Source organism: Microplitis mediator, chromosome 1, assembly GCF_029852145.1.
Source record: "Microplitis mediator isolate UGA2020A chromosome 1, iyMicMedi2.1, whole genome shotgun sequence".
Classification (NCBI taxonomy): Eukaryota; Metazoa; Arthropoda; class Insecta; order Hymenoptera; family Braconidae; genus Microplitis; species Microplitis mediator.
The window spans coordinates 12491135-12635313 of NC_079969.1; the positions used below are offsets into that span (position 1 = coordinate 12491135).

At 32.4% G+C, this 144179-nt stretch overlaps 7 protein-coding genes across 12 annotated transcripts; 6 read left to right on the forward strand and 1 right to left on the reverse strand.

Moving 5' to 3' along the window:
• The first annotated feature begins 2492 nt into the window (after positions 1-2492).
• Positions 2493-12698, forward strand: LOC130668882 (E3 SUMO-protein ligase PIAS4). Its single transcript, XM_057471391.1, has 8 exons — positions 2493-2797; positions 3196-3362; positions 3445-3543; positions 6348-6531; positions 9927-10319; positions 10403-10643; positions 11780-12190; positions 12280-12698. Exons 1-8 carry the CDS (start codon positions 2774-2776, stop codon positions 12489-12491), a joined length of 1731 nt encoding a protein of 576 aa, XP_057327374.1. The 5' UTR covers positions 2493-2773; the 3' UTR covers positions 12492-12698.
• A 6202-nt stretch (positions 12699-18900) lies between these two features.
• LOC130669174 (suppressor APC domain-containing protein 2) lies at positions 18901-30508 on the reverse strand. Its single transcript, XM_057471940.1, has 6 exons — positions 30171-30508; positions 24961-25864; positions 21785-21931; positions 21034-21243; positions 20827-20969; positions 18901-19146 (listed from the first exon to the last, which is right to left on the reverse strand). Exons 2-6 carry the CDS (start codon positions 25807-25809, stop codon positions 19140-19142), a joined length of 1356 nt encoding a protein of 451 aa, XP_057327923.1. The 5' UTR covers positions 25810-25864; positions 30171-30508; the 3' UTR covers positions 18901-19139.
• A 3571-nt stretch (positions 30509-34079) lies between these two features.
• On the forward strand, positions 34080-68387 carry LOC130668464 (probable ATP-dependent RNA helicase DDX20). 6 transcript variants are annotated; one of them, XM_057470781.1, is made up of 7 exons: positions 34080-34448; positions 34516-34689; positions 57210-57411; positions 60347-60542; positions 64897-64982; positions 65664-67740; positions 67823-68387. In XM_057470781.1, exons 1-6 carry the CDS (start codon positions 34262-34264, stop codon positions 67711-67713), a joined length of 2895 nt encoding a protein of 964 aa, XP_057326764.1. In that variant the 5' UTR covers positions 34080-34261; the 3' UTR covers positions 67714-67740; positions 67823-68387. The 6 variants fall into 6 exon arrangements, with proteins under 6 accessions (XP_057326764.1, XP_057326781.1, XP_057326755.1 ...); XM_057470798.1 differs by having other exon boundaries at positions 65664-67144; XM_057470805.1 differs by having other exon boundaries at positions 34081-34448; positions 65664-66295; positions 67823-68386.
• LOC130668495 (uncharacterized) lies at positions 45661-48487 on the forward strand. The gene is made up of 2 exons (XM_057470826.1): positions 45661-48279; positions 48358-48487. The coding sequence occupies exon 1, from the start codon at positions 47345-47347 to the stop codon at positions 48137-48139; it is 795 nt and encodes a 264-aa protein (XP_057326809.1). The 5' UTR covers positions 45661-47344; the 3' UTR covers positions 48140-48279; positions 48358-48487.
• Positions 68388-77517: 9130 nt separating the features above from the next.
• Positions 77518-78291, forward strand: LOC130664587 (uncharacterized). Its single transcript, XM_057464571.1, has one exon. It carries the CDS (start codon positions 77518-77520, stop codon positions 78289-78291), a length of 774 nt encoding a protein of 257 aa, XP_057320554.1.
• A 51010-nt stretch (positions 78292-129301) lies between these two features.
• LOC130664664 (KRAB-A domain-containing protein 2-like) lies at positions 129302-130088 on the forward strand. Its single transcript, XM_057464688.1, has 2 exons — positions 129302-129456; positions 129512-130088. The coding sequence occupies exons 1-2, from the start codon at positions 129302-129304 to the stop codon at positions 130086-130088; spliced, it is 732 nt and encodes a 243-aa protein (XP_057320671.1).
• An 84-nt stretch (positions 130089-130172) lies between these two features.
• Positions 130173-131287, forward strand: LOC130664671 (uncharacterized). Its single transcript, XM_057464703.1, has 2 exons — positions 130173-130778; positions 131267-131287. The coding sequence occupies exons 1-2, from the start codon at positions 130173-130175 to the stop codon at positions 131285-131287; spliced, it is 627 nt and encodes a 208-aa protein (XP_057320686.1).
• The last annotated feature ends 12892 nt before the right edge of the window (positions 131288-144179 follow it).

Sequence of the window (144179 nt, forward strand, 5' to 3'; positions counted from 1 at the left end):
GTTAAATACAGTCAGGCCTGATCATACGTGCCCATGCCTGGTCATGTCTGTTCATGTCTGAAGCGTTAAATACAGTCAGGTCTGATCATGCCTGTTCATGTCTGTTCATGGCTGTTCATGGTTGTTCATGTCTGAAGCGTTAACTACGCTCAGGACTGATCATACCTGCCCACACCTGGTCATGTCTGTTCATGTCTGAAGCGTTGAATAAGCTCAGGCCTGATCAGGCCTGTTCATGCCTGGTTATGTCTGTTCATGTCTGTTCATAGATATAAAATTTTTTTGACCAAGAATCTATTACGTATAACCCGGGAAAAAAGGATCAGACCTGATCAGACATGAACAGGCATGAGTCTTAAGACTTTCAGTACTTAAAGTTCGTACGAGACCTAATTTTCAACTCAATTTCTTAGGTCAACAGGTAACGAGGCGAACTTTCAAGCGCAGGGTCCACGGTTCGAATCCTAGACACTCCCATATTTTTTATTTTTTTTCATTTTTATAGAAATAATTATATATAATTGTATATAGTTATGCATAATTATATATAATTATATAGGACCATTTTTATATATAATTGTTTTACCAAAATGGGCATGAACAGGCATGAACAGACCTGAACATGCCTGATCAGGCCTGGTCATTTTTCATGTCTGATAGGGCCTGAAGACTCATGCCAGCTCATGTCTGATCAGGCCTGAACATTTTTTCCCGGGCGATTTACGACTTTAATATGACGTCACAGTTTAATAGGGATAGGACATAATATTTACGTAATATTTAAGTCACCATTATGATATCATATAAAAGTCAAATTTTAGGTCAGTTCTATGTCATAATTATGTCACACTATATGACATCATCTCAAAGTCATTAATAAAGTCATTTTTATGTCATATCTATGTAAAAATTTTATGATCTCTATATGACCTGTCTATGACGTCATATGAAGGTTATCTGTTCACTGGGTGTACAAAACCAAATTCATCATTAGGTGCATTATTTACGTAGAATGTATCAATTTGATTATTTGAGTTAAGTAATGCCATGAATTTCTCTTATTTATAACTGTATAAGAGACTAGAGGTTCAGACTACAATGTCTACAATCCAGCGATCACCAATGTTAAGCAGCATCGACGTGGGACATTAATTGGACGGGTGACCTCGTAGTAAAACAGTAGTCAACGGATTATAAAGTGGTCCCAGTAAGAGAATGCACTTCGGAAATTGCCCCCACTACCGAACATTTATGAACTGCGCATGCGCACAGTAAAGTGGGAGAACATTTAGCACATAAAACATCTAGAGTGGGAGTAAAAACCGACGACACCCGAGGTACATTCTCTTGATGGGATGACAATAGATATTTTTTTTTATTTAGATTTAACCGACATTTATATTGATGAAAACAAGAAATCCTAATTAAATTACTTAATTAATTATTTACAGATATTCTAAATGAGATTCTAAAAATGACTATATTCGTTCACGCATGATTATATATAATCAGATCTGGCTAATTTTTGGATCTGATCATATATAAGTGATTATATATAAATAGGCAAAATCATTTTTTCCCGTGCTTATTAAAAGAAACGATTTGCAATTATATTAAATACCCACAAGAAGGGTGATTCAAAAGTATTCAAAGCATGAAAAAGTATTTAAAATTTTTTTTTTCAAATCGTTTTTTTTAATAAGCGTTTACTCTAATACTGGAAACTACAAAAAATAACTATAAAAAAAAACCGTCCATAAAGCACACCTGCGCTTTCGCGCTTGAGGTGTGCAAAAAAAATATATATGGTTTTTCATTTTATTTAATCGATCATATGGAGTGATTTAATCTTACTCCAATGAATAGAGGCTATCATCTTAATTATTTTTTTTCGGATTTCCGATTTTTAACTTTCAATCGAATTCATTCGGAACTTTCCGATGAAAAGTGATTGGAAGTAAATCGGAAATTTCCAATTACATCCGATTAAAATTTTCCAATTGGATTTAATCGAAGTTTTTAATCAGGGTTCTTTAGAATGGAAGACAATTGAGGTTAGTCAGTATAAGTTGGTATAGGTTATGAATTTGCTTCATGGACGAGCTGGTTCGACGAAAGAAAATGTGCCACGGCCGACTAGGGCAAATGTAGTTTTAAGCGTGGCCACGAGCTGGAAAAATTCAAAAAATGACTAACTTCATAGTATGCAGAGACCTCTATCATCCACACTTCATAGAGAATATTTTTGACCCATCTTTCTTACTAAACTTAGTAATATTTGGTATAGTAAAATGTACTTTTACTATACTCCTCACGAAGTTTACTGAGAACTTATCACCCAAATCCACCCAATTGACAGAAAGTTATGGGAAAGTTGGCGTCAATTAATTGAAAAACAACTTTCACATTAAACTTGACGTTAAATTCCAACCATGGCTTTTTCTGCAACTTGTAGTCAATGACTAGGGAATGGAGAATAACGGAAGTGGAATGTGTGTGAATAATAGTGTAAAGTAGTACTTTCTCCCCCTTACCAAACACATATATTTATATTTGTACGTGTATATAAATATATATTGAAAAATTTAATTTATTTAATGTGAATCATTTTTTATACTTTATCTGCAATACTTTCGGTAATTATACGAGACATCTTATAAAAGGATATGATGTAACGTAACGCTTAATTGTAAACTGAGAATAATTATTTTTAAAGTAATTATTCGATTAGGGATTTTAAAAAACGGCATCCTCAGATAAGCAACTTACGAGGATGGCCGATACTGATGAATTGGAGGCAAGTACCTACATTACACACTAACGATTTATATTTTTCTCTGTTCAATTCAATGCTGATGACTAAAATGATTTATAATTTTTATATTTCAATGTATAATTTTCTTTTCTTTTTTTTTTAACCAATTTCCGGCTACTAAAAATAAAATTAAAAACATTTATGGGATTAATGTTGTCAGTAATGAATTGATAATTTAATAACAATTGAATATAAAACACATAATTATGTTAATGTACAAATGATTGATGAAGAAATTGAATTTAAATAAATTTTTGGTTACAATTATCAAACAATAATAACAATAATTCAGTAAAATCATGATATTCGAGTCAATCCTTCGTATAATATTTAATATGAATGTATACTTACTCATTTATTAACATAATTTTATGTTGCAGAATATGGTATTAAGTTTTCGGGTCTCTGAGCTTCAGATGCTTTTAGGTTTTGCTGGTAGAAATAAGTCTGGACGTAAAAACGAGTTACAAACGCGTGCGTTAGAACTTTTAAGACTCAGATCTCATCCTGTACAACTTAAAATTCGTGAACTTTACAAAACAATACAGTAAGAATATTTTAATTTCATAAAATTAATTATATACTTTCAGTAAATAAATTTATTATTAAATTATATTACCATTTTTTAGAGCCGATCAACTAGCAGCTCATCAAATGTACGGACAATCTGGGACTGGTAATGAACCATCAATCGATCAAAATTTACATCAACGATCAGATGATTCAAGGTAAAATTTTATTTGTATTCATCTATTTAATCTTCTATATTACTAAGAGAATAAGGAAAAATTTGTTCCTGCCATATCTATATGATAGAATTAGTTAATGTTATTGAATTTGGTATCATTAGAAAGCTTTTGACTTGAATTTGTGCCTTTTCATAGTTTAAACTCATTTTAATTGCCAAGTATTAAGATAAATAGATTTATCTATATCATTCGAATTACATTTAAACTACGCGAGAAAAAAGACGATCGTATTTATTTTCTTTAAATAAACAAATTAATACTTTAATTATTCTGTTACTAAATATGACTGAATGTCACTGAATACATAGCTATATTATTTATATCGCGTTACTTATTCTAAAATGACAGATTTTTATACTCCCTTTTGGTTTTAGGAAGCTTCTCAAAGCCAAAAAAGTATGCATAGAAAAAAAAAGGATTCATTGACACAAAAAACCTTTACTCGCCTAAAGAAAATTTTTACTTACCCCAGGAAATTGTTTGCATTGTGAATTGAAAACAAAAATTTATTTAGAACTAAAAATAATTACTTAGTGCAAAGAATTATTTCTTGACAAAAAATATTTTCTCGCTCCAAGACAATTTTTGTATTTACTTCATGATGCTTAAATTTTTTAGTGCAAATTAAAACTCTTTGCGGCAAGAAATCCTTTTTTTCTGCGTATTTTATAAATTTAGTAGTGATATTTAGGCAGTCACGTAGTGACTGCAGGTTGCTCGTTATTTATTAACGCCTTTAGTAATTATACACAGTAAATATAATTGAATGTGTGATAATCAATTTAACAATTGATATAGACTTTAACTATCCCAAATAACAATCTTGTTCGAAACTTGAGCAAGCCAGGTCTCAAGTTCGATAGACGTTAGTGTCTTTTTCTACATATGTGTCTTGCTGTAGATACTTGTAACCAGATTTAAATTGCAAGCCTTTCATAAGAAATTCGTGCCAGATTATAACTTAATTCTGGAGGAAAACTATAGTTGAAAATAATTGCGCATGGCTTGCTCAAGATCTGCTGAAGGCTCTAAATTGACCTCGAGCCTTGAGTAGATCTTGAGCAAGTCATGCGTCAGTACCTGCCGTAAGTTACTGTGCAAGAAATGTGTCAGAATCTTTTCAACTGCACCGTATCTAAGATATCTGCAGTATTCTTGTGTATAATGCCGAGTAAGTCATGCACAAATCTTACGCAAAACCCATACGTTTTACAATTTTGAGCCTTAAGCAGATCTCGAGCAAGCCATGTGCAACTAGTTTCAACTATAGTCTTCCTCCGGAATTGAGTTATAATCTGGTACGAATTCCTTGTGTAAGACTTGCACTAGACTTGCTATTAAAATCTGGCCACAAGTATCTTCAGCAAGACACATAGGTAGATAAATACACTAACGTTTATTAAACTTAAGCCCAGGCTTGCTCAACCCTTGAACAAGATTGGCATATGAGTAATCGGCCAATTTGGTTCATTTTTGAACTTGATTAAGCTATCAAACCAAAAAATATGTGTGCCAAGTTTGACTTGGGTCTCTTCAAAATTGTGGGCGCTATCGTGACCACAAGGCTCATGATTTTCTTAACAAATTACGTAGTTGCTTTTTAACGTCATAATAAACAACGAATACAATTTTGAGAATCGATGAATGAAGTCACCGCAGTGAAAGTTAAGTCTTATTTAATTACCTACAACAGCCGAAATTTAATTCTATCGTAGCATTCAGAAGATATTACAAGTAAAAGCCGCAAAAAACTTTTTTTCGATATTTTTTGAAATTTTTAAGTCCATTAATCTATTTGAAAAAATTATCCAAATGGTCAGTCAAATAGAGAAGATTAAAGCTTATCGCACGAGCTCTAACATACATTTAATAGAAACGAGCTATCACTTTTGATTCACTTGGGATATTTTATCCGGGAACTACAAGTCGTGCGACCCTACTTTCAAACCCATCAACCGATTTGGATCATCTTTGAACGTAATCTAGATAATCGCTCATATAATAAGTGCGCCAAATTTCATTGAGATCCGTTAAGAACTGTGGGGGCTGTCGTTTCCACAAGGCGCGTTATGTATGCATATATAAACTTTTGAACCAATGGTATTTTTGGAACCTACTCGACTAATTATATCAGATAAGGACAAATACAGTTGTTAGATTTCTATAAAATCTACTAAAGTGAAGCAATGAAAAGCAAAGAAAAAAAACGAAAAACGTCTAATAGTTGTACTTGCTTTTATCAATCAATTTATTTTCTTTTTTTTCTTTTAAACAATTCCGTGAAGACCCCAAACACCTTGATTTAAAAGCGAGCTCATTCATCGTTTTCCGTAGGTAATATACTGAGCACCCCTCGCGTAATTTATGCTGACTTAGGGAACTTCCAGCACTCGATGGTCTCGGTATTAAAACCTCGTGCTACAAGATTTAGTCGTTTTATAGTATCCAGTGTATTTAAATGACCGTTGATTAGATTCGATCCTCAGCATAACTTCGATATTTTCTTTTATCCACAAGACGTATTAAAAACTGTAATCGAAATAATTTTTTGACTTTTAAAAATTTTTCTGTTTGATTAATTTCTTTTCTCATATTCCCCTATTTAATAGCTGTAGTACAGCGAAATAAGACACCGGTTGACATATGAGCCCTTAATTTTTTTTAATATTTCGAGGTCCTTCATCGAGATTTTTCATCTATTTCCACATATGCCCAGAAAAGTAAACAATTTGGACAGAATCGAATCGAAGCATTACAATTAAACTGAAAATAACTATTTTCAGACAAAGTCATAATCCATCATGGGCTCGAGCAATGCGAGCAAGACCAAATCAACAACAGCCATCACCAACCTCAGTTTCACAAAAAGATTTACCACCAGCACACCAAGCTTCAATGCCGCAATCACAAGTTACTAGATCTGCGGCAGCATATCAACCGACTACGTACAATAGCGTAACAGCACAGGTAATAAATTCATTCTTTATTCGCGATAAATTTTTTGCTCTTTTTCTTATAGAAATTTAACTGATATAATTCTTCTCATGTCATAGTCATATATATGATTTTATTTAAAACGCATAAGCCACTAATGAGTTAGTTAACCCTGAATCTGATTGCATAAAAAAATCTTTACAATAAAATTTTACCACTGCTTGAAAATTAATATTTAAAAATCCTAGAATAAATTTTGTAACTAAAGTAAAGGGCCCAATTTCTGACCTTTTAAGAGTAACAGTTGATGTTAAATTGAAATATTCATTAGAAAACTTAGCTTAAAAAAAAAAAAATTGATTGTTCGTGAACACAGTTTCTGACCCACTTCTGAATTGCAGTTTCTGACCCTTGAATTGAAAGCAACTTATCACTGTTGTCGTTATTGATAACAATTTATAAATAATTAAACTTTATAAATATTCAATTTTAATTTAAAAAACAAGAATTTATTAAGATATGAAAATTTTCATTGAATTTTTTTTTTATTATTGGCAATTTTTTCAATCTAATTTTTTATTGAACTATTCCCCTAGTAACACGCGTTTGAGTAAGATTCTGGAGTAAGTATCTTGAGCAAGACCCCTAGCTGCTAGTGTTTTTTTCTACATATGTGTCTTTCGCAAGATCGTGTATCAAGAAACCTATGTCACGTGCTAACAAAGTAAAACAAAAAAAAGAACATCTTTTGATTTGATTAGAAATTAATTTTAGAACTTAATTTTGCTTGAATAAATTTAGTAACGCAGACCAAGTACATTGAAATTTTGTTATTCAAATTTTTTTGAAATTTTATGAAAATGTTTTTGTAAAAAATAATTTTTGTTTACTATTAAAAGATTTTAAACGTTTACTTGGCGTTATTTTATACAGAGAATCTGTTTTTGGTAGGATTTTTTTTTTGTAATGTTATTATATTTTCCGATTTTTGGTATTATTTGACGGATAATTTATTGTTGGTCAATAATAATGTATTAATCGGAGATAACTGTACGCATTTTCGAGGCAATTACTAAATAGAAATTGATTGATCTGTATACATATAGTACTAAATTTCATGGTTTTTACTGATAGCCAGACTTTCTGGTTAGAAAGCTGGTGTCGATGAAATACGATCAAGTTGACGACAACTTGTGGACAAGTTTTTGTAACTGTTGACTCCAAGTCGTTGAGGAAAATAAAGGCAACTCTCCGTCAACTAATAAAGTGCCTACTTTTGCCAGTAACTTTCTTAGAAAGTTGACAACCGGTTGCCGTCAATTTATTTAAATTCCAATTTTTCGGTCAACTGCTGTAGTAGGTTGTCGCTAGCTTACTGTCAGCTTGACTATCAAAGTTAATACTACTAAGCGAATAAAACTATACCATAAGGACGTTAAATCATACATTTTACGTAATCGTAAACTTTTTTTTGCAACTATTTTAAAGTTTTATGATGGTTTTTAAAGTTATCTTTTTATTATTCATAAAATAATGCTTGAATAACTTGAATTTTACGATGTTTGCTTTTTCCCGCGTGACTATGAAATTAATTACAACAATTGACAATTTAATTTAAAATTTTCTAGATAATAATAAATTTTAATAACTTTAGTTATCTTCATTAATAATAATATAATTTTATGTTATACATTTATATTACATGCGAAGAACACGTCAATTAACCGCTGAAAAGTGCCTCCACAATAGCAAAAACTATCCTATTAGCAACACTTGTTCAGCGAAAGCTTACTTATTAATTTTCCGTTAAATTTAAACAATATGTTTTGAGCGAACGGAATTTTTAAACTCTGGAGCAAAGATCTGTTAAATTAAATTTGATGACATATAGCCGTCAACTTTTCGAAATCAACGATTTGTCTAACATTTAGATATAATGTACTGGATACATTTTTTAAAAGAGAACCAAAACTTCTCCTTTTGGATTATATTCATCAATTTATTGGCAAATTCAAACAATACATCTCGAGAAAAGGCAAACTGCAGTTATCAAGTTGTTTTCAACTTTCGAATTAAGTGACTATCAATGTATCTAATCAGCAGAGAATTGAAGTCAACTAGTTTTTAAGGACCCAATAAGTGAAATACAATCGTGAAATGATCGATTTCCAATTATTTTTATCAACATTTAATCAAAACTCTCAATGAAGTTAATGGAAATCTATTACCAGTTAAAGCATACTAATTAGCAAAAAAACAATTGACATCAGTTTGATTGAAATATTATAATTATATATAACAAGAAAACTTTCGATTTAATCTTCGTGCACTCTTCCACGATTGAAGCTAAAAAGGTCAAAACCGTGCCACGGTCAATAACTGGGTCCTTTACCTTAAATTGCTTGTACCGTTCGGAGTTTCCGAAAGAGCAAATTCACTCCATTCCAAAACAATTTCAAGTGATACATTAGGAAATCCAAAACGTAAAAGGGCGTATTGCTACAGATTAGTAGGGATCTATGCTAAAAGGGCGCACAAAAAATTTTTTTTTGCCATATGTTTTAAATGCAAAGATCTATAAAATACAAAATTTGGGCATCTTTAAGCTACAAGGTCGTGTCTCAAGACATGTGCCCGTTTAACTCTTAGAAAAGTAGTGCCTAAACCTAAATGGGCGCATAAAAAAAATTTAAGTCAGATGAAAAAATACAGTCTTCTAAACTTTTTTTTTTCTCAAAATTTATTAAAACTAAAATAATTAAAAAAAAAGAAAATATCAAATTTTTAAATCAATAAATCAAAATTAAATAGAAAATTTTTATGAGAATTATGAAAAATAGAAAAATCGAAATTCACTTGTTTTCTTCAATTATTGTTTTGGATTATAGATCTGCCATAAATCAGAATAATTTGAAAAAAAAACATAATCATTCTTCGATTTTTAAAAATAAAAAACATGAATGCAATCACGCGTATTTTGTGATTTTTCTAGGCATATTTTTAATTTTGATATTAAAAGAACATATTAAGTAGAATACACCCTTTTGACTACAGCATTTTTAGGCTTAGGCTAAGCGTTTTAATAAATTCTTTAGAAAAAAAATGTTTAGGCCCTTTTAGCTTTGATTCACAAAATTTTGAAATTCCTGCAGTTAAAGGGGCGCATAACATACGCTCTTTAAGCTTTGAGAAATCTATGTTTAATTTTTATGCGTAAAAAATATTTACTAGTCAATTGGCGATATAAAAGAAAACGTATGCATCCTTTTAGCCTTGCAAAGTTAAAAGGGCACATAAATTGGTTTGCACCCTTTTACCTTTTGGCACGTGATATTATATTGAAAATTTCTATAACATACTCAAAAAAATAATGATATTAAATTTTTCTTAATAATTTCTAATCATTGAAAATAATCTTTATTTTACAGCGATCTAATACGAGTGTATATCAGCCGTATCCTTATCCGTCTAAAGTACTTCCTCCTCCAATCCAAATTCAACAATCTAGCCAATATCCCATTCATCCAGATGTTAGATTGAAAAAATTGCCATTCTATGATTTATTAGGCGAGTTAGTGAAGCCTTCAAGTTTAATGCCTCAAGGCTCATTACGAATCCAAGAAGGCACATTCCTTTTTCATTTGACCCCACAGCAGGCTAGTGATATTGCCAACTCACGTGACTGTCGGGCTGGTAGTAGAATGGATTATACAGTTCAAGTACAAATGCGTTTTTGTTTACAAGAAACTTCATGTGAACAAGAAGATTACTTTCCTCCAGGCGTTGGTGTTAAAGTCAATGGGAAACTTTGTCCGTTACCGGTATTTCTAAAATTATTTTTTTTTTCATGGCATATATATATGCATGTAATTAGTTTTTATGCATTTTTTTTTAATTTATTCAGAATCCAATACCGACAAATAAATCAGGAGTTGAGCCTAAACGGCCACCACGGCCAGTTAACATAAGCCCGCTAGTGAAATTATCGCCTACTGTCGCTAATCAAATCCAAATAACATGGTCAGCTGATTATGGAAGAAGATATGCTGTAGCTGTTTACCTTGTTCGAAAACTAACCAGCTCAGAATTGTTAAATCGATTGAAGGCTAGAGGAGCTAGACATTCCGATTATACTCGGGGATTAAGTAAAATTTTTTTTATTATATAAACCCGATATTCCATACTTATATTTAGGTTTCTCATTTTAGAGGATATGACTTTATAATTTTGAAGTATAAAAAAAAAATTAATTTTTTTCTTGTTATCTAAAAAGAAAAGCCCTTCGAGCTCGAAAAAAATGAAGTTTCGTATTATCTCCGGGAATTCGAGAAATTTTAAAAACCAATAAAGATCATTTTTAAAGTTTCGCTCACGATAGAAATGATCAAGATGAAGAGTTACTTGAACTTTTAATTAGCCGGTGAGTTAATATAAGAAATGTTAGGATCTTAAAAAAAATAGTGTTCGGATCAATTTTAAGATCTTGATATTAAAATGATATTAACTAGAAAACAATGCGGAATTTCAAAAAACTTTATCAGAGATAATTTATAGGAAATGAAATTGTCTACAAAAAAGATTTCCTGACATTTCGTGACAAATCTGATAGTTTCGCTGGAAAAGTAGAAAGATCTCGAAATTTACTCAACCTTGACTTCGAGCTCCAATAACTTTTGAACAGATGGATTTATCAAAAAATCATAAGAGTCCTTTTTTGTAGAGCGTTAAATTTCCTATAAAATTATCAATTGGGTTTATTTATACACTACGTCATTACAGAAATATAAAATTCCAAACGCAAAAATTTTTTTTTCCCATGTTATTTAAATGAGAAATATAAAATCGCAATCAGGGAGTACTTAATATTGATGTTAAGGGCTCAAATTTGAACTGGCGTCTTCTTTTATCCTACTGAAACTTTTAAGTGTGCGTCTTTGATAAAAAAAAATAATCGATTTTTTTAAATGTCTAATACATACACACTTATACACTCGGAAATTTTTTTGAAAATAGTCAGGATGGCTTCCTAGGACCTTAAAACGTAGAGATATGTTGAAAAAAACGTTTTTGAAAATCGCACCGAAACCAAAAATTTCTAATTTTTTTAACGGGAAGTTAAAAATCAAACAATTCACGTAAAAGGATCTTAAAATCAAAATTAGGAGCTGGAAATTCGATAACTATTTTTTTTTTGATCGTGTACTTCAAAATTATAAGGTGGAATGAAAAAAAAAATTTTTTAAATGGCACAGCTTAGTATATAATTGCATATTTATTTCAGTTAAAGAAAAGTTGAATGAAGATGCAGACAGTGAGATAGCAACAACTTCTTTGCGTGTTTCACTTGCCTGTCCTCTTGGCAAAATGAGAATGAGTACTCCCTGTCGTTCTTCAACTTGCTCGCATTTACAATGTTTCGATGCGTCATTATTTTTACAAATGAATGAACGTAAACCAACGTGGAATTGTCCAGTTTGTGACAAACCCGCGCTTTATGATCATCTTGTTATCGATGGATACTTTCAAGAAGTTCTTTCGTCCAATAAATTATTGCCCGACGTTAACGAAATACAATTGTTGCAAGATGGATCCTGGGAAAATCTTGTTTCGAAGAAAGAACGAGATAAAGAAAAAAGTGATAAGTCTGATTCTAAGACTCGAGCAAAAATTGATGTGGATACAGTTGATTTGGGTATAGTTCATCAACTTAAAAATATAAGTTTCTTATTAAATACTTTTGTAGACATTAAGCACAATAATCGATTTTTATTTTAAATTCAGATGAATCAAATCTTGTTGTTTCGACACCAGAAAAAAAGAGCGCTCCAGTAATTGATTTGATTTCAAGTGATGAAGATGACGATGTTGAAAATGATTATAAAACTAGTAGCAAAAAAGGAGCAAGCGCTTTACCTAAAAAAAGTCAATCAAATCATGGCGCAATTAGTAGCACCAGCGAATCTCCAGAACTTATGATTATTGATTTAGAGTAGTATTGGTTTTTTTTTAAAGGTAACATTTTTATTAAACTTGATTCTATGTCTAAATGAATTGTCACCGACGATTCAATAAAATACTTTTGTGATTGTGGTTATTAAATTACCGAAGTATACAAAGAATCATTATTTTCTATTTTTCAAACTTATTTTTATTTTATTTGTATCAATAAAATGTCATTATAACTACAAATATTATTATTTTATTGTTCGTAACTCCAAAATATATACAGTCGAATTCCACTCAGTCGGATTTCATAAACTCGGAACTCCCCCTCAACCTTAATTGACCTCCACTACCGGCTATGCAGTCTCCAATCCGATGCTATACGTTCGTATGTGTCTGTATATATTTGTATACATATTATAGTGGTCCAAAAAAAAAATAGTATTTTACACTACAAGGGAAGTAAAGTAAGAAATGTCTCAGATCACATGTAATTGTTGGCCGAGGCGAAGCCGAGGTCAACAAACATGTGATCTGAGGCTTTCTTATTTACTTCCCGAGGAGTGTATACTATTTTTCTCCTCGACGGAGGCGGGAAGCGGCAACTTCGTTTTGCACAGCGGGACGAAAGTTGACGCTTTCCGCCCGGAGGTGAGAAAAAGTTTTTTTCTTTATACCTTAGTCGAAAGTACGCACTTCCCTCCCTAATTTTGAGGCCTAAAGCCTTATTTCCCTCTCCTGGCGGAGTTACACGCGACTCACTTATATCGCCGGGGGCAAAAAATTTTTTCGTGCCTACAGAAACAGCCGGTTGCTGCCATCTAGTGATCATCTACCACTTTATAAATAAAATTTTTCACGATAACGTCGTAGATCATTGCTTTATATATGCGTCAGTATTTTTGTGTCTCGTTGTATGTAATATTTTAATTAAACAGTGTAATTACAATAATAAGATGAATGAAAAAGTTTCATCGGATGAATCTATGGACGAGAATGAGGTGATAAAAGATTTTGATGCAGAGGCGAAGTTAATTATTGAAAGTTTATGTATTTATTTATATATTATTTATTAGCAGGAAAAAAATCTTGTTCATAGGCATAAATTTATTTCTTTCGAAAAAAAATAATTATTTTTTATAAGTATAATTATGTCTTTTTTTTTTTGTTTTGTTTTCAATGCCTGCCCCCACCGACCAGACGCACTCGCTTCGCTCGTGCTTTCAAATGTCGCGGGGCAGGCATCAAAAACGCAACAAAAAAAAAGAGAGATGGAAAAAAATTAAAGTTTTATGTATGTCCGAAAGAGGCGCGTCAATAGGGAGCAAATAAAAAAAAACATGGCCGACCTGTCAGCTGAAGGCAGAACGTGGTTGTATTGTTTATAGTATTCAAAAATGTAATTAATAAACGTACTTTCGACCAGGTATAAAGAAAAATCGTATACACCACAGGGGAAGATACCCGGGAAAAAATGATCAGACCTGACCATGCCTGTTCATGTATGATCAGGCCTGAAATTAGACCTGATCATGCCTGTTCATGTATGATTAGGCCTGAAATTAGACATGATCAGGCCTGATCATACCTGTCCATGCCTGTTCATGCCTGGTCATGTCTGAAGCGTTAAATACGCTCATGCCTGATCATACCTGTCCATGCCTGGTCATGTCTGTTCATGCCTGTTCATGTCTGAAGCGTTAAATACGCTCAGGCCTGATCATACCTGTCCATGCCTGGTCATGTCTGTTCATGTCCGAAGCGTTAAATACGCTCAGGCCTGATCATACAGTCAGGTCTGATCATGCCTATTCATACCTGTTCATGCCTGGTCATGTCCTTAGCGTTAAATACGCTCATGCCTGATCATACCTGTCCATGCCTGGTCATGTCTGTTCGTGCCTGGTCATGTCTGAAGCGTTAAATACGCTCAGGCCTGATCATACCTGTCCATGCCTGTTCATGCCTGGTCATATATGTTCATGTCTGTTCATGTCTGCTCATAGATCTAAAATTTTGTTGACCAAGAATCTATCACGTATAAGATTTTTATTACTTGAAGTTCATACGAAACTTACTTTTCAACTAAATCTCTTAGGTCAGTGGGTAGCGAGTTACACTTTCGAGCGCCAGGTCCACGGTTCAAATCCTGCACACGCCCGAATTTTTTATTTTTTTTATTTTTATAGCAATAATTATATACATGTATAATTGAATATAGTTATACATAATTATATATAATTATATAGGGCCATTTTTTATATATAATTTTTTTACCCGGATGGGCATGAACAGACATGAACATACCTGATCAGACCTGAGCATGCCTGGTCATTTTTCATGTCTGATCAGGCCTGAAGACTCATGTCTGTTCATGTCTGATCATTTTTTCCCGGGTAGTTGAAAGCCCTGCCCTGTGTGTCATGATGCCCTCGGCTTCGCCTCGGGCATCTTATCACACAGGGCAGGAATTTCAACTTTCTTCCCTTGTAGTGTAATATACTATTTTGGCTATCATTCCAAAAGCTTCTCTAAGGTATAAAAAAAATTCCATCCAAAGCGCAGCTTGATATCTCAATTCTTCAAGAATCTCAATACATTTATATTTTCCCATTTAAATAACAGGTAAAAAATTTTTTTTTACGTTTTCATCCGCTAAAACAACGAAAAATTTTTTTTCTGTATTTTTCATCAATCATTCTTATAGGAAATTTAATTCTCCAAAAAAAGTATTGAAATAATTTTTTCGTAATCCTAACGGTTAAAAAGTTATTGAGCTTTAAGTACTCGTTACTAAATAAATTTAAAGGAAGATAGTTTTAGAGCAACTCTTTAATGGAATTGACACCATTACTAAATAATTTATTTAATTTTTATAGATTTGAAATAATTTTCTACTTTTTGAAAACTTTTTTGGTGACTGCATATATTTATTTCGAAATTAATCAAACTCTAAACTGTTTATAATAATTAAATAATCTAATAATCGTTTATATAAATATGAATAATTTTTCTTATTGCAATTTGATATTTTTTCCTATGATCAGCAACTATTTGTAACAGATATTGTTTCTGTTCTTCATCTTTTGTCCTAAATTCATTATATTTTTCAATTAAAGCTAGTACTTGCGGTTGGATACTGAATTTAATTTTCTTCATATCTAACTAAATTTTCTTTTATTGTGATTATTTAAAGCTCAATAACTTTTTACCCGTTAAGATTACGAAAAAACTAATTCAATACTTTTTTGTAGAGAGTTAAATTTCCTACAAAAATATTTGATGGAAAATTCAGAGAAAATTTTTTCTCGTAGTTTTACTGGATGAAAACGTAAAAAAAAATTTTTACGTGTTATTTAAATGGGAAAACATAAATGTATTGAGCTTCTTGAAGAATTGAGATATCAAGCTGCGCTTTGGAGGGAATTTTTTTTCTACTTAAGAAAAGCTTTTGAGATGATAGCCCTTGAAAAAAAAAAGTTTTTTTTGGACTACTCTAATACATATATTAGGGTAGAACGAAAAAAAAATATTTTCTTTTTCTTAGCCTTAGGGTAGAACTTGTAGCTCATAAAAAAAAAAAATTTAAAAGAAAAAAAAATTTTTTTACTTAATATTTTGTGGTAGCCCACTGACTTCTAAAATAAGTAATGAATTAAAATTTTTGGTTGATGGGAAATTTTTTTTTTGACTTATAATCTTGGAAAACATCTAAGAATTAACAAATATGATCGCTTTAAACTCAACTTTCACTCCGGTACAAGTTATAAAGCATGTAATTTTTTCTACCTTTTTTTTTGAAATTACAATAATAGTCCAAAAAAATCATCGATTTTCTTAGCGGGAAGTTAAGAAATCAGTATTTTACACACCACGAAGGAAAGTAGGGTTGTTACGGGGTGGAATGCTCCCGCATTATATTTAAATTTAAATTCGACTCGCGCCAAGAGATCCGGCCTCCAACAATTATATAACTGTCAATACGGAAGATGATCTGTTGCTCAACACCGAGGTCGCTACTGTCAAAGCCCTCGGCATTTGTCATTTTAGGGGTTGGCCAATCTAAGCTGAGAGGGTACGAGGCCCAGAGATAACTAGCCATCGGTCTCTTGACTCGCAGCGACCGCCTTGGTCGGACGTATCTTCTATTTTCCACGACTATCACTCCTACTACATACTGCTGCTTCTCCTGCTGTTTCCAGATTATTCTGTACACAAATAATATCCGCAAGTGGTTCATAGTAGAAACAGTACACTCATTTAAAAGTCGTATTGTAGTATGGTGATATTATCTAGTAAAGTTATATTGTGGTAGAAATGTTATTTAAAAAGACCTTTATGTAGTAGAGATGAAACTCCGCCTACTCTTCTTTTGCTAACTTTATAGTCATATTGGGAGAATCATTTCATCTCCGTGCTAAAATTTGTAAGAATCGTACTATACTGCAACCCAAATCGTCTGGTAGGACAAGTAAACTTGTCGCACTCAAATTTACTTATCACATGCAGATTATCGTATAACCCACAAAAATGTCGCGGCAACAGTTGAATCAGCAAAAAGCTACTTAGCGAACAAAACAGCGAACACTAAAATAGTACTCATATCGCATTAATAATAAAAAGAAGTATGTTCAATTCGTGCGGTGTTGCTGATTACCCACACGAGCAAATGAGCGCACTCACTTCGTTCGTGTGCTCAACTTTGCTCTCGTGGGCAATAGACAACTTACCGCACTAGTTGTACAATATACTATTTTGAAATTGTCCCATTTAAAATCCATAAGAAAGTTAGGGTTTTTTTTTCCATTCTCTACAACTCAGCCACATTTCAAATTATCAGGTCGCCGATTACGGCATTTTGTAGGTAGTTTAATACTCTTCAAACGCCTCCGAGGTAATTTTACTCGGACTATAATTGTTTTTTCTGTATTGATTCTGAAAGTAATTTTTTTAATAATAATTTGGGTTTTTTGTAGATATTAACTAAATAACAATATTTGAAGTAAAAACGCAGATAACGATTGTTTCGGAAATTTTATTCTCTACAAAAAAAGGTTCTCTTAGTTAAGTGGCTCAAGTTATTCGTTCATGTGATATAGGGATTTTAATAATTTTGTAAATTAAATAGTTTTTAAAATATTCGACCAAATGCCATTTAATTTCAATTTTAAATTAGTAAATGATTTTCTTTTTATTAATATAATCCATTCATGAAAATCAGAAAGGTTAAAATTGATGAGCTTCGGAAAAATTTTAACAAATATTTTATTTGGATCTCATGTGGATTTTTACCTCGATTTCCCATGGGAATCTGCACCATGTCAAAATGGGAATCCAGGTACCCACAGTTTCCTACATGAATTCTTATATAAATCCATATACTCTTATATTAATTCCTATAGATTCTTACATTAAATCCATACTTTTCTACATGGTTATGTGTGCTCATGCCAAGTCATTCTCAGTCATGCAATACAATGCATGATCATTTATTTTCCGTTATACATAGTCATGCATGATTGGGTATGGATTGACATGCATCATGCATGACATTGCATGATTAGTGCAATGTCATGAATGATCATTCACAATTGAGCTTGGTAATGCATGATATTGCTTGAATTGTGCGTGACTATTCTTTCCTTGTCATGCATGCATCATGCATAGCCATGCGTGATCATGTACGATTGAGCTTGGCCATTATGCTTCATGCGTGGTGTTGCATGAATCATGCATGACTGTTCTTTCCTCGCCATTCATGATCATGCATGATTGAGCATAACTTACCACGATCATGCATGAACCATGCAAAGTTATGTCTGGATCACGCACGACCATCTCTGAATCATGCATGAATCGTGCACGATCACGCATGAATCAAGCATGATCGTGCATGACGATTTTTTCCCGGGCACTGTGCAACGTAGAGCCTACACTATCGCCACTTAGTATAGTACAGTTAACTATCCCAAGTGAATTTTTGCGGTGAACCGTGAGCGCAGTTGGTTCAAACGTCTACGTCTACTTGCCGCATCACAACGAAATAATTAAACCAGGATATTTCTTACCTTTGAGTTGAGTATTTTAAATTCTTGACTAGAATCACAGATCATCTCGATTCAAAATTGATTATACCTAACGAAAAAATATTTTACTCTTGGACAATTGATTATATTTTGGGACAAAATATTGACTTCTTTCACTTTAAGAAAATACTTCTTAATTCAAGAAACATATTATATCGGCTGAATAAAAAAATCTAATGCCAAGATGAATAACTTTAGGAAAATTTTGTTCTTGAACTAAGAAAATTTTCGTTTTCATTCAAAAATTAAAAAAAATATTCTTTCTGCAAGAAAAAATTTCTTGTGCCAGGATATCCTTTTTTCTGTGTACGCAATCGATGTCTCTAACTTTATAGTTCAATGGTACCGACAATACAGATATGGAGTAACAATAAATGTTCTTCATATTTTTTTGATTTTGATTCATTATCCTCAGAGCAACTAATACAAGTAAACTTCACAAAATATACAATGTAATAAAATCAGCAACATCAAAAATTATACAAAACTAGAATTCATTGATTCGAAACGAAATGGCTTTTGTACAAGGCATGGATTTTTTATTACCAATTAAATATAAATTTTTTACATCTTGTGGTTTTTCGTAACAAAAATTCTTGGTCCCTTTAAACATCAAATGCTAAAAATTAATATGAAAAATTAGAAATATTGTCATAATTTTTTTATTTTTATGTTCACCAAGTACACTAAGAGAAAAAAAAATTAAATTCAAGTAATTATTTTTCTTGTTTCTATAAATAATCAAAATAAGTGAAATTTTCTAAAATTAAATTGATAGTTATTATTTTGAGAAGACTTTTGCTTCACTTGAGTAATAAGTTTCTAGAAGCATCAACTACTTAAAGCAAGCAAAATATTTCTTCAATTTATTTGATACGTTCTCAAATTTATTACAATTAAAAACTTCAATAAACTAATTATTTGATTAATTAAAAAAAGGAATTGAAGGAAGACATAGTTAAGAATTAGAAAAAAATTATTGCACTAAGAAAAAAATTTTTTCTTATAACAAAATGAAATTTCTTATTGGCATTGATAAAAATATCAAATATATTAATTTTTTCAAGAGCTACTTCTATAAGCTATCAAATATTTTAGTTTTCTTATTTCGCTGTGTTAATTAATATTTAAGATGATAAACATCGACAAATAACTCAAGAGTTCATTCAAAACATGATTCCTAATTAGACACTATGACTGCGCGAACTAAAGCTTAGGCCATAAGTCTCGCGTAATCGGTCTAGTTTCGAATGTCAATTACTTATAAAAAAAAATGTTTGCTAAGGTATGAAAATAATCAGAACAACATTAGATAAAAAAAGGCATATCTAATAATATTTTTTCGACAGAATGAAATTTGTTTGTTCCCTGCTTAAAAAATCCGATAGATTCTGATAGCTGTATGTATAAGGCCCTATACTTTACTATAGCACTTCTCATAGAACTCATTCATTCTTATAAAATCTCTATGGGAATTTATGAGAATCTATAGGATTCTATGAGATTTTCTAAACAGGGTTAGTAATAAGTAGGGCTGTACATCTAAACCGGCTTAACCGGTTAAAAAAGTTAACCATGTTAATTAGCTAGCTAGCTCATAAACTTAGCTGATTAAACCAGTTAACTTGATTTGCTTGGCCAACTCCAAAATTAAATTAAATATCTCAATTTTTCGACAGCAGGAAATATTATTCCTGCTGAAAAAACTGTTTGTTGTCAGAAAATGCGAATCTGTTAAAATTTCTCTATCAAAATAGAGATATCACTAGAGGACTTAGTAAGTTACTAAGTTAAAATTATAAACAAAACTATAATTTTAATTCAATAATCTTATAAATTGTTATTATTTTATTTTAAAATTGTTTTATGTATTTATATTATAATTGCTGCTTCAGATTAAAATTTTTTTCAATTAGATTATCCCTAATTGTCTCCTAACATTGAATAGCAAATTAATAAAAAATTAAATTAATCATTTCAACCCATAGCCAATTTTAATTAACCGGTTAAACCTTTGGTTTAGCCAAGCAAATCAAGTTAACCGGTTAAATCAGCTAAGTTGATGAGCTAGCCAGCTAATTAACCTGGTTAACGTTTTTAACCGATTAAGTCGGTTTAGATGTACAGCCCTAGTATTGAGCAAGTAAATAAAATACTTGAATAAAGTAATTATTTTACTTATTGATTGAAGAAAATAATTGCTTGGCGCTATTTTAGTAACTGAAATACTTAAACTAATAATTTTTTCTTGAAAATATAAATTTTTTTCTCTCAGTGTAGATAGGTCATTATTTCTTACATGAATGTTTGATCATGTTGCTCATGAATCATCGTCGATCGCCGAGATTGAATTATACCTGTTTGTTGGTTGTATAATTCTCGCATAAGATTGTCCTTCTCTTGCTCGAGTAATGCAATTTTATAATTTTGTTTGTTTACTTCCTATTATAAAATTATATAAAAAAAAATTTTTTTAAATCGCTGAATTTAAATACTTTTTCATTACCTCAGTCAATCTGTAATTTTGATGTTTTAATTGAGTGAGAATATCCTGGTTTAGTTGTGTTGAAGATCTATTCAAAAAAGCTAAATTCATATGGAGAGGAAGACCACCTCTTTCCCAACTATTTATAAGAGCTGCTAGGTGACGATTTACTTCAAGAATGCGTGCACGTTGAAATTCTAATCGTTCTTGTTGAGATTCAGTCCATTGTTCCTATGCCAAGAAAACATTTTTTTTTTTGTTTAATTAACTCATTAATTACTAACTTCACCCTTCAGCACTCTCGTGAAACCCACCACTATCATTGCTCTCGTGATGAGAAAAATTCTCACATACTCTGCGCACACTTGCGCGTACGTGGATCCATTTTATTTTAAATATTTACACGCTGATAGAAATAAATTGAAAATTAAGAATAACAGCCGTTTGTATACACCTTGCCCATAAATGAACAGTTTACGAAAACATCCGAATCGAGCCGACCATACTCGATTCCTAACTTTATACACCTTATCTTACTATAGTGGTGAGAAAAAATCTCACAGAGCAACAATAAAAATTCTTTTAAAAAGTACTGTAACAGAATAATTAAATGATACTGTTGTAATCTAATAGAGCATTAAATTTTTGGCAGAAAAAATATCAAGCATACATTAAATTTGAAATTTTAGAAAAAATTGAGATAACATATGAGTGTGAGAAAAAAACTCATAGCGAGAGCGCTGAAGGGTTAATATATCCTCTCAATATTTACCACATAAGAAGCCATTTCACCGAGATGCTTTATTTTATCTTGAGTTGTGGAAATTTGTTTTAAGTACCAATCTCTGGCTTTCTCGATCGCCCCAAATCCTTGAAGTAAAATATCTTTTTCTTCTTCAATTTGTTTTATTCTTTTCATCTATAGTTAAAATTATCATCAATAGAAAGTGTACGGCTAAACTTACATTCAATATCGTGTATTGATTTACAAGTGAAAATATATTATATCATTAAATTATTTGATAAGACTTTTCCTCGCGGTTTTTGCAATACTGTTTAAATACCGTAAATAAAGTAAACTATAGTAGAAAGTAAGCAGGTTTACCTATTCGCGGGATTTACACTGTGATTTTGAGTTTATACGGTTTTTCTACTACGTTTATACGGTTATCCTACTAAATGTATACAGTGTTTCTAGGAATTTTATAAAATGATTGAAAAAATATTAGATTGTGAAACAAAAATAGAAAACTCCAATTATGTCCTGTATGTGATCTAATTGATTAGGAGCATCACTTGGACGAATCGATTATTGTTTTTTATTGATGAAAAAAACCTGGCGACTGCTGGACACGAACCCGGGTCCTTCCGATTCTAAGTCTCAGCTACTTTCCACTGCACTGACGCACGTACACTATCGCGTTAAAATAGATGGTATATTTATTAAGGTACCAAAGAAAAATTGAAGAAATTATAAACCCACGATATCATGATTGAATATTATAAATATTCTTGGTCAAATATATTATTTAATCTTATTCAAAAATTATATTATAGATTTCTTAAGATTTAACTAAATTATCCCCGAGCTGCTCTAAGTTTAGAATTTGGCTTGAATAATCAGAGCGCCTAAAGGCTCGGAAAGTAGAAAATTTATCAGGGAATGAACAAGCGGATAATAGCTTGTTGGGAACCCGAAAGATAACAAGTTGAGGAAGCCCTTTACATAGGGTATGGGGAGAAGTAGCGTCCCACCACTTATCCATAAGCAAACATGTTGACCAGCGCTGGGAGACTGGTACCACGGGAGGCCATTCCAAGCCCACTGCGGCTAGAGTCTCTTTATTTCCTGAAATGGTAGTAGTGTTGGCCCAAGCAAGGTAGGACTCGTGATGGCTGTAGTTAGATACCACACACAATAAGGATTTTTGAGTATACCTCCGGTTAATGTCCACCTTAGTCGTCACTCGATTAAATTTTTCGGCTAAGAGTGTCGTCTAGGTGGAAGATGGGGACGACCCCGCAGCGCGTGTATGCCCAAAAGGGCGAGGAAACGGTCTCCGGTAAAACGGAGGTGGGTTTCGGTCCCGTTACGATAATTAATTAATTTAACTAATTTATTTGTGCTGAAGTAAAATAATAGTTTACAGTTTTACAAAAGACTATAATAGTACATTGCATAGCGAGTGGGTTAGGTGAGTTTTTATACGGGAAGCACAATGTTTTTAACACGAGTTGTAGGTGCACGCGCATGAGCGCCAGCGAGTGCTTAGTGTGCACCGAAGACGAGTGCTAAGAGCATTGTGTTTGACGGATAAAGACTTAACCCACGTCCTATGCACTATACTTTATTCAATAATTGTCTGATTTTTGCGAATTATTATATCAGTAAAGTAAACCCTAAAGCAGGTGGAGTTTATATGATACTAGTTCTAGACTCCTCTCACCACTAATTTCTTATCAATTTTAATTAATAAATAATAACCAGCGTATCTATACTTACGTAGACACTAATATCAAAGTTGTTAGATTGATTGTACTACTCATTCTGAATATATCTAGTGTTGAGATTATTTGCTTTAGTGATAATAGGAGAGTTTGTTTTTGAGAACGGTCGACAATGAGTTAATGACTTTTGAGGAATGTGTTTATGGATTCAAATGCGGTTGTTTATGACCCCATAAACACACGTCGTTGAGGAACATGGGACGCCATTTGCTTTTTGATGAATTATTAACCACTGATTGGTAAACGGTCATTAAGAGTTTGCTTTGCAGATATGATAAGTAGCAGTAATCAGACATGCGTTGAATAAAATACAATAAAATTTCATAAACTTTTATAAAATTATTTTTTCACGAGATATATTAGTTCTAGGGAATCGTTACCATAACTATACTATATAAAGACGATATAAATACAATATTAAGGGTGTGTTCCACTAAGCGTTCACAACGATCACGCTCACGACCGCGGTTTTCCCCGTTTCACTTGTTTGCGAGCGTTACAATCATAAGCTCAAGTGGAACGGATTATGGAGCATTGATGTTGATGTAAATATTACAAATGGCGAGTTTGAAAAAATATAAAGCAGGAGCTTGAAAAGGTTAGGTCACGATTTGTAAGTCTTAATAATAATATTTAAGAACTATTAGTTAACTTGATGTAATTAAAAAAAATATACAATTAAAATTTTTATGTTTCATTTTAGTAGGGTATTTTTATAATTTACGTTTAAATGTAATTAAAATGTCTTTAACGGCGACAATTGAATATTTTTTGGTGCATCGCAATAATGCTTCAGAAACTACTTTATCTAGTTCAGATGAAGAGTGGAATGCAATTTTACGAAATTACGATCGTGAAAAGCGAAAACTTAGGCCACGTATGTTAATTATGAGAGTGTAATTAATAGTTATTAGCTTATAAGCTTTCACTAACGTTTCTCTTTCCGAATCGTATAAGACAATTTTTTCTGTCGCCGTGTTTAAGTTTAAAAGATTGCGCGCTAAATTTCTCAACGTCCACTTCGATCCACCTCTTAAGGTAGGTCGTTGTGAGGTTGGCGTAAGCGAAAATAATAACGTCATTAGTGACGTTTTCGTCACGACCACAACGACCGTGGTCGTCATGTGGAACGGCTGAAGGAATATTTTGAGCATTGTAAACGCTTACTGGAACGCACCCTAACACAATAGAAACACAGTATAAATTTAGTATGAATACAGTATAGACAAGATATAAATACATTACTGATATGATATAAACACAGTTTGAATTTCGTATTAACCCAGTATAAATGCGTCTAAAATAATTCACAAATATACTGTTTATAGCTCGTAGATATTCTGATGTTATACCGTAACAATACGTATACCTCCCAAATACGGTTGTGTCAAAATCGCGAGGGTTGATTATTTAATAACTCAACAGCAATAAGTTTTTTACCATATTAAAATCAATGCCATTTTGCAAAGTGTGCCGTCTAGACTCTTTTTTTCTTGAAATTATTTTCTTTTGAGAAATTCCAAGATGATTAGATTGTATATCTATCAATTTATCATCTTTTATATTTTTTTGAGACTTTAACAAACTTCGAGAGTCAACAGTATAGTTTGTATTCGATACTTGTTTTTTTTTAAGACATTTTTCTTCGTTCAACATAAGTCCGACTTGCCAATTATGTAAAGTTGTTCTTATTTCTGATTTGTCAAAATTACGGTCTGCGTTAAGTAGTCGACCGTCAGTCGCAGCACCGGTTCTTGGGGGTTTCGGTGGACCAAACATTTTTAGTGATTTTACATCAGTAATTGATTTTCCTTTAAACATATCCAACGAAATATTTCGCGAATCATTACGAGATTCGGATAATTGAGGCATACTAAATGTACGTTGTTGTAATATGGCATTATTAGGTCGTATTGTGGCTGTATTCGGAGACGTTAATAAATTTTTCATAGGACTATTTATCATCAAATTCGATGCTGAAAACGGGGTAACAAATTGATTTTGACTATTCGAAGACTCCATATCTTTTTGCTTCTGTTGTAAGCATATTTTTAAACCAGTACATAAACGTTCGAATGTTAATAATCCGTTGGATGGAGTTACTTTTTTTAAATTTTCAAGAACATTTTTTGGTAGTTCCTGCGTGCCATCGTCTTGCCATCGTTTTTCAATATCTAAATATTTTATAAATCCAGTATTTTCATGGTCCATTATTTGAAACAATACTCGCATAGCATCTACGAAGCTCCTTGGAAGTTCGTCAGCTTTCAATGATTGTACTTGTGCCATTTTTTTTTTTTTTCTAACTATTTATTTTTTTATAAAAACGTTTATTTTCAAGGCGCTGTAACAAACATAAAAATATTGCAAATGATGTAAAGATATATTTTTTGACATCAGAGAAATACATCTTATACAATATTAATAGAAGTGTAACAGTATAAAATATAATAATTTCTTAATATTTTGATAAATATTTAACACTAAATTGAATTTTTTTTAATAGTATTTTCACGTTACGCATTTTTATTTGAAGCCGTCGATTGACTTTCTGAGCAACAACAGAAAAGTAGTAATCGCAATGGCGTCTTCTCATGATTGGTATTAGTCGTCGTTATTGTAGTAAGAGAATTTAATCAAGTCAACTAAAACGCTTGATCCTTGATCTACCCTGATTAAGAAAAGCGATTTGGAATGATTAAAAAAAATTTTTTTCAATACTTTTTAATTCTTTCATAAACTTCAAACATTTCTAATTATTAAGCAATAAATCAATTCGAAAAGTTCCAAATCACTCGTTATTCAATAATATGGGGAAATTGTAAGTTATTCACTTTTCTGAATACAGCACAATAATTTTTTATCACTAAATAATAGTCGGATTTTCTAAATGTTGAAAGACTTAGGACGATTCGAAAATATAAAGTTTTTTTCAAATACTCTTAAATACTTTATAATCACTTAATAATAATTGAATTCCATTTTATACGGAGATCCAGAAGAATTGAAAAACGTTACAATTTTCAAATACTTTGAAATTTTTGTTTAATAGCTATAAATAATACTAAAATTTCGATTCATGAAGAGATTTAGAAAAATGCAAAAATACTCTATTTTTTTTAATACTTCAAAATACTTTTCAATCACTAAAAAATACCTGAACCCCATTTTTTAGGGAGATTTGGAACGGTTTGAAATTATTGAAGTTGTAAAATGCTTTCCAGCTTTTTTCAATCACTAAATAATACACAGTTGGAAATTATTTGTCAAATTTAACACAAACTGTCGGTTTCAAACGGTCTACATAAATCTTTGCGTTTATGTTCAATAATTAAACACGTAGAATCTGTTGTTTTGATATTTTTTCTATGTAAATGTACTCTCTTAAATTGAATCAGTAAAAATGTTACTGATTTTTCCAGTAGTTACAAAATTTACTGAAAGATCATTGCTCGAAAATTTGATGATTTTTGGCCTGTCAAAATTTTATTGTTGATTCGATCGAAATACTGAAGGTTCATGGCACGTAGAAACATATATAAAAGAAACTGCAACTTGAATCAAATCAATCGGACGATTTGTCTTCGAGTTATAATTGCAGCACTTTTGAAAAATGTTTTTTCGAGAACCGATAAGCGGCCGCTCTTCAGAAGGCTGTAACTCAAAAAAACTATTCGAGATATGCACTTTAAATTTTAGTATGTTATTTTTGAAGGTATAGACTGTCGAAGTATGCAAAAAAAATGGATTTTTTCAAAATTTCATACTAGAGGTCCCCCTTAATGCTCCAGCGAAAAATGACTTTTGTCTGTCGACTTTATTGATATTCCTGAGTTTAAAAACCTGAAGTATTTAAAAAATAAGTCTTTAAAACAACATATGTGTAGTATTTATTCATTAACGAAAGACATTCTTATGTATTTCAAATATTATCGTCATTGACAAGTGATATAGAATTGTCTTATGTAGTATAAGAAAAGTTATATTAAACTATAACCATTTTTACAATTTTTTTGTATCCCTGATTAAGAAAAATGATTTAAAATCATCCAAAACAATTTGAATCGATTAATATATAGGTACGCACTTAGCATGGGTTAATAGTATATTGCATACCGAGGCCAATAAAATAAGAAAAGTCTTAGATTACATGTAATTGTTGGCCGAGGCAAAGCCGGGCCTGACAAACATGTGGTCTGAGGCTTTCCTTTCTACTGGCCAAGGTGTGTATACGATTTTTCTGCTCGACGGAGCCGGAAAGATGCAACTTCGTCTTGTCCTTTTAAAAGACATCTTAAAGTTGTATCTGTGCTACTTGGGTTTCAATCACTAAAAAATGTATTAATCACTTTAAATACTTTTGTAATTGTGTTGAAAATTTCGAAAGATTAAAAAATATTCAAGTTTTTTTAAAACCTTTATTAATTACTTTTTTAATCAGGGTAATGTGGCAATATTACATACCACTGTTGTCATTAATGACCATTTTTTTGTTCTTCAAATGATGACCCTAGAACCCCTAGAATGATAGATGTTTGCATTCTAAGGTCTAGGATTATCGTTTCAAGAATAGGGCTCATGTAAATACAATTAGCCTTTTATTTCAGCCGCATTCATGACAAAATTCGCTAGGGACGTGAGGGTACGTATGGACATAATCCTGAAGTTAGCAGACACTTAAAATTTTCGGATTTTTTTTTTTTTTCAACAAATAAATTGCAAAGAAAAAAGAACTTAAAATGTACGCATGTAGAAAATTAAAAAAGCTATGAGTGCAATTTTTTAAATATTTTTTTTTTGTATATTTTCTTTTATAAAGAAAATAGATGTCGGTTAACTTCGCCTTGACAAAAAGAAACGATTCAATATGATTAGAAACGATTTAAGGTAAGGGGCCCAGTTTCTGACCTCTTTAGAGTGCCGGTTGGGGTTATACTATAGTAATTAATGCAAGATTTAATTTAATGAGAAAAAGAATAATTCTATCGACTAGTTTATGATTTGTCAAATAAAGTCATGCGCGTAAAATAATTATTTCAATTGAATTAATAATTTAAATTGACGTTTTAAAAATTGACATTCAGAGACTTAGTTTCTGACCCTCAGAATTTGTCAGGTCGCAGTTTCTGACCCTCAAATTACACAAACCATGATTAGGTTATGAAGTACTTATCAAGTTTCAATAAACTAAAACTATTATTTAGATAAATAAATTAAATGTTTATTATAACAAAAACATAATTTTTCCATATTTAAAATATAAATAATTAAAGCCACTTTAGCTAGCGTCTGTTCTCATTATTTTTCATCGTGGCTCGTCTTTTTTTTTCAAACTCTTGAATAAAAAAACAATGAAAAAATTTATTTTGTCATAATAAAAATATTATTCAACTAAAAGAGTCATAACAATTTAAATATTATCGAAATTGACATTATTTTTACAATAATTTTATCACTCCAAGAATATATACTTTCAAGATCTAATTACTTATGATCTTTTATTTTTAAAAATGAATATTAAATGTTAATTTATCACTGTGTTATGAATAATAGTAGAAAATAATTTAAAAAAATTATAAATATTGCTATTTTTACATTTTATAGACATGTAATTAAACAGATAATCTTGCTCGCAGTAAGTTATAATTTTAGGGTCAGCAACTTCACCATAGCTTTAAAATTGAGCATACTTATTGACCCTCAAATTTTAACAACAAAACTAATTTTAATGTTTTATGAATGTATTAAAATAAATTTTAATTAAATATCGATCTATCCATCTATTTTTCGTTAAATTTTTTTACCTATATGATAATTAGTGCACAAATTCAATCGCCGTACTTCTTAACGTAAACTGTTTAGACTCGACTTAAAAAATGGCTTCCTCTGCCACTTATGGCTAAAATATTTGTTTTTATTCAGTTAATATTTTCAATGTTTTTCAAATTGCCATTAATTAGTCTCAGAATAAATTACAATGAATTAAGAAAAAATTGTTTTTCTTTTTAAAATTATAGTTTTTTAAGTAAGTAAGAAAAAAGTTGAAGAGGTCAGAAACTGGGTCTTTTGTGAATCGTTTTGTTTAATCAGAGTAGTATCATGTATGGACAAATGTCAAAAAATCAAAACAACATCCATAACCTTTAACTATCATTAATATGATCCTGAAGTTAACAGACAATTATAAATTTCCGGATTTATTTTTTTTCATCAAGTCAATTACAAAAAAAAAACTAAAAATATGCACATGTAGAAAATTTAAAATACTCTAAGTGCAATTTTTCCAAATATTTTTTTTTTTTATAATTTGTTGTTTTTAAAAAAATTAATAAATTATTAGACGTCGGCTAACTTCAGTATCATTCATTAATTAAGAGCATCGATTTTGCAAAAAATAAACATTTCTATGAACAAAATTTTAATTCTTGTGAAAGGCTGAAGAATTGTTATTATGGATATGACAGATTCACGATAACGTGACAACGGTTATGTTTTCATTCCGTTTCCAAGATCGTCGACTGATATTAATAAATCTTTAAATTTGATAGTAGCCCATAGTCGCATTATTTTTAACGTAAAAAAATAACTAAATGTACACATATTTGTGGTAAATATTTAATAAAATTTAATCAATATAAGAATTAAACTACCTTTCAACCAACTCTTTTTCGTTACCAATTGTACGTGATTCCTGACAACCCAGCCATCTCATCAGCTGTATCGTGGAATTTCTGTTAATTCTTTTATGGCACAATATTGCACCCCGAACATCATTTGATAATCAGTTCATTTTATTTTTTAATTACAATATTTTTTAATGGACACCTGTCAGTTTGTTATTTCGTTTTTTTGAATTTGGTCACTTTAGGTGATAGGTGGAAGGTCGATTTACTCTAACTGTGAATTGTCATTAACTTGAAAACTCAAATTGGCGACGATCTGCGGCCAATGTATTAGACGGCAAAATGACTGCAAAAGTTAATGAGCAAGATTTGCGACTAAATGAAAAGCAAACTTTCGCTAGCGTTTGGTTATTCTATTGCCGCTTTTGGAAGATAAGTTGATGGAAAGTATTACTGGAACATTGCGAAAAAGTAACTGATGAAGTTGCTTTAAGTTTTACAAGAAGTTAGCGTCAACCCTGATAGCCACACTTTGCTCAGCAAGTTCTGCAGTGAAACATTGGGCGTGTTCGGCTGAACTACCCTAATAGCCACTTTGCATTGAAATTGACGGTAATTTAATGTTGAAATTACCTGAAATCTGCTGCCCGAATTTGCAGACAATTTCACAGCAAAAGTTGAAAATAAAAATTTGCGGTTAATTTTTCTTCAATTTTAAGGTAAACTTGTACGAAAAAAAACGGTCGGTAATGTTCATTCTTACCATTTCAAAAGGTAAGCAAATTTATACATAAAATTGTCTACAAGTTGAGCGTAAAAATATACTTAACAATTTTTCAAGTCAAATTAACGATAAATTGACATAAAATTTACCTGAAAATTAAAGACAACTTTTTTCTAGTCAACTTTTGAAGTGAATTTGCATTCTAATTCGGGCATTGAATTTACCTCAAATTCAATAGCAAGTTGCATACAACTTGTCGTAAAAAACGGAAAAATCCGAAGTTGACGGGAATTTGAAGAAAAATTCAACGAAACTTTTGTACAGTAAACTTTTGTTCAAGCAAACTGTGCTATTAGGGTAAGTCCTGAGTAAACTTCCCTACAGTTTAGTAGGGTCCCTAAGAGGGATCCGAACGATAATGTTGCCAACGCAACGAATACAAACAAATTTAAAAGCAAAATTGGTCAATAACAAAATATATACATTCAATAGCTTATATTACACTAAATGAAGTACAAATCGAAATAAAAACTTTAGATTGATATAACACTCACACTTTAATAGTAAAATGTTATATTTGAACAAAAAAACAAATAGTATGAATGACAAACTCTTTAAAAGTATCTAAATTTCATTTTGCAAAAAAGATACAACCCTGATAGCCACACTCTGAATATAATTGCCCCTAATAGCACAGTTTGCTTTAGCAAAAGTTTACTTACAAAAGTTGTCTTGAATTTTTCGTCAAATTTCCGTCAACTTCGGATTTTTCCGTTTTTTACGACAATCTGTGTGTAACTTGTTATTCAATTTGACGTAAATTCACTACCCGAGTTAGAATGCAAATTTACTGCAAAAGTTAACTAGAAAAAAGTTGTCTTTAATTTTCAGGCAAATTTTATGTCAATTTAGTGTTAATTTGACTTGAAAAATTGTATAGTATTTTTTTACCCTCAAATTGTAGACATTTTTATGCGTAAATTTGCTTACCTTCTGAAATGGTAAGAAAGGACATTACTGACTTTTTTTTCTAGTAAAAATTTACCCTGATAGCCAAGTTGTTATGTCCTCAGTCAAGGTTACTAGAATAGGTAACCTATTCTAGTAACCTTGTCCTCAGTGGCCTCAGGTGCCTCCACCTGTTAATTAATTAGTGAACTTGAGATCCATAAATAGGCGCGCATTTAAATTTCATTTGAAATTATATATTAATATCTTGCAACACTTATTGCGTCTTATCAATATTCAGTCAATAGTTTAAATAATAAATCGTCGTGGCACATACTTATTAAATTATATATTTTGATTATAAGAAACTTTAAATAAATAGATAAATAAATCTTTTTTTTGTATTCAGCGAAATATAAATACAGTTTGAGTGGTACCCGATACTTAAAACCTAAACAAAACACACGCATAAAAATCATGAATAGGCCCTTGTTCTATAGTTAACAGTAAATATGGTTATAAACAAATGCATACTCTATAAACAAATAAGAAAAAGATATATTTAATCAATAAATGTTACTTATAAATGAAAACCATATCACAAGAACTCAACTATTATTGTTAATATATATACATTAGGGTGAGCCAAAAAAACCAACCTATTGAATTTATGTCTTAAAAAGGACCTATATATCGAGAAAAAAATTCTCCCATTGGGCAAAATTTTTAGCTCAATTTTAAAAGGTGGCGGTAGCCATTTGAAATTTCCCATTTAAATAACATGCAGAAAAATTTTTTTTGATTAAAAATATTATAACTTTTAAACCATGTGAGACAAAAATTCGGCTCTAGAATATTCTTGTAGGGCATTAAATTTCTTAAAAGAAACTCCTGGGAGTTGAATTTGTAAACTTGATATTTTGTATACTAACAGGCTACCAAAGTCTAGAGTAAACAGAATCATACAAATTTAAGGCTTTATTTGGATTTTCCAAATACTTTTCTTTTGCTGTGATCGATAACAAAATATTATTTGTTACAACGTGGATATTGTTGGTGATTTCATTGCACTACATGTAGAACAAATTTTCTCGTAATATTGATATTTTTAATAATAAAGCCTTAAATTTGTATGATTCTGTTTACTCTAGACTTGGATGGCCTGTAAGTATACGAAATATCAAGTTTACAAATTCGACTCCCAGGACTTTTTTTAAAGAAATTTAATGCCTTACAAGAATATTCTAGAGCCGAATTTTTATCTCACACGGTTCAAAAGTTATAATATTTTTAATCAAAAAAAATTTTTTTGCATGTTATTTAAATGGGAAATTTCAAATGGCTACCGCCACCTTTTAAGATTGAGCTAAAAATTTTGCCCAATGGGAGAATTTTTTTCTCGATATATAGGTCCTTTTTAAGACGTAAATTCGATAGGTTGATTTTTTTGGCTCACCCTAATATACATATTAAATAAAGAGTGACTCGTATAATAAATGAATTAATAGAAATATAGAAATATAGCATTAGAATAATTATAATGGTGTTTCATGATAAATAATAATGTCAATCGTATTGAATAATTAAATATAGAATAATTGACTAAAAGATTGTATTTAAGTACAGGAAAATAGAATATAAATAATATAAGTAGTAAGTAAAATCATAGAACAGATAAATAAAGAACGTAGATGTGTAAACTCATATCTCATACGTGTATTAGTAGGAAGTATAAATGTATAAGTATATAATTAAAAAGAACGTTGATATGTATAAGTACATATATTGCATAAGTATGTGTGTGAGTATGAGAATGGTGGGAGAAGTCGAAGAGTGGAGAGTCAGAGATCTCTTTGCGGGTGATGTAACTTCACTTCTCTCCGAGAACTATTGACGAGCACAACTTTTATTACTGATCAAATCTTATCTACACTTTATAATAAAACTCAGTCTTCAGATAAAAGTTATTTTATCAATTACATCTATCCTTATCCATAATTTCATTATTTCATTAAATAATAATCATAATCATAATCATCATCATCATCATAGTCAACAATAAATTTATCACTGTTTTCAAATTCAAAATTGGTCCCGCGTGACAACGAACTGCCCACTGTCCAGGAGGTGGCGTCAGCTCCGATCCTAGTAACCTCCCAGGACATAACAAAGTTGGCGTGAAACTCTTACAGCCGCAACCAAGGTTACTAGAATTCTAGTAACCTTGGGTATCACCACATACCAAATACAGCAGTAGCTTGAAGTTAACTTACGGTAGTTGCCGTTAAGGTGGCTATCAGGATCCTTACTTTTGTCCGCGATTATACGAACGTTTTTAACGTGATTATTTCGAGGTTAACCAAAGATAAACAATTGTCTTTGTTTGTTAATTTAAATTATGTAGTGTATAAAGTTACTGAAAGTAAAAAAAAAAAGAAGTTAAAACATGATTGTCCCTCTTGCTCATCAAGTAAATGCTCAGCCTCGCACTACGGACATAATTATTGAAGAAAATGTGTCTTTTTATCAAATGGGTCTCTCACAGTGCATATTAAACGGCTTAGTAACTTGCGGTTTTGAAAAACCTTCTCCTATTCAACTGAAAGCAATACCACCGGGAAGATGTGGTTTCGGTAGTTACATTTGCCAAATAAAATTGTTTAATTTTTTATATAGTAATGGTTCTTAAAATTTTTTTAGATTTGCTTGTTCAAGCGAAATCAGGAACTGGCAAAACTGCTGTTTTTGGCATTATTGCTTTGGAAATGATTAATTACAATTATTCTTTTCATCAAGTTTTGATCTTAGTTCCTACTCGAGAAATAGCTGTCCAAATATCTCATGTTTTGACTTCCATTGGTTCTCAAATAAAAGGTAAGAAAGTTGACATCTCGTCTACACTTAGAGAAATCAAAATTAAATCCAAATAATTATTTCCCTTGTTACCCTAAGTACTCAGAATAAGTAATTTTTTTCTAAAATTAAATTTATAGTTCTTATTTTTAAGAAAACTTTTGCTTCACTTTAGTAATAAATTTCTAGAAGCATCAATTACTTGAAGCAAGCAATGATTCCTTCAATTTAGTTGATACCTTCTCAAGTTTATCACAATTGAAAGCTTCAATAAAGTGTTACATTCTGGGGTATTACCCCAGGTTGATTAAAAATATAAACCAATTTATATTATTAATTTAAATGTTCAGGTTTAACATCATTAGGGTATCTATAGACCCCAGGCGACAATTTCGAATTAAATGACATATTTTTGATGATATATTAACCAGGATATATTACATATTTTTTCGGCCATAATTTTATAAAAAAGTACTAAAATCTTGGATAAAACAGCGATTTTTCAAATTTTGAGATCTTTAATTGGATTCATCCCAAAATCTACTAGTTCTACGGTAGTGGCTTACATAACTTCTTTTGTAGGGAATCGAATTCCCTACAAGAAAAGTCCCGTACATTTTTGTGGTAAACTTAGTAGTTTGTGAGTAAAGTAAAAAAAACCATGAAACTCGAGAAAAAATTAACTTTAAAATTTTTTATCGGTGAGGCCACAAAAAATGGGCATTTTCTGGTTTTTTAGTCAACTCATCTCTACTTTGCACTTATTGATGGAAAGGTCAATGTTGCCAGGTAATTTTACAGCTTAATGTACCCCCAAAAACCCTGGAAATTTTCAAATTGATCCATTGAACCGTTTGTCCGGTCCGATTGCTCAATGTTTTGCAAAACAATTAAAGGAACAAGTTTTGTTCCTTAAATTGTGTAATCGTTATCAAAATGAAAAAATTAATTTTTTTTGGATTTTCTTTAATTTTTGCGTTAGTTATTCAGTAAATGTGAGGTAAAGAGAAAAAAAAAAAAATTTCCAAAAAAACGAAAAAAAAAACAAGAATTTTTTTACTTTTTTTTTACGTTTTACTCGGGGTTTTTTAACTTCTCGCTAAGAAATCGAACGATTTTCGAAAAATTGGGAAGTTATTGTTTTCACCCCGATTTGCGAAAATCGAAATTTCATCGGATGTCGACGTTTTGAGGTCCTAGGAAGCTATTCTGACTATTTTCAGAATGATGTCCGAGTGTCTGTATGTACGTGTGTGTGTGTGTGACCGGTCTATAACTTTTTAACTAATGAACCGATTTGGATGGTTAAGGCGGCAATCGAAAGAGCTTGTTGGCCATCAACTTTTCTGGAAATTTCAGATCATTTGATCAAGTAGACTCGAAAATATTGGCGAATTACGGAAAAAAAATTTTTTTTTTTTTTTAGTTTTTTATTGATTTCTCAGAAACGACTTGAACGATCGACTTTAAAATCTAATCAGCTCTAGAACTTAATAAAAAGCGTCGATTGCCGCCCTAGCAATCTCAATCGGATAATTCGTTCGAGAGTTATCGTGGGAGAAAGAAATGATAAAAAATTGTTTTTTGCGAATATCTTTGAAACGACTCAACCAAACAATTTTAAAATCTGATCAGCTCTAGAACTCGATAAAACACGTCGATTGCCGCCTCAACCATCGAATCGGTCAATTCGTTCGTGAGATATCATGGGAGAAAGAAATGCTAAAAAACGGTTTTTTTCGAAAACAATGGGATACAAAAGTATTTTCGAGAATTTTCGTATGCTCGAAAATGTACTCACAACAATGTTTTCGAGCTCAAAGAGCTCGGAAACAGCGGGAAGTTTTGAGGCTGGCCCGCAGGGTCAACCGATAGACAGATTTTTTTTTTTTCGTTTTTTTGGAAAATTTTTTTTTTTCTCTTTACCTCACATTTGCTGAATAACTAACGCAAAAATGAAAGAAAATAAAAAAAAATTGATTTTTTCATATTGATAACGATTACACAAATTAAGGAACAAAACTTGTTCCTTTAATTGTTTCGTAAAACTTTGAGCAATCGGACCGGACAAACGGTTCAATGGATCAATCTGAAAATTTCCAGGGTTCTTGGGGGTACATTAAGCTGGAAAATTACCTGGCAACATTGAATTTTCCATCAATAAGTGCAAAGTAGCGATGAGTTGACTAAAAAACCAGAAAATGGCCATTTTTTGTGAGTTTTTCAAATTGATGTTAAGGATAAAAATAATTCAAAAAAAAAAAAAAATCGAAAATGGAGCTTGTAGGGAATTTATTTAAGTTTCTCAAACTCTCCTTTAAATTACTGTACGAATATTAGTTGCTGAGATATCGATAATCAAAGACAAAATGATCCTTTTTCATTTGAAGGCTGATATCTCAGCAGCAAACTGTTGTACAGAGAAACAAAAAAAGCAAATTGTAGCCGATTAAATTTCCTAAACGAGCCATGAATTAGTTTTTTCGAAAAAAATTTTCCCGGCCCCGTAGACCTAAAAAACAAAACTAAAAAATTTGGATAAATTTTGTCTCGACCTTTTTCTTATGATTTCGCAAAAACCGTGGCTCAAAAAATTATTTTGCTGGAAGATCTTTAAACTAGAGATTTCAAGCTTCAATTTGCTTTTTTTATTTTTTCGATACGATCATTTTTTACGAAAACTACCGTACATGTTACGCGCGCAAGTGCGCGCGTGTCGTTTTTTATATATTTATTTTAATGTATATTTTCGTGTCGTTTGTATATATTTTTTAGTTTGCCTTCACATATATTTCATCTAAATTTTACTATAGGAATTTTGCTGTAGGATACAGCCTTCCAAAAATCACTAAAAAATTTATAAAATTTTCTTGTTCCTTAAATTTTTTGGATAGGTATATTTGCATGTAAATAGTGCACTATTCAATTTATTACGAAAAAACTATTTCAGCTATTGTTATTTAGACTTCATGTTATGAATGTTTAATGCTGCTTAATATAATTAAAAATGTAACAGTTTAATAATTAATATATTATCAGAAATCTACTTCCATTTCCCCTGATTAAAAAAATGTATTTGGCAGGATTAAAAGGGATTAAAATTTTAATACTTTCAAATCCTAATAAATACTGTAAATCCTGCATCAAAATTCACGATTAATCATATTAAATACTTTTTAATACTAAAATAATCGAAACCAGTAGAAGGATTTGAAAGGATTCAACTAGCATTTAAAATTTCTAATGCTATCGAATACTTTTTAATCCTGAAATAATGTTTCCATTTCAATATTTTTTCAGGATATAAAAGGATTCAACTAGAATTTAAAATTTTTGATGCTATCAAATACTTTTTAATCCTGAAATAATTTTTTTATTTAATTATCTTTTTAGGATATAAAAGGATTTAATCAGTATTCAAAATTTTTCTTCTGTTAAATACTTTTTGATCCTGAAGTAATATTTTTATTTCATTATCTTTTTAGGATATAAAAGGATTCAGCTAGCATTTAAAATTTTTGATGCTATCGAATACTTTTAATCATGAAATAATTTCATGATCCCCAAACTGGTTTTCACATCTTCAGCATTCATCACTGCACCTTTTGCTTTCCAATACTTGACAATACACTTGATGAATAGATTCTGGACAGCCTTCAGTCTTTCAACGTGTACCGCATAATACGGTAACTAGATCACCATGCCATATTCCAGTATAGGTCTAACTAACGTCATATACAGTTGTCGTAAGGTTTACAACTGCTTGAAATTTTTTTCCAGCCTTATTATACAACCTAATACACTTTTCGCTCTAGTTATCACATTATCCACTTGACTTATAAAGTTTAATTTATTCAACTTCGAATTTAGTTCAAGGAAAATTAGGAAAACGATTGATCCTAAAGTCCACACCTGCAACTTCCCACTAATTTCATACTGAAGCTCTCAAAATTGCAGTTATTATGTTTTTGAGCTCTTCGAGCTCAAAGGTCTGATAGAAGTTTAATAAAAGACTATTTTTTGAATATTCAAGCCGCCATAAGTTTTGAAGGAATGAGCTGATTTTCACGCGATTGGCGGGATTCGACGCAGTTTTTTAAGCCGCACAAAGAATTTTCAAATTTGAATTGATCGAGCTAGGAATTTCGGAGTAATTCCAAAAAAAACTTTTCGGCTTTCTTTCGATAACGATAACTTACAAACAAACACACACACACAGACGGACAGACAGACAGACACCATCGTGGGAATAGTCAGGGAAGCTTCCTAGGACCTCAAAACATCGAGACCTGATGAAAACTCTATTTTCCAAAAACGAAATAAAAACAATAACCTCGATTTTTAAAAATTTTTAATTTTCTCAGCCGGAAGTTAAAAAGTTTCCATCTCTAATAAGTATTTTTAATCGTGATTTTATGAAATAAAAAAGTATTTGAGCACAGGAAAAAAAATTCTATGTAATTAGATATAATTATATATAATTATATGAAACTCTATATAATTTTATATAAATTTGTATAACTATATATGATTATATCTAATTTTTAAAAAAATTTTATTTTTAATTGTATATAGAAATATATAATTATTAGGGTGGTCGTTAAAAATTAAATTTTATTCTCTGGCGCCCTATAAAAAGCTTCTTTCTAGTGAAAAAATACCTGGGGAATTTGGTTTTTTCGTTTTAAGTAAAAATAACACGTGCCTTAGGACGATCAAAGTTCATTTTTTGATACAATCACGGTTTTTTTTTAAATATCTCATGAAATATGCAGATTAGAGGAAAAAACCAGAGAAACAATTTTGTAGGAAATTAAATTTTTGACGAATAAGGTCATATTCATTTTTTTTTATAAAACGTGTATTTATGAAGATATTTAAAAACAACTTTTTTATATCTTATCAATTGGGCATTTTAAGAATAACGAATGATGATAAGAACGTTTTTTCTTATAAATATAGACAAGTTCGTAACTCGTAACATATCGATTATTTATGCTTGTTACAGTTTCTATATATTTGGAAAAATGTTATTTTCAAAATTTGTAATCCTTAAAACGCTCAATTTATAAGATCTAAAAAAGTTTTTTAAAAATATCTTCATAAATACACATTTTATTAAAGAAATGAACATGACCTTTTTTGTCAAGAATTTAATTTCCTACAAAATTGGTTCTGTGGTTTTTCCCCCTGATCTGCATATTTCATGAGATATTTAAAAAAAAACCGCGATTGTATCGAAAAATGAACTTTGATCGTCCTTCGGCACGTGTCCTTTTTATTTAAAACGAAAAAACTAAATTCCTCACGTATTTTTTCACTAAAAAAAAAGCTTTCTATGGAGTGCCAGAGAAAATTTAATTTTTAAAGACCACCCTAATAATTATAAATAAATATATATAATTATATAAATTCATATATAGTCTTAGATAACATTATATATATTTATATATAATTATATAAATCTTTCTAATTTAATAAATATAAAAATATCTATAATCATATATTTAAATATGTAATTTTATATAAATATATATAATTCTATTATTTTATATATAATAATACATACTTATACATTCTGTCTGAAATTTTTTATACAATTTTATATAATTATATAAAATTTTATATAATTGAGTTTTAAGAAATTCTATCTAATGGGAATTTTTGAGTGAATATTAAGCTGTGCGGGTGGAATCATAACATTTTTTCATATAATTTAGATATGATCGAATAATGTAAGATATTATTCGGAATAACTGATTTTACAATGATTTATAAAATTTTATAAAGTTTAAAAAATTTTTGGATTTACCGCATTCAGAAATGTTAGAAAGTATACAAACTTTTTTCAAATTTCTTAGAAATACATTAACAAGACCAAAAACAGGATGACAGAAAAAAAATTTTGAAGTTTCAACAAAGAATTAAGTTATCAAAAACTGAGACATAAAAATTAAAAAAATTTAAGTTAAGTTTATAAAAATTTCAACTTCTGATTTTTTTTAATTTACCAAAAGAAGTCATTATCGCCCTGATATTAGTGGGTATACCGCTAATGGTCTCTTGACTCTATGAACAATAATATAATTTACTACAATGCTAATAACAGAATCAATCATTTATTGATGTCTTTAATTTTCTCAAGTTCATTTGAATTCAAATTAATACAATTAACACCTCTTGTCAAGTGTGTAATACAGCACTGTGGATAACACCTCAGACTTCAGACTAGCAGGACCCGGGTTCAAGACCATGAGTCGGTGAAATTATTTTTTTTAACTTCCCGCTAAGAAAATTGTAAATTTTCAAAAATTCGGGAAGTTATTGGTTTCGGTCCGATTTACGAAAATCGAATTTCCATCAGATGTCGACGTTTCGAGGTCCTAGGAAGCTATCCTGACTAATTTCACGATGATGTCCGAGTGTATGTATGTGTGTACGTACGTACGTATGTATGTATGTAAATATTCATAACTCTTGAACGGATGAACCGATTTTGATCGTTGAGGTGTCATTCGACGCGGCTTGTTAATGTCTTGAAGCCGTAAAAATTTGAACTTAATCGGTAGGGTGCGTTCAGAGATATTTCAAAAATAAAATTTTTTCGAAAATGTTTTATTTGGATAACTTTTAATTTGCTCGATGGATTTATTCCAAAATCTAATCAGCTCTAAAATTCTATAAGCCGCGGCGAATGCCACCTTAACCATCAAAATCGGTTCATTCGTTCAAGAGAAACCGTTGACGAAAGAATTAAAAAAAAAATTTTTTTTTGGTTTTTTCGAAATTTCTCAAAAACGACTGGATAAATCGATTTCAAAATTTGATCAGCTTTAGAACTTGATAAAACACGTCGATTGCCGCCTCAACCATCAAAATCGGTTAATTCGTTCGCGAGATATCGTGTGAGAAAGAAATGCTAAAAAATGGTTTTTACAAAACAATGGCATACAAAAGTATTTGCGAGCTCGAAGAGCTCGAAAATGTATTCACAATAATGTTTTCGAGCTCAACGAGCTCGAAAACAGCGGGAAGTTTTGGGGCTGGCCCGCAGGGTCAACTGACAGACCGATTTTTTTTTTAGTCATGACAATTATTGTATATATTACTTTATAAAGTTACATATAATTATATAAAATTATATATAACTATATAAAATTAGATCAAACCAAGACTCATATCTCCTTTTATTTAAGCATTTATATAAAATTTTATATAATTATATATTAAATTTTTTTTCCCGGGTATATATACTATATAGAGTGTTTCGAATTTCCAATTATCTTAAATCTTTTTACATCTTATTTCTAGAATGAAAAATTACTGAATAGTATTCAAAATTTTGAGTCGCCTTATATTATTATGAATCATATTTTTAGGATTTAGAAGTATTTGAAAGTATTCGAAATTTTCAATCATCTTAAATCCTGTTAAATCATATTTTTAGGATTAAATAGTATTTAAAAGTATTTAACAGTTTAAATCAATTCAAATCCTGTTAAATCATGTTTTCAGGATTAAATAGTATTTAACAGAATTAAAAAATTTGAATCATGCCCTAACGGACCCAAATTACGGTAAACCCACCGTAAATTACGGTAATCCACCGTAAAGTACCGATTTACCGTAAATTACGGTGAATTTACCGTAATTAACGGTGGATTTAACGTAATTTACGGTAAATCTACTCGAATTTTACGGTATTTTACGGTAGATTTACGGTAAAAATTCCGTGAATTTACGGTAACTCAGGTCTGCTAGGGTGTTAAATCCTTCTGAATCATATTTTCAGGATTCGATAGCATTCATAAGGATATAAATTTGTTTAATCCTGTCAAATACTTTTTTTTAATCAGGGTCGGCTGCCGAATGGCCTTTTTTGTATCGAAAAAGTTAACAAAAAAATGTTACTATTTTTTTTGCGATGTAAAAAGGCAGATTTTTTTCAACATATATCACCACTAATGTGCAGCAAAAAGTCAACTTTTTTATATTTCAAAAAGATAACTTTTTGGTAACAATTTGTCAACATTTTGGTAACTTATTGATAACATTTTGTAACGTTTTGTTGACAAACAGCAATTAGTTTTTTGATACCTGAAAAATAACAAATTGTCAACTTTTTTATTTTGACACATCATATTCAGAATGCTATCTTTGTGTTAACAAAATAAATATTTTTATGTTGACTTAATGAACTCGCCTCCAGTGGTGTAGGAGAATATAATTATAAGAATTCCTGTATCCCCACTTCTGCTCAGCAATCGACCGCCGTAACTCACATTTCTCCTACTTTACACGTGTGTGTACATGATTATTTTCATGATCGCGTTGTGAGTCCGCCCGATTGATAAATCCGTACATAGTTTTATGTCTATAGTCACATAACTTAAAAATTGTGATAAATAATTCCCGTGTGTGAATTTTTAAATATTAAAAATTTATTGGTAAGTACCTCAACAATTTAAATTATTATGAATGAATGTGCGTAAACAATCTCAATTACGAAGTTTATTTTAATTTGGTTGTATTTATCAAATTTATTTAATAATATCCTGCAATTTTTATAATCATACATCTTTCACTAAATAATAGATCTTGTGATTAAGCATCAGCAAATTGTTATAATTCAAAGAAATTGTCAACGACATTAAATAAATAATATAACTTAACCTTAAATTTATGTTATTCATGAATATTATTGAATTGTTTTTTTTTGTTTCTTCAGTCATGGGTGATCCTCAAAATTTATCATTGACACGAAAAAGAAAATCATGTAAGGATTTATCGATTGACACCAAAAAATCCATGATATCTACACATGCAGCTGAAAATAAAGAGATTTCAAAGCAAGAAAACATCAACAACGCTAAAAGACATCAACCTAGCTATACATTTAAACAGAAGCTATCAATTTTAAAAAAATTAGAAACTGAGCCTCTTCATACTATTTTGAAAAAATTTAATTTAAATGACCGGACACTGAGACGGTGGAGAAAAAAACGACATGAAATTGAAGCTTTGAGCAAAAAGGAAAACATTTCTGATCATAAAAAAAATCGACCGCCTGGAAATCAAGATTTAGAGGATGCCTTATACATTTGGTTTTCACAAGCACGAACTGGGGGAGTCCCAATTTCCGGTCCAATTTTAAAAAAAAAAGCTATTGAAATTAACGAAGAGTTGGGTGGTGACAAGTCTTTCAGAGCGAGTGATGGTTGGTTAGATAACTGGAAACGTCGAAAGGATATCAGATCTTTAAGGATTACTGGGGAAAAGGGATCTACTGATTTTGATGCTGGAAATGACTATGCTAATAAACTGAAAACAATCGTAGCAAGCAAAACATTAACTAGAACTCAAGTGTTTAACTTCAGTGAAACCAGCTTGCTGTATAAAATGTTACCTTCAATGACTTTAGCTTCCAGTCATGAGAGTCAAGCTGCTGGTTTTAAAGTTGACAAAGAACGTGTTACAATTGCTGCTTGCTGCAATGCTGATGGATCGTACAAGCTGCCTTTATTAGTAGTTGGTAAGTTTGCTAAGCCCCGATACTTGAAAGATTTATCAAGTGCAAATTTACCTGTTTTATATAAGTCTCAAAAAAATGCCTTGATAGATGTCAACATTTTTACTGAATGGTTTAAAGAAATTTTTGTTCCTCGTGTACGCACCTTTTTGATCGAAAGAGGTCTTCATCCAAGAGCGATATTGATTGTTGACGATTGTAAAAATCATACCTACTTAAAAGATGGTGACATAGAAGTCACTTTTTTGTCAGCTAATGAAATGTCAATAGTTAATCCCTTAGATCAAGAAATTTTGGAATACTTGAAGAGACACTACAAGTTAAATTTAATTAATAAAATTCTTGAAGCACAAAAAAATCAAATTTCGTCGGTTCAGTTTGTGAAAAATATCAACGTCAAAGATGCAATATTTTGGATAGATGAATCGTGGCAGAAGATTACTAAAAATACAATTTACAGATATTGGAATAAAATTTGGTATGCAAAAAAAAGATGTGTAGCTGTACAGACAGATCATGATCCCGCAGCATTGACATTATTGGACTCTGTGGAGGTGTCAAATGATGAAAATTTAATAATAGGACGAATCCTTTCGGAGTTGGTAAAAGTTAATGGTTACAAAAATATTGAAAAAAGTAGAGTCTATGATTGGATTTGTGATGACAACGATCTTGGTGAAGTGTGACAGTAAAGTTAACTATATGAATATTTTAAGTTTAAATAAATGATGAAATATTCTATTGCAAATATAAGTTATTGACTATAAATTAATTGATTTAGTTTAGTAATTAAAATTTTTATTTGGTGGGACACTTTTTTATATGCATATTTAATCAGAAGTATTATGTAGAATGTACATAGTATTGTTTCAGTAAGTAAAGACTTGACGACGTTAGATATTGTTACCCAATTAAAAATACACGGGACGAAAACTCTTGTTCGCTTTGCAATCCTGATCCTACTCTTAAGCCTTTGACCTCTGATAACTTTTCATTAATTATCAGTTCATATGACTTAATTTATAATTAATTATTATAATAATTTGTATCCTATGGGTATTATAGCAATAATATTTATGAAATATGTTATTAAAATTTGTATTTTTTATTTTATTAAAAGAATAAAACGTATTATTAAAAAGAATTAACATTTAATTCGTCTCACCATTGTTTTGGTCTCATATTAAGAGAGTGAAATGAATTTATTTCGTAGAGGGGGATGTCTTCAATAAAATATAAGTCGACAGACACATACCGAGTGAACTCATAACGCGACTCGACTGTGTTATAATGCAGACAACGAATTTTATCATACTAGCATTATAATTTTCGTATATATACTATATATACTTGTTATATAAATACACTGGTCACAAAAATTAAGGGATATAAAAAAAATTCCAAATTTTTGAGTGATTTTCAACATGTTGTAACTCGGTAAAAAATGGTCGTAGAATAAGAATAAAAAAAGCAAATTGTAGCCTCAAGTTTCTAGTTTTCAGATATGGACCTTTAATTTTTGTATCATGCACGGTTCCGGAGTAATCCTAAGAAAACCAACGCAAAAAAAATTTCCAAATTTTTGCTCGTCTTTAAAAATGTCTATGGGCTTCAATAAAATTTTTTTGATTATTTGACCTTATGACTCTTTTAGAAAATTCTATGCCCTTTAATTTTCCGCCCTCTAAAAGTCTCTACGACGATTTGGCGCCGAGTTATCATTGATAAATGGAAAAAAGTCCATTTTGGCTTTGACAATCAATAACTCGGGACCTGTTAGTTGTACAGAGAATGGAAGTACACGGAGAAAAAAGTATAGTAAAAATTACAATACTATAGTAAAATTTACTAACAGATATGAAAAAATACATTCTGTATTTTAATTATTACAAAACATTTAGTAAAATTTACTAGTTGGCAATGATTACATAAGAAGATATTAAAAATTACTCTTTGCATAATGTATTTTTTGCTAACACGATTATATTTTTTGCTATCTGTATACTAAATTTTACTGTAAGTAGCCTAACGGTTTTGAATCACCCTGGAAACATCCTGGAATCACGGTGGATCCACGGTGGATTTTTTCATTTTATCACCGTGATTCTACGAATACACCGTGGAATCATGGTGGGTACACCGTGTAACCATCGTGGAAACACCGTGTAACCACCGTGGAATCAGGGTCATAAAATGGCACAAACCCACCGTGTAACCACCCTGGATCCACCGTGATTCCACCGTGTTTCCACTCCCAGGGTGTTTCTAGGCTGTATCCAGGCTGATTCAAAACCGCCAGGGAATTTATTAATAAATATAAATTTGAGAAAGTAAATTCTCTAATACAATATAAGATTTGTTACTAAACAAAGATATTAAAAATTACTATACGCAATGTATTTTTTGCTAACACGATTATATTTTTATTCAACTCATGCGCGCTATTCACGTTTTATCATGCCTAAAATGCGAACCCTAAATGTTTGTGTCGTTTATATGATAAACAACTCTGGTGTAAAGTATGAAATAAATTATTTTTAACAATATTTGTGCATTATATATATGCATATATATCGACATATATGTATATTATTTATCGTTTATAAAAAAAATCATAAACATATATTGTTTTGAAATGTCTTATTCAGATATAACTTACGTTACCCACGTGTTTTACGACCCCGAGACACAAAAAAAAATATCCGATTTTAATTACAAAGACAATCCGAAATTCTCTTTTGGCAGGTAATTCATAATTCGATAATAATTTAACTTAGTTTATTTTTATATTTAATGATTTTAGCATTAAATTTAATTGTTTTTTATTTTATTTTTTTCTTAGATAAGAGCATTTCTTTATAAATTTTTAATGTAGCTAAAAGCAGATATCTTGATGGGAGTGACGCCGTACCCATCATTACTAGTGTAAATGACTACCAGTATGAAACTACTTCTCAAGTATTTGAAGTTCAAGCAAATAGTGACTCTAATTCTTCATTAAATCTTCCTAATTCTGAAAATGATGCTAGCTCTGGTGGAATTGATATAGTAGATGACAATTTACACCAGACAGCTACATCTGAATATCAAACTGTTGACCCTACATTGAATTTTCTTCATTTTAAAAATAATACCAGTTCTAATGAAATGGGCATTATTGATAGCAATTCAAACCAGACGATAACAACAGGATATGAAACTAGTGACCCTGCATTGAATTTTACTTTTGAAAATGATACCACTTTTGATGAAATCGGTATCATTGATGAAAATTCAAACCAGACAACATCATCAGGATATGGAACTTGTAAAGACTCATTAGATGATATTTTTTCTGACGAGGTTGTACTTGAAGCTGGTGGCATCATTGATGAAAGTGACAGCAGTGACTCCGAAAAAGTTGACGAGTGGATAAATAAAATTAAGCAAAGACAAATGTCGATAAAAAAATCGTCAAAAACTATTAATCAACCATCGAATTCTACACCTGTCTCAGTAAAAAAATTCGTTTGGGGATATGATATTACAAATGCATTAGTTGAAAGCTACAGTTATCATCATGATTGGTACGGGAATCCGCTGCTACGTAAAATCTTATGGGAAAACATAACAAATGACTTAGTAAGTCAAAAGTTTGATGTAACTGCAGAAATGTGTGAATCAAAATGGAAAAGCCTTTTAGTAACGTATAAAGGATGTAAAGATGGTACTGGTCGTGGCCCTACGCGTTTCAAATTCTTTGAGGCAATCGATGAGATAGAAGGCCACAGGCCAATTAATTCAAAATCATTTACAATTAGTGCTACTAAGTTAAAAAATAAATCTGTTGAAACTAAAAATGTTATTGAGCCCTTAAAAAAAAATCAAAAAACTATAAGTGACTCTGAAAAAAATAAAAAAGAAAAAACAAAATATAAACGTAAACGATCTGCAGACAATTAAATCTCAGACGATAACTGGAAGGAAAAAAAGTTAAAATTAGAACAAGAAAAACTTGAATTTAACAAAGAAAAGTTAGTTCTCTATAAAAAGTATATTGAGTCGAAACTTAACTAATTTTTTTATCATCATTGTTTTTTCAAGTATGTATAATGCTTTTATTTATCATTACTAGTTAATGATAATTCATCGTTTTTAATAACTATTATATTTATTTACAGAGTAAAAAAAAAGTGATCTCCAGTTACCTGGTCTTATTATTTAAATCGTAAAGTAAAATTTCTACTGATAAATAAAGTCAATAGTTAATAAGTAAAAGTTTAATGTTTATAACCATTAAGAAGTTGTTAAGATGTATTCTTAATACTTATTTATTAATATAAGTCTATTTCAAAGTAGTTAATTTCAAATATTAATAGTTTGATAGAAGTCTAATTTTAAATGATTCATGAGATTTAATTAATATTCGAATTTCTTATGATATTAGTTTTTGAAAACAAGTAAATGATTATAAGTAATCTTAAATAAAAATAAACTTTATTTTAACATAAATTAATGACATTTGTTTATAATAAAGTTTATTTTCACTTAAAATAACTTATAATCATTTACTTGTTTTTGAAAACTAGTATTATAAGAAATTCGAGTGTCAATTGAATCTGATCAACAATTTAAAATTAGAAGCCTTGGAAAAGCAGACTTAATTCTTTCAAGATTTATAAAAAATGAACTTTGTTTTATTGTAAATTGATAACATTAGTTTATAATAAAGTTTATTTTTTACAAATCTTGAAAGAATTAAGTCTGTTTTTCCAAGGCTTCTCAGAAAAAAAAAATCTTTACTTTTTATAATAAATTTTTGATATTCCAATAAATATTTTTAAATTTAAGATCATAAATTATCTGTTCAAAAAATAATAGTAGAAATAAATTGTTAATTCTTTATGTTTTTCTAGATTCCAATTTATTTATTTATACATTGTCATCATTCCTAGGGAACATTCGATTGAAAATCATTTACCGCCGATCTCCAACGTTCAAATGTGCATTATTTTCATAATCACTGTCATTATCATCATCGTTATCTTTATCACTATCATAATTCTCTGATAAACAGATGTTATGGAGAATACACGAGCACATGACGCATTTAACAATAATGTCGAGCCGTAAATTTTGAAGCTTCTGCAATATTCTGAATTTACACTGAAGTGCACCAAACGTTTGCTCTACCGGTACTCGAGTTGATGCATGCCTTGCGTTGAATCTTCGCTTTTCAACAGTCAAATTATTATCATCGCGAAACGGTGGTACTAGCCAAGGTAAATTCGGATACGCAGAATCACCTTCAAGAAAATGGTTTCGGAAAAGTCCTAGATTTTCCGTGACTTTTTCGTAGATAGGTGATCTACGTAATACCCGTGCATCATGCATGGAACCTGGCTCGCCAATATAAACATCAAGGAACTTTTTTTTACTTGTTACAATTGCTTGTAAAACAATGCTGTGAAATTTCTTCCGGTTGTAATAGTCCTCTTGATGTTCACACGGTCTTCTAATTCGTATGTGGCATCCATCAATCGCCCCAATGACCCCATGAATATCACGTATTCTTGAAAACTCATTACGTATTACATTTATTTCGTTCCTTTCAGTTGGCCATCGGATAACTTCTTCTAGTAATGAGTTCAAGAAGTCAACGGTATTGATCAATACTCTATGGGCTGATCTACAGGTGACATTGAAGCGATCAGAAATCTGGCGAAATGATTCTGTATTCGCTAAATAGCGTCATCAGAAACGCTCGTTCATGCGTGATGGCATTTGGACGAGGTTCTCCATTTTTTAAATAATCACTCCGTTGAAATCGATCTAAAATAAGAAAATTTTTTATTGAAACTAACGATAAATAATATGATCTTTAGGACTTCAAAATTAAATTATAAATATTTATTACTTACCAATTAAGCCATAAGTGGTGACTCTAGTCAGTCTAAAATGACTCTTAAACTCTAAATTCGAGTAGAGCCACACCGTTTCTTCGAGATAGTTTCTGATGGAAGTTCGTCGTCGTCGAACAGGAGGTTCAGCATCGCTATCCGATGATTCTGACTCCGAGGAACTGTTCATAAGAAACCACTCCTGAAAAAAAAAATAATTTATTGGTTTTTTTTTAATTTAAAAATATATAATGAACGGAATATTAAAAGAAAAAAATATAAACAATTATATGAGAGTAAACATTTTTTGAATTTTATATAAGAAAAATTATTAATAGAAATAAATAATCAACCTCCATTTCTTGATCGATTTCATTAGCAATCATTTCTGCTTCGGAATTATTCTTTTTTAAAAATAATTATTGATTAATTCATAAATAATATGAATGCATCTACAAGTTAATTTGATTTTTTTCTTAATGAACTGTATTTTCATGAAATATGTAAAATAATTAGTAATGCCAAATGTCACGCGTCTTAATATAGATTTTTATTTATTTCAAATATTTTCCGGTAGAGGATTAATTAGGATAATATATTAATTTAATTTACTTACCGTTATATTATCAATATCACTTAACGGTGTAATTTTCAGAATTAAAAAAATTCAAATTTAAAAATTTCGCGCTAACAATAAGATGCGCAGATCTTCTGCGCATCTCCTAGTGCGCATGCGCGAAACTGTAATTTTCACCAAAGAATGCACTCATTTAGAGGGTGGAGGAAGAAACCGTGGTGGGAAAAAAATCCCAAGCTTTCGTTGAGACGACTATATCAATGCGCGCCCTCATGTAGGTGAACGATGAATTAAAAACCTAAAAAGAACGTTAATGCTGATAAAATAAATCGAATTTTTCTTTATTAACTTTGTGTTTCACCATAATTTTACCAATTTTAATAAAGGCTTAATTTTTTGAAAAATAGATAATTAAAATATTTCTTACTCGTAATTTTTGAAAGATGAATGGCTCAAATATTAATTGTATTATTATAAGACTCGCAAAGATACGCGAGTGCAGGCACACCGTAGTAGCGATGCATAGAGCGGAGCTGTGAGACCCACTTGAGCTCAGTCAGCTAGTGTTAGTCGAATAAAAAAGTCACGCGAAAAAAAAATCAAAAATAAATAGTTATTTGGAAAATATGATTCTTGTGAGTTTAAAACATTAATATTTGCTTTTTTCAGAGTATTCTCCGGTTTTTTTTATTAAGTATCTAATATAATTCAAAATCTTGAAAAACATTTTTATAATACTAAAAAAAAAAAATTGAATAAAAAAATTTCGATATACTATCGCCGACATTAATGTCAGTCCTTTTTTGAAAACACTATGAAATAAACTTCGGCATTTTAAACATCTACTTAGACACAAGTCATAAATAAATAATCATAAAAAACAAAATCAGTTCATATAAAAAACGGTATAAAAATTAATTTTCTAAAATAAAATACTCTATTTATAAAAATATATGAAAATAAATAAATGCATTACTATAAATATACCAAATAAGTTTTCAATATAGTTAAATAAATGAATAACAAAATATACCAATAATTCAAAATACAAACTAAACTATAAAACGTTTAAAAAATAATTGAACAAATAATTATATCTATAAATATAAAACTCATTAATAAATTAACAAAAAACAAAAAAATACTAAAAATAAATATCCGTATAATAAACTGAGCAAAATAAACTTACAAATAATAATTATAACCAGAAAAAAAAATCTGAAAACCGCCTGACCCTGCGGGCCAGCCCCAAAACTTCCCGCTGTTTCCGAGCTCCCTGAGCTTGGAAACATTATTACTTGCAGATTTTTGAGCTCTTCGAGCTCAAAAATTTGTTAGGCCGGTAAGCCATACCTTCACTGAAATATTATAATTTTTGTCCGACGATATCTTTGGAACGAATGAACCGATTTGAACGTTCTTGGTGGCAATTGAAAGGGCTCAACAAGACTTAAAACTGATTACATTTTTAGGTGAATCGGGCAAGTAGTTTATAAGTTATACGCAAAAAACCAAAAACAAAAAAAATTTTCAATTTTTATTCTTTGTATTACTTTTAAACTACATGACCGATCTACCCCAAAATCTAATCAAGTCTAAGTTTTAGTGAGCCCTTGGTTGCCACCAAGTACGTTCAAATCGGTTGATTCGTTCCAAAGATATCGCCAGACAAAAAAAAGATCACACACACACACACACACACACACACACACACACACACACACACACACACACACACACACACACACACAAAAGTCAAATTTATTATTTTTTCTCCTTTTCATTGATCTTATTATTACTGGCAATAACCTAAGGAAAGTAAAAAAGTGCCATATATTTTACAATATATTGGAAACCATATATTTTGCAATATATTGGAAAACATATATAAAAAATACTATATATTAATTAATATACTACTTTCAATATAATATATCAATATAAAAAAGATGTATTAAATTATATATGTAAAACATACATAAAAAGTCATAGATTGATAAATACATTGATAATATATTCTACCCTCGCGGTTTTCATGATACGGTTTGAACACTGTATTAAGGGGGGGGGGGGGGGCAGGGGTTTTAAATTATTTAAAAAAAAATTTTTTTTCTGAATAAGCAATATGTCAAGAATATTGTGTACAAATTTTAAATCAATCCGAGTAAAACTAACGGAGTTACAGCGTTTCAAATGACCGGCCGGTATACCTGAATTTTATACCTGCCCGACCTGCCCCTACATACCCCTAGTAGAAATCAGCTGCAATTTTCTTTGTTCTTCCGAATCCCTTTCTCCAGCAGTGTGTCTTTCAAAGGATGTAAACTGATGACTCAATATAAGTATAAAAATTCATATTCTTTGATTGATAGTTTATTTCAAATTTTCACGAATAAAAAACTTTAAATGGATTTTCCCGAAAACGTTATTTTTAAAGTCCGTGAACATCATAACTCAAAATGTACTGAACCGATCCCTTTGAAAATTTGAACATTACTTCTTCACATAAATCAACAGGTAACTACGAAGAGTTTTTTTTTGTTTTTCATTTTTTTCTATTTTTTAATAACAAATTAACCGCGATTTTTTGAGCTAAAATCGTGTTTTTCACTTCCAAGTGCTGCAAAAAATTGAAAAAAAAAAAAAAAAAAAAAACTCTTCGTGGTTACCTTGAGAAATAAATCAACTTTAAAATGCATATCAATTTTTTTTTTTCCGATGATCCGGTAACGAGTTATGATGTTCACCGCAAAACGACTTTTTTTCGAGGCGCCTCCGGAGTATCAACGTCACCAGCTTATTAATCAATATTTTTCGTTAAAAATTTTTTCTGATATTCTTCAAAAGTTGTACAATAATATGTGATTAAGTTTAATGAAATTATATTACTCATCTCGCCGGAAAAAAATCACAAAAATATGCTTCTTTTTCGCCTTTAAAACCCTACCCCCCCCCCCTTAAAAGAGCATACACGTAGTCGATAACAAGTAGTTTTACCGTATTTATACGGTATGTTTGTGAAATTTAATTACGGTATTCCTACAGAGCTTATACTGCGTTTATACGAAGCTTATACGGCATTTCTACCGTATTAATACGTTATTTCTACCGTAATAATACGGTACTTCTACTGTATTAATACGGCATTTCTATAAGATTAATACTTCATGTATATGATATTAATACGAAATTTCTACCGTAATAATATGACATTGTTAGCGTAATAATACGGCATTTCTACTGAATTTATACGGCATTTCTACCGAGTTCACACAACAATTCTACTGATTTAATGAGGTGTTTATACGGAATTTATCCAGTACATGGTAAAAAAAACTATATATAATTATTAATGATAAATGGCTCTATATAATTATTTATATTGCTTTACAATGTATTGTGTCACTCGTATATTTTTAATCATATAGTAGAGATTCTATAGACTTTTGATTAAAATATATTTGTTAAAGCTCAAGTTCAAATTCAGAGATAAATTATTTATGGAAACATTGATAATAAATATTTTTGTCATTATGTAATATAGGTTGTACTATATTACCATCAAAAAAGGTACTTATCACTCTATCAAATAACGGAGAAGTACCCGCGCCAGAATGGTCACAATTTCGGAATATAAGACTTCTGAAATAAGTTTCTTACCAGGGACACTACAAATCGTAGGCGCTACCTAGTGGCGCGTACCGAACTATTCTCGCTGCTGCTGCCTAGCACCAGTGACTTCCCTCTCTTCCATATATATCTTTTCTCCCAAGAAATTTTTCTCTCGGTTTGAGTAACTTTTTTTTTTTTTGGTTGGAGCATACGAAAATTCTTTTGTTAAACAAATAGTAATTATTCCAAGAAATTTTATTTTTTTCAAACAAAAAAATGCAATATTGGTACAATAACCTGGCACGGCTTTCTTCAATAAAATATCTCTTATTTTAAGAAATAAAAACTTTTAAAACAATTAAAAATTTTTTGACTAAAGCATAAAAATATGTTAACTTGAGGAAAAAAAATTTTGATTCAAAGTAAAGATTTCAAAATAATTATTTATTTGATGTAAAAAAATTTTTATTTTCCGAGTCGTTAAAAAAAATTTTCTTGTATCAAGAATATTTTTCTTAGTTCAAGTTAACTGTATTTTCTGTGTAGAGAAACTAAAATTTAAAAGACGCGTGAAGATTTTTATAATGTACAAATAAAGAACTTTATGAGCTAAAAAAAGACTTTTATGTCAAAATACCCATACGACATAAACACTGGAGTGTTTAGACATGTTTCAATTGAAGAATGTAATTTTTAATCATAAAATAATCCTAGTTATTAATATTGATCCTAAATGTATTTCAAAATTATCTGATGTTCTTGCGAATCATTACTACATAGAAAAAACAGTTTACTCGAATCAAGAAAACAATTCCTGATTCAAGAAATTTTGTTTTAACGATTCGGAAAAGTAAAATTTTCTTGCACCAAGTAAATAATTATCTTAAAATTTTAATCTTGAATCAAAATTTTTTTTCCTCAAGTAAACATATTTTTATGTTTAAATTGAAAAATTTTTACTAGTTTCAAGAGTTTTTATTTGTTAATGAGAGAAATTTTTTTGAAAAAAATTTTTTTGTGAAAGTCAAAATGAACTAGTTCATTTTTACAGCTGTACTTTTTTATTGAAAAATTGAAAGCAGAACATAGTGAAGAGATGAGCCATTTAAGAATGCAAGTAGTAGTAAAACATATTGTATCTGTTATAGAATCTGAAGATTGTTTGTTAATAAAACTGAAAGATATGAAAAGTATTTTTCAGCCTGTAAGAGTGAGACGGCATAATCACTGTATAAATGCGGCATAACCACCATATTTATACCGCATAAATACCGTTTAAATACGGTGCGAACATTATATGAATACCGTGTAACCACTGTTTAAATGAGGTATAGCAACCGTATAAATACGGTATAACCGACGTTTAAGTACAGCATAAAAACCATATAAATGGAGTATAATCATTGTACAAATACGGTATAGCGAGAGCGTAAATACGGTATAAACACAGTATAAATACGGTACAGTCCCTATATAAATTTGGTATCAACACAATATATTTACGGTATTAATACGGTAATAAAATTTCACAAACATAGCGCATTTATACCTAGGGTATACCGTAATAATACTTATACCCAAAAAATACTCGGAAAATACCGTAGAAATACCGTTATGGCAATTCCGCGAGGGTAGCAATATATTTTTTTTCAATATATTATCATATATTAATACGGCAAAAATATAAATATTATTTTATGTATTGTACAATATGTCACATTATAATATTCATATATTCTATCATATATGTTTTCACATACAAAATTTTTGCATGTGGGTGAACTTGTTTCAATTTCCATGTATTCAAATGAATTGAAATTCAGTTGACTCAAGTGCGGATAGGCCAAGTACTCGGCGTATTTCGGAAGAAAACATGATTTTTATCAGTGTAGTAAAACGATTTTACAGGTTTATTGTAATAAGTCAAGTAGACAAATGCAAATAATTATTGATTGTTGGCACTATTTTTTTTCTTCATTTTTAACTTCCCGCTAAGAAAATTGTAAATTTTCAAAAGTTCGGGAAGTTATTGGTTTCGGTCCGATTTTCGAAAATCGAATTTCTATCAAATCTTGACGTTTTGAGATTCTAGGAAGCTATTTTGACTAATTTCACGATGATGTCCGAGTGTATGTATGTATGTATGCACTTACGTATGTAAATACCTGTATCTTTTTAGCAGATAAACCGATTTTGATCTTTAAGGTGTCATTCGACGCGGCTTGTTAATATCAAAAGGCTGTAAAAAATTGAGCTTGATTGGTCGAGTGCGTTCGAAGATATTCCAAAAATAAAATTTTTTCAAAAATGTTTTTTTTGGATAACTTCAAATGTGCTCGATGGATTGATTCTAAAATCAACTGAGCTCTAAAACTTTATGAGCTGCGTCAAATGCCACCTCAACCACCAAAATCGGTTCATTTGTTCAAAAGATACCGTTGTCGAAAGAATTAAAAAGAAAAATTTTTTTGAGTTTTTTTGAAATATCTCAAAAACGACTTGATAAATCGAATTCAAAATTTGATCAGCTTTAGAACTTAAAAAAATTCGTTTGAGAGATGTCGTTGGAGAAAAAATGGTAAAAAACGTTTTTTTTTTTAAAACAACGGCATACAAAAGTATTTTCGATCTCGAAGAGCTCGAAAATGTATTCACAACAATGTTTTCGAGCTCAAGGAGCGGGAAGTTTTGGGGCTGGCTCGCAGGGTCAACTGATGGACGGATTTTTAAAATTACAATTAGTAGAGAATCACCCATATGCTTTGAACTAAATTTTTGATCACGGGCTCAAGTAATCTAAAGATATGTATGTTCAACAATTTTCGTAAAAAAAAACAGTTATCTAGAAGCTATAGGCCTAATATTTTTGGAATTAAGCGTTTTTTTCTTAGAGTCAATATGAATTAACAGTCCTAAAATATTACGATCTTCTATATTTTTACAGGATTAAAGGTTGATTTTTTCGTGGGAGGAACACCGTTGCAGCCTGACAAAAACAAGATTAGTAATTGCCATATTATTGTCAGTACGCCTGGCCGATTGAGACACATGATTGACAAAAAGCTCATCAAAATTGACAATGTGCGACTATTTGTCTTGGATGAAGCTGATAAATTAATGGATAATAGTTTTCAAAAAGATGTCGAGTGAGTATATACTACGATTACTCATGAATATTTTTATCTGTTACATTTGTTATAAATAATGTGAAAGGCCGTCGTCTGAACAAATCAATATTGTTGGTGTGTGTGTGTGTGTATCTGTGTAAACCTTCTATATCTTTTAACTATATCTTTAAACTAATTAACCGATTTGAATGGTTTTTACGGTAATAGGAAAAGTTTATTAGCTGTCAACTTTCATGTAAATTTTAGATCATTCGATCAAATTGGCTCTGAGATATTTAAGAAAGACGAAGAAAAAAAATTGTTTTTTTTTTTTGGTTTTTTTGAAATTTCTGGAAAATAACGTAATCAATTTATTCCAAAATCTAATTAGCTTCAGAGCCCCATAAACCGCGTCGATTCCTGCAAAAATCACCCCAATTGGTTAATACGTTCGAGGTTCATCGTTGGCGAAAGAAATGATAAAAGTCGTTTTTTTTAAATATCTTCGAAATGACAACCAGTCAATTTCTAGATCATAACAGCTTTAGAACTCAATCAAACGCATCGATCGTCATATTAAACATCAAAGTCGGTTTATTTGAAAGATATTGATGCCAAAAAATTAAAAAAAAAATCTGAAAAACGGTTTTCTGCGGCCAAGCCCCAAAACTCCCCGCCGTTTTCAAGCTCCTTAAGCTCGAAAACATTGATACTATCAATACTTGTTTGAGCTCTTTGAGCTCGACAATATCTTAAAATGCAATGATATTATCGAGCCCATCAAGCTCGAAAAAATTGACATTTCGTATTGACGTCCGAGAATTCGAAATTTACAGAAATGATCGATAGAAAGAGTCACGTGAACTTTGAATTAAACCAGCGAGTTATTATATGAAACATCCGGAAAAAGACGTCAGAAATAGTGATTTTTTTTTTTTTTTTAATGATGATATTATTTAAACTAACGAACCGATTGCAATAATTTATGTGGCAATCATTAAATACTATGAACCCAAAGGGTCTGTAAGAGTTTTGGAACATATGAGGAATTACAATATTCGTTATCTGAAAAAAACGAAGTAAATTGTTATTTTTTAAATTTTTTATCATCAATATCCTTCGAACTAATTTACCGATTTCGATGTTTGAGGCGGCATTTGACGGAGTTTTCCAGCCCCTTACCCTAAAACGTTATTAGAATAAATAAGTTTTGCGATTTTTTTTTAGACAAAAAGACTTTTGAAATTTTTTCGACAACGATATCTCTTGAACAATTAATCTAATTTTGATGGTTGAGGCGGCATTTGACGCGGCTTACAGAGCTTTAGAGCTGACGAGATTTTTAAATTAATCCATCAAGTACACTAAAAGTTATCCGAAAAAAAAAACATTTTTCAAAAAATTTTATTTATGGAACAACTCGAAACGCACTGTTCAGATGATGCTATAGAATATTTACATAAGTACGCACGTACATGCATACATGCACTTGAACATCTACCTGGAAATATTCAGGATAGCTTCCTAGGGCCTTAAAACGCCGAGATCTGTTCAGAACTCTGTTTTCGAAAATCGGACCGAAATCAATAGCTTCTCTTTTTTTTGAAACTTTTCAGTATTCTTAGCGGAAAGTTAAGAAAAAATTTACCTCGTTTTTCGAGATAACTCGTAATGTAAGGTACTACATATTTCAAAAATTATACCAGATTTTTGTTTTCACAGTTTTTTCTTAATCATCGCATAACTCATTTCAATCGGTTCAGGAATTTTCGTCAACCTAATTTTTTCATTATTTATCTTGAGTACTTATATGTAGTTCTGTTAAAATCTATGCCTTTCCTCAAGAATAATCTTGCACGAAAATTTTAAGTTGCATGTTTTTAATTATTTTAGATTTTTGTAATTTTCGTCGTTCAATATGCAAGACAACTTTTTTTTGAGCACGAATAGCTCAACCGCAGAATCACCGGTTTCTAGATTTTTTTCAATGCCAAAAACACTATTGTCAAAATACAATATTAACGCGTCCCGTTGTTCTAAGAGCCTTGTTGTTACAGCTGTAACTGATAGTCATCATGTCTGAACTGCAGGCAGTATTTTGTAATTTTTCAAGTCCAAAAATGCCTGATATTCTTTAAATTCAGTTTGTCGTTTACAACTTGATGAAAAATGATTGTATATAGAATGAAATAATATTTCACCAGTAGATAATAACGAGTCGCAAGCAGCACTGGCGCAAAATTGGTAACGAATGACAGAGACATGTCATGATATAAATATCTTGACATCTTGTCCGTACTGAATTATTTTTACCCATCATGAATATTGCAAACATCTGCATCAAGACCAATTATTTTTTCGAACGATGATAGCTGTAGTTGACACTTTACTAGCGTTACAGTTATCACTAAAAATTCTATATAGCTCCCAAAAACGACAAACTATTCTCCCTGAATCTTCAAAAATATGATAATCAAAGTTACAACGGGCAATTTATGAACGACTTAGTTCTAACTTATCGTCAGTCACTTGTGATTCTGTGCTGTTTTACTACCGATTCACCTCTAATTAACAATCAAGTCACCGTCAGGAGTCTGTCAATCGTAGTAGAACCCACAGTTGAGCGACGAGAAAATTGCAGTCAACTCATTGTGATAAGATGCCGCCATCATGAACGAAACATGATTTACCTACGAAAAATGAACTATGAAATTACGCTTATTGCACGTCATTTTTATTGGTTAATCGACCATTGTTATATCGTGTAAAATTTTCATATACACTAGTTATGCACCATAAAATTACTATCATTCGACCATAAATCTATTGTTTTTTGACGGAAAAATAAATTTACCCTGCATTGAAGATCTTAAATAACTGGTCTTACGAGCTTATTACTGTGACCAAGGATCCGCAAAAAAAAATGATATAAATTGAATTATACAACTGATATTTTTAAACGTTTTGTTTACAGTTACATCTTTTCGAAATTGCCAGTAAATAAGCAAGCAATATTATCGAGTGCTACGTATCCAAAGGATTTACATTTATTTGTAACAAAGTACATGCGATCTCCATTAGTATGCTCACCTGATGATAGCAGCCCTATTCTTTTGGGATTGCGACAATTCGTTGTTATCGTCCCTAATCATCCTAATCTAATGAAGCAAGTATGTATTCATAAAATTATTTTATTATGTACACTAATGCAAAAAATTAAAGGAGCAGAAAAATTTTATAAATTTTTTAGTGATTTTTGGAAGGCTGTGACTTTGTGAAAAATAATCGAATCGAGATTTTAAAAAAAGATTTATAGCTTAAAATCTCTAGTTTTGGTGCATTTTTTCAAAATTTTTTAAAAGCTCCGATTATGGCGCAAACATGAGAAATACCGCGAGACGAAAAATTTCTAAATTTTTTTTTTCCGAAGAGCCCACGGATCGCGGAAAAATTCTTTAAACTAAACGAATACATAGCTCGTTTAGAAAATTTATTCAGCTTCAATTTGATTTTTTTGTTAATCTCGTAGGACGATTTGTCGCAGAGATATCAGCCTTCAAACAGAAAATGATCCTTTTGACTTTGATCATCGATATTTCAGGTACCATGATCGCACAGAAAGTTGAAGGGCAGCGTTGAAAACTTGAAAAAATTCCCTACAAGACCCTGTCATCATTTTTTGGAAAAAAAAAATTTTTCATTTTTAACATTCATTAGAAAAACAAAAAAATGACTTTTTTTGGTTTTTTAGTAAATCAACCGCTACTCTGCAAATATCGATAAAAAAAATAATGTTGCCAGGAACTTTTTTAGCTTTATGTACTCCCAAGACCCCTGTAAATTTTTTAATTGATCTATCGAACCGTTTTTTGGAAATCATCGATTAAAGTTTTGCTAAACAATTAAAGGAGCAAGTTTTGTTCCTTTAATTGTGTAATCATAATCAAAATGAAAAAATTCTATCATAGACAAAAAAAATGAAAAATGTAAAAAAAAAATTTAGAACTCAAAAAAAAAAAGATTTAATTTTTCTTTTTCTTCGATTTTTTTTTACATTTTTTGGAAATTTTTTTTGTCATTTCTTTCCATTTGCTGAGTCACCAACGCAAAAATTTTAAAAAAGTCCAAAAAAATAATTTTTTTATTTTGATTATGATTACACAATTAAAGGAACAAAACTTGCTCCTTTAATTGTTTAGCAAAACTTTGATCGATGATTTCCAAAAAACGGTTCGATAGATCAATTAAAAAATTTACAGGGGTCTTGGGAGTACATAAAGCTAAAAAAGTTCCTGGCAACATTATTTTTTTTATCGATATTTGCAGAGTAGCGGTTGATTTACTAAAAAACCAAAAAAAGTCATTTTTTTGTTTTTCTAATGAATGTTAAAAATAAAAAATTTTTTTTTTCCAAAAAATGATGACAGGGTCTTGTAGGGAATTTTTTCAAGTTTTCAACGCTGCCCTTCAACTTTCTGTGCGATCATGGTACCTGAAATATCGATGATCAAAGTCAAAAGGATCATTTTCTGTTTGAAAGCTGATATCTCTGCGACAAATCGTCCTACGAGATTAACAAAAAAATCAAATTGAAGCTGAATAAATTTTCTAAACGAGCTATGTATTCGTTTAGTTTAAAGAATTTTTCCGCGATCCGTGGGCTCTTCGGAAAAAAAAAATTTAGAAATTTTTCGTCTCGCGGTATTTCTCATGTTTGCGCCATAATCGGAGCTTTTAAAAAATTTTGAAAAAATGCACCAAAACTAGAGATTTTAAGCTATAAATCTTTTTTTAAAATCTCGATTCGATTATTTTTCACAAAGTCACAGCCTTCCAAAAATCACTAAAAAATTTATAAAATTTTTCTGCTCCTTTAATTTTTTGCATTAGTGTAATTGTTTCAAAGGAGTATTCTCACGAAGCAAATAACATCGATCTTTTTGTGATTTTATTTAGTTACTATTTTTCTCAATAAAATATTTCTTCATAACTAATTTCTGTGTGCTCCTAATGAAAATGAAAATTTGTAACGGCGATTTCCCCTTTTCTAGATGCCCTTAAAATCAAACAAAAATATAAAAAGTAAATGTTTACAGTCGAATTCCATTAACTCGGCCAGTTAGTCCACGGAGCAGTGGAAATTTCCTGAGAATCCCTGGCGCGTTTAATACTACGGTAGATTTACTGTAGTGTTACGGTAGTTCTATCGTACAATACAGTAGTATTATTGTAGTTCTACTGTAAAATTTCGGTAGTGTTACGGTAGTTCTATTAAGCCATTTCTAGTTTTCTAAACTATTACTTTGGAAATCGATGTTTACTTGGGATTTTATTACTCGAATAGAAAGTCTACATGGCACCATCTGCCAAAAAAACACCAAGTAAATGGATAGAAAATTCATGATGAAATTGTAGAAATGACATTCACGCAGCGTGAATTTAAGGCCCTCTACATTCATGCAGCTTGGATTTATCAGAACTTTTTTGCATATGAAGAGACTTGATCTAAAATTAATCACGTAAATTAGCGTAATACAGTAGTGTACAGTAAATGGTAGGCTTTACTATAACTCTATTGTAATTAACAGTGAATATATTACTCTTAATCAAGAACCAGAACTTTGCTATTGATGATCGCACAAATAGCTACTATATTTTTATCGTAGTTCCACCGTAAATTTACCGTATTCGTAAAGTCATGATATGGTAGGATAACGGAAGCATTACAGTACGGTAAGGATGGCGATACAGTAGGCTTGCGGTAAGATTATAGTCGGTTACGGTATATTACCCCAGTTCCGTAATATGCGGTAATTTATCGCAATTATACTGTCAGATAGTGTCTGCCAGGGATTCCGACTTATCGAATGTTACTTCACCTTTAAAGAGTAAACTACGTGCATGCATCTTTACATATACATGTATGATGCATATATATATAATTACACAGATACATATGAATGTGTTGTAATAATAATAAAATAAATGCATGCCAGGACTGGTTGGTGGTTAGGATGTTGGAAAAATACGCATATTTAAAAATATAACAATATTTTTATTTGTCACAGCACAAAATATCACTGGGTTACAAAATTAAATCGTTGATTTAATTTATTAATACTGCTAATTGTCTGAGCTAATGAATACGTAGTTAAAATGAATGCAAATTGTAAAATTAAGCTCGAGTAATTAATTTAAATAATTGAAGTAATTAATTTGAGTTTAGTTGAACACTGATTTGATTGTAAAAGTGTCAGAATGAAAAGTAACATGAAATCAGAGGTTACCGAGCGAAGTTAATTATTGTACACGTTAATTACTATTTCTAAATAACACTAGATACATAATAACTTAATTATTGAGTTTTAATAATAATGATCACTGAATTAAACGAATTTAATGAGCTCATATTAAATTGCACTGAATTTAATTTATGTGTTGAACACGTGGTAGCATGATTGCAGAGGCTACTGAGCGAAATATAACTGTTTATTTATTTGAAAATATTGAGCATAATGATAAATAATTAATTGTAATATTGAGTCCTTTAATTATTTGAGCACTGTTAACAAGTAAATATTTATTAAAAAATGCACCTGTTGTTTCTCCCGATGGAATAACCTCGTGGTCGATGATCGCTGATTCGGTTGAGTTCTTTGTTAATTTATAAATGAGTTTGTATGTTAGCAATTATAAAAATAATTATATTTTTATAAAGCTTACTGATCACTGATTGCTATTAATTGATTACTTTTATTTAATTACTCGTGATGAGCGAAAAATGAATAGATTTAATATAACACGTGTTGTTACATGAATATACGTAAACCGAAAGATAATGGCGTTGGTCTTCTCGACACGAGGCAGGAAAATTCGATGCGCATGCGCCGCACTGCGCTAGTCAAGTTTGAATTGACAGACACTAGGCCCTAGTAGGTGCTGCCTCTATTTGCCGGAAGTGCAACTACATTCAAATTTGAATGTAGTTGTGATTACGCAACAAAATGCATAGCATTGGTGAGAGACAGCGTACCTCATATTGGGAGTCAAGATTGAGGAAAAGCCCCGAGTTAATGGAATCCGACTTAATGGGCTTTGACTGTATTTTGTTGACCATCATTTTGTTTCATATAGTTATTCTTTGAACACTTGAACTTCCACACTAACAAAAAATAATATTATGGGATATTTGAAAGGCACAAAATGTTAGTCTTTCACGGAAAAAAATGTCAAGTAAATATTCCTATGCAGCATAGTAATGGTTACATTACTTTATAGTTTGTATAAGCAGTCACATAAGAGCGGCGTGACACAAATTATAGAGTAATGTAACCATTACTATGCTGCATAGGAATATTTACTTGACATTTCTTTCCGTGTTTCTTTGAGCCTTGTTTTTATTTTTAAATTGTTTCTCGTGATAAAAAAAAGTTTATAAGATTAACTCATTTTTGTTTTCATTAAAGTGAGATAAATTCCTGAAATAAATTTTAACTATTGATTTACGTTTATCTTTTATTATAGGTGAGAACAAAAATGGAAGAATTGCTGAAAATTTTTTCGAAAATAAAGCTTAAACAAAGTTTAGTGTTTTTCAATTATCAGTCAAGGTATTCTAAAATTATTAATTTAATAATTAAATATAGTGTATAGCATTCATGAAGAGGAATGGAAGATATTTCAATTTGCGTGGATGATTGCTTGTTGGACGTGAGAGTGAAAGTGGTAGACACGTGGATGGAAATATCTTACTAGTCTCTTTAGGTTTGCGTATTATTTTTCATTCAACCTGTAATGGCGATTTCTAATATTTGCCATTAATCCAATGACTTTTGTAATTGGTAAACTAAAAATGATTGCTCCTTTCTTGTTTTTGGACAGTGTTTTAACAATGCCAACAGAAGGGTGTAATTGAACCTGAGAAAAACACTTGAAGTATCGATTGTTATCAACAAAAAATGAAAATTGTTAACAACCAATAGCTATATCTTCAAAACTATTTATCACAGAGGCTGTTGAATAAAATATAGTGCGTAGTAGGACACTCAGATAGTCTTTATATGACGAAGACAATGATTTCAGCACACGTCTCCGCGCCACATACATGGGCCTTCAGCCCGTGCATATGACCCTACGACTCGTGCTGAAAACATTGCCCTCGTCATATAAAGACTATCTTAGTATCCTAACTATGCAATATACTATTGCACACCTCAAGTGCGAAAGCGCTGAGGTTGCATTATGATCGCTTTAATTTTAGATTCTTATGAATTTTTTTTTTTTTTTTGCAGGGCTCAATCAGTTTGTAATTATCTTAATAGTAACGGGTTTCAATCGATGTATATAACAGGTAATCAAGATATGAAGAAGCGTTTGAATACAGTAGAACATTTGAAAAATTTTAAATGTCGAATACTGTGTACGACTGATTTGACCGCTCGGGGAATAGATGCAGAAAATGTTAATTTAGTAATAAATTTCGACGTTCCTCATGATAGCGCTACATATCTTCACAGGATTGGTCGTGCTGGGCGGTACGGCTCTTATGGATCTGCAATCAATTTGATTTCTACTCATGAACTAAATACTTTCAAAGATTTACTCTTATCCATTAATTTTCCAAATATTGCGCTTTATAAACTATCTAGTGATTACTCTCAAGACATTTGGACAAAAAATATTGAAAAATTTCAATTATTTTTCGATCATGTAGAGTACGATCAAGATACCGAAAATACTTCAGCTATTAATAATTGTGATATCAGTTCTTACGACTTAGAAAAAAATGATATTACCGATAATTTATCTACTTCTAATAATAGAATTCGCATAAAAAAACAAGAAAATTGTTTTAACCAAAATTTTGAAATTATAGACGATAGCAACAAAAATCTTAACAATGTTGAACTGGAAAATTTTTCAGGTAAACCATTCAGAGCCCTTGCACAAAATTCTAGTTTATCAAAAAACATAGAGTTTATTAATATGGAAAAATTAATCGACTGCATATACAATATCAATAAAAATATTATTTTTAAACACGAATCTCCAATTGTACAAACACCTTTAGCAGCTATAGATCCAACGCTTGTTTATATGTTGAAGTTTAAAGCGTCACTTATAAATCCATCAATATTCCAAACAAGTAATAGAACAAACTCGTTTGTTTTAGATATTAATAATGTTATCAAAAATACTCAATCAAGTCACAGTAATAGCAATCTCGTAAGTTACATAAAATATGATATACGTATCAACATTAATTCAAAATCATCGGCCTATGAAGTACCAAAAACAAGTAATGCTAGTGAATTTAGCTTATCAAATAAACTATTTTCTGTGAAATTTAATGGTTTTAAATACTTAAATTTAATAAATTGTTACAAAAGATTTTTATTTTATTTCACTTTAGAAAATGTTACTAGTATTGATTTTTATAACATTGATAAGGAAAGTATTTTAGAAAATATGTTTTTAGTTATCAAATGTTTACATCATGAAGTAGAATTTTTAAAACAGTTAGGAGGATCATATTTGGATTCTCAAGCCACAGCAAGAAAATTTATTTTTGAAGAATATTGGTTGCACTTGAAAAATATTTTTCATATAATCAGAAAGATATTGTTGTCTATGGATTTTAAGAGTCGAGACAGTTTGAATGCTACAGACTTACAAGACAATGGGATTAAATATTTGTATGACAGTTTGAAAACAAGTCCAGCACATCATTCTATTAACATCCGTAAAATCCAGGATTTTTTCTTCAGTCAATGTAAGTCCGAACCTGATATTAGAAGTTTCCGTGAGTCTGCAATATATTTTTATTCTAATTTGAATCTTTGCACCAAGCTTTTGAAATTGAAAAAAGATTTGATTGTTTTTACTAAGAACGAAAAATTAATGTTTGAAAACGTATTAAAATCAAATAAAGGTAAAAATAAAATAACATGTAACAAATTAATAGAAGATCTTAAAATTCTTTCAAAAAAGAGTAATGTAACAAAGAAATTCGAATATGAAAAAATTTTTTACGTGGGAAATGGTGCAGACCGATTCGACTGTAAAATAGATAAATTTTACGGAGTGGTTGATAAATTGAGTACTGAAAAAAAAACCAAGTTTGGTTTAAATGACAACCATTGTAACAAACGCCGTCAAAACGTCAATAGGAATAATTATTACATGGCACTAGAAACGCCACTTGACACAATCGTATATGAGTCCCAATCAATCAATTGTAATTCAACCCCAAATGTCGATGAATATTTTTTTCAATTAGGTACACAAATGAGACGAATTCATACAGAATTATATTGTTCTTTAATGTCGCAAGACAATTAAAAAGATGTTATTTTTGTACAATTACAAGTAAACTTATAATAACACACACATTGACCAAAATTATTTGATGTGAATATTTCAGTTTTTAGATATAATTTTATATTTGCAGGAAGCAGTTGCAGGCGTATCTTTCAGTCGTATCAAATAGTCTCATATCATTTCTGTGAGAGTTCGAGTGTAAAATCTTATTCACGATGCTATACAGTCGCATTTCATTAACTCGGACAGTTAGCCTGCGGAAGAGCGGAAATTTCCTGGGAATTCCGACATCGAATACCCGTTCTCCTTTAAAGAGGAAACTACAACGCATGCGCTCTTACATCTACATATATGATGCATGTTTGAATATTCACAGGCACACAAATGTATAGCATTGGGTGGGAGATAGCGTAGCTCGTGGAGGGGTCAAGATTGAGGGGAAGTTCTGAGTTGATGGAATCCGACTCAATGGACCAGCTGTAATATGAGACTAAGTAATTAACTAGCATCGGGATCACTTCATTTAAAGTAGCACTCATAGTTTAGCCCTGCTGTCGCAGTTGTTCTTTATTTGTATCGATTGTATTATTTTTAAATAATTTATTTATAAAATATTATCAATTCCTGTGACAAAATAATTATACTTAATGTTATACGCACATATAATAAATCGTATAAAACGATAAAAACTGTGACGTTACATTGCTAAAATAGTTGGGGTAGGGGTACTGAGTAAGTAAATATTTAATCTTTAACCTATTCCACCGTCAACCTTACGGCATTCGAAAAATTAACATTTCTATGAAATTTATTGCTTAACCCTTTAACACTTTTGGGGTTTCCCCCACTTTGCGGCCTGTCAAGCGGGTGGTGCGTATCGGCGTTAATGTGTATCTGTGAGCTCTGGTGAGCAGTACCGTACGTATGATGAAGCCCTCACAATTAAAGATAAGAATTTAAAAAGAAAAAAAATTATGAGTGTTATGTCCGACTATTATTTAATTTTATATTTAATTGCGTGGATTGGGGCGTTCGGACTAACACATGCAATTTTCGGCTTAAATGTTTATTTCAAGCCTTATTTTATTTTATTTTAGGGATACGTTTCGATGTAAGTTTTCTTTTAATTCATAGTTTACTAAAAATGAGTTAATTTCATAAATCGATGGATATAGAATATGCAAATTGATACATACGATTTAGAATTTATAGCGTCCTTATTTTCAATTAAATTTTGAGGCTGATTGAAAATTTGTTACTGAGTTTGAAAGATAGAATAGTAACTTATAACCTTCTTACCTTTGCTGTGATAATTCTCGTTGATTACTTTTCCTTTTTTCCTTGGGGACTCCTTCGTAATAGACCCTTGGACTGGTTGTCGATTTCCCTTTCTCTCGTGCAAGCGATGATCAAGCGAGGAAGGGTGGTCGATATTAACTAACTTATTTTTAATTAATGAAACACAAAAACAGTCTTTCACTTTGATTTGAGCAAGATCACGTTAAGTGGACCCCCCATTTTCCACTTGGTCATGAAAATTAAGTCTATGTATTTTTTTCGTATGTAGTCACTATGAAAAATTAATCCCTCAAACGATTTTTCAAAATTTTCATTTTAATAACAATTTTTTTTACAATGAAAATTTTGAGTACTTTTAATTCAAAAATAGATTCCAAAACAACCGTTAAAGATAAATTAATAAAATTTCCAGGATTTATTGTCGAATATCTATATTTTATAAAAATATTAATAGCATAAAATTATTTGTTTATTATCCCATTGTTAATTAACTTTTAAGTAAACAAATGAAAATTTCATTGACTTCTCCCTCAAAAAATGAAACTTTTTTTCATGGTTTACATGCGTTTATTATTAAAGTTTAAGATCCCAAAAGAAAATTTGAGTGCTCGTGATTAGTTTAAACAATATGAATTTATTTATCACCGCGCGCCGGTCGCTGAGCGTTCTCAATACAGTGCTTGGCCGAGCGTCTCAAGCTCTACTGCAGCTTTGGTTAGTCATAATTGAAAGTAACATTTGAAAATATTATTACTAAACAAATTTTATTTTTTTTAAACAATATCATGATTAATACAATAAAATAATTTTTTATTATTAATCTGAAACAGAGGAAACAAACTAATAATTAAATTTATTATTAATAAATAATAATTTAGAAATTATTATTGAGTGATTATTAACACATTAATTATTTAGTAAATAATAATCAGGCAAAAATAAGCAATACCTAAACTTGATTATTAATTAATAATAATTTATAAATTATTATCAAGTAATTATTGATCCATTAATTATTTATTAAACAATAATCAGGGAAAACTGACATATAACTAAACTTAATTATTAATCAATAATAACTTAGAAATTATTATTATCTAATTAATAATAAATTAATTATTTATTAACCAATAATCAGGGAAAACTATCTAATAATTGAACTTAATTATCAGTTAGTTTTCCCTGTTTCAGTTTAATAATAAAAAATTATTTTATTGTATTAATCATGATATTGTTTCAAACAAATAAAATTTGTTTAGTAATAATGTTTTTGAATGTTACTTTTAATTATGACTAACCAAAGCTGCAGTAGAGCTCGAGACGCTCGGCCAAGCACTGTATTGAGAACGCTCAGCGACCGGCGCGCGGTGATAAATAAATTCATATTGTTTAAACTAATTACGAGCACTCAAATTTTCTTTTGGGATCTTAAACTTTAATAGGGAACACATGTAACCTATGAAAAAAAGTTTCATTTCTTTAGGGAGAAGTCAATGAAATTTTCATTTGTTTACTTAAAAGTTAATTAACAATGGGATAATAAACAAATAATTTTATGCTATTAATATTTTTATAAAATATAGATATTCGACAATAAATCTTGGAAATTTTATTAATTTATCTTTAACGGTTGTTTTGGAATCTATTTTTTAATTAAAAGTACTCAAAATTTTCATTGTAAAAAAAATTGTTGTTAAAATGAAAATTTTGAAAAATCGTTTGAGGGATTAATTTTTCATAGTGACTACATACGAAAAAAATACATAGACTTAATTTTCATGACCAAGTGGAAAATGGGGGGTCCACTTGACGTGATCTTGCTCATTTTCCTTTTATTTAACTTTTAAACTTTAATCTTTTATAAACAAAAATACCTTTATTTTTCTTAAAAGAAATTAGAGATGATACTCTTTAAAGGCTTTTATTTTTATGTTTAAACATTTGTTACACTTTAGTATACACTGATATTTTCTTATTCATTATGTGGTTAATTTTGTGCTTTAATGGAACAAAATTCCTTTAATTTTCCTAAACGGAATTAGAGATGATACTCTTTAAGGGGGGGGGGGGGGGGGGTAGGGTTTTAAAGGCGAAAAAGAAGCATATTTTTGTGATTTTTTTCCGGCGAGATGAGTAATATAATTTCATTAAACTTAATCACATATTATTGTACAACTTTTGAAGAATATCAGAAAAAATTTTTAACGAAAAATATTGATTAATAAGCTGGTGACGTTGATACTCCGGAGGCGCCTCGAAAAAAAGTCGTTTTGCGGTGAACATCATAACTCGTTACCGGATCATCGGAAAAAAAAAAATTGATATGCATTTTAAAGTTGATGTATTTCTCGAGGTAACCACGAAGAGTTTTTTTTTTTTTTTTTCAATTTTTTGCAGCACTTGGAAGTGAAAAACGCGATTTTAGCTCATAAAATCGCGGTTGATTTGTTATTAAAAAATAGAAAAAAATGAAAAACAAAAAAAAACTCTTCGTAGTTACCTGTTGATTTATGTGAAGAAGTAATGTTCAAATTTCTAAAGGGATCGGTTCAGTACATTTTGAGTTATGATGTTCACGGACTTTAAAAATAACGTTTTCGGGAAAATCCATTTAAAGTTTTTTACTCGTGAAAATTTGAAATAAACTATCAATCAAAGAATATGAATTTTTATACTTATATTGAGTCATCAGTTTACATCCTTTGAAAGACACACTGCCGGAGAAAGGGATTCGGAAGAACAAAGAAAATTGCAGCTGATTTCTACTAGGGGTATGTAGGGGCAGGTCGGGCAGGTATAAAATTCAGGTATACCGGCCGGTCATTTGAAACGCTGTAACTCCGTTAGTTTTACTCGGATTGATTTAAAATTTGTACACGATATTCTTGACATATTGCTCATTCAGAAAAAAAATTAAAAAAAAATTTTTTTTTAAATAATTTAAAACCCCTACCCCCCCCCCCCCTTAAAGGTTATTTCTTTTATTTTTAAGCATGTATTCACTTTTAGTTACAATATTGGTTTTTCAATTTTGTTGCACTGAACAGTGCTATTAAACACTTAACTACTGACTCAAAACCGATAACACTTTTTTTTTTATTGAACTTTTCTTTTTCTTTATAAAATTTTCTTCGCGATGCGATTTTATTTTGCTCTCTTTGAGCGGTATATTTTATATCGATATATATTTATTTTATGGTTTGCTAATTTTATTTCCTGAATAAAATTATACGCGATTTGTGAAAGATACTATGTACCGAATTATGACTCTTTGCTGAAAACTTTGAATTCAGCTAATGACCGAAATGCAAGCCTGTGCTCGGTAGAGTCATTGCTTTGTTTCGTATATTTGTTATAAATATATAGTATATATATTTATTTAGTTGATTTTGATAATTTTATTTCCCGAATAAAATTATTTGAGAGATTTGAAAAGATACTATGTACCAAATTGCGACTCTTCGCTGAAACTAATCAACTGATAACCGAAAAGCAAACCGGTGCTCGGTAGAGTAATTTTGCTCTTCGAAATTTTTAACGCTGCAACCATGGGGGTCCGAGTTTGGAAAAGAGAGGGTTTTGATATCTTGCATAGTGTGAGATGTCCCGTTGACAGAACTTAATTTAAGTCAATGCTAATTGTGGGTGTTACCACGCATTAGAATAATTGTTGTAAAAAGTAAGTGGGGAACTTAAGAAGGATAAGGGAATGAAAGACAGAAGAAAGAAATCTGGTATGACGTCTGTATCGCTCAATTGAACCTATCCTGGTTTCTCTTATGAGAAAATGGAATATTTATTCCTTTGGAGCGTTCAACATGAATTTAAAAAAAGTTTGCGAAGTCGGACATAACATGAGCAATTCATAATTAAAATAAAAAAGGCCATTCGGCAGCCGAAATGGAAGGTAGATTTTCCAATTAATATATATAAAAAGTTTCATATATACATATCTTGTGATTCATGTTAGTGTATAGTCATGATATGAAATTAGGCTCGTTTTCTAAGAGTGAGGGTAAAAAAAGACAACGACTATTTTCAATTGAGAACTTGAGATAGTTGATTTGACAAAACATTATATAGTAAATGTACCAAACTAACCTTCACGTAAACAAAGTATAGAAAATTTAATTAGTATGAGATCATAATTGTAATCGCTATTACGATGGCAAGACCAGTTATAATTATAGGATGTACAGGTACGTTTAAAACATCATTAGTGATAAAAGAAATCCTTTTAAAATATAAAATAGCTGTGAAATTTACAGGTTATTTTGTGCACAGTAAAATACAACTGACGAAACCGGATTATAATGGGACAAGCATAAATTATGTGGAATGAGAACCATATTTTCAACATTTTTTGACTCCATTAAAATTTTCAAGGCTATCAAATTATTGGAAGAAATGGTCAAAATATAAAGTTTCAGGTCAAAAATAACAGCTTATTAGTCAAGCTTTAAAATACTTTTTACAGAAATTATGTATGAGTTTTAGTTATAAAGTTATATGGACTTTGAAAGTGATCAAAAACTGATGTTTTCGAAAAATCGTTAAAAATTTCAATTAGCCATAACTTCTAAACTAATCGACCGATTCAGCCCATCTTCGAACTTAACCGTGGTAATTGTACATAAAATGAGTGTAGAAAATTTCATTAAGATCGAATAAGGATTGTAGACGCAATCGTGTCCTCAAAAGTCCGTTATATTACATAAATATATATTAGGGTGCTTCGTTTGAGATGACTATTTTTTGGAGTTTACTCCTTAAAAATCGATTTTCATATAAGGAGCCCGGTATGGAAAAAATATGAGGCGTAAAATACGTTCAACGAATGACCTTGTTACGACTATTCGCGTTACAACTTTCACTTTTCAGGCGTGAGTGTATAGGGTATGGAGACAATATACGTATATATGGTCTCCATAGTATAGGGTATCCTACGGGGCACCGTACGAATGCATTGTATGTATACAATATACCTATATATATATATAATATATATATATATATATATAGGTATATAATATATACGGCGTCTTTAAATGATAAATATACATGGGTCATTCCACCAAATAAAATTATTTTTACGGGGTGACCCTCGTCGATTTGGTTCAAACTTTGTGGAGTCGTTATATATATTAAAAAAAAAATTCTCTGAAAATTTGAGCGTTTTATATGCAGCTGTTTCAAAGTTATGATTTTTTGAATTTTAAAAAAATTTTTGTTTTCAACTTTTTCATTCATTTTTTTGAAGGAAAAAATTTAAAAAAAAAAATGAGCACATAACAGTTTTTCGTAGGAAAAATTCTCAGCTTTCCAATAAAAATATCCATTTTTTATTTTATGTTACAGAAAACATACATACATACATACATACATACATACATATATAAATTTTTTAACGAATGGTATTTTTGAATTCTACTCAACTAATTATGATAGTTTATGACAAAATCCCTTGAAAAATCGACCATGAGGACCAATACAATAGTTAGATTTTTAAAAAAATCTACCTAAAAATTGAAAAAATTTTTATTTGCCATATTGTTGAAGGTTGCTGTTTTTGTAATTTGTTTATGTTCTAGAAAAAAATTAAAATAAAAAAAAAATTATCAAACAAACAAATGAATAAATTGTTGACAACAAAAATTTTATTGTTGCTATTATATTTAGAAATGCAAATTATGATTTAAAAAAAAAAACGATTCCCCAATGAAAAAACCGATTATAAACAATAAGATATAGTTTTTAAGAAAATTTTGTTTTTTGAAATCATACTTTCCTTACGCTAACAATATGGTGAAAAAAAATTTTTCAAAAATATTTAATTAATCCATTTGTTTATAAAAAATTTATAAACAAATGGCAAGAAAAAATTTGAAAAGTAATCATATAATGCCTAACAAGAACATGAAATCAGTAATAGCTTAAAATTAAAAAAAAAATTATTTAACATACATTATTTTAATTTTTAATTTTTTTGGGTAGTTCAAAAATTAATAATTAATAAAATCAAAATATTGTATAAACCCGATGAAATAAGATTTTGTCTAATCATATATGATCATGCATAATTGTCTATATATGATCAAATCCAAAAATTGGCCAGGTCTGATCATCCATAACTTGATATGTTTATACATGATCATATATGATTATTTATAATCATGCATGAACGAATATAGTCATTTTTAGAATCTCATTTAGAATATCTGTAAATTATTAATTAAGTAGTTTAATTAGGATTTATCGTCTTCGTCAATATCAAAATAATATATTTCGGTAAATTTTTTTTTTCTTTCAGTATTCATTTACTCTGAATACCCTCTGGTTTGAGTATGTATTCACTCTGATCCCACTCTGATCCCACTCTGGAAACATTCTGGAAACACTTTGGTATCAGTTTGTGTTCAATGTGGATGCATAACGGTGTCAGTATGTATCCACTCTGGATACTTTCTGGAAACACTTTGGATTTACTCCATATCCGCTCTGGAAATACTCTGGGTTCACTCTCAGAAAAGGGCACAAAACCATTCTGGAAATACTCTGGAGTCCGTATGGTTGCATCGTGTTACCAGAATATTTCGAGAGTGTATCCAGAATGTTTTTAATGTCGCAAGAGTGGTTTTTAAACATTCCAAAATCACTTCTGTAAGTATAATTAAGCGTCACTTTAAATTTTTTTGATAAACTTTTACAAAAATCAATTGTCAGTTGAAAAATATTAATGACGTTTATTCTATGATAAAAACTATTAAAAATTTGTATTTTTCTTTTGTCTCCAATAAACATGTAAAATTCAACTTTTCTTCATGTAAATTACTTACAAAAAAAATTCAACTTAATCAAATTCGTTTAAAATCCAGAAATTTTCTTTTTTTACCTTTTTTAGGGGGTACCTTACTTTGCCCGCAGAAATGAAAAATTTTTTTTTTCAACGGTAACTGAAAATTTCTTCTATTTACTTTGAATATCATTAAAAAAAAAAAGATTTAGCGAATTTGAGTCCTCGAAAACTTGGTATTTCCTTAAGTACCCCCTTTTGCCCCTCCCTCCCCTATATATATATTAGGGTGGCCCAAAAAAATCGACTATTTTTTTTTTTTGATCTCGCATGGAAATTTGTTGGTTTACGATGTTTTAAGAAGTCTCTCCAAAAATCAGCTCGATAAAAAATTTTCAAGAGGTCGCTCACGAATTTTGAAAATATCAAAAAAGATGGAAATTCGGATTTTTATTTCTAAATTTTTTTCTTTCTCGTGGCAGCAATAGTTTTGTTATATTTATTTTATGTTATGTTATATTTATGAAATCAAGACTACCCTGAAAATTTGAGCCCAAAATTCAAATATTTAAACGGCGCTCAAGAATTTTGAATATTAACTGATAATATGTAACTAATGCTTTGAATTAGTTTTTGTATTTTTTTATAACTCAATTATTGTCATTTCACTTCAATATAACTTTTGCATAACCGAAAATATACAGGACAGTCTTAAACAATAAAATTGGGTAAGTTTTGAATAAGCAAAAAAACCTAAAAATTGAATTGAAAAATAAAAAGGTATGTAAATAACTTATTATTTCTATTTCTCGGGTTGTATTTTTATTCATTATGATACAAATTGATGGTGAAAAAATTGAGAAGCTTTATTATTAATATTCAAGGGTCGCTCGAAAACATCCAAGAGACAGTACTCGGAAACATTAAAAATTCTTGAGCGTCGTTTAAATATTTCACTTTTGGGCTGAAATTTTCAGGGTAGTCATGATTTCATAAATATTAACTATAGCTGCCACGAGAAAGAAGAAATTTAAAACAAAAAAATCCGAATTTCGATCATTTTTGATATTTTCAAAATTCGTGAGCGACCTTCTGAAATTTCTTTATCGAGCTGATTTTTGGGAGAGGCTTCTTAAAACATCTTGAATCAACAAATTTTCATAAGAGACTCAAAAAAAAAAAATTGTCGGTTTTTTTGGGCCACCCTAATATATATATAGGGGCATCTTATGGACGTTATGCCGCATCAGTGTTGATTCGAGGGACCTTTAGTGCGAATCGAATAGTGATAAAAGTTTTTGCGCGCTGAAAATAAAATTGCCTATTTCGTGCAGTGTCGCGTTAACTTTTCCGATAGCTACGTCATCGGAAATAGTTTCGAGGATTAAGCCAGAGAGTCAGCCGAACATTCCTGAGTGACGAGTCATCGCTGGATACGTAGAAAAATTAAAATAATATAATTTTAAGTGCAGGTGATATTATTATTTGGAATATTATTTTTATATTTTATATTTCAAAATGTACGCATCCGCCGCAGAGGAACTCGCTGCTTTGCGTAAGCAACTTGCACTGTTGACTGCCGAGTATAGCGAAATGCTTGCTCAGGAGCAACTTCCAAATACACGATCCAGAGCATACCAACACCGTCGTCCTCGGAAAGTTAAAAAATTCGACTATTGCTGGTATCATTTCAAGCATGGTAAAAATGCCCGATCATGCGCACCCGGCTGTAAATGGCAGGGAAATGCCAACGAGAATCACTAGCGGCGGAGAGTGATTCTCAATCGATTTCACGCCGATTATTTATTAAGGATCGAGTCACTGGGACCGAGTTTCTCGTGGACACTGGCTCTGATTTATCAGTTTTTCCTCGCGGCTCGATGAAATCGCAAACAACTCCCATAGGTTATCAGCTTTATGCCGCAAACGGCACGATTATCGAAATCTATGGTTTATCATTAAAAACACTGAATCTCGGACTGCGTCGAGATTTCACGTGGAATTCTATTGTTGCCGATGTCACCAAACCGATACTTGGGGCTGATTTTTTGAGTCATTATGACTTGTTAGTCAACCTCAAACGCAAATGCTTACGCGACGGCATTACAGGTTTGACATCATCCGGTTATTTCCACGCAACAACAGCATTGGACAAAATCAAGGCTGTGGATGGTGATTCCGTTTATATGAAACTGCTACATGAGTTCGCCGATATCACACGACCTGATCCGTCCGACAATAAGAATAGGAAACATTCAACGGTGCATCATATTCGTACAACACCTGGTCCACCTGTTTCTAGCAAAGCTCGTCGCTTATCGCCGGACAAATTAAAAATTGCTCAAGACGAGTTCCTTAAAATGATTGAGCAAGGGATTTGTCGGCCATCGCAGAGTGCTTGGTCCTCGCCATTACACATGGTCCAGAAAAAGGACGGTGGATGGAGACCATGTGGCGATTATCGTCCATTAAATGACCGTACTCTTATTGATAAATATGCGCTTTGATATATGGATGATTTTGCTGCGTATTTACATGGGAAACGAATCTTTTCTGTCGTTGATTTTACCAAAGCTTTCCTCCAACTTCGAGTAGCTCCAGAAGATGTCGAGAAAACAGCTATTATCACTCCGTTTGGCTTGTTTGAGTTTTCATACATGACTTTTGGACTCAAAAATGCAGCACAGACGTTCCAGAGATTTATCGACGAAATCACCTGTGATCTGGATTTCGTATTTCCATATATCGACGATATACTACTCGCATCCAAAGACGAACAGGAGCATTTAAAATACCTCAAGATATTATTTCAACGTCTTCGTGATTATGGACTAGTAATAAACGTTCCGAAGTACCAGCTAGGCAAAACCGAAGTTAAATTCCTCGGTTATTCAATCAACGAACACGGCATTAAACCATTGCCGGAAAAAGTTGAGGCTATCGTTAATCTCCAGCCTCCAAAAGCCGTTAAAGCACTTCGTGGATTCCTAGACACAATTAATTTCTACAAAAAGTTCATTAAGAACGCTGCAGAAATTTTAGCGCCGCTAAATAAAGTACTGGAAGGACCGAAAATCAAAGGATCGCATCCTGCCAACTGGACAGCCGATTTGCAAATCGCTTTTGATGCCGCTAAATGATCTCTCGCTGATGCAACACTTCTCGTGCATCCAAGAACCGACGTGTATTGGGCAGTTTTTACCGATGCATCAGAAATCGGGATCGGTGCCGTCCTCCAGCAACGCTTAAACAACGGCTGGCAGCCGCTGGCTTTCTTTAGCCGGAAATTACAGCTGTCGATCCAAAAATTGTCGACTTATGATCGAGAACTACACGTGATCTACGAAGCCGTGAGACATTTCCGGCATATTTTCGAAGGCCGACACCTAACGATCTACACAGACCACAAACGGCTTCAACACGCATTTAAACAGCGTACGGAGAGAGCTTCACCATGGCAATTCCGCCGTTTGGATTTCATCGGTCAATTTACGACTGACATTAGACATGTGTCGGGCAACGACAATATTGTCGCTGACACACTGTCACAAGTCGAAGCAGTGTCTACTGCCATTACATCAGAAGAACTTGCCGATGCACAGAAGCAAGATCTCGAGCTTCAACGATTGCTGCAACAGACAACCGCGTTGCTGCGTCGACGAATCAATTTTGACAACGGTTTAGCATTGTACTGTGACATTGCGTCAGGTATGGTGCTATAACGTTCCTTACTATTCGTCACAACCCACGGCGGAGTGTGGTGTGTGCAGAATAGCCGTTATGGTCCACCAATGGTAAAACTGAAAATAAAAATAATAAACGAAACCAAAAATGTCCTTTGGAGATGCCCACGATCCCACTGGACACTCAGCTCTTCTCAGGCTGGGTTAGAAACCGAATTGGGCGCCAGTTCGTGTACCCCACGAACAAAATAACAAATAAACAATAAATAAGAAAATGAAATGAAAAATGAAATAATAAAATATAATCAGAGAGCAGTTTTCAGGTATTGGAAAAGGAAAGCAAGAAAGAGATAGTTTGCGATAAATAAATAATAATAAATTTTGATTATATCCCGGGTTGGTAGCCATTTAACCCGATATAGTTTAATTTATAATGTTTCAGCGGGTATATATAATAATTAAACAATAGTATAAATAATAATATTTCACTTCACAATAATTTCTTGACCACTGGTCAAGTACGCAAAATAATAATTATATAAAAAAAATGTTTGTCTTGCTATCACTCGCACGTGATAGCTAATAAATATAAATAATTAATAATAATAATTTCTATGCGCACAATATATATTTATCACAATATTTACCACCGAATACGCAAAAGAATACTAATACTTTGATCACTTGTAACTATTTACTACCAATAATAATAGCTGATAATTATGTTACGTCCTGGTTGATGTTTTGGCGCTGGCGTAGTTGAGCGGTCGATTTAAATTGGACGTGATGGAAACTTACACATAATTATAAATAATAATTAAGTATGGGTTGAACAGCCACCATTTGGTGGTTGAAATAAACTGGTTATATTTATTTGTTATTAAATATATTATCTGGATCTGTTTTATTCAATGAATAAAGAGATAGTTGGAGAATTTGTGAAACGTAAAATTCTGGTGTCATAATATTGTTAAGCTATTCTTAACAATAGCTTCGAGGATGTAAGAACGAAGTTGAGGTTTTAATATTGAGCCTGACTGCTCTCTATGATTCTATATCTCAGACTGACTTCTCTTGATCGAGAAAAACTAGAGTAACTCTTATCAATACGTTTGGGCATCAGACCCGCGCATCGAGTCATATGGAGGGGTCATTCGAGATAACGCATGTTCTCGAATGATCCATTCTAATATTTATTGAAAATACTTAGTTCTCACGATCTCTCCACTTTTGTTACTAACAAATGAGTCACTTATCTATTAACAAAAGCTATCTTAAACAAAATAGATATTTGTGCAGCTGCACGTCTCGAGGATTAACTCGAGGCGTCAGCGCTTATTTATATTTGATAAAATATAGAAAAATAAGTTTATCAATTATTACTCATATCCTTAACGTTCAAATGTCTTAAATAATATTATTCTATTATATTATTTTATATGATTAATTAATTATTATTGGAATTACTAGATTATCGATATTCGATATAATTAGTTAGGTTTCAGGTCGGTAATTAAGGAAGTAAAAGCCTACGTCATCTGCCATACAGGCTGGGACGTAACAATTATTGTAAATAGTTACAACAAATGATCACCAGTGTGTTAAAATAATAATCCAATACTTGTACAATAATCAACGCAAAATAATACGGAATGATCACAAAATAATAATTACTAGTGTAAATATTTAACGCAAAATAATTGATCACTGATAACTATATGAAATATTCAACTCAAAATAATAAATACTGATCACAAATAATAATTTACATACGAATAGATATTTACCGCAAACTAATAAATAAACCAAATAATATTATCGCATTAAATCAGAATATTTTTCCAGATAATAACTAATTTATTGTAAATATCTACCGCAACTAAAATAAAACGTTCCCAATAATACTCAAAATTATAAATAATAAATGTAAATATTTTTTAATATTTACCGCCAAAACATATGAACACTCCCCAATAATTAATCAACAAATAAAATGATAATTATTAGGTTTCCAACTTTTGGATAAAAATTTCCGCTGGGACAAACAAGTACGCAAGTATATATATATATATATATATATATGTATTGGAATCTACTATAAGTATTGCTCTTTCTCTCACTCACATGTGAGATATATACGAATGGCCACCAACGCGGGACAAATTACACGCCAATGTATATAGCACACAGGTACTTACAGTCTCCGTTGTAATATAAAATGCGTACAGGTTCCATTGGTCTCAATTATTAATTTGGCAATAATTATTGCGACAACTCAAATCAACTCTGATTGCCAAGTGTCCCATACACTTTATAAATTTCAATAATTGCCAAATGGCGTCCCAACAAAGAAAAATTTTACGGCAACAGCAACACACCTTGCTCTTACAATTGCTTATCCACGTCTGGCCATGGCAGCACGTGAATCCCATGCCGGCACCTCAGCCGGCGCCATCTTATAATGTTTTCTCCTTTCAACCAATGGAGAAATATACCTGTCGCATGTTAATTTGCTCATTTACACCAACATGATGCATGACTTGTTTGGCATATAATTTGTCCATTCCCGACATTAAATGACTATTCCCATATTTCAGAGCCACTTAATAATATAATTTTATAAATAAATCTCACATTGTTTTATTTATAAGCCCCGTAAATTTATTTATAATAAATAAATTTTCTAAGGCCAACTGTTGCGTCGCCGCGCATGCGTCAACCAACCAAAATAATAATAATAGTAATTAAATAATTCAAATAAATAAATACGCAATTATTTATCCCAGCGTATATAAAACCCATTTTACCGTTTATAACATTCAGTAAATTTTACTGAGTTGAACGCAATTTTTACCTAGGAAATTAGACAAATAATAGAAACACAGTAAATAAAATAAGATAATACATAAAATAATAATAATAATAGTAATATAATAATAATAATATATGAGACGTGTTGAGCAGCGTGTGCTGCCGTCTGTTGCCCCTCTCCAACCTAATGCGAAGATGCCGCGATATTTAAATATCGTGACAGTGCGACCATACGTTCCAGGACCGCTGAGAAAGAAAGTGTTCGATTCACTACACACGCTAGCTCACCCTGGAATCAAAGGATCATTGAAAATGATTTCTAAACGATCCCTGATTAAAAGAAATGATTAAAAATGATTTCACACGTTAAATGTCCATAAGAGACAGGATTAGAAATGATTTGAAGGATTAAAAAGTATTTAAAATGATTAAAAAACAAATCATTTTAAATACTTTTTAATCATTTTTTTTAATCAGGGATACGTCTGGCCGTCGATTAATAAAGACTGCCGTGAATGGGCAAAATCCTGCATCGATTGCCAGAAAAATAAAATTCAGAGACACGTGTCATCGCCGATCGCCAGTTTTGAACCTCCAACTGAACGATTCGAGCACATACACATCGACTTAGTGTCTTTAAAAACATCAAGAGGCTTTAACCAGTGCTTAACGATCATCGACCGAATCTTGAGGTTTCCTGAGGCTGTCCCGTTATCTAATGGAACCGCAGAAACGATAGCACATGCACTATCGCTGCACTGAATTTCACGCCACGGAGTACCGAAACGCATTACTTCGGATCAAGGTCCGCAATTCGAATCGTCGTTATTCCAATCGTTGATGAAAATGTACGGAACAAAACACTTACATACCACGCCGTATCACCCGCAAGCCAACGGTCTCGTCGAACGTTAACATCGTCAGCTGAAATCAGCACTTTTGTGTCACCAAGAGTCATGGTATGACGCATTACCAGCCGTTTTGCTCGGCTTACGCGCTGCCTGGAAAGACGACATACAGACGACACCGGCTGAATTAGTGTACGGTGAGCCAATGCGTTTACCTGGTGAGTTACTCACTCCCAGTAACAAAACTTCACCTCATGATATCATTAACACATTAAAACTTCATTTTAATTCATTGGCACCGGCCGAAATGTCGCGTCACGGCAAGCATTCTGTTTTCTGTTTCAGGAACCTTAGTACTTGCAGCCACGTACTGGTACGGAATGACCAGGTTGGACCATCTTTCTCGCCGCCGTACGAGGGTCCATATCGTGTAATAACCCGACACGATAGATACTTCATCGTTGATTTTCGTGGACGACAAATCGCGATTTCTGTGGACAGATTAAAGCCGGTCTACGAGGCAAATTCAGTCGACACGACGACGATAATAACAAACTCTTAGCCGAATAACACAGAAACCGAGACCGTAAAACGCCGAGTCTGGTTGAATATTTAAAAATTTACGCGATTTAATAATTTTTTTTCACATAAAAGTTTTTTTTTAAAAGTAAAAATTCACTACTTTATAATATTCATCCATTTAATTATTTATTTATTCATATCATTTGTAAATATTCCATTACTTTAATTATCGTGTTTAAATTAAAAAAAAAAAAAAAGGGAGTTCTGTAGCGTTGCTACTAGATGACGCGATCGATAAAATTCGACAGTTTCCGTCGAACATCGATTTATTCATTTATCGATCTCTACCACATTGGTGGGGACAATTAGTAATAGACCGTGGGATTGTACACACGCATCCAGATTTCTTTTCTTTTTACTGTATACTTACAATCACTGTGTTACTTACGTTTATTTAAATAAAACATTTGTTTAAATTAATTAGTTGGTTTTAATAATTTATATTATCACCTCAACCACTAAATATATATATGTATATATATATTAGACTGATTCAAAAAAATCGACTAATTTTTTTTTCTTCATTATATCGAAAATATTGTTGGAAATGACAAAAAAAATTACTGTGAAAGTTTGAGCTCTTAATATTAATATTAACAACTCCCGCATCGCAATTTTCTATTTCCCGTTTAAATAACATGGGAAAATTTATTTTTTAAGGTTTGGAATTTTGTAGCTCATGGTGGGCCCAATACTTTTCAATGTTCAAGACATATCCTTATGGGAAATTTGACGCTCTACAAAAACGGTCTCTTATAATTTTTCGATATTTTTATTTCTTCAAAAGTAATTCGAAGTTGAAGTTAGATTGACGATAAATTTTTACTTTTTTTAAAATTTTTGACGCAACCATCAACTTTATTCGAAAATTTTAAAGGACATTTTTTGTAGAGCATTTTATTTCCTACAACTTATCTCGGAAAATATTTTTGATATTTCTCACAGGTCGTAAGTTATGCACAATTAACTGAAAATTTAATATAATTAATTTTAGTCAACAAAATTTAGATTATTTTAGAAAATTTTCAGTTAATTAAGCATAACTTACAACCTATGAGAAATATCGAAAATTTTCTCTAAAATAAGTTGTAGGAAATAAAAAGCTCTACACAAAATGTCCTTTAAAATTTTCGAATAAAGTTGATGGTTGCGTCAAAAATTTTAAAAAATGTAAAAATTTATCGTCAATCTAACTTCAACTTCGAATTACTTTTGAAGAAATAAAAATATCGAAAAATTATAAGAGACCGTTTTTGTAGAGCGTCAAATTTCCCATAAGGATATGTCTTGAACATTGAAAAGTATTGGGCCCACCATGAGCTACAAAATTCCAAACCTTAAAAAATAAATTTTCCCATGTTATTTAAACGGGAAATAGAAAATTGCGATGCGGGAGTTGTTAATATTAATATTAAGAGCTCAAACTTTCACAGTAATTTTTTTTCGTCATTTCCAACAATATTTTCGATATAATGAAGAAAAAAAGAATTAGTCGATTTTTTTGAATCAGTCTAATATATATGGGGCATTCCATACCAAATCAGCCACTTCTTGAGGTCACCCCCTCCGATATTTTTGAAAAATTTATATGTTTTGGAGGCTGATTAAAAACGCTCTCATGAATTTTTTCAAATTTTTTTGACTACTCGTTTCCGAGATACCGATTTTTTTCAAAATACGAGGTTTTTTTTTTGAAACGGTTATAACTTCGCGAAAAGTACACCAATCGAATCGTTTTTTTCTTCAAAATCTTCGTTTTAGAATGTTCTTTCAAGAAAAAGACACGTTTTTATTCTTAATCAATTCCTTCATCGTTTATTTTAAGTTTGAAGCAAAAAAAATGTTTTTTGGAAATGTATGCCTCCTCCGATTTTTTTGAAAAAATTCTCAAAAAAACTTGGATGAATTCAGAAAATTTTGAGACCAATCCGATCGTGGACAAACAATTCGTTCTATTTCTTTTCTTAATTCGAAAAAAGTTTTTTTCCCTAAATATTGTTTTTCGACTTAATTTGACCGATGAACATTCTCAGATCGGTCTATTTAGATGCTATGATTTTTTTCTAAATACTGTGCCGTTCGGAGTATACTATTTTTGGAAGTTTTTCTGCTTATTCAATAACTAAATTTTAAAAATCAACTAAGAACTACTTATGAGTTATCTTTATGACCTAGGAGAAGTGGTACGTGGCCTTATTGGGACGATAGCCAATAAGGAACAAAAAATACCCAGGAAAGGATAGTAAATGAAATTGATCCGAATTTAAACCCCAAAGTAATAAACAAAGTTTACTTTTTTTGACGATTAAACAATTTGTGAATTTCAAATTCAGTTGAATTTGAGTATTGTTTTACAAGTAAACTTCCATCTTCATTTGTATCACACAATTAAGTTTTTGAGTTCCTTTCGTAATTGCTGTTATATACAAACTTCATTGAGAATTTAAAAAAAAAAATCGGAGGGGGCATACATTTCCAAAAAACATTTTTTTTGCTTCAAACTTAAAATAAACAATGAAGGAATTGATTAAGAATAAAAACGTGTCTTTTTCTTGAAAGAACATTCAAAAACGAAGATTTTGAAAAAAAAAAAAAACGATCTGATTGGTGTACTTTTCGCGAAGTTATAACCGTTTAAAAAAAAAACCTCGTATTTTGAAAAAAATTGGTATCTCGGAAACGAGTAGTCAAAAAAATTTGAAAAAATTCATGAGAGCGTTTTTAATCAGCCTCCAAAACATATAAATTTTTCAAAAATATCGGAGGGGGTGACCTCAAAAAGTGGCCGATTTGGTATGGAATGCCCCATATACATTCTTCTGTACCGTCCGCAACGATCGGAGGACTCAAGGGTGTCCCCACCACGCTCTGGGCTCTACCACCACTTTATGGTGGAGGGGGCTATAGTTGCACCATACTACTCTCTAGTCAATCCTCCAATCGCTGGTGACTCACGCTGACATTTACGTGCTCCGACGTTGCAACTGCACATAAGATTATCACAGCCAAGAAGAAAATAAGAGTACTGAAGTGGACCTATGTTATGCACTGTCCTGCCAATGAACCCCTTGGGTTGCCAGGATTCTACAAAGACGACTTCAACATCTACATCAATGAGCTTATGTCTAGTCGTACGTTCAAACTCCTCAGCTCGGCTAAGAAGGTGTTGAAACCCGCTGGTTTTAAATATGTCTGGGCCAAACACGACTCAGTTTTTGCTAAGGTTGATGACAACGCCTTAATTCATGTCATCTCTACTCAAGAGGAGTAGAGAAGCTCAAGAAACTTGAGTCAAAAAACTGTTAACAAAAAAAGTATCAAGTCAAGTCTCAGTTCCTGTGAATGCTGCCAAAAAATTCCTGCTGCGTGCCTGCTGTCTCAATATAAATTCGCTTAGAGCAAACATTGGTGTGCTTCAACAATACCTTGATGGCGAGCCTTTGTTCCACGTTATAGCGCTGACTGAGACCTGGCTCAGTGACTCCATAGCCAACATCAACATTCCGGATTACTGTGTCGTTAGAAACGACCGGAACTCGCGTGGGGGCAGTGTAGCTTTATACTATCACCAATCTTTACACTTATCAATCATCCTCAAGCCACCGATCGTCTGGAACAGTCAACCAGGTACCTCAGAATACTTGCTAGCAAAGCTGCACATAAAAGGGACTCAATCAGTATTTGTTGCGGTCGTGTATCGGCCACCTCATGCTCCCTTCACTTTACCCAACGATCTGGCGACTACCATTGCTTCAGCTATGGAAGGTTTTAGTCATAAACTCATTCTTGGGGATTTTAACGCAGACCAATTGCTTCCTTCCTGGTGATGATGCTGATTACATTAAATCCTTTATGAACGCAAAGTCACTTAGGCTTGTGCAACATGGTTATTCCCATACCACCAAAAGTTCTCAGACCTGGTTAGATCTTTTGTAACGGGGTAAATTTAATAAATTATAATAATTTAAAATTTAAATTTGAATAAATTTCCCGCGGTTGGTCAATGACCCAATAACCATAAACCCCGTGATCTAGTTTATCGACTTGTCACCGGGAGCGCCAATTTTGGAGGCTCGTCCTCCAGAACCAATTAGAATTAATCAAGTGGGAAGGCACCCGATAATTGCCGAAAGGTCACGAACTGACACTTTTATTAGTGCGTGCACGAGGTGAAAACAGACACAGTTGGACGGACCGGCGTTGCGATCAGACGCAAATCCAAACCACAAAAATTCAGGTAATTATATATATTCTGGAGAGGTACTCGTGGAACCTTCTAGAAGCAATAATTCAATTAAATTAACAAATCGTGTATCCAGCCGGTAGCCGATACACTACAATTATTATTACTTATTTGTATTGAACTATCCACAGATACCTATATAAATTGAGGCGAGATAGAGTTGAGGAGAAGCGAATTATTGGGAAAAGAACGTGTCAACGGAAATCGGCAGAAGGACTGGAGAGACAAGGGAAGCCACGAGCAATTGGATAGAGGAAAGAAAATTACAAAGAGGTAAATAAATCGTCGGCCGGTTGCCACAATTTATTAATCAATTAATTAATTAATAATTAAGAGGTTCGTGGGCAGTCACCATTTCCGGTTGATTAAAATAAATTACGAATTCTCGGCAGGAAGGCCAGAATTCATTAACAATTAAAATTAAAATAAAAGGTCAAATTTCTCGGCAGGAGGGCCAGAAATTTATAACAATAAAATCTAGTTAATAAGAAAATATAATCAGTAAATTAATAATTTTATTTAGTAATAATATTATACAATTATAAAATTCAAAAGACTGAAAGAAAGTAGAAGTGCTGTGAATTAGTGATAAAAGATAAATTAAGATAAGTAATAAAATTTATCAGTAATCTGATGTCAGTCATAATTGTAAAATTAAAATTGTTGATGAAAATAGAGAAAGATAGCGTCTGTCGCGGGCAGCAGTTTTTCCGGTGTCAGTAAATTCACACTCAACAACTTGATATTCGAAAAACTGAAAATATAAAAGTATGAAAGAAATAAAATTACAGTCGGGAGATTTTTGAGTATAAAATAATAAAATTACAATCGTGGAAATTTTGAGGAAAGAAATAAAATTATTGTTGTGGAATTTTTGAGGATAAAAATTTTTGAAAGAAATAAAATTATTGTTGGGGAAATTTTAATGATAAAATTTTAAAATAAAATAAAATCATAGTTATGGAAATCTAAGTAAAAGTTTTGGAATAAATCAAAATTGAGATTAATTAAAAGTGCGAGTGAAATTAATCGGTAAAATAATAAATTATAAACGCGTGTGTGAGTGTGATACAGTCCTGGGGACTCGAATGCAAAACGTGTGTGTGTGTGTGAGAGAAAATTAAGTTTCCTGTGGAAACGGTTTATAATAATAGATCCAGGGGATCAGGCAAGTTGCCATTTCGTTATAAAGTCCAGGGGACTAGGTTATAAATAAATTAAAAGATCCATGGGATCAGGCAAGTTGCCATTTTGTTATAAAGTCCAGGGGACTAGATTTTTAATTAATTAAAAGATCCAGGGGATCAGGCAGGTTGCCATTTTATATAAAGTCCAGGGGACTCATTAATAATAAGAAAAGTTTTGGTTAAATAATCATAAGAAATAAAAGTCCGGTGGACGAAATTTAGTTAAGTAGTTAATAAGAATAAAAGTCCGGTGGACAAACATTGTAAAGAATTTATAAGTGAGATAAATCCAGTGGGTAATATTATTAGTTAAAATAAATTTATAATTAATTACGTAAACAATTTGTGTAAAACAATTAATTTAATTCCTCAATTTCCTCACTATTATAATTTTCAACGACCCTGATTTATAATATTAACATCTCCGGTTCTGGAAGGCCGAGTCTTATCTTCCAGTGGCGCCCTTATTAAGATCAATTAATAAAGGGGCCAAACTTGGCAAGGTTGAGAAATACCCTGTTATACTTTGCATGGTAGATGAGTCTGACCTCATAGTTTCTTGGGGCAAATCTGAGCACCCTCTGGGTGCTGGGCATCATCTTATATAAGTGGTAATGCAGCTCGACGCTATTACAACATCAGCTAAAACGATCTTGACTCGAAAGCTCGATAACCTGTCTTCAACTAACGCCATTTTCTCACTAAAGAATATGGACTGGTCATGGAGTCAATCGTCTGGGCTTACTGTCGACCACTTCGCAGCACAACTTACTAACCAGCTTATCTCACATGTGGACACACACGCTCCTGTTCGCGCTATTACTGTAAATTCACCCGTATTTGCTCCCTGGCTTACAAGTGAGCTAAGAGACTCTGAACACCGTATCCGTGTGCTGTACAAACGCTATCAGCGTAATAGAAGATTCACTGACTTGCTGAAATATCGCTTTGAAAGAAATCTGCATCGCAACAATCTTAACCTAGCCAGGAATAAGTATTACTCCTCTAGACTAAAAGGACTTACATGTGGTGTCATGTGGCGTGAGCTGCGGAAACTTGGGCTTTTGAAGGATGATGGTACTCGGGCATTGGCTGTGGACGCGGCACTGCTCAACAAAGCGTTTGTGGCTGTCTCGCAAGCTACTGTGCAACACCTTCATTTGCCCCCAGCCGTCAAATTGGGTACGCAAACCGAGTTCTGCTTCAGTGAAATATCTACCGCCGATGTACTCAGGGCTTTCTCAGCACTAAGAACCGACACTGTTGGTGCGGATGGGCTCTCGAGGAAAATACTGTCATCACTCCTACCCCTGATTCAGGACCATGTAAAGCATCTTTATAATGCATCTCTGCGTGATGGAGTCTTTCCTGACGTTTGGAAAGGGGCCATTATCGTCCCTGTTAATAAAGAGCCCACTCCTGCTAGCGTCAGCGACTACCGACCAATTGCTTTACTTCCAGTTGGGGAAATTACTCAAGAGAATTGTGTGTAATCAAATAACGGCCTATTTAGACGACCATAATCTGCTCGATCCATTGCAGTGTGGATTTCGCGCTGGACATAGCACGCAGACTGCCTTGCTTAAGCTGCTAAATGATATAAGATTCAGTATGGACAGGCGGATGATTACCGTCCTTGTTCTCTTTGACTTCTCTAAAGCCTTCCATACAGTTGATCCTGTGTTGCTGGTGCGTAAACTCGTGGAAGTCGGGTTCTCTGGGTCTGCTGCTGACTGGATGACATCGTACCTGACTGGTAGGTCACAGGCTGTCAAGGATCCTGATGGAAATCTCACGGACTGGCTTCACACCAATATTGGCATCCCTCAAGGGTCTATCCTGGGCCCTCTGCTTTTTTCGCTCTATATCAATGATATTGGTGTGAGTATTCGGTACTGCAAGAGATTACTCTATGCTGATGACTTGCAAATCTACACGGCCTGCTACCCGCATGAAATTGAGGAGTGCACAAGGAGAATTAATGAGGACATATCTCGCATTAAGCAGTGGGCTGACTCAAAAAAGTTGCAACTAAACCGAAGTAAGACCAAGGCCATTATCTTGGGGTCCAAGCCTTTTGTCAATGCAATCAACACCCCTGAGCTGATACTGGGTTGTGATGGTATCAGCATCTCATTCGTCTCCTCCGTCCGTAACCTTGGTGTCCACATTGACTCGAAGTTAACTTTCGAAGAGCACGTGAAACATACTACTGCGAAGGTAAACTCTGCTCTCTACAGTTTATATAGTCCACGCCGTTTCACAGATCTCAGCATGCGTAAAACTTTAGTCAATGCCTTCATATTTCCGCACTCCAACTATTGCTCAGCTGTGTTAATAGATCTGGGTACTGTCTTGAACACCAAACTACAAAGGCTGATCAACAAAAAAGTGAGATATGTGCATGGCTTGCCATGGGACTCGCCAATCTCACAGACTAGAATTGATTTGGGGTGGTTGACGGTCGGTTAGGTTAGGGATCGTGCCGTCGTCACTGCGACACATAACGCTCTGCTCTATCACTGTCCAGCCTATTTAGCTGAGCTAATCTCGTTGCATACGACTATTAGGGCACTTCGAAGTACCAGCTCAGCAGCATTAATTGCGGTACTGAACCATCGAACAATAGCCTACAAAGCGGCATTTGCCGTTGCTGGCTCTACCTGTGGAACAGCTTGCCAGATGACTTAAGGCTCACTCGCAGCTCTGCCGTGTTTAAATCTGAGCTGATCTGACACTCAATCTCCAGCCACGAACTCATCTGCTGCACTCAAGAAACCTCCCAAGAAGGTATTCCCTCCTGCACAATATCCCTGTGATTTGTGCAAGGGAGATCACTTTATTGTGAGATGCACTCAATTCTCGGGACTCACTAAGGCTCAACGCATTTAAGTCGTTGTGGAGAAGCGACTGTGTGAAAATTGTTTTGGCCATCATCTACCGGATGCGTGCAATTCAACCTTTACATGCATGGTGTGTGAACAAAAACATCACACGATGATACACCTGGGACTCAACAGTGCTCAGAAACCAGCCAACGCATCCACTAAACGCACTCAATAAAGACGTCGGCTTCCACATGACGGCTCGAGCGACGCTCAATGGAACTCAATTGCACTCAACACGTCTGACACTCATCTCACTCGCACTCATCGCCCAGCAATCTTACTCGCAACTTGCCTAGTGGACTTGATCACCAAGTTAAGTACTCATCCAGTACGCATATTGCTGGACTCAGGGTCTGAATTAACATTTGTTTCAGATTCCTTGGTGAATTCAGTTAAACTCAAACGCACTCACTCATCTATTCAGATCATTGGTATTGGTGTTGCCAATGCTGGTAGAACTAAAGGTCAAGTCGCACTCAAGCTTTCATCGAGGCATTCGAACGACTCAGTCATCATCAGTGCTCACATACTAGGTGGTCTCACTACTCAACTACCATCTGTTGCATTCAACACACTTAACTGGGACCAATACAAACAACTACAATTGGCAGATCCAGCGTTCATGAGACCAGGACCAATTGATATCATCATTGGTGCCGATCATTATGGTCTTATCATTAAAGATGTACTCATTAAAAGGTCTGAAGGCCTGCCAATCGCTCAAGATACCATCTTCGGGTGGATATAACTTGGTCCAGTCATTCAACACACTCATCGACCATCTATTACTTATCATGCTGCTGTCGAGCAGTCAACTCAACAACTTCAAGACCTGCTATCACGCTTCTGGAACCAAGTAGAAATTCCAATCAGCAAAATCAAGGAACTCAACCCAGATGAAGAGGCGTGTGAAGCGCTTTTTCAACAAACTCATCGACGAGATAGTTCAGGACGATACATAGTCCGACTGCCAATCAAATCGTCACCAACTGGGAAATTTGTGCTCAGCAGCATACCGCTGTCTTATTCATCTTAAACGTCGTCTACATCATGACGATCGTTTGAAAGCACTCTACCTTGATTTTCTGAGGGAATACAAAGAACTCAACCACATGGTGGAATCAACTCAATCAACAACAAGTAAACCAGCCTACTATCTCCCTCATCATGGAGCCTTAAGGGAAAGCAGCATCACAACCAAGCTGCGAGTAGATTTCAACGGTTCAAAACCTACCAGCTCAGGTCTTTCACTCAACGATGTGCTTCACACCGGTCCAAAACTGCAACTGGACATCTTTGACGTACTCATAGGAATTCGCACTCATAAGCTCATCTTCATAACAGATATCACGAAAATGTTTAGACAGATTTTGGTCGACAAACGCGATTAATCACTTCAACAAATACTCTGGTTCAACCAACAAGGCCAAATCACTCCATATAAACTCACCACGGTCACCTACGGGACCAAACCAGCTCCATATTTGGCCGCTCGTGCTCTACTTCAATTGGTTGAAGACGAAGGACATCGATTTCCTCTTGCGATCATTCCACTCACCCACGGAAGATATGTTGATGATATCTTTGGTGGTGCTGATGACTTGAGCTCATTACAACAAGTTGCTGATCAACTTGAAGCACTCTGTAAGGCGGGCGGATTCCCTCTTGCTAAATGGGCAACCAAACATCCAAAATTACAACAGCTCAATCATGTGGAAGCGATCAAGAATCACAAATTCCAGGATTCAGACTCCAGCACCAAGATTCTGGGCATGTACTGGTCCTCACACTCATATCAGTTTTATTTCACGTCCTCACCACCATGCTCTACTCAAAAATTCACAAAAAGGATCATACTATCAGAGATTGCTCAAATCTTTGATCCTCTTGGAGTTCTCGCACCACTCATCATTCGAGCCAAGGTATTCACGCAGGAGCTTTGGCTCGAAAAGCTCAGCTGGGACACTCCATTGGCAGCCAATCATCGGCATAAATGGAGAAACTTCGAAAATGAACTCAAACTTATCTCTGAAATCAAAATTCCAAGATGGATCCACTCATCCACGTGCTCAACCACCGAAATCCATGGATTCTCGGACGCCTCACAATTGGCAATGGCAGCTGCCGTATTCATCAAAGTCCACACACCTGCTCATGGAGTTAGAGTTACGCCGCTTTGCTTTAAAACCAAGGTAGCTCCGTTAAAACGACTAACAATACCAAGGTTAGAACTCACCGCAGCTCACATGTTGGCAAAACTCATCAAATACTGCCAGAGCACTCTAAATCTCACTCAATCGCCAACATACTTGTGGACGGACTCAACAATCACTCTCACGTGGATTAAATCTCACCCGTCGCGCTGAAAGAAGTTTGTCCGGAATAGGGTGTCACAAATTCAAGATCTACTTCCAGATGGCCACTGGAATTTTATTCCGGGCACACCAAACCCAGCAGACTGTGCAACACGAGGATTGACACCTACTCAACTCCGGAATCATCAACTATAGTAGACTGGCCCACCATGGTTGCTGTAGAGTCAATCACAATTGATTTTCTTAACATTGAAATCATTTCAAAGATGATAAAGAAGAAAAATATCGAAAAAAAATTAAAAAAACCAATTTTCTTGAAAAAAAAAAATTTGAAAAAGATTTTTTTTTCAGTTTTCTCAAGGATTACTGTTTTTGATTGAAGAAACGAAACTTGTCGCTAAAAAAGACTTTTTGACATTGAAGAAATGATTGAAAACCAAAGAATCGCTAATTATGCGATTTTGGCTAAATCAATAAATTTAAAGCTTCGGGACAATAAGAAAGAAAAATCGCAGCGCTTTGAAATTTTCAGGGGTTTTTTAGGACACTTTGAGGTTGAAAAAAAAACGACGATATCCTTTGTTCATCCGTTATATCCAAAGTTATAGCAAGATTTCCGAATATCCTTAAATATGCGAATTTTGACCTGTTTTTTAATAAACATTATCGCTTCAAAAAAAATTTTCCATCGAAAGCCACTAATTCTCTCTTATAGAGAAGGTTTTGCAGTTTTTGAAACCCTACTTCTATTCTCTGTACGGCTAAAACGCCCGGAGTTATTGATTATCAAAGCCAAAATAGACTTTTCTGCTTTGATCAATGATAACTCGGCGCCAGATCGTCGTAGAGACTTTTTTAGGCCGTCAAATAAAAGGGCCTCAAATTTTCTATAAGAGTCATAAGGTTGGATTATCCGAAAAAATTTATTGAAGCCCATAGACTTGTTGGAAGACGAGCAAAAATTTTGAAAATTTTTTTTTCGTCGGTTTTCTTGTGATTACTCCGGAACCGTGCATGATCAAAAATTTGAGGTCCAGATCTGAAAACTAGAAACTTGAGGCTATAGTTTGCTTTTTTTTTTTTTCTACGACCAATTATTACTGAGTTACAGCATGTTGAAAATCACCCAAAAATTTCGAATTTTTTTTCTATCCCTTAATTTTTGTGACCAGTGTATTAAAATAAAACAAAACCCGATGGTCGTTGGGTTTTCAAATTCACGAAGAAATTTCTTTTCACGTTTTAACATCGGCGTGTTAAAATTATGCCACTAATTTCACACGACACGTAGGCTACTTTTAGTAGATTTCATAAAAATCTAACTATTGTATTTGTCCTCATGATGGAATTTTCGAAAAATTTTGCTACCTCTAAACTCAGCTCGTTGAGCAGGAGCTGAGTCAGGAAATACATTTGGTTCAAAAGTTTATATATTAGACCAGTCATTTTACTCCTAGGCTACCTAAAACTCGATGCTATGTAAAATTAAATTTTTTAAAAATTTCTAAAAATCGAAAGAAATAAAAAAATCAAAAATGTACAAAAATCGGTGAATTGGAAATTTTGTTATCAACAAAAAACTAAAAAAAATAAATACCGCGTGTCTTGAAATAATTTTGAAACCGATAAAATGCATCAAAATACAATATATTAATTGCGGGTATTGTAAACCAAATATCACAGATAATATAGAAAAAAAAAAATTTACCCTAAATGTCTTTGTTTATTTTATAAAAATGTTTTTTTATAAAATTTAATAAAACTAAGACGAGACATTTACCGACACAGTCTATAACGTTAAAGTGGCGCTGCTTTTGCCTAAGAGGCGTGGCTTAAATTCGAATCGCTAAAAACTCCGAGACTAAATTCATCAAAATAAATAAATTTTTAGAACTTTTTAATACTATTGAATAAATGTTTATAAATTTAAATACATCAGTAAATAAATACAAGTGTATATTACGTATATAACGTATATTAGTTGATATATTTTATTTATTTGCTTACTTTAAGCAATAAAACTTACAAACTTTTAATCTCTAATAAGTATTTATTAATATTTATTATGATATTATTATATTTGTCATAATAAATATTCATAAATACTTATTAGAGATTAAAATTTTTTAAGTTTTATTGCTTAAAGTAAACAAATAAATAAAATATATCAACTAATATACGTAATATACACTTGTATTTATTTACTGACGTATTTAAATTTATAAATATTTATTCAATAGTATTAAAAAGTTAAAAACATTTATTTATTTTGATGAATTTAGTCTCGGAGTTTTTAGCGATTTGAATTTAAGCCACGCCTCCTAGGCGAAAGCAGCGCGACTTTAACGTTATAGACTGTGTCGGTAAATGTCTCGTCTTAGTTTCATTAAATTTTATAAAAACACATTTTTATAAAATAAATAAAGACATTTAGGGTAAATTTGTTTTTTTCTATATTATCTGTGATATTTGGTTTACAATACCCGCAATTTACATATTGTATTTTGATGCATTTTATCGGTTTCAAAATTATTTCAAGATACGCGGTATTTATTTTTTTTTAGTTTTTTGTTAATAACAAAATTTCCAATTCACCGATTTTTGTACATTTTTGATTTTTTTATTTCTTTCGATTTTTAGAAATTTTTGAAAAAATTTAATTTTACATAGCATCGAGTTTTAGGTAGCCTAGGAGTAAAATGACTGGTCTATATGTCGTAGACAGACCGTGAAATTAGACAGTTCGTGAACTGTCTAGTCATTTCATGAACTGCAGCCAGATCGTGTAATGGTTGATCAGTTACACGAAGTGTCTAAAATTGTTAGACAGTTCATGAAATGCAATTAGGCCTTAGACAGATTGTGTAATGTTCCAGAATTACATGAAATGTCTAAATTTTTTAAACAGTTCATGATATGTCTAATAGCTGTTTTGCCGATCGTGTAATATCTAGGAATAACAGATTCCTAAAAAAGAGTCAACTAAAAAAAATAAGATATTAGTTGGAGCAGCCAATGTTATTTTTTTATAGATTAAATTTCATTTTTTATTTATTTGCAAAACTTAAAATATAAAATCGTTCGACTATTTTTATTTATTTACACATTGTAAACTCGAGTCACAGATTCTCTCAGAGAAAGAAGTTTTTCCAAGTCTATGACATCACGATCAAAGAACTGAGAGCTCAGAAAAAGAAGTAAATCAGGTGGTGGTTTGAAACGGGATCATAAAAAGGTGGTTCTGGCCCGAAAATCTTGTTTCAGCTGGCTCTCGAGTTTACCAAGTGTAAATAAATAAAAATAGTCAAATGATTTTATATTTTAAAATTTGCAAATAAATAAAAAATGAAATTTAATCTATAAATAAATAACATTAGCTGCTCCAACTAATATCTTATTTTTTTTAGTCTCCTTTTTAGGAATCCGTTATTCCTAGATATTACACGATCGGCAAAACAGCTATTAGACATTTCATGAACTGTCGGAAAAATTTAGACATTTCATGTAATTCTGGAACATTACACGATCTGTCTAAGGCCTAATTGCATTTCATGAACTGTCTAAAAATTTTAGAAACTTCGTGTAACTGATCGACCATTACACGATCTGGCTGCAGTTCATGAAATGACTAGACAGTTCACGAACTGTCTAATTTCACGATCTGTCTACGTCATATCTATACTAATATATGAATTTATAGGCTCTGTCTGTACATGGTGTTTTTATTTCAAATTATGCGTCAAATATCATTTTTATGACCTACTCATACATTATCTACCCTTTTTGGAATTTTCGTCTGTCTGTCTCTCTGTCAGTTTGTACCTTTATAACTAATCAACCACTTATCTGATTGAGATGAAATTTTTTATACATATACAAGATGCTGTCACTTACAATATAGGTTACTTTTTAGATCAATTATAACTCAGGATTCGGGTATTTAAATTATTTTTCTAAAAGTATAAGAAAAAAACAGTAAAATTACAGCCATCAATTGCTTTTATTCCATTAGCGTCAATTGTTTTTTATATTTTTTTCATAGATTAGATTTTATTTCATTTATCAATTGTTTCTGTCAACTGAATCGTATATCACAGTTTATTAAACAGTCAAAATAAAAGAGTCTAATCTGACTTATTTGTAACTAAGTAAGAATGTAAACCTATTCAATATAGTATCTCTGGAACTATAAGGCTTGCGGATTTTAAATTCAGCGTGAACGTTTGATATGTAATGTAGGTATTCTTCATAAGGGCGTTAATAAAATTTACTCCTAACTGGGTTTGCGTGGGCTTCAAGCGTTAATATGCTTCCGTTTTTCAAATACATACGTTACAGTGTTGAAATTCAGCATGAACGTGTATTATGTCATTGAGGGATCCCTCTTTAATAAAATCAACTCCAAAGGGGATTCGCGGGGGCGTCAAACGATGATATACTCCTGTTTTTTGAGTATAGGTGTAACTGACTAAAAATTCGGCCTGAACGTTTATTATGTCATGCCAGTACCCTTCACTAAATAACTATAACAAAATCGGCTTCAAAAGGGCTTTGCGGGAGCGTCAAACGTTACTATACTTCCGTTTCAAAATATATGTGTTACAGAGTTGAAATTCAGTGTGAGCGTTTTTTATGTCATATAGGTATCCCTTATAAAACGGCTTCGAAAAAATTTACTCCTAAGGGGGTTTGCGTGGGCGTCAAGCGTTAATGTGCTCTGCTATCCAAATACATACGTTACAGAGTTGAAATTCGGCATTGACTTTCAATCGGATTCAATCAGAAAATTTTTTTTTTTATTTTCTGATTGAATCTGATTGAATCATTTTAATCAGATTCAATCGGAAAATAAGAATGTAAATTTTCGATTATTTTCCGATTGAATCCGATTGAAATATTTCAATCGGTTTTAATCGGATTCAATCAGAAAATAATAATTCATTTTTTAATTATTTTTCGATTGAATCCTATTTATTCCGATAAATGAATTCCAATTAGATTCAATCGTAAAATAATCATTTTTTGTCGATTATTTTCCGATTGAATTCGATAGAAGATTCTCAATCAGTTTTAATCGGATTCCGTCGGAAAACAACGATTCGGATAGTATTAATAATTATTAAAATTCGGGTAGATATGCATTTCATTGATCATGAACTCAGCAATTTTTAAAATATCAGAGTACAGAATTTTATCTGTCTTTTTAATTTAATCAATTTTATAAAAAGTTAAAACAATAGCATTTTTCAGGATTATATAAAACAATTTAACAGCTTTTTTTAGAAAACTGTATTGATTGAATTATTATAATGTATGAATGTATGAATATATGAAAGTTATTGATATTAAAGCTTATCGATAAGTTTCTCTTGCGTAATAAGTATTGTGATACAGCATAATCATTTTTTATAAGAGCACAAAAATTTTTTGGATGCTTCACTTCCTATTTCAAGTTTGGTCGACAGCATCGTGTAACAGGGTAAAATAGATTCCAATGGCTATTTATTAAGATCTAAAATTGGATTTGTCCACGGTCGATAATGGGTCCTAATTATAACTCGGTTTATTAAATTGAGTGATTCGACATGTCACCGGGTGTCGCTAATCAGTGAGACCCGAACATCCACCCCTCTCTTTTGCTAATTAATTTAGTAGGGATGAGTTTTCCGGGGGTGAATCGAAGAGTTATAAGGGAGTGCCGTGCCAAAAATCGAGAGAGTTCGTTGGTCATCCAAAGAGAGTCAATCGGACGACCGAAGGCGATGGACGCCTAAGTGAGACTTAGTGAACCACTAGAGTGATTGGACGCATCATCTACACCATTTTATACGAGGCAAGACGAGGACCTTAACAATCTGGAGCGAGAACAAACTGGACAATCGAGAACCAGAAGAGCCGATTTACCTGTAAGGAAATTTGGACGACAGTTGGAGAAATAGCCGGACATCAGCTACAAGTCTCATCTGGTTGCTGCTGTAAAAATTCATCAAGGTAAAATTATAATTCATTAAGGCCGGAATTTATATTCCAATGGCAGAATTAATTATAATTAATTTAATTAATATCTTTCCGTTGGTTCTCGCGTATATAAATTGGTAGTTGTAGGCCGTTGGCCATTACAACCACACGTCTCGTCTTTTCAAAAGTTGTGTCACGCCGCTCTTATTCGCCATTGTGTCTATAACTCTGAATTTATTTTATCCGAGGCCTTTGGCTGGAATAAAATAATTTTCCCGCGTAAATAACTAACTAAATAAATTATTCGATCACGTCAATAAATTAATTGAGGCCGGAATTTATTCCAGTGGCTGAATTAATTCATAAATAAACTTCAATTTACTCGAATCCGTCAGTAAAATTCAAGACCGAGTAACGCCAACTCAATGGCCGAAATTCTAGTCAATTCATAACGTAATTCTAGTCGTGATTTAATTACAAATTAATTTTAAGTTAATTAATTAAAATATCTAAATAAAATGAAGTCGTACAAAGGACGCTAGAGTTGTGATATATTGTTATTGAGTAAAATGGAAAGAAACGGATTATTTATTGTGAAGTAAATTAATGTATAGAAATAGTAGGTAAAATAACTGGTGGAAAATTATGAGGAAAAAATTAATTAATTAATACTTAATTTAAACAACAAATTAATTAATTAATAGGTGTAAAATCAGTGAATTAATTATAGATTAAGGAAGTGATAAATTGTAATCAGAATGAGTTAATGTGGGAAATTCATATTGGAATTTTAGTTGAATTAGAGTCATGATATTTTGGGTGAAAAGATTGTAATGATATTAAAAGTACAAAAGAAAGTAGAGTCTTAAGTAGAGTCAAAGTAATGTTAATTGAAAGAAAATGTGTTTGTGATGTAAGTCCGGTAGACAAAAAATAAGTTAGGTTTAAGATATGTCCGGTGGACACTAGAAATGAGAAATGCGGGTTAACGTGCTGTGGACGGTTTTTTAAAAGTAGAAATTAAGGAAAATAAGGTTTAACGTCCGGTGGACGGTTTTTTATCAAAGTGTATTAAGGTTAAAGGTTTAACGTCCGGTGGACGGTTTTTTAAAGAGAGTGTGTGAGTGTGTTACGTCCGGGAGACGCTTAAAATACGTGTGTGTGTGGGAGTGTGTGAAAAACGTCCAGGGGACACAATTAGTTTGTCATAAGGAATAATTAGTTTGCCATAAGAATTTAGTTTGTCATAAGGTTATAATTGTCATTAAGGGAAAATAAATATAAAAGCAAGGTGCTTATACTGGTTAAAATTGGAATTAAAGTCTTAAATAAATTTATTTCAGCCTGTTCATCATTCCTCTCCTCTCTCACAAAATTATAAAAATTACGAACGACCCTGAGCATATAAAATAAATACAATTAACATCCGGTTCTGGAAGGCCGAGTCCATCTTCCAGTGGCGCCCTAATATTCGACTATAATACGTAGGTGCGACCAGACTTGGCAAGCTAAACACTCTGTCATAATCGTAAAAAAATTGATATAGGTATCGAGCCAACATTTTCCTCCGTGTGACATCTTATTACGAAAGCTCATTAGCATTTTTCTAATACTCAGAAAATTAAAATAAATTTATAACTTATTATTATTATTATTATTATTATTATTTATATTTATAAAAAGTCCTGTTTTCGTCCATAAAAACAATTGAACACAGATGAAAAATTATAGTAAATAATGTCTGTTTTTGTCCTTAAAACTAATTGAACACAAACCAATAATTATAATAAAAAGGTCTATTTTTAGTCTACACCCGATTTAAAACAGACTAAATATCATCCGAAAATATGTCTGATATTGGCCTGGATAATGACTAGTACGGACAAAAACAGATTAAATTCCTATATAAAATAACAACGATTTATAAACTTAAATTAAAGAAATTATATTTGAATTTATCATTTATTTTGAAACAGACCTAATTTTTTTACCCGGGAAAATACTTATTTTTTAGAATTTTCTAGCTTACAAGCCAATCAACGGATTTTTATGCACGACAGATATTTTTGTAGAAAATTGAACACTCTACAAAAAAAGTCTCATCATTTTTTGATAAATCTGACTGTTCAAAAGTAATTTGAGCTTAAAGTCAAATTTATAGTAAATTTTGAGATCTTTTCACTTTTCCGGCGAAACTATCAGTCTTATCAGAAAATCTCATAGAAACTTTTTTGTAGGTAATTTGATTTCTTAAAAATTATTAAAAAAAATTTTTCGAAATTCCGCATTTTTTTCTAGTTATTTTCATTTCAATGTCAAGCTATTAAGCAAATAGTTTTCCGATTGATTTTTTACAAATTCTAAAATACATTTTTTGTATTTTGACTTATATATTTTAAATCAATTTTTTTCCGGGGGTGTTTAACGCAAGGATTTCCATATGCTCCAACTAATAAAAAAAAAGTTACTTGAACCAAGAGAAAAATTTCTTAGGAGAAAAGATATTATACAAAGGAGAGGAAATTCACCGGTGCTAGGCAATAGCAGTGGGAGTAGTTCGGTGCTCGCCACTAGATAGCGCCTACCACTTTTAGTGTCCCTGGTAAGAAACGTTGTTCAGACGTATTATATTCCGAAATTGGAAGCATTTATGACACGAGCACTCCTCTGTTCTACGACAGAGTGACAAGTGCCATTTTTGGTGGTAATTTAGTATATCTTATATTACTTCATGACATGCAATCTAATTGTTAAAATAGATTTAATGGAGATTTTGAAATATTCTATTTTTCAATTTTGAACCGTTTCGAATGATTTTTATTTGCTTATCACAAGTTCCAATTTTCGAATTGATTTGAATTGTTTTTGTTGACCAGGGATAATATATAATATTATATAAAAAATTTTTTTTCCCGGGAATAGGTAATTTTCGAATAATTTACAAATGAAACCTTCCGAAAGTTTCCGATTAAATCCGATTGAAACTGATTGAACGTCAATCGGAAATTTCTGGTTAACTTTCAATCGGAGTCATTCGGAAGTTTCCGATTAAATCCGATTGAAACTGATTAAAAGTCAATCGGAAATTTCTGATTAACTTTCAATCGGAATCATTCGGCAGTTTCTGATTAAATCCGATTGAAACTGATTGAATGTCAATCAGAAATTTTTGATTAAATCTGATAGGACGTTTTCAATTGGATTTAATCGGAGTTTTTAATCAGGGGGGTTTGCGTCAAGCGTTAATGTGCTTCCGTTATCCAAATACATACGTTACAGAGTTGAAATTCGGCGTGAACGTTTATTATGTCATGTAGGTGTCCCTCATGAAACGGCTTTAATAAAATCAACTCCTAAGGGAGTTCGCTGGGCGTTAAAGGTTAATATGCTTCCGTTCATTAAATATATATGTTACTGTAAAGTGAGCGAATGCGCAAAAAGGATCTGGTTTAGGTGTGATGGAATTTTAACATTTAATTAAATTTAATATTAACAATTAAAAATTACACAGATTTTATCAATAAATAAGTAGGTTATTTATTTACACTTTATACAGTTAAATATGGTAAGAATTAACATTAGATAGCGAATGCGACAAGATAGATAAGCGATAGCGAATGCAACAAGTAAAGCGGTTAAAAACGCGTGGTAGTTAGTAAGACTGCATGATGATTGGAAATTGAGACGGCGTCTTCCTCCTTCGTTGCTGCTCAGTGGTGACGTGGCAGCATGGCTGCAGTAACGAATTTTCCCATTGGCTTAAAAGCGCGTCAACAAGAAATAGTTAGCCGCCAATTTCTCTGATTGGTCGGCTGGTAGCGGGTTCTCATGCCGCCGTGACACGGTCATGAGCAAGAAATTGTATGTGTCGGGCCCGAATAGCGAGTGACCCAGAACTATTCTGACATTCAAGTCAGTAGCGAGTTCGGCTACTCCTGATCGTAGCGGAAATGCACGAAGCTTTCCAAATTGCCTAAGCTCGTGACTGAACAGTTACAGAGTTTAAATTCGGCATGAACGTTAACTTTGTCATGTACACAGAAAAAAAAATTCTCGACTGAAGATAAATATTCTTGATTCAAGAAAATTTTTTTGGAAACCTAAATTTTCTCAGATAAAGTAGAAATCTTCTCCGACCAAGGCAAATTTTTTTTTAACCAAGACAAATTCTTTTGGCTTAAGAAAATCTTGATTTGATTCCCGAAAACATTTGGCTTCCAAAATATTTTCTTAATTCAAGATAACTTTCCTTTCTGTGTAAGTATCTCTCATAAACCGGATTTAATAGATTCAACTCCTAAATGAGTTTGCGGGAGTGTCGAACGTTAATGTATTCCCGTTTTTTAAATATATGTGTTACAAAGTTTAAATTGAGTATGACGATTAATTGTATCGTCTACTTATGTACTATACTGATATCACGATATTTGAATATCGCGGCAGTTTCACATCAGGTCGGTAAGGCAACAGGGGGCAGCACACGCTGCTCACACGTCTCACGCGTCATTATTATTATGATTATTGTATTAAATTTAAGATTTTGTTTATTTTATTGTGCCATTGGTACAGGATATATTTCTTAGGTTTAAATTACGGCGGAATCAGCAAAATTCGCTGATTAATTTGAGTATGCATTTCAATTTCGCAGTGCCCAAAGGAATAATTGCGTATTTGATTTATGTGCTTATGATTTTTGGCTGGATGACGCATGCGCGTAGATGCAACAGTTGGCATCAAGAAAATTTATTTATAATAAATAAATTTAAATGATTCATGTATAAATGAGGGTTTCATTTATGAATAAATCGGGATAATAATCACTTGTTGTGGGAAAAACTATTGGTCATTTGATGTCAGAACAGGCTAAGTTGTATTATTGACAGCATGTTTATGTTGGTGCGGTCGTATGAGATAACATGCGACAGGTATATGTCTCCATTGGTTAACATGAGATAGAAAATAACATGGCGCCGGCCGAAGTGCCAGCATGAAATTCACGTGCTGCCGTGGTCGGACGTGGATCATCTATTGTACGAGTAGCGTGTGTGCTCGTTGTTGATACAATAAGAAATTGAGACGCCATTTGGTTACCTATATATATATATATATATATATATATATATATATATATATATGTCGGAGATGAAAGAATAAAACGGGGTTTTCCAATAGGACGGGAAATTTCCAACAGTCGAGACTAGTTTTTATAGTAACAATTAAATAATAAAATTTAAGTTCTAGTTGTTTACAACTTAAGCAGATTATGTTTATTACGGGAGGCTTAGGCTCGCTGTGAGATCTGTTCACCAAACGTAGCCACGGTCACAGGATGGGTATAGTAAGACACAGAGGACAAGATAGTAAGATAATATGAGACGGTTGTCCTTCTTTGAATATTTTGACAAAAAGGTTTTTAACGAAAAGTACAGAGTTTGGTACTAGTTGAGTCAGTTAGTTCTGATTGAGCATTCGTTGTGCGAGTACAAGTTTTCCTGTCGACCGTGGATTCGTTCTCGAGCCTAGTTTACCGTAGTATTTGTAAATTATTCGATTAGGTTTTATTTGAATATTATTGGACTGTCGTGTATTGCAATTATTATAATTCCCTGCATAATCAATTATTGCATTAATTAGTATTTAGTGTATTTTGATATTTGTGCGATACTATGTTTATTCTTTTACTTGTCTAAGTATCGTTATTTATGAACAATACTTTTAATATTAAATCATTGTGTTGCATAATTAATATTCGTTCATATTTTAAATAAAAATAAAAGATATTGGTATTGAGACCAATACTCGGGATAACGCCCAAGGTTGTAATGACTTTCCGACATATATATATATATATATATATATATATATATATATATATATATATATATATATATATATATATATATATATTAAATACTTGATAATATTGAGACGCCATTTGGCATTATTGTTGAAATAAAATATTGAATATTGACGTAAAGTTATCACTCAGTTAACCAGTGGAGTTAAACAATCCAGTAGCTGTTACAACACCTGTAAGTACCTTTGAAATGCTTCATTGGCGTGTAATTTTGCTTTCCGCGTTGATGACCAATTGTGCTTTCCATAAGAGTAAGTGAGACAGTTTATGGCCACGGGACACCATAATCATAATGGCAAATGCGTAATTGTTCATCTCCTTGGGTTTCATTAAATAATTACCAATATTAATTAATGATTGCTCGTATAATTAATGGTTGTAAGCGGTGACTAATTAATTATTATTTAATTATTATTTATTCTGCGGTGAATATTTATATAATTGCAATTATTGTTTACCTTTTGTGTATTTAGTGGAAAATATCTACATATTTACAAGGATTATTTAATTATTATTTATTCTGCGGTGAATATTTCTATAGTTGCAATTAGTGTGTACTTATTGTGTATTCGATGGTAAATAATTACATTTGTAATTATTATTTATAATTATCATTTTTGCGGTAAATAATTAATTATCTGTAGTTATTATTTGCTAAGTATTATTTTGCGATAAATAATTATCGAGCTATGATTATCATTTAATAATTATTATTTTTGCGGTAAATGCTTACATATTTGTGATTATTATCTAATAATTATTATTTTGCGGTACCTAATTAAATATCTGTGATTATTATGTAATTATTGTTGTATTTGGCGGTAAATGCGTCTATATATACAAATAATATTGAATAGTTTTTATCTTGGCGATAAGCATTTACATATATGATTTTATTATAACTAATTGTTGTTTGTGAGCTCATGGTTATTTAGTTTCGGCAAATATTTAAAGCGTTATAATTATTGTTTGTTATTATTTGTGGACCGCTATACACGATATTTAATTTATTGTTAATACGGTCATTGTCCGATATATATATTGTCGCGAGTGGTAATTGATTACAAGAATTATAATTCCCAAATTATTGTTAAATATTATTGAGTATTAATTGGTCATCAACCCGGTTTTTCTTATTTAATTTATATTGTTTATTTACTGCATGCTATCTCTTTCTTGCTATCCTTTTCCTACACCTGAAACTGCTCTCTGAATTTTATTATTTCATTTTCATTTTCATTTATTTATTTATTATTGAGTATATTTTGTTCGTGGGGGTACACGAACTGGCGCCCAATTCGGTTATCTAACCCAGCCTGAGAAGAGCTGTGTGACCAGTGGGGATTGTGGGCATCTCCAAGGGACATTTTTGTTTTGTTTATTATTTTTATTTTCAGTTTTTACCATCGGTGGGCCATAACGGCTATTTTGCACACACCACACTCCGCCGTGGGTTGTGACGAATAGTAGTGAACGTTATATGGCGCCCAACGTGGGGCCAGGGAGCCATTGAATCATACGGGTTGATTTTTTTTGAAGTTTCAGGTTTAGGTGCGGAGATTTGGATCGCAGCAAGAGATTTCGGGTTGTTGTTTCCGGATATTTTATTTATTTTGTTCGCAATTAATAATTCGTGTTTATTTTATTAATTTATCATGTGTAATTAATTAATATAATTTAAAATGGAATCGTGGCGTGAAATTTGGGACACATCGAGCGCGTTACTGATCAAATGCCAACGAATGCGTGGGGAAAACGAGGATGATCCACCACAAGAGCGACAAAACGCTAGTCAGCAACCGTCACACACACCAATGGCAGCCGAATTGTTGACAGCTGAACGTCATGCGGGTAATGACACGGTGGGTCTGGATGATGAGGATCACGACAGTGACAGTACCCTTCCATCATCTGAACTTACGTGGTTGATGGACCAACCGCCATCGAAACTTAAGATGTTATTGGCCAGCTTCGGATTATCCACATTTGGGTCACCACCGGTTCTTCGTAATCGGTTGAACCGATACTACCAGAGGGCGCTGTGTGCTCTGAATGTACGATGAAGCCCAGCAGTGGATGAAATCCCGTAGGAATCAAACACGATTCCAGAGTACGTGGACGTTGCGGCTCTTCGGGAATACTTGCGCAGCCGGTGGTTGAACCACAATGGGCCAGACAACGTTATTCGTGACCGAGTAAGACGACTGATGGATCGTGATGACGGTAAAGACGTCTTGTGGGACCCATTGGTGGATGAGTTGATGAGGGAATGAGCTGTTGGTCGATAACGTGACAATTTCACAATCATAGACCGATTGCGATCGGTGGGAATTCATGCCCAGGTCCCTGTAACGAATGGGGAGTTAAATGTTCCAGTAACTAATGCACCAACGGTCTCTGCAGCTCCCGGGGAGCCACAGTCAAACCCAATGGAGGCATTTGCGACCCACCGGGATGTCGTGGAGGTGCTGCGGGTATTTGAAAACCGGATTACGACCATGTTGGCTAACATGACCACGGGCACGTCTACAGCGAGCTCGGTATGTCCACTTGATCCATTCCGGGCGTCGTCACCGATCCGCAGCTGCGTAGCTGCATCCATGCCGTCATATCTAAGTGCCATTCATATGACAACGGGGCAAACGGGCGGTTTGAGAGCCACTACGCAAACAGTGAATGCATGTGGGCCTCAAATGAGTATGATACCATCTACATGCACTACATCCGCTGCGAATATACATGTTCATTGGCCACCAGCGGCAAATCGGGGCCATGGAACAAACCATCAACAACATCATGGGAGACCATCTGACCATGGAGATGATTCTGACTCCAGTGGGAGTCCATCTTGGTCATCAAACGACTCATATGCCAGTTAGAGGGCTGAACGTTGATCACGGTCGAGATCTCACGGTCGAGATCGCGATTATGGTGCAATTGCCCGCAATTGGAAACTGTCATTCGCTGGAGATGGTTCGATGACAGGAGATGAATTCCTGCGGCGGTTGTCAGTGTTAATGCGCATTGCGGTTATACGACATGAGGATCGTTTGGCAGTCCTGCCTGAAGTGTTTACTGGTGTTGCGGCTACGTGGTGTTCGGTCAATTTTGAACGTTGGACAAGATGGGAACACTTCAAGGATGAATTCCGCACGTGGTTTACCGGTGGAAGACGCCAGCGGGAAATCAAATCTGACATTCGAGCCCGAAATCAAGGCGACAAGGAGTCAGCCAGAAATTATTTGATTTGTCTCCAAAGTTTATATTCGAGACTGAGGCATCCACCAGAGGAATCACGACAAGTTCGTCGTGCTTGCCAAGGACTTCGTTCAGAGTTCTGGGACAATTGTTCAGCTGGTAAGTTTGATACCTACCAGTCGCTGTTGCACGAAGCGACTCGTCTAGAAGAAAAATGGCGAGCTGCGAAGAATCGACGAGCCCCACTTCCACGGGAAGAAGCATATGTGAAGAAATGTTCATATGCTTATGAACCAAAAAAACCACGGGAGCATCGAGGGTTGATGCACGCGGTTAATACGCAGGAATCCGCTGATGCTGAGCGGCAAGCACCACCAGTGGACAAAATCAAAAAGAGGAAGTCCAAGAAACGTGAAAAACAGGTTTCTAAACCAGAATTGGCTCCGGTGGGAATCGCAGGCCAGCCTGATAACCCTTCAGGACCGAACATGCCACCGGTGAGGCCCAATCCACCAACAGTACCAGGTGGAAACGCTCCAGTGAATCCGTCAACGTCTCGGGGCCCGGGAAATCTGAATCCACGTGCACCACCATTCCGGCGTCCACGGTTTCGCTTTAACTGTGGTTCACTGCAACACCTCAGCTACGATTGTCGTGAACCTCATCGTGATGTGTGTCCGCGATGTGGCACGGTGGGCAAGACTGCGGTGACTTGCCAGTGTCCACCGAGATCATCACAGTCAAAAAACGCCAATGCGGACCGTCAATAGAGGGTGACGGTTCCCATAGCGTGGTAATCCCTCAACCTGTCGAGCATCCGCAACGTATTCGTGTCCAGGTCGAGGTTCACGCCATCATTTATCAATCCAGTACAGGGATAGCCCACGAATTGGACGCTACGATGGATGTGCTGACTGACAATTTGCTTGCGTTGCAAACTCGACATGATCAGGGTGGGTCAAGGATCTCCAATGGGTTTTGGCGATTTGAAGCAGGGCGTGCTCGGCCAATGGTTACAATCAGCGCTGTGGGAAGGTCTCGTATTGCCATTATTGACACTGGCGCTAAGACAACAGCGTTTGGATCATTTGCCAAGGAACTTATGGACTCAGGGTGTCCATACATGATGGAAGAAACTCCTACCAAGTTTGGGATGGCCAATCATACCACCGATGAGAGTGGAGGTGTGATTGGACCGGTATTTACATTGGATAATGTCGAAGAGGTGACATTCCCAATACATTATGTACCACCACTGGGGTCGTTAAATCTGATTGGGATGAATTTCATTGATCACTTCCAAATGCAATTGGACCTACAGCGGAATTTATGGCGAATACGCGATGGGGAATGGCATGAGTTGGCTCGGGAAACATCCATTGGCCCTCGGAAGATAATTTGTGCGCTGCAAGAGTTGACTGACGGTGAAACAAAACATTTGCAGCAATTCATTGAACATCAGAAGAGTTTGATGGTCCCGGGATTGGGTCTGACGCATTTGGTCGATAATGATATCAGGCTGAAAAAGCATAAACCAGTCCAACAAAGGGTGTACAGACGATCGCCAGTGGTGTTAGAAGCTATGCAGGAAATTGTGGATCAAATGGTAATTGATGACATAATTGAACCAGCGGCGTCGTCAGAATGGCTAAGTCAACTGGTGATGGTAAAGACCCAATGGAAAATATCGAATGTGCGTGGATTTCAGAGATGTTAATCTAGTGACAGAACGTGACACCTATGGTTCACCTCCGATACATGAAGTATTGGATGGCTGTGGTGAAGCCCATTACATTTCAACAATCAATATGAATTCTGCGTACTATCAGATCCTGTTGACTGAACAATGTCGGCCATTTACAGCATTTTGGGTACCTGATAGAAGCCTCTATCAGTACAAGAGGATGCCAATGGGCTTATGCAATGCACCGGCGACTTTCCAGCGGGGAATCGATCGTATAATCACTCCAGATTTAAAACCATACGCTGCAGCGTATCTGGATGACATCATCGTGATCACTCCGACGTTTGAAAAGCACCTGGAGATACTGGCAGAAGTCCTGAGGTGGATACGAGATGCAGGGTTTACTCTGAACTTCGAGAAGAGTAAATTCTGTCAATCTCAAGCTCGATTTTTGGGTTTCCTGTTGGACAAGGATGGGTTGAGGCCAGACCCGGAGAAGATCGAGCCTATTGTGAACTATCCGACGCCAAAGACTGTGAGACAAGTGCGAAGGTTCAATGGAATGATTAATTGGTATCATCGTCACCTGAAGAACGTCGCCTGCGTAGCTGTACCTCTATTCAGGCTAACACGTAAAAATACCCAGTGGAAGTGGACCGAAGTCGAGGAAGCTTCATTCCAGGCATTGAAACAAGCTCTGGTGGAGGCACCAGTCTTGAGCACGCCTGACTGCTCCCTACCATTTGTGTTGTACACAGATGCCAGCCAATCGGGATTTGGTGCCGTGCTGGTTCAACGTGAGGACGACAAGGAACGATTAATTGCATGTGCCAGCAAATCGTTAACTCCAGCGGAAGGCAACTATAGCACCACAGAAAAAGAGTGTCTTGCTGTGGTGTGGGCAGTGAGGAAGTTTCGCCCGTACTTGGAGGGGTATACTTTCACGGTGGTGACTGTCCACTCGAGTCTCCGATGGCTGATGAATACACGAGACCCCACAGGAAAGTTAGCCAGATGGGCTCTGGAATTGTCAGAATATGATATGCGGATTGAGTATCGTCGTGGGTCGGAAAATGAGGCCCCGGACGCATTATCTCGACGATTCGAGGGAGATGATGACCTGGTAAATGAGTTACACGTTCTGGACGATGACGCAGAGGATGATTGGTACGTGGAAAGGTGTCAGCTCCTGGAAGCAGATCCGAACGCGATAGTTGGCTATCGATTCGAAAATGGGTGATTGTATAAGCGAGTCGCTGCGCCAATGGAAAGTTTGATTGCCGATGATGATGAAAATTGGAAACTGGTAGTACCGCCTAAGGATAAATGGTGGGTATTACAACAGGCTCATGACCACCCGCAATCAGGCCCCTCGGGAATCCGGAAGACCCAGGATCGTATCAAGGCACGATATTATTGGCCGGGTATGTCTAAAGACATACGTCACTACGTGCTGGAGTGCAAAACCTGCATCGCTTCGAAACCGGTCCAGCAAAAGCCTTTGGGGTTAATGGAAACCAGAGCGCCAATGGAACCGTGGGAAGTGGTAGCCGCAGACACCATGGCGTTTACCCGTTCGAAGTCGGGGTTCACGTATCTGTTAATTTTTGAAGATTTGTATACCCGATGGATCAAGTGTGTCCCGGTACGAGCTGCGAACGGTAAAACAGTGGCTGGTAGCTTCAAACAAGTGGTTTTGAATCGATGGGGGACTCCAAAGGTGTTTTGGACCGATAATGGTCGGGAATACATCAATAAGGATGTGCAATCCGTAATAAACGAGTGTGGTATACATCACATGACCACCCCGCCATACCACGCACAAGCCAACCCAGTGGAACGGGTAAACCAGAACATCAAGACCATGATAATGAGCTATCTGGAAGCCGATCATCGGGAATGGGACAAATACATCTATGAGTTCCAGTTTGCGTACAATACGGCCAATCACGAAAGCCTGGGAGTGAGTCCAGCGTTTCTCAATTTTGGTCGGAATCCGTGTCCAATGAGATACTATGGACATGATAATGACGCAGTCACTATCAACGATAACGTGGATCGCGTGTCGTGGGTGGCTCGTATGGATCGTATGGTGGAATTAAGAGACGTAGTGTCAACCAAAATATCCGTCGTGCATCAGAACGGTACGCAGGATATTATAATCGTAACCGCCGAATGGGGGGCATTCGAGGTCGGGGACCTTGTGTATCGTCCAAATAAGGTCCTTTCTAAGAAAAGTGACCAAATGGTTGGGAAGTTGGCTCCGCGGTTTGTTGGTCCATTGGTGGTTGACAGGGTGGTCACACCGGTGATTGTAGATCTGAAAACACTTGATGGCAAACTCGTGGGTCGTAGTCACATCAAGTTGCTGAAGTTGTTCAAATGTGCTGAGAATGTGCTGCAAGCGGCCGAGGATTCGATTGAGGTGTCGAGTATGAATGCGGTGTTGTTGGTTGCATGATGATTCTCAATTGGTATATCTATGTCTATCTCTCATTTCTGTTACTTCCGCTTACTATCTATTGCTTCTGTTATTTTCGACATATCATATAAGTTGATATGGCTGGAAGAGCCAGTGTAGGTAATGTTGAGGAATTGTATTTAATTTCAGTAATGGCTTGTGTTCGTAACTACATTCACTACGGCGGAAGCCAGGGACGCCGTGCGTCGACAACACTTCAAAGAAGAGTGTACTACACTGGGCACGTATGCTTGGAAAATGGAAGTCGGCTTTATTTTCCATCAACAATTAACCAAGTGGAAGCGCCAGTGGGCTGCGCGGGAGGTACCCAGTGGCTGTGCGAGATGCCAATCATGGGCACACTCCGCCCGTCATTGCAATAACCCACCATCGGAGATAAGGCCCTTTTGCGATGAATGTGTGGGGTTCTTCAATACCGATATCTGTCGTGGACCTCATGGGCGAGCACGATTGGCAGCCCGTGATTTCTGCGTGGTATGCTGCAGCAAGCGCATGCAGGACAATCGATGTCGGGGGTGTCATCGCAACGTTTCGGAGCAGCTGTGAGCGTTGCCTCGACTCCCAACATTCACATGGGATCAGGCAGTATATACAAAATTTTATAAAATTTTATACTGAAAATGGCCTGGTAAAATTTTATGAAATTTCACAAAGTTTCATAAATTTTTATAAAATTTTGGAAATTTTTATAAAACTTTATAAAATTTGATAAAACTTTGTAAAATTTGATAAAATTTTACCAGGCCATTTTCAGTATAAAATTTTATAAAATGTTAGTACTAAAATTTTGTAAAATTAGATTTCCTTTGAGGGTATGAGATTCAAAATTGGAAAAAAAATTTTTTTATTGACTTTTCCTCGAAAAACTGAAAAATAATTTTTTTACGTGTATTTTAAATGAGAAAATGAATTTGTAAACCGCCAGCTCAATTTTTGAGATATTGAGCTGATTTTTTAGGAGGATTTTTTTTAGGTCCCAAAGGAAATTTTGAGACTACACAAAAAAAACAGTTAACTTGAATCAAGGAAAATATTCTTGATTCAAGAAATTTTTTTTGATCTATTTGGAAAATAAGAATTTACTTGCCCCAAGTAAACAATTATCTTCAAATTTTTATCTTGAATCAAAATTTTTTTTCTCACGCCAACATATTTTTACGCTTAAATCCAAAAATTTTCACTTGTTTCAAGAGTTTATATTTCTTAAAGTAAGAGATATTTGTTTGGAGCAAGATAAATTATTTTTTTGTTGCAATATTGCATTTTTTTAATTAATGAAAATAAAATTTCTCGGAACAAGTACTATTCTTTTTACGCAACTATTTTTGTATTCTCCGACCAAGAAAACAAAAGTTGCTTAAGCCAAGAGAAAAAATTTCTTGGGAGAAAAGATCGATATGGAGAAGGGGAAAGTCACCGGTGCTAGACAGCAGCAGCGAGAGTAGTTCGGTGCTCGCCACGAGATCGCGCCTACGACATGTAGTGTCTCTGGTGAGACATTTATTTCAGAAGTGTTATATTCCAAATTTCATTTTGTTCGGGTACTCTTCTGTCATTTGACAGAACTACAAGTACCCTTTTGAATTGTACTATAGTATATCCTATAATACATCATGATTCATGACTTTAATATTTAATATTAAAGTTACTTGAAATTCAAGTCTTGAATAATTTTGCTCGGAAAAAAAAACACAAATAATTACGTTTCAAATAAAAACAAAAAATAAAAAAAATTCTCACGTCAACCTTTCGAAGAGAGAATACATTTTTGACTGAGAAAAATTTAAGTCCTCATTAAAGAAGCAAACTTTTCGAGCAAGAAATTTTTTTTTCTTGGCCCAAGCAACTTTTATTTTCACTTAAGAAATTTATTTTTCGGAGCAAGAGAATTTTTTTCTTGGGCCAAGGGATTTTTTTTCAATCAAGACGTTTATTTTTTGGAGCAAGAAAATTTTTTGCTTGGGCCAAGAAATTTTTTCTTAGCCCAAGTTAACTTTTTTTCGTTCAAAACTTTGAGTTTTTGGAGTAAGAAATTTTTTTTCTTGGGACAAGAAAAAGTTTTTTGGCCGAAGTTAAACTTTTTTTCGTTCGAAACGTTGATTTTTTGGCAAGAGGTGACTTCTTTTCTGTGGCCAAGAATTTTTCTCTTAAACCAAGCAATTTTTAATTTCGCTTCAAAAATAAATTTTTTTGGCGCAAGAGAATTTACTGTCTTGAACCAAAAAAAAGTTTTTGAATCAAGTGTTTTACTTTTATTAAATCAAGAAAGAAAATTCGGAAGACAATATTTTTCTTAAACCAAGTCAACTTTTTTTTCTGTGTATGAGACCTAAAGAAAAAAAAATCATTTTTTTTTTACACAACCTACTATATATATATATATATATATATATACAATATAACGCGCCGTTCTCCAACGATAGCGTCCGCAATTCTATGCCGATCTTAATGAAACTTAGTATACTTATTCCATGGACGATTATCTTGGATGAGTTCGAACACGAGTCAATTCGGCCTATAAGTTAAGGTGACACGAATCGTAATCCGTGGACAATAGATCCGCGACGTAAAATCCGCGATATGAAATCCGAAGATATTCTATCCGATAGACAAAATGTCCTTGGACTAAATATTCAAGAGACAAAAAATCCGTGACAAAATATCCTGTCGATAAATCTTATTCAGAAAAATATATTTTTAGTGAAAAAATAATTCATGGTTTTCGATAAACGGGTACTGTACCATTCCAAGCATATGTGTTGACCTATTTCCAAAATAAGAAGTTAAGAAGTTGTGGTTGATTGAAATTTTGTAAAATTTCAAAAAAAAATTTGTTTGCTCATTCAACTGGATGTAACTTTTCAACGGAAAGAGATAGCTTATTTTTGTTCGATCTATGTGAAAGCTTGTTCGATTGCCTACAATTTTTACTATACAGCTCATTGATTTAACCATTTTTTCTAATAGATAAATGGTTTTGAACATTTACACAATATCATAAAAACTAAATTTATGCAGGTTTTCACGTTGATTATAGCCAAAATTTCAAACCTATTACCTTGAAACTTGGTATACGTATTTTGAGGGTGACTACCTTGATTGAGTTTGAAAATGAACTTAATCGGTCAATTAGTTTAGAAGTTATAGCATTTCAAAATTTTCAAAATGTCCAAAATTCATATTTTTACTTATTCTTTTTTTAATATCTTTTGATTGTGATAACTTATCGACTTTATATCAAATTCATCTGAAAGCTCTTCAAATAAGCTTTAATTTTTATGCCTATATATGTGCTTAGACCAATGAAATTATTTATTTTACCATTCATTTAATGAAATTTTGCTATTGCATTAGTTCTCCTACTTCTTAGTAAATTTATGGAGCTACTTAAATTTGTATTATTGCAGTGTGACACTGACAAAATCAATACATCTCACTTCAGTGGGTATTTCCAATTTTGTTTTATCGACAGTGTATATATAACAGGGTATATCTCAACCTTGCCAAGTTTGGCCCCTATATTAAATGATGTTAATAAGGGCGCCACTGGAAGCTATGACTCGGTCTTCCAGAACCGGAGATGTTATTTTAGAAGTTCAGGGTCGTTGAAAGTTATAAGAGTGAGGAGATTGAGGGATTAAATTTATTTGACACACACAATTTTATATCAATATAATTTTTACTTTTATTCAGTAATTGACAATTTGGCCCACCGGGCTTTTCTTTTACTGATAATTACTTGCACAAAATTTCGTCCACCGGACTTTTTATTAATTTTAAACGAGTCTCCTGGACTTTTATTATACTGGCCACCAGCCTGATCCCCTGGATCTTTTATAAAAACGCAATTTTAGTCCCCAGGACTTTATAAATATTGGCCACCGGCCTGATCCCCTGGATCTTTTAATTAAAACCGACATAGTCCCCTGGACTTTATATAAAATGGCCATTGGCCTGATCCTCTGGATCTTTTTAATTAAAACAGAATTTCTCCCCTGGACTTTATATTTAAATTAATTTCGGCAACTTGCCCGATCACCTGGATCTTTTTAATTAAAACAAAATTAAAATATATTCCCCTGGAATAATTAAATCTTTCAACCACACACACACACACGTTATCAATTAATTGTCCCCAGGATTTATTCATTCACACACTTTTATAAATTAATTATCCCCAGGACACACACACTCTTTAATAAAATCATAATTTTAATAATTGATCTCCCGACTATAATTTTATTTATTTTATAATTTTGTACTTAAATTTTTCCACGACTATAATTTTATTTATTTTATAATTTTTTACTTTCAGTTTTTCGAGTATCAAGTTGTTGAGTGAAGAAATTACTGACACTGAAAAACTGTCGCCCACGACTGACGCTATCTCTCTCTACTTCGCGCGTCTCTACCTTTCTCTCTCTAGTTCGTGTATACATTAACTTCTCATTACCAATTTTATTTTTTAATTATGACTGACATCAATTTACCGATAAATTTTATTACTTATTTTTATTTATTCTTTTATCACTATTTCTCAGCACTTTTACTTTTCTTTCAATTTTCAGTATTTTAAATTTTGTATTTATATAACATTCTTATTAATAAATTGATTAATTTACTATATACACTTTCTTATTAACTAGATTTATTATTTATAATTTCTGGCCTTCTTGCCGAGAAATTAAACTTTTTAATTTAATTTTAATTGGTTAATTAATTCTGGCCTTCTTGCCGAGAATTCATATTTTATTTTAATCAACTCGGAAATGGCGACTGCCCACAAATTTCTTACTTATTATTTAATTAATTATTCAATAAATTGTGGCCACCTGCCGACGATTTATTTACCTCCTAAAATTTTCTTTCCAGCGATCGTGGCGTCCTTCTTTGTTGCAGCCTTCTACCGATTTCCGTCTGACTTGGTTCTTCCCTCCAACAATTTATTTCTCCGCAATATATCTGTGAACAGTTCAGTACAAATCAGTAAATTTTCTTTTGCGTATCGGCTACCGGCCGGATACACGATTAATTGGTGACACGACCGATGATCCGAGGACAATTGATCCGCGACAATTGATCCTTACGACGATTGATCCGGCGATAAAATGCGTGTAACATGAAAAATTACACCCTTTTTTCACTAATTTGTGTGTGAGTATATTTTTTATGTTACACGCACACAAAATTAGTGAAAAAAGGGCGTAATTTTTCATGTTACACGCGTTTTATCGACGGATCAATCGTCGCAAGGATCAATTATCGCGGATTAATTGTCCTCGGATCATTTGTTACGTAACCCGATTAATTAGTTTATTTAAATAATAGCTTCTAGAAGGTTCCACTGATAACCTCTCTAGAGTTTATGTAATTACCTGTAGATATGTACGTTGTCACCCGTCTGGTGTCTATGCCGGTTCGTCCGCCTGTGTCTGTTTTCACCTCGTGCACTCACTTATCAAATCTAAGTTCGCGATCCTTCGGCCCTTATCGGAAAATCCACCACTCCAACTTATTTTCTTAGTGGGTCTTGGGGACGAGCCCCTTAAATTTGTGCGCCCGGCGACGAGTCGATGAAATAGTAACGCATATGGGGTAGTACACTGCAAATCCAAGTGTTTTATTTTAAAACACTTTAAGCGTTTAAATACTTGTAGTCACCAACTAAACACTATTTTAGTGTTTAAAGTGTAGTAAAAATTTTAAACGTTTAATTTTAACACACATAAAGTGTTTTGGATAATAAGGCACCTTAAGTGTTTAGGCATCAATACACACTTTAAGTGTTTAGTGTCATTAATTAATAATATAAATATTTTTAAAATAAAAATAATAATTTTTCCATTGAAGTACAATCAATGAAATTTTTATAATGATATTTCTAATATTAAAAATAATAGTTGCCTTTAAATAAAAGTCGTTATTGATTGTTGTCATATCCTGGAATCATATTTTTATTATCAGAAGATTCAGATAATTATTGCATCACACATTCAGCATAAAAGTAGAAATGGAATTCAGTATAAATTAAAAATATATTTGTATTTTTATCCGAAAAAAAAGCTCTAAAAAATGTTTACACTTGAAAAAAAATAGAAACCATTGAAGTAACTTTAAAATAACTGGTTATTTATTGAGTTATAAAAATCATTCAGAATCTGAAAATATACAGTATAATACAAATAATTAATTACAATAAAATAATAAAAGAATTCAAAAAAGATCGGCAATACATTTGATAAAAATTAGTTAAAATTCGAAAAATTAAATAAATAAATATTTATTTTCTTTCATTAAGTATAACATAAATTTTATTATATTGTTCGAATGTTATTTTTAAATTATGTCCACTGCCATAGCATCTTCCAATTGTGACAATCCTTACAAATTTCCGCATTTGTTTTATCCATCTTAAGAACTGGTATAGAAATTGAATAGTACCATTAATAGTCATAAAATCTATAATAACAGAATCTTAGGTTGATGAGCAAATTTTATTGTAGAGAAATTAATATTAAAAATTAATAATTTAATTTTCATTATTATTTAATATTTTTTTATTAAATTTCTTTAATTATTTTAAAAATGTTTATTATTTTCTAAATTTAATATTTAATAAATTATAAAAAACATTAAATTTAGAGAATAATAAATATATATTATATATGTACTTTATACAAAATAGTATTGGATTATTGATTTTAAATATTTATTATTTTTATTTAATATTCGATTGTAATTTTTATCACAAATTTTGTTTTAAATTTATTGATTTATTTTTTAAATATTAAATAATCAATAATAAATATTTAAAATTAATAATTTAATAATATTTAGTAGAAATTAGATTAAATAATAATATAATAATTTATATTAATAAATAATACATACGGATAGTTAACCTCAATTATATTGGATCACTTGAAAAAGTATATAAGCACAATTTTCTTCACTAATATTTACAAATAAGTAATAAATAATATTTATCAAAATGTTCAATTTAAATCACTATAGTGATTCAGTATACTGAATATAATTATTAAGCACATATACAATTCGCACTTTTAAAACACGTGTTGTGTATGTAGCAACTTCAACATTTAGTTTTCGTGTAAGCCCTGTGCGCGCTCATCATAAAGATGCGGATCATATATTAACATATATGATAGTACATTCAGTAATATATGGCCTAAGATTAAAATGAAAATAACTAGAAAACAATGCGGAATTTGAATGAACTTTATTTCAACTAATTTGTTGGATATAAAATTGTCTATAAAAAAGATCCGATGACATTTTTTGATAAGTCTGATAGTTTTGCTGGAAAAGTAAAATGATCTAGAAATTTATTATAGATTTGACTTCCAGCTCCAATAATTTTTGAATGGATGGATTTATCGAAAAATGATAAGAGACCTTTTTTGTAGAGCGTTAAATTCCCTACAAGAATACGCTATAGACTCATTCATATGTTGTGCGAATGCCGAGCTAGAAAAATAAAAAATTTTTTTTCCCATGTTATTTAAATGGGAAATGGAGAATTGCGAATAGGCACCTCTTAATATTAATATTAAGAGCTTAAATTTTAATAGAATTTTTTTTTCATCATCTCAAACAATATTTTCACTGTAACTAAAGAAAAAAAAATAGTCACTTTTTTTGGACCACTCAAATGAACAGATATGATCATATCTAAGCGTTTTTTCCCGGGCTATTTTTTTCGATTCATCATATGTTTATTTTAAAATACTATTCCTTATTAATTACAGAAAGAATGTTATCAGAGAAAATACGCTGATACACAGAAACTTAAGTTTGAAGATATAAAAAATGTATTAGTTCAAGAATATCTCTATCGTCTTTTAAAATGAAAAATCTAACATTTATTTCATTAACAAATTACGATCGTTTAGAATTCATTGGATGATATGAACCGAGTTCAATCATTTGTAAAATTTTATTTTCAATACAAAAAAATACGTTTTGATACATCTATATCGTAATGCATAAATATATTTGAAAATTATTACACTTTCATATTTTGAAATTATTATTTGTATCATTTGTCGATTGACAAAATTGATAGAATTTTTTTAAACTGTTTAAGAAATTTAAGCGTTTTATAATGTATATGTTTTTAAGATTAAACGTATTTTCTGAAAAAGTGTTTAATTCCGGAATATTTTTTTTAATTTAAAACACTTGATGTTTTTTTAAACGTTTAAAGTAACAGTAAGCGCTTTATAATAAAACAGGTAGAAGTGTTTTTTTCTTTAAACGGATAAAACGTTTTCGGATTAAACACTTAAGTGTGTTACGCGAACCTTTAAAACACTTGTAATGACTTATGCGATTGTTTAAACGTTTATACCGTTTTACTTCTAAGCACTTTGTGTTAAAATAAAACACGTTAGTGTTTTCTGCAACTTAACTTCTGAGTTAAACACTTGGATTTGCAGTGTATGGGAAATTAATCAACCGCGGGAAATCAGGTTGATTTAAAGTTGTAAATTTAAATTTTTACCCCGTTACATATAAATGATATGATATATTAATAACGAGATTAACATTAGTTATGATGATAACATTCTCTATATCTACTGGTCGTTTGATATTCTATTAGGCTTTTCATTTCAAATATTAATACTAATTTCAAGTATGACACTTTGATATATCACAATCAAATTTTAATCTTAGATTATTTTATTAGTGGATTTTATTGACAGCAAATTATTGCCTTTGTCCTTATAGTAGAATTTTCGAGGAATAAAACCATAATCTATCATAATTCTTCGAATAGGATCCGAAATATCATTGGTCCGATATTTTTAATATATGCATAGGTATCTTTAAATAACGTCAAATCAAAACATATAGTGCATTACCATCAAAAATCCTTCTGAAGCTCATTTAGTTAGCTTCAATTTTTGGCATTATGCTTCAAATTTTTTGATTTTTATTGTTTCATCATCTTGAGAACTTCAAGAAAATGTCAAAAAAAATTTTATTTCGTTATTAACTTTTATTTGAAAGGTGAAAAAAATCAAATAATGAGAAATCTACTTCCATTTCGGCTGCCGAATGGCCTTTTATTTTATATGCAGATGAATGCCGAATCAAAAGATTAGCACAATAATCAATAGTGGAATTGAACAACCATTGTTGATTGTACAACCTACTAAAGTCATCGCCATGTATCCAAATTTCATTATCATCATTAATATTTTGTGAACAGGCCACAAAATATTGTCGAAGAAGATCAGGAGCGTAATAATAATATTTCGTGCGGACAGTGCCATTAGAATTAAAAACCAAAGAATTGAGCTGAATATTATTAACAGACTTTTTCAAGTTTTTTCCTTCTTGGTGAGATGATCTCGACTTTTTATAGGAGTCTGGTTTTTTGTTTCAGCCTTCTTCAGACAATGGATTGTCGGGTTCATTAACACTCTTTTTTTATTTTTTTAACAATACCTTCGGTTTCTTGAGATTCAATTGCTTGTAAGCTGCCTGAACTGCTAAATGATTTGTGTCAATAAAACGCCCACATTTTACTTTGTCTTCATCCTCACTTTTAATTTGTTTGAAATGATTTTCTGCGGTAGCATTTGTGAGGTGATTTATTTTTTCTTGCTCGTCGTTTATTTTATTTTTTGTTTTTGAATGATAGTGATGGTGAATTTGTAGTATGATACTCCAAAACGGTATATTCGATATTAAGTGATCGATTAAATATTCCACAGCTTCCAAACATTGAAAATTATTATCCACCGAATATTTATCATTAGTTTTAGCTTCATCTTCAATTTTTTTTTCACAGTTAATAAATCAATACGATAAGGACTGGATCTCATCACGCAATTTTCATCATCCTTTCCAGGCAATTTTATCCCGTCTTCATTTTTATCTATTTCCCTATCATAAACTATTTCTTCACTGCTCTTATCTTCAATCGACTTCTTCATAACCTCTTTAAGCTTTTTAGTTTTTCTTGGGTACAAAATAATAATTCTATTTTTTCTTTTAATGTCTCATAGTTATTGCAGTGAACAAGAACAGCAACAGATTCCAATAAAATAGAAATTTTTTTTCTATCAATTTTTTTTTTTTTTTAGGTAACGTGAAACCATTTTCATTAAGTGAGGATAGCAAAAATAAAGTGGTGACATTTTGTCCGGCAATGATTCATTTGATGTAATAACGTTGTACGTCATTTTTAGATAATCGGACATAGAACAATCATTCCAAGCTTTCATCACTGCATTGATACTCGCCCAAGACCAATCAGTGATAACAGCTTTAAATAGTGGGAAATTTGAATTGTAAGTGACCCACATATTTTTGAAAAAACTAAGAAATTCACCAATGAAAGATGCAGTTTAGTCATTTGTTGTCATCTCTAGTATAGGATAGATTTTATGATTGATATTGACAACACCAGCATAGTAATATATTCTCTTAGACTCGTCATATGGTTTACGAACAACTGACCCAGTTGCATCGAAATATAGAAATATATCAGGGTAAGACCGTAACACAGTTATTTGTTCATCGACTTCAAGACAGACAGTGAATGGTGTTTTTAATTGACGGATATATGGGTGATTATATTTTGCTTCAGCGATCTTTAATAAAATGTCAACACTAGCATTGGGATGAAGATCATTCTCGACCAGTTTTTACTATTTAGTCTTCTGTATTACATTATCAGAATGGGAAAACTGATAATTATTTTCTTCAGATGCTAACTTTTCATCTGTTTCTCTGATGATTTCGCTACGGATTGTACTTGGATTAGCATAATGTAATCTTCGTGCGATTGTTGCTCGTCTATTTTCTCGTAGTTGGTAGCATAATGGTACAGTATGGTTGGACAATCAGTCGTGGAATAGACGTGTACATTAACATTAAGACCCGCAATCTCATTATGGAATTTAAAATTAATGTTGCAGTTTGGTTGTTTGCAAGTTGCATAATCTCTGAAATGAACACTTTTACCATGTTTCAGACCATGGAAAATTAAAACACATGTAATGTTCAGTTGCTTAGGCAACGTGGAACGGAGACAAGTATGAAATAAATCAGACGACAACATTAGTATCCACAAAAATATTACTTATTAGAATTGTCAATGAATCGACATATTCATAAGTATTTGTAAATTTCTTACATGTTTCCCTGATTAAATTAACGTTTTCTTCCGTTTTTCCTAATTCATCAGATGGTATTGACAATCCACTTAATTGACGTGTTAACTCTGCTTCCGCAGTATTTTTATCAGCAACTTTCTTAGGATGTTCCTCAGTAACTTCTGTAGTATCATTGCCGGATATTTATATATATCATTTAAATATAGTGGAAACCTAAACATGCAAACATGCAAATAACCTTCTCAATAAGACAATTTATAGATAAATTGAGAAAAATATAGATAGCCCGAACTGGGAATCGAACCCAGACCAATTTGGTATCACGCCGAGTGCTCTACCAGTTGAGCTATCCGGCAGTGACTGTTGATTTATTAATTGAATTACTCCGTCGAAGTAACAACTTTTCTTGAATGTTATCAACAAAATTATTTTCATTTTTAAACCACTGAAAATACAAATTAACTTTGAATTTGCCAATAAATTGTTTTCTTAAAGCAAAATGACTACACAGTTTTCTAAATAATGTTTTATTAGTTATCGGGCCATTTTCCAGTTCTCCAATGCTCGGCGTATATTTTAAAATAGTATCAGAAACTTCTGAGGCATCAAATTTCATTTTTATTCAATTTATTGTAATTTAATATCGATATTTAAAAAACTATCAATACTTTCTCCTATTTCCATTTAAAGCTAACTGCATTGAATAAGTTAAAATATTTAGAAAAAAAACCGACAGTAGCGCCATAATAACTGTTGACATATCGACAGTTGCCACTTAGATGAATTTTGGCGGGATATATGAAATTTTAAAAATGAAAATAAATTTTTCTTTGAATTTGAAACACTCAAATTGAACAAAAAGCGTAAAAATTCATTTATTCTTCGATAAAAATATGATTATTTATTATTTTAAGACGTATTAATTGAAAAAAAATAACTTGTATATGGTTATAAATATACAGAAATAGATTGTAACGTAATATTTCTTAATACTCGATTAAACCCAAGAATTACTCTAAAACTTTACTCAATATATTACTCAATAACTTAAAATTCTAATTAAACCAAATCGGGCTACGTTACACTTCGCCCACCAATCACCCCTCTCATCTCCTCCAGATCCTGATGGGCGCCAGCCAACTTTTATTTCCCCGGTATCGGCAACCGGTCTAAACGTACACGTAAATTAAAACCTAAAAACTATACCCTTTGGAGATGAGAGACATTACCGGTGGTAGCAGCATGTCCTGGTGCGCTCAGTATGCTAGGTTGTGGAGAGAGGGTCGCGGTTCTTTTAATGCGAAAGAAGCCGATCAATGAAATTAATGTTAAAAATCAAATAACAAAACAAAACAAAACAAAATACCGTAAAGATGACGCGAGAGCGACGTGGAGGGTCCAAAAGACCCGCGGTCTAGTACTCTCGGTCCATCAAACACATAAATACCTGGGCAAGACATCGGGAACCTCGCGACGACGACGAATCACAAAACTTTATACACTCCCGATGAAAAAAGATTTTGTCTAATCATATATGATCATGCATAATTGTCTATATATGATCAGATCCAAAAATTGGCCGGGTCTGATCATACATAACTTGATCTGTTTGTACATAATCATATATGATTATATATAATCATGCATGAACGAATATAGTCATTTTTAGAATCTCATTTAGAATATCTGTAAATTATTAATTAAGTAGTTTAATTAGGATTTATTGTCTTCATCAATATTGAGACAATGTGAATTGTCTTCGTCGCCTTCAGCCTTGAGGTTCCCGCTTTTATCCGTCTCGTTGCCGTCTAACGTTATACGTCATAGTGCCATGGTCACATGACAACCAGTTACGTCGACGCATGTCTGTTAGGAGGAAGTGGGGACAGTCAGGAGGCTAGCCCTATGCCCAAAAATTATCGGTCACCACTTCGATCCTGGATCCGTTAACGTTCAGACGTCTTTATCATTAGTATCGATTATTATACTTGCAATATTCACGTACTCTATATCTTGTAGATCTCTTATTTCTTTCCGGCAATTAACTTGCAAATTAATACTTTTATTGTTTATTAGTTATAAATTATAATTAAATTTAAGTGTATTGAAAGTATTATACGTTACTGGCGACATATTCGCGGTGATAATATTAGAATTAAGCAGTAAAATCAATGTATAACAAGGATTTATCCCACGTGGCTACCACTGCGTATCCTGCGTTCCAGCCAGGACTATTAATATTGTATTCTGCGTGAAACGTTATTGTAAGTAATTGAACTTATTATAATTGGCAATAAATTTGCACATTGTCCTAATAAATTCCTTATTCTATCCATATTTTAATATACTGGTGGGATTATTTAATATGATAAAATAGTTATTAATTAAGTTAGAAATAATAAGTAAGTCAGCTGTAAGAAAGCAGCATACAAATTATCTGCCGTGAGGTAAGTTGATAAGCCCTTTTTTATACGTTGCCGAGTTTGAATAAGTGCGGGTCTTTGCTTTGCAAGAACCCCAGCCCACTGCTCTGTCCAGCATAAAATAAAATTTGTTAGAGGCCAGCCTAAGCCAGGGTTCAACCCGCGAATTCTGGTGGCTGCTGATAAAAATCGCGAAGACAAAAAGCGATTTGTCTCAATGTAAATGTCGGTTAAAATTAAATAAAAAAAAAAAAAATTATTAACCATTGACTATTATTTTACTACGAGGTCACCCGTCCAATTAATGTCCCACGTCGATGCTGTTTAACTTTGGTTATCGATGGTTTGTAGTCTGATCCTCTAGTCTGTTATACACTTACAATTAAAAAACGTTTATGGCAGTACTTAACTCAAATAATCAAATTGATATACTCTCGCAGATTTGAATCACGGTGGGTTTGTTCCGTTTTACCACTGTGATTACGCGGTGTATCCACCGTGATTTCACGGTGGTGAAATTGCACAAAGCCACCGTGGAATCACAGTGGATACACCGCGTAATCACAGTGGAAACACCGTGTATATACAGTGGTCAAGCCACCGTGAAATCACGGTCGATACACCGCGTAATCACAGTGGATACACTGTGTATACCCGGTGGTGAAATGGAACAAACCCACCGTGTAACCACTGTGGATCCACGGTGTTCACACTTCCACGGTGTTCCCACCGTGATTCATATCTGCGAGGGTATCCTACGGAAATAATGCACCTAATGATGAATTCGGTTTTGTGCATAAAATACTGTAGAATTCATTAGATACATATAATCAAATCTATTTATCTATAAACTTATAAATATTCGTATAACAATCGATATCGATTTATACTTTCAAATTGTTGCCGAAACCTTAGAATATTTTTTAAGTATTGGGGATTTAAGTTTGATTGATAGTTGACAGAATAAAAATTCAATAACATTGATATTAAAAAATTGTCATATTATTTAATACATATATATATATATGTCGGAAGACCAGTAATATGATGGGCATCACCCTGACCATCGGGTTTATTATTTTTGTCTGGCATTTTATTACAAATATAAACGAATAATAATTACACAGAACAGTAATTTATTATTAAAGTATTATTCACAAATAGTAGTAACTAAACAAACGGTATAACGAATACAATATCTCACAATTGTTAATACATACAGAATTACAACTAACACAATATTTGATACACATAAAATGATAACAATAAATTAATAATAATAAATGATATCAATCGTAGTATACAATCGCCCGATAATATTAATAATTAAACTATGATTAAATAATATACGAGTACTACGGTAAACTAGGCTCGAGAACGAATCCACGGTCAACAGGAAAACTTGTACTCGCACAACGAATGCTCAATCAGAACTGACCGACTCAACTAGTCCAAAAACTCTGTACTCTTCATAAAAAACCTTTTAGTCAGAAATATTTAAAGAAGGACAACAATCTTATTATCTTATTATCTTGTCCTCTGTGTCTTACTATATCCATCCTGTGACCGTGGCTACGTTTGGTGAACAGATGTCACAGCGAGCCTAAGCCTCCCGTAATAAACATAATCTACTTAAGTTGTAAACAACTAGAGCTTAAGTTTTATTTAATTGTTACTGTAAAAACTAGTCTCGACTGTTAGGAATTTCCCGTCCCATTGGAAAACCCCATTTTATTCTTTCATCTCCGACATATATATGTCGTAGCCAGATCGTGAAATTAGACAGTTCATGAACTGTCTAGACAGATCATGAACCACAGCCCGATCGTGTAATGGACAATCAGTTACACGATCTGGCTAGAATTTTTAGACAGTTCATGAAATGCAATTGGGCCTTAGACAGATCGTGTAATACTTCAAAATTACACGAAATGTCTAAGAAATTTAGACAGTTCGTGAACCGTCTAACAGCTGTTTTGCCGATCGTGTACTGCTAGTAAAGCAAATCAAATTTTGCGCCCAACAACACACAGTTTCATGCGCGTTCACCACGAAGAGTTGCGCATAGTGAGTTGCGCATATTGATGTGAGTGCGACATAATGCAATAGACACAACTCAATATCAGCTGATTACAACTGTGATTGATTGTTATTTATTTACTGCGTCGAATTTTTGTAATATAATAATTTATATAATAATTTGACATAATGGACAGTGAGTGCCGCACTTCGAATTATAATCACAAAGAGCAATTTTATGTCAGTCTAGAGAGTTATTACGCCGAGAAACCATCAAAAAAACCATTCGATAAAAATCAGATTGACTTAATGATAGTTGAAATCGAGGCAGCAAAAACAAAATCGTAAGTTAAAATTACTTTGTGCTGTGCTATCAATTTAATTATTTTGTTTTTTCAGCACTAAAAAGACGAGGCGAGAGTATAATCTGCTAAATAAATATGACGTTATGCGTGTCACTAATCAATCATTTTTAATAAAAAAACACGTTGATGCAGCAATTATAGAATTTGTAGTTCCGTATGAAGAGTTGTTTGATAAAATTTATGACTTCCACGTGAATAAAACTGGCCACGGAGGACGATGCAAGATAGAATCTGCTTTTGCTGACAAATTTCAAATTCCTCGCCCACCGATTGAAATTTTTTTGTCTGGCTGTAAAAGCTGCAACGAAAAGAGAAATTTACCAAAGAAACTGGTCGTTAAGCCTATTTTATCGAGTGACTTCTGTGAGCGAGGACAAATTGATCTAATAGATTTTCAATCCCTACAAGATGGCGACTATAAATGGATATTAAATTATCAAGATCATTCAACTAAGTTTGTAATTCTGCGTCCCTTAACTTCGAAGCGAGCTCAAGAAATAGCATCTGAGTTATTATCTATCTTCCTCTTGTTTGGTGCTCCGAAGATATTGCAAAGCGACAACGGCCGGGAATTCGTTAACAGCGTAATAGAAGATCTTCACAAAATGTAGCCTGAGTCCAAAATTGTTCACGGGCGACCCAGACATCCCCAAAGTCAGGGTAGTATTGAGAGATCGAATCAAGATATCGAAAATATGTTAAGAGCTTGGATGGCTGACACAGGCAGTAAGCGTTGGTCTGTTGGATTGAATTTTGTACAGTGGCAAAAAAATAGTTCACACCATCGAACAATCGGCCGGTCTCCATACAAAGCGCTGTTTGGATGCGATCCCAAGCTTGGACTTTCTACTTCTAACATCCCACAGTCATTGACGCAGAATTTACGAAGTGAGGAAGATGTGCAAAACTTAGTCATCGACGATAATAATAATCTTGATGATGTTAACAATCACGACAATAACAGCAGAAGTGATAATAACAATACTGCTACTATGACCACTTCTACTACCTACGAACATGAATGTCGTGAATGTGGTAGTGTTTTTGATTCAAGATACTCAGTAAACTGTGATGTATGTAATTTGTGCCATAAAGAGACTTCTATTCAACAACAGAGAGCTGATTCTAAGATTAGAATGGTCGCAGCAGCAGAAAAAATGCTTTCCTCTACTAAAAGAAAGCTCCCTAAGTATAAAATTGGTGATTGCGTACTCCTTTCAGTACCAAAAGTCGATCGTGGCCCCAGTGATCCTCAGAATATAGTATGTGTCATCACGGATCAAAAAGAAGAAGTTAATCAGGTGGGGGTCCGAAATGGAATCATAAAAGGGTGGTTTCGCCCCGAAAATCTTGTCCCAGCTGGCTCGAACTTTTTTACACGTGACGAAATAGACTTAAACGAACTTCTCTCTCTCAGAGAAGCTGTTAAAAATTGCAGCGGAGGACAAGGCTTCTTTCAATGCTCATGCAGAGCTTCTGACGTGCAATGCACTACTAAGAGATGTGCGTGCAAGAAAGCAAACGTTTTATGTAACAGTCGTTGTCACTCTAGTTTGCCATGTGTAAATAAATAAATTTATATTTCAAGCTTTGTAAATTAATAAAAAATAAAATTTTATCTATACATAAATAAAATTTGATTTGCTTTACTAGCAGTACGCGATCGACAAAACAGCTGTTAGACGGTTCACGAACTGTCTAAATTTCTTAGACATTTCGTGTAATTTTGAAATATTACACGATCTGTCTAAGGCCCAATTGCATTTCATGAACTGTCTAAAAATTCTAGCCAGATCGTGTAACTGATTGACCATTACACGATCGGGCTGCGGTTCATGATCTGTCTAGACAGTTCATGAACTGTCTAATTTCACGATCTGGCTACGACATATATATATATATATATATATATATATATATATATATATATATATATATATATATATTTATTTATTGGTTTCATATCAATAAAATCTGGTCAGATTTAAACATACATAGACATATATAACTACATATAGGTTTGTATCAATCATGTCTGATCAGATCTAATCATGTATAGACTTAAATATGATCATATATGGGGTCATAACAGCCAGGTATGATCAGATCGAACTATATGTAGACTTATATATGAATAGATCTGATCATATATAGACTTATGTATGATTATATATGGGGTTATAACAACCAGGCATGATCATATCTAATTATGCATAGACTCATATATAATTAGATCTGATCAGATCTGATTATATATAGACTTAAAGATAATCAGATCTGATCATATATAGACTTATATATGGGCTCATAACAGCCAGGTATGATCAGATCTAATTATGCATGGGGTCATATATAATCATATATGATCATATGTATGAACATATATATGAACACATATAATTATATATGATTAGACAAAATCTTTTTTCATCGGGCTACTAGATAAAATATAAAATAAAATAAATAATGCGGTAATTTATGACAATTATCACGACAAACGGCTCCACGAGCACCATACGCAGAGCCACAAGCTCCAAAAAGACAGCAGTCCACGGTTGCGGTCAAGGTCCACCAAGGTGACTCTCCGACTCACCACCGCTTATTCCCAGACTTCAAACTTGACTCCTGGGTCGACTCGTTCACGAGCGACGCCAAGTCTCAACTCTCTTCCTCAACGGTAGTTACTCCTCGAGCATCGCAAACGAGGCCTGCCATCTCCCCAATAAACGTACACGTACCCCAGCTAACTCCGGGTACCAACACGAAGGGGCGGCGACATCTCAGTCGCATCTCTGTGATCACCATGTCAACCCCGAGGGCTAAGCCTAGGCCTATTCGTCATCACTGGTCAGGAGGCACGTTATCTCGGCCACTATCCACGACACAGCTAGAAATTCCCCCTTAAATCCACGCTCTACCACACAGACACTCCAAAACATACCACATACCGTACACGTACTCTATCGCACACTTAACTTACCATACACATATACTCCATACTCTCTACTCACCATCTACTATACTCAACTCAACACACATACTCACGCTACCCGTGCAAAAAAAAATTTGCTTCATTATGAATTTCATTATGAATTTGATAATCAAATTCAGATTTCGAAACAAGTATGACTTTGATAATGAATTAGCTATAAAAATCCTCTAATTTTCTACTACAGCTGAATCTAACAGGTAACCATCAGCTGAAATCTAATAATTTGATGGGTAATTTTTAGAATCTTACCTTTCTCTTTAAACAAGTGACAAGTACATTATAAAAATGGTATATTCCTGGCTTTGAAGAAGATTCAAAATTTTTTAATCGAAAGAAATTAAGACAACGAAGAGGAGGTATTCATGATGAAGTTGATAATAATTATTATCAATTCAGTACGAGATTCATATTGAATTAGTTATAAGATAAATGTGTTTATTTCATAATTGTATTTTTTGTTCTTCCACCCGATATTAAAAAAAAAAATAAAGAACTATTTTATTTAACTTACATTAAATTTATTACTTTACTTAAATTTAACAGTATAAAATTTAAATTGACTCTAAAAAATCTATATGTATTGTTAACAGTTTGTTGTTTGTACTATTACAAAAAAAAATTTTGTTTATTGAATGAGTTGAAAAATAAATAAACTAAAAAAAATATTTCACTCTGCATTAGTAAATTGAATTTATTAAACTAATCTACATTTATAATATATTTTTCTAATTTTATAGCTATATTTATTAGAAACTATAACTTAACAGTTATTGTTATATAAAATTTGTTCATTATCATATGTAACATACGATCAACTTAATATCAACTTTGTAACACTTTTATAATCAACTTATTATGAATCAAGTATTAATTCTATACTGTTAAATTTAATCAAATTAGTAATAAATTTCATCTAAGTTAAATAAAGTAGTTCTTTATTTTTTTTTTTTAATTTCGGGTGGAAGAACAAAAACTACAATTATGAAATAAACACATTTATCTTATAAATAATTCAATATGAATCTCGTACTGAATTGATAATAATTATTATCAACTTCATCATGAATACCTCCTCTTCGTTGTCTTAATTTCTTTCGATTAAAAAATTTTGAATCTTCTTCAAAGCTAGGAATATACCATTTTTATAATGTACTTATCACTTGTTTAAAGAGAAAGGTAATTTTTTAAAAATTACCCATTAAATTATTAGATTTCAGCTGTTGGTTACCTGTTAGATTCAGCTGTAGTAGAAAACTAGAGGATTTTTATAGCTAATTCATTATCAAAGTCATATTTGTTTCAAAATCTGAATTTGATTATCAAATTCATAATGAAATTCATAATGAAGCAAATTTTTTTTTGCACGGGTATCTCTCTCTAACACACAGACTCACACGTACTCCAACCATCAACTCCATCTCCTCGGCAGTGTAAAGTCACAAGATATAGAAGGAAATATTTTTTTACGAATTTACCTATTAATTATAAACTAAATGCAGATTGAAATAAATTCAATATTTAAATGAGGATATTTTTTACTACAGCTGAAAAAAAAACGAAATACAAATAAACTCACTTAGATTACAGATTAATTAAAAAGAGGGATATTAATTTTTTTGATATTGATAACACAGGTCTACAAAAAAAAATTTTTTGTTTGGTGCCGCTAATTCTAGGTTATATTTTGGTTAATTAGCCTACAAGATGTCGTGCGAAGCTGTCAAAATTATGAAGCTACGTTCAGGTTTGTATCGATCGATATAATAACCTAAAAAACGTATTTGATCATAATTATTATCATTATAATCAATAAATTTTTTTTTAAATTAATAATATTGATATGCCGTCAATATGCTACCATTTAAATATAGTGGAAACCTAATGTTACGTTCTGGCTTTAATTAAATTTAAATAAAAATTTTTAGAAATTTTTATTTTGAAGTCTCGAATTATTTATTCGCCACAGTGGGCGAATAAACGGTTCGACACTTCTTATAATCATAATTAATTAATAAATCGTTACTTTGTTGGCGATATTATTTTTATTCACCGCCAACATTGTAACGGAAATCTCTTGCGATAAGAGAATCGCCGTGGCTTGCGAATAGTCCAAACTCATGACGATGCATGAGACTCGGGCCACGATGGTGTTCACCAGAGTAACCTGAGATGCAACGTCGCAATAATTAATTTTTATATTTCATTGTACTCTGGATAAAAATCTAGAGCAACCAGTCAGCCGATGAACATCTTAGGCCCCGGACATACGTCCGGAGACCGACTGGCTTCAATCAAAATTTTAATATTTAAAATATATTCAAATTCTTATAATTAAAATGTTTTATTTTAATTCTCGAACCCTAAAAAATACATAAAAATTAGAAAGAGCTCAGCAACGGGTGCACCTGGGGTCGATTGACACCCTAACGCCACCAACCTGGTAATTTTTCGTAAGCCTGGATTTTCCAGTATGTAACACCTAAACATGCAAACCTTCTCAATAAGACAATTTATAGATAAATTGAGAAAAATATAGATAGCCCGAACTGGGAATCGAACCCAGACCAATTCGGTATCGCGCCGAGTGCTCTACCAGCTGAGCTATCCGGAACTATAATGAGAACGTTATCATCAAGATTTGAAGGTGGTGGAAGATAGATACCAAGGTCGCTGGGATGAGCATATGATGGCAGATTACTGTTGGAGTATTACACGGGAATGTCCTGAAGACATCCATCGAAGAAAATCTAAAAAGAGAAGCTTCTAACCTGTCAAATAAAATGTGTAATTAAATGTATTTAACTGTTTTGAATTAAATGTTCTTTTGTTTTTTAATAAATGAAAATCTCGGAAACTATACGTAGCATTAAAAAAGGAAGTATCACGTTTTTATCAGGGTACCGAATGTACTTGAAATCAGTTTTACTTTTAGCAGCACCAAAATCATTGTAGACCTATGTAATTATTCAACTTCATATGCTCTTCCAAGGACGTTAAAAAAAAAATTTTTATTTATATCAATAAATCTGTTGGTCGAAATTGTACATGGGGCATTCCATGCCAAATCACCGAGATTTTGACCCGACGCCCTTCGATTTCGCTGAAACTTTTTTATCATTTTTTATCCTACCAAAGACATTTTTCTGAATTTTTTACCCAATCCAAAAAAAGTTACGAATTTTTGAAAAAAATTCACTCTTTTTTTTTTAAGCTGAATTTTTAAGCTAAATATAGATATCCTTATAGATAATTTTAGATCGAATTGAACGGAATATAGTATAGTACCGGATATCTCAACTGGTAGAGAATTCGGCGCGATACCGACATGATCTAGGTTCGATTCTCAGTTCGGGCTATCGATATTTTTTTCATTTTATCTATAAATTGTCTTATTGAGAAGGTTAATTGTAAGTTTAGGTTTCACTATATTTAAAAATTGGGAATTTTCTTCCGAAAAAATCAATCTCTGCCTCTAATACACTTTACGGTTGTTTTTGCCCAATTTTCTTCAACTTCTGAGCTTTTAAAAACAATTCAAAAAAACTTCTGCGCAAAGTCATGAAAAATAAGTCAAATTTAGAAATTTTTTTATTTTCAATCGAAAAAAAAAAATACAAAGGAAAGTCGGCACAAAATGGGAATGGCGGGATTAAATACTGTCTTGGTTGAAGTTTTTTTTGAGACAAAAAATTGAGAATCGAAGGTTTTGGACTTCGAAAAAATGACGCTTTTATTAAAAAAACTGAAATATTTCATATATCGTAACTTCTGAAAAATTTTTTGTAACTTTTTCTGAAAACTACATTTAAAAACACAAATTTTTTAAAAAAAAGTGCCGAAAGATTAATTTGTGAGAAATTTATAGCAATTTAAAAAAAAATAGCGGTTTCTTTCAAAAATTCGTAACTTATTTTGGGTTGGGTAAAAAAATCTGAAAAAATTCAGAAAAATGTCTTTGGTAGGATAAAAAATGATAAAAAAGTTTCTGCGAAATCGAAGGGGGTCGGGTCATAATCTCGGTGATTTGGCATGGAATGTCCCATACATAATAAACCTCTTCTAGATTTGGGCAAAACCCTGGCGGATCCGTTTCCACCGTGGGTTTCAGTGTTAACTTAGTGTAATCCGAATTACACTGAAAATACACCGGAATTTTACGTGTATCACACGGTGGGTTTGTGAAGATTTCACTCTTAGTTTACCCTTGTTTCACACTAATCTACTGACACTCATTTTACATTCTATTACCATTGAGTTTCCACTGTATATTTTAGTGGTTCAAGCGCCACCGTACAAACTCGCTAAAAAATCGACGTATCAACGGAGTTTCGACGGTGTTTTTCGTTAAAAAGCGGTGTTTTGTCTGCCATGATGACAAGAGGTTTCTACTGTGTTTCCTTGGAGTTTTTACGACGTTTTGTCTGCATTTTCTAGCATATTTGTAAAATTTCATAATTTTGGTGTAATTAGTATGTAAAATAGTTATTTTCACGTTAAAGGAGTTCGTGCACTGAAAAAACCCGTTTAACATAGTGTAATTTAAGCGTAACATTGAAATTCCCACTGAAACCGCCGCCGTGTAAAATAAGTGTAGTTTTGGTGTACTCTTCCTTTCATCGAAGCTCCGGTGGGAATAGCATGTAAAAATCGTGTAATACGATGTAATTTAAGCGCCCGAGTGAAAAAAAATTATATATAAATTAAAATAATTATATATGATTCTACACTTATCCAAAAAATTAAAGGAACAAGAAAATTTTATAAATTTTTTAGTGATTTTTGGAAAGCTATATTTTCGTGAAAAATGATCGTATCGAAAAAATTAAAAAAGCAAATTGAAGCTTGAAATCTCTAGTTTGAAGATCTTCCAGCAAAATAATTTTTTGAGCTACGGTTTTTGCAGAATCATAAGAAATAGCTCGAGACAAAATTTTTCTAAATTATTTGGTTTTGGTTTTTGGGTCTACGGGGTCGAGAAAATTTTTTTCCGAAAAATTAATTACTGGCTCGTTTAAGAAATTTATTTAGCTACAATTTGCCTTTTTTGTTTCTTTGTACGAGAATTTGCTGCTGAGATATCAGCCTTATAAAAAAGGAAAAAAAAACTCCGAGTAAAACGTAAAAAAATTTTTGTTTTATCTCGTATTTGGAGATTTATTTTTTTTTTCTTTTCCTTACATTTACTGAATAACTAACGTAAAAATGAAAAAAAATTAATTTTTCCATTTTGGGTAATGATTACACAAATTAAGGATACAAAGATTGTTCCTTAAATTGTTTTGTAAAACTTTGAACAATCGGCCCGGACAAACAGTTCAATGGATCGATTTGAAAATTTCCAGGGCTTTTGGGGGTACATTAAGCTGTAAAATCACCTGGCAACATTTCCCTTTCCATCAATATTCTTAAAACAGCGGTTGATTTACTAAAAAATCATAAAAAGACCATTTTTTGTAAGTTTTTCAAATTAATATTAAGGATGAAAAAAAAATTTTTTTTTTTAAATCGGAAATGAGGCTTGTGGGGTATTAATTCAAGTTCTAAAGCTGCCCTCAAAATCACTGTGCGACCATTAGTTGCTGAGATATCGATTATCAAGGAAAAAAGATCCTTTTTTATTATAAGGCTGATATCTCAGCAGCAAATTGTCGTACAAATAAACAAAAAAGAAGCAAATTGTAGATAAATAAAATTCCTAAACGAGCCAAACAATTTTCCCGACCCCGTAGACCCAAAAACCAAAACCAAAAAATTTAGAAAAATTTTGTCTCGAGCTATTTCTTATGATTCCGCAAAAACCGTAGCTCAAAAAATTATTTTGCTGGAAGATCCTTAAACTAGAGATTTCAAGCTTCAATTTGCTTTTTTAATATTTTCGATACGATCATTTTTCACGAAAAAACAGCCTTCCAAAAATCACTGAAAAATTTATAAAATTTTCTTGTTCCTTTAATTTTCTGGATAAGTGTATATTTTGCTTTCAATTGTTTTGTTACGTCCCAGCCTGCTCATCAGATGGCTCTGCCAATTTTTAAATCTTAAATAATAATAGACCGACCTGAGACCCGCCAAATCGATATATTTAAATAATAGAATAATAAAATATTTTCTTTATAATAAATATTAATAAGTATGCACTTAAAAATAGTCAAATAGATAAGATATTTTTAATGCATTATAATATTTATTCATCATCAATTTCTCTAAAAGAATGTTAATGAATAAAAATAGATAAGAATAATTGTACGACAAATAATGACTGTTAAAAGAATATAAAAAGTGAAATTAGTTTTTCCACGAAAAAGCGAAAACATTGAAAAACATCGTTCGACTGCTGACGCAACAGCATCCGCGTCGAACGATGATAACGAACTCCCTCTTTTTGGGAATAAGGCCCTCAAACCTTATCCCACTTTTCTCTAGGGTGTTGGCTCATGTAAAGATATAAAAAGCCGATGCTCAATCCAGCACTCTCTCTCATCAACCAGAAATATTAGTAGTGCGGTTTATAACACGCAAGTAAACTCCCGGTTTAATTTAATTATATTATTCTTTTGACACAAAGTTATTTGTCACATAATAATTGTAAACTCAAGTGTATATTTATCCAAATTCTTCGACTATCCTATTTTATATGAATAAATCAAACATATATATTCATTAAATCACGACCAAGTTATTTCGAGCTTTCGAGAACTACCCCGTATCCGAAGATCTACAATCACGTCCAATTCAAACAATTCGCGCCGGCAACTCACAAGCCGACACGACTCCAGGACGTAACAACTATATATATAATTTAAATTGGTGGCAGCGGTGGGATCGAACAGCCTCGAAGTAGCCTGGTGATTTTCAAACGAAGAATTCAAAAATCCGGAAAATTTTTTTTCCGTAACTCAGAAAATTTTTCATCACAGTGAGTAAATTTAAAAAAACAGAAATTTTTTTAAACACATATTTTTGAAGTAAAAATTTCGAAAATTTTTTTTAATACGAGAATTAAATTGTGAAAATTTAAATTAAAATTCAAAATTAAATCGCGGAGTTTAAACAAAAGTAATTAACAAAAATAAAATAAAATTTAAAAACTAATATCAAGAATTTAATAAAAAAAATAAATAATAAAGCCGAAGTAAATTTAATAAATTTTTAACAAAATAAAAGTGAGAGTTTTTAAAAAAAAAAAAAACAAAATAAAAATCAAGAAACATCAAGAGATCATAAATATATAATAACAGCATCGAATATATACATTGAAAATATTTTCTACGAGCATCATTCAATCATCAAGAAATTGAAAATTTTCCTACGGCGATTGGGCATATCGTCATTATCAACATCAACGAAAACTACGACAGCACTAGCAGAGAGATCAACGGCAGCGATAACAACGACAGCAGCGATTACGATCACCAGCGCACTAGCAGCTTATACCTGTATATTCAATTAAGTAGTAAGTCAATTATATTGTTGAATTTTTTTTTCCTCTGTCTTTTAAATATATATATATATAAAATGAGTATCGAAAAAATGGAAACCTCCCTTATGGAGACCCAGAACGAAATAACAGCATTAAAAGCACAAATCGAACAATTAATAGCAGAAAAACAAGAAATGAAAAACAAATTTGAAGATAATTGTCAAGCAGCCATTGCACATCAAATAAAATCACATTTTGAAAAAAATCCACCCGTAGGTGCTTCACACCAAACGCCTCAAAACCTTAACTTCACAAAAAATTTGATCACAGGAAATAAAATAGATTATAAAGACTTTTTGAAAACTATTCCAGACTTTGACGGTACAAAAGACGGTTACCCGATAGAATCATTCACTAAAGCATGCAAAAACGCTAAAAAACTTTTTAAAGACGAAATTGACGAAGAATTTCTAGTTAAATTATTACAGACCAAATGTAAAGGCGAACCTTTAAAAAGGGTTAGCAATTTAGACCCGACAAACATTGAAGATTTCATTTCATTCTTAAATTTACATTTTCGACATAGTAAAGAAGTTTCATTGTGGATGAAAGAATTTGACAATTTCCGACAAAACCCAAACGAGCGCGTTATAGACTTTAATTACAGAGTAAGTCAACACTTACAAAGTACATTATCAGAAATCGAATATACCGACGGGGAAAATAAAATAGAAAAAGCTACGCTAGCTAGAGAAACCGCAATTCGATCGTTTATGTCAGGTTTACACCCGAAATTTGCTATTTTCTTACAAGAGGATAGATATCCAGACCTCGAATCTGCGACAAAATCTGCCGAAAAAGTAGAAAGACAACTACAACAAATGAAAAATGTTGACAACTTTTTTAAAGTATATGACTCCCATGCTACAAAAGAAAGTAAAGATTATTATCATATTCCTTCAGATAACAAACTTGACCCTCGAAATACTCGGGACAATAGTAATAAAAATAATTATCGTCAGAATTCTTATAATTATACTCAAAATTACGCAGAAAAAGAAAATAAATATCAAAATAAAAATCATTCAATAAAACAAATCATTAAATTCTGTAAATTTTGTAAAAGAAATAACCATAATATTGACGAATGTAGAGCCTTAATGTATAAAAATAAAACTGAACTAAGACCAGATCCAAATAAAAATATTTTAAAGTGTAGCTATTGCAATATGCATGGTCATTCAGTTAATAATTGCCGTAGGAAAATTTACAACGAAGGAAAACGCGACGGGTTAAATTCAAATCAGAACACGAATACGGGAAACGACAAAACGTTTCCTCGTACAGGCGCGCCGATGGGAAACGTAGCAGCGCAGCGCCAGATATCACACCCAAACTAAGATTACCATCAAAAACTTATTCCGTAGGTGCTATAGCAACTGACTATAAACCCACGTCGATTATGCTTAGATCTAAAGATATAATATCTAGCTATGGAAAAATTTTAATAGACACCGGCTGTAATTTAAATTTGATAAAATATGGAGAAGTAAAATATAAAAAATTAATTGATGAATCTTATTGTTATAAATTAAATGGTGTCTCTGAAGCTATCACTTTAGGTAGAATAAAAATAGAAATTTTCAATAAAAATACTTATTTCCACGTAATACCAAATGAATTTCCTTTAGATTATACGGGCATACTCGGCATGGAATTTTTACGAGAACATGGCGGAATAATAAATTTAGTAGATAATACGGTAACATTTCAACGCTTAAATAATTTACAAATGTCATTAACAGAAGGAGAATATTTCGTTTTAAAAGCTCGTACAAAAACAGCAATGTTTGTTCGAGTAAATAGTAAACTAGAAGAGGGTTATACACCCCGTATTGAATTTGAAAACGGTATTTACGCAGGCGAAGCTTTAGTAAGTAATAATAACGGTATCGCTCATTTGTACGCGATTAATACTCTCGATAAAGATGTTAAAGTAAAAGTACCGGTAATTCCTCTGTACCCTTTCGGGACAAGCGAAGACGAGGATACTAGCTTGACGCAAGATGACACAGACGAATACGATAAAAGTACCACGGCCGGGGAAAATCGTGTTGATAAGGTGTTAAAACTTTTGCGTTTAGAACATTTGAATGAGGAAGAGCGTAAAGCAATAGTTTCTCTTGTAGAGAAATACGCTGACCTGTTCCACATTCCGGGAGAACCACTGCGCGCGACAGAGACAGCAACCCATACTATACCTACTACCGATGACGTTCCTGTAAATACTCGACAATACAGACACCCCCCTGCACAGAAAGACGAAATAGAAAAACAGATAACGGAATTAATGTTAATGGATATAATTGAACCTTCGACCTCACCGTATAATTCTCCTTTATGGATAGTACCCAAAAAGGCTGACTCTAAAGGCAATAAAAGATGGCGTCTAGTAATTGATTATCGCAAATTAAATGATAAAACTGTTAAAGATGCATATCCACTACCGTTGATAAATGATATTCTTGATCAATTAGGTGGTGCGATTTATTTTTCAGTATTTGATTTAAAATCCGGTTTTCATCAATTGAAAGTAGATTCTAAAGATAAACACAAAACAGCATTTACAACTCCTCATGGTCATTATCAATTTAATAGAATGCCATTTGGACTTAAAAATGCTCCAGCAACATTCCAAAGGTTAATGGATTTAGTCTTGCGCGGGTTACAAGGAGCTGATCTCTTTGTTTACTTAGACGATATCGTTATTTACGCACGTTCTCTAGAAGAACACAACACTAAATTCAATAAATTAGCCGAACGCTTGCGAAGTGCGAATTTAACTCTACAAGCCGATAAATGCGAATTCTTAAAAAAAGAAGTAATCTATTTGGGCCATCTTATATCTGCCGACGGTGTCAAGCCTGATCCGGATAAAATAAAAGCAATTAAATGTTTTAAAACACCCGGAAGTACGACTCAAGTGAGAGAATTTCTCGGACTTGCTGGTTATTATCGGCGATTTATTAAGGATTTCGCAAAAATCTCTAAGTGCCTATCTGATCTTACAAGTAAAAACGCAAGATTTACATGGACGCCTGAACATCAGGTAGCTTTTGAAACCTTGCGGGATAAACTATGTACAGCTCCGATATTGCAATATCCAGATTTTTCAAAACCATTTATATTAACGACCGATGCATCTAACTACGCAGTTGGAGCAATCCTCTCACAGGGTAAAATTGGCGAAGACACAATTGTCGCAACAGCTTCTCGTGTGCTTAACAAACATGAAAAAAATTACTCAACCACAGAAAAAGAAATGGTTGCAGCTTTATTCGGTATGAAAACCTTTAGACCGTATCTCTATGGCAGAGAGTTCACTCTTGTCACCGATCACAGACCGCTAGTTTGGGTAAATAACATGAATGACCCAACATCGCGTGTAATGAGATGGAGAGAACGGCTTAAAGAATTCGAGTACACTGTGTTATATAAGGCGGGAAAAATAAATACAAACGCGGACGCTTTATCGCGCAATCCGATAATCGAAAACCGTGAAACGTATCCTATTAAAATTAAATGGCGACCCGGTAAACCAGGAATCGCTAGATTAAGGACTTCAGATCCTTCAGATGATGGTAAAGTTATAAAAAAGAAATCTAAATATCATAAAAATTCAGAGTCAAGTAGCTCAAATGAAAAATTAAAATCGAAAAATATTAATAAAAATAAATTAAGTTCAGAGGAAAATACTATAAATGATAAAATAATTTGCGATAAAAATAAAATTGCAACTAACTCAGTCGACAGAGTTAGAAAAATTAATTCGAAAATTCAAATTCTTGAGAAAAATACTCAAGCGGTCGATCTACAAGATTCGGTCGAAAAACGAAAAATTCTTGAGCAAAATACTCAAGCGGTCGATCTAAAAGATTCGGTCGAAAAACGAAAAATTCTTGAGTCAAAAACTCAAGCGGTTGGGCATACAAACCCAGTCGTCAAACCCACTAGCGATGGCAATAGGACTGATCACCCTATCAACCAACGGTTAGGTAAAAATAATAAAAACGGATATATCGGTAAAAATAAAAATTTAAAAAAGAAAAGATCTGACGTCAGACGATATAATCCATATGAAAAATTTTCGAGTACTGAATCACTAAGCGAAGTTGATTACAGTAAAAATAAAAATAATAAAATAAATACAAATAATCCTCAAGAACTAAAATCCAATTTAATGAATAAAAATAATCAAAATAAAAGCAAGTTAGACTCTAATGAAAATTC

What these genes read in the sequence shown, in the direction of transcription:
- LOC130669174 (XM_057471940.1), bottom strand. Translation starts at nt 25,809, where the DNA reads ATGGCACAAGTACAATCATTGAAAGCTGACGAACTTCCAAGGAGCTTC. An exon ending in GTGAAATGGCTTCTTATGTG is followed by an intron (nt 21,244 to 21,784) that starts GTAAATATTGAG and finishes TTCTTGGCATAG; the next exon opens with GAACAATGGACTGAATCTCA. An exon ending in AAAATTACAGATTGACTGAG is followed by an intron (nt 20,970 to 21,033) that starts GTAATGAAAAAG and finishes ATTTTATAATAG; the next exon opens with GAAGTAAACAAACAAAATTA.
- LOC130668882 (XM_057471391.1), top strand. Translation starts at nt 2,774, where the DNA reads ATGGCCGATACTGATGAATTGGAG. An exon ending in CCGATACTGATGAATTGGAG is followed by an intron (nt 2,798 to 3,195) that starts GCAAGTACCTAC and finishes TTTATGTTGCAG; the next exon opens with AATATGGTATTAAGTTTTCG. An exon ending in CGATTATACTCGGGGATTAA is followed by an intron (nt 10,644 to 11,779) that starts GTAAAATTTTTT and finishes TATTTATTTCAG; the next exon opens with TTAAAGAAAAGTTGAATGAA.
- LOC130668464 (XM_057470781.1), top strand. Translation starts at nt 34,262, where the DNA reads ATGATTGTCCCTCTTGCTCATCAAGTAAATGCTCAGCCTCGCACTACG. An exon ending in CATTGGTTCTCAAATAAAAG is followed by an intron (nt 34,690 to 57,209) that starts GTAAGAAAGTTG and finishes ATATTTTTACAG; the next exon opens with GATTAAAGGTTGATTTTTTC. An exon ending in TTTTTCAATTATCAGTCAAG is followed by an intron (nt 64,983 to 65,663) that starts GTATTCTAAAAT and finishes TTTTTTTTGCAG; the next exon opens with GGCTCAATCAGTTTGTAATT.
- LOC130664671 (XM_057464703.1), top strand. Translation starts at nt 130,173, where the DNA reads ATGTTAAGAGCTTGGATGGCTGACACAGGCAGTAAGCGTTGGTCTGTT. An exon ending in AAAAAGAAGAAGTTAATCAG is followed by an intron (nt 130,779 to 131,266) that starts GTGGGGGTCCGA and finishes TAAAAATTCTAG; the next exon opens with CCAGATCGTGTAACTGATTG.
- LOC130668495 (XM_057470826.1), top strand. Translation starts at nt 47,345, where the DNA reads ATGGGCATTATTGATAGCAATTCAAACCAGACGATAACAACAGGATAT.
- LOC130664664 (XM_057464688.1), top strand. Translation starts at nt 129,302, where the DNA reads ATGGACAGTGAGTGCCGCACTTCGAATTATAATCACAAAGAGCAATTT. An exon ending in GAGGCAGCAAAAACAAAATC is followed by an intron (nt 129,457 to 129,511) that starts GTAAGTTAAAAT and finishes TTGTTTTTTCAG; the next exon opens with CACTAAAAAGACGAGGCGAG.
- LOC130664587 (XM_057464571.1), top strand. Translation starts at nt 77,518, where the DNA reads ATGGCAGGGAAATGCCAACGAGAATCACTAGCGGCGGAGAGTGATTCT.